This window comes from Lepidochelys olivacea (assembly GCF_965140295.1).
Source record: "Lepidochelys olivacea isolate rLepOli2 genome assembly, chromosome: 1".
In the NCBI taxonomy this organism is placed as follows: Eukaryota; Metazoa; Chordata; order Testudines; family Cheloniidae; genus Lepidochelys; species Lepidochelys olivacea.
The window spans coordinates 88,116,767-88,260,945 of NC_140411.1; the positions used below are offsets into that span (position 1 = coordinate 88,116,767).

At 40.7% G+C, this 144,179-nt stretch overlaps 2 protein-coding genes across 2 annotated transcripts; both read right to left on the reverse strand.

Moving 5' to 3' along the window:
- Window positions 1-13,112: 13,112 nt before the first annotated feature.
- LOC311517438 (uncharacterized protein) lies at window positions 13,113-67,610 on the reverse strand (the record flags this gene model as incomplete). The annotated part of the gene is made up of 3 exons (XM_084622291.1): window positions 13,113-13,684; window positions 65,358-65,718; window positions 67,566-67,610. The coding sequence occupies 3 exons, from the start codon at window positions 67,608-67,610 to the stop codon at window positions 13,353-13,355; spliced, it is 738 nt and encodes a 245-aa protein (XP_084478417.1). The 3' UTR covers window positions 13,113-13,352.
- SLITRK1 (SLIT and NTRK like family member 1) lies at window positions 61,619-65,364 on the reverse strand. The gene has a single exon (XM_084629618.1). It carries the CDS (start codon window positions 64,852-64,854, stop codon window positions 62,776-62,778), a length of 2,079 nt encoding a protein of 692 aa, XP_084485744.1. The 5' UTR covers window positions 64,855-65,364; the 3' UTR covers window positions 61,619-62,775.
- Window positions 67,611-144,179: the final 76,569 nt, after the last annotated feature.

The following is a 144,179-nucleotide window of genomic DNA, read 5'->3' on the forward strand; positions in this document are numbered from 1 at the left end:
AAATATAAGTGATACATCATCAATTTAATTTATTTCTCTTGCTTACATATACACTAATAACTTAGATCTTCAAAAATTCAGAACTTGTACACCCATGCTGGATGCCTGTAAAAAAAAAAAACTTTTTCTTCAAGATGTTCCTTCTCCAAGGAACCAGTTGTCCCCTCTGTGTCTGCATGTGAATGGAAGATAGACTAGGAGTTGGGTCATCATCCCTCTTTTTCCTCAGCACATTTCCCAAGATACCCTCAGCACACACCTAAAGGTATCATACACAGAAATGTTTGATTTTATATAATATATTACTACCAATTATTCTTTAAACTATTAATAAAACTCAAAGTTATTTTGTCTTCTTTGTTTTTGTTCTTGCTCAAACAATCTCATTCTTCATTTGACTTTCCTGTCTTTTCCTAAATTTTCTTTATGTCAGTTCCCTTTCACAAAGCTTTCAAAATCTACTCTTTCTCTCTCTCTCAACCTTTTTCTCATTGTCCTCTAGTCCTATCAATCCATTCTCAGCTTCCATTGTCCCAATAGGCCATCCAGAATATGCCTGACCTCCCAATTCCCTCAACCCAACTCTAAGTCTCCAAAATCAATAATTGGCCAACATTCCTTTCTCTTTACCCTGGCCTCCCACACAGAATCTCAGGTACTTGAATACATGTTCTACCTTCTCGGGTTTCTATTCATTTCCTCCCAGTCCCTCCTGAGCCCTCCTATTCAGCCCCCAGTGAAACTCCTCAGGCACTTGGTATACCCCAATCCTTCTTCTGGCCACCAATCAGCCTACCCTCCAGGCACTTCCTGCAGCAAATAATCTTTCCCTCTCCCATCTCCACCAAGAAAATCAATCTTTCAATAATGCCATAATTCTCAATATTACCTGTCTCTCTGTGTGTGGGGCACATGCTATGTCACATTGTTATTTAAAATGCAATTATTTTAATCACTAGAGCCAATTTGCTCATGAGTGTCAATCAGATTTAATTTATGCAGCTTATCTCACTTCCTGTGGTTAGAACCTAAAAGGTTAGACCACGGCATTAATCCTGAAGTCTGTAGAAGGTAATGGGAGGATTGTGTGCACACAGAATTCCTGGTCAGGACTATAGATTGTTCATAGGGCATAGTAGAATACTTATTCTCTGGTAGCCCAACTTTGCATTTACTTTTCTTTGGGAAATCAACATGTGTAAAAAAAGAGAATTTAGCACTAAAACCAGCAGTCTATATTTACTAATTTTATAAATCTGTCTTTTTTGTTTTCTGCATGGTTATGTCAACAATTAACCACACAGATACACACAAATGTCCTTGCCTTCTTGCAAGCCTCTCAAAGCTGTAAACAATATTTCCAAATTTACTGTCTCTAACAGCCTGAAGCTCTCTTGAAACATCCAGGAATTGCCTGAACTCCTTTTATTATCTGTAGCTTCACTCTAAAATGCCTTTGCTTTGTCAGCCAAAATATTTTTATCATTTTTCTTTGCCAACTCAATATTATCCCAAAACAATCTTGCCACTCCTTTTCCTGATGTGTTTTGCCTCTGTAAAAACTCCATCCTTTATTTTAAATCCCTAAGCATTTTCCTGATACATCCATATTTCTGCAATTCCAATAATATCAAACAGTGCTTATACAACAGCTGACCAGAATAAAATTTCGGTTCAGCAATCTTATTATAGAAACTATTCTATGAACATTGATACCAAATTTATTTAATTGTTTCCTGCTTCACTTTTTCTTCCTGTCATTTCCTACAATGGTAACCAGAAGATATGGTACATGATCTGGGATCTAGACAAAGAGAGAAAAAAGAGAAAATTGGTTCAATATTGCAATGGCAAGGTTGCACTGGTGGCTTTTGTGATGCAATGTAATGAAATCCTTGCTCAGAGAATATAGTATCAAACACTTTTATTGAAAGAGCAAGAAAAGACCACATTTGCTAGACTTCTTGTATGTTGCTATCTCTCTCTCTCTCTTTCTCTCTCTCTCACACACACACACACAAATTGGTTGAGAGCAAACAGAAATATATAAATCTGAATTTTGGGAATCATTGTGTAGCACCGACAGACCCCCATTACCGGCATCGAATCTGGGACCTCTAGAGCTTAGTGCATGAGCCTCTACTGCATGCGCTAAAAACCACGTGGCCCTTAGCGAAGGTTGTAGCAGACTCATTAATCTCTAAGTGGTCTTGGTGACACTGTAGGGGACAGAGCACCACACCCAGGAGGTGTGTAGTTTACAATTGCAGACTGTGATACAATACAGTGAGATTGCTGCCCAGAAAACAAAAGCAGTGTTAAGACAGGAGACCAGTTAAAACATGGGGAGGGATGCACAGAAAGGGAAGCTTATCATTATATATCCCAAGCAATGAAAATCTTGATAAACTTCTTTTTAGACATGTACAGAACACATGTGTGCATACATACAGACATAGGTTGTTCTTCAAATCAACATTTGATAACAGTTGCCATACTGTGAAATCTGAGAGATCAGTTTTCTTTTATAACAGTTGTAGGAAGTAACAGACTTATTTCAGATTCTACTGTATGTTAACTGTTGACTTTTTAATGGCTGCCAGTGTATTTTCTGAGAGAGAGAGAGAGAGAGAGAGAGAGAGAGAGAGAGAGTCAAAAGAAAACTTATCATTACATATCCTTAGAGAAAATCTCCATCCAAAGATTCCTCTATGCTGTTGTTATCCCTAGCTAGAGATTTCTGGTCAGTCTTCACTCCCATTGCATCACGCAAGCAGTACAAAGGGAGCAGAGCATCAGCCCCTGTATGTTCTAACAAGCCAAAATATTCAAAATGCGTGGTTTAGCGTTCGCAGTGACAGCTTGCATCAAGCAAAGTACTGTCCACTGACTGCAACTCTAGCAAATGAAGATCCCTATAATGGAATACTCTGCCCATACTCAATATTCTGAAAGGAACATATTAAGTCAGATTCTTTTTTTCCATCCACTTGCTAAACAACTTAACATTCTGAATAAGACATTCTTATTAAGGCCTTTCAACATGCTATTTCCCCTTTAGAACTGGAACGTTAGTACTTCTGCCATACCATAAAATTCTAGCACTAGATTGGAAAAAGATTATTTGACTGGCAAAAAAATTAAATGTATATTGATATTCCAAGATAATCAGTATTCTTTGGTGTTGCTATTGTTTTCATAAGAATACATTTTTGGACACTGTGTATTAATCTGCACCCTGAAGGCTTAAAAAAAGTAAATTAATCACCTTTCCCATGTATTTATGAAAGTAACATCAAGCAACACTGAATTCCAGGGCTCATTTTCAGATTAACTTTTCCATGAATATCACCCCCAACATGTTTCATTTCAGACTTGCTCAAATGAAATGAACAGATTTAAAGCTAAATTGAAGCATTCCCATAGGCCCTAAAGCATAAAATGCTGCTTCCTTATGCTTGCTTGCTTACTGCATTTATGAGGTACAAATTAAAAGTACTGACTGCCAAAGAATGCTCAGTACAGCATACCTTTGCATTTTTTGCATGCTGCCTCTTTGCATCAGATATTAAGAGTCAGACACAAAGTGCCTCTATTTTCTGAATTTAATTGCCTTGAAGTTTGTCCCTTCAGTATGCAGGACCTTTCTGGAATGATGGATCTTCTACAGGGTAGGCACTGTCAAATCTGTGGCCATGCCTGAATACACTTTGGTAATTTATTTCCTGCTTTCTTTGTGCTAATGTAATGAGCTACATCATAGCTGAGGTTCAGGAAGCTGTAGAAGCTGTCGTTTTTATCAGCACAGCATGTGCCAGTATTGAATGAGTAAACAATTTCTAAAGGTAAAAATTAAGAAAAAAAAATCAAAGCTGTAACCGTATTGTTTGTTATACTCTATAACATGCAAATGAATAGGAAATCAGAAATATGTATACCAAGACCAGTATCTCCACTATCTGTTTTACAGATGGTTTGCAATCTTTGTTGAATTTAATTAGTTAACAGAAACAAGGACTATAATAAAAAGTACATTTTATTAAAAAAACCTCTTAAAATAGGTTATGTTAGCCTTTTTCTTTTCTAGTTCATGGAGATAAACAGGTGTTGCTTTACTGACACATTCTATTCTGAAGCCTCATACTGTATAGTACCACATCAGATTTTAAATACAACATATAACTGATCCCAGGAGCATATCACTGAGTTATTATTACCAGTCTCTTTTTCTTCATCTTCTTTCCCAAAAATAAACTTAAATGAAATTCACACAATCCACTCATTAGTTTGAAACTCAAACATACTGTACACATATTTATGTTTAGTCTGATTAGTTTCTCCCCTTTAATTTTTTAAAAAATACTATTATTATCTGCAAGCATTAATAGCCTAAGTCTAGGGACTTATTTATCTCAAGTAAAACATGTGTTAGTTATTTAGAAAATAAGTACTTCTTGTAGGCAAGGCTTGTGTGCCAGGCAGGGGAGGCAGGAGTCTGCACAGAGGCATTTTTAAGAGCTCATTTCCAGAGAGTGGAGCGGAACAGGAGAGCGAACCACTTGGAGATTTTTAGTACCTCTGGCTCCCTTAGGTGATCAATTCTTCCAGGCAAATTAGGAAAATGAAGTTTTCTACCTGTCCAACAGGTTTTATCAGTTAATGTTCATACCCTGTTTTGGGACTACTCTTCCACCATCAGGAACTCCAGCAATGTTTCACAATTAAAAGAAGTTAGAACGAGTGGGATGGCTTACGCTGCAGTTTCAGAGTTTGTCAGCTGGCACCTGAATGTTCAGTTGTACATTTTTTTCTTCATGATGCTAGTTAATTATGGAATGGAAGGTAGGAAAATATGTGGGGAGGACATTATACACCTTAAATGCATTTTGTGACATTATTATGTTTATAATTTGCATGCAATACTGAGTCCTTGTGGTACTCAGAAACTCGGAAGGAAATCTGTGGCCAAGAGTGTAAACAGTGGGTGGCTGACGTTGGACTCCTAAGTCCTTATTTAGGCTTCAAAATATGTGCCCTGATTTTCAAAAGTATTCAGCCAACAAAAGTTCCCACAGAAGTCCCATTCTCCCACACCAGTCAAATTCTCGTTACCCATTTAAGGCAGGTTTAAGGTCAATATGTGCCACTCTGGCAATTCAAAGTGCCTTTGGCGGAGCTGAGGACTTAGCCCTGAATACTCACTGGATATATGATACCTAGAAACAATACATATATTTAAATTATTAATTAGCATGCAAAATTTTGGCAGTAGACATCGCGGAGGAGGAAGAAAGAATTAGCTTGCTCTTTACAAGGTGCAATATATTTTATTTCTTCACACAGTGGGTGTGGAGCTGAGGCACACAAGAGTTCCGGGATAGATAAACATGACTCAACTGATGGAATGGCAAACTATGGTTTGCATCAGACAGCTGATTTAAGATGGTTTCATTTTAAATTCTGTTCCAGGTTCACAGGGACTACACATGTATTTGTCATTGTGACAAAGCCCTTGTTGTGCAATGTGAATTTAAACTCTTCTGAGTGCACATAAAATCTTACTTTGAATTACCTCACTACAATCTGCTCAGGCTTATTATAACTTCCAGGAGTCAACAAATGTTTGTGTTCATATTCTCTGTGATTAGCACCATTATAAATTCCCAGGAGATACAGATCTTTTGCATAGTAGCATGTCACAATATGCAGAATTAACTCACCAGTCCCTCCGCAACACTGCCCCCCCGCCACAGAAAAACAACAACAACATTAAGAACTACTGTCAGAAAAATCAGTAAAGGTTACAAGTGTCTCTATAGCACTGTGGACTTACAACAGACTTCTTCAGAAAAGAACAGGAATATGGAACTGTACTGTGTTATGGCCCTGAGCTCCCTTAGCGATATAAAGGGGAACTCAAACATTAGAAGAGAGTTGGATTTTCTTTGGAAAGAAAATAGCTCTATTTATTGAACAGAGCAGAATCCTCGATTGTGAAAGCAAACCTGCTCATACCTAAAATACAGTGACATTTATGTGAAGGGGGGGGAGAGAGAGAGAGAGAGATATCTCCATTGAAATAAGTGAGATTGGTATAAGATACATGAGGATATGCTGAGTAATTTCTGTACTGAACATTAAAACTGCTTGAGAATCCCTGCTTAATTCTTCTAATATTTAACACAGAAATTAGTACAGAAGACATATTTTCTGAAAATTTCTCAAACTTCCCCTTGGATATGCATACCCACTCATTCTCAAACATACTAGGTTTAATAAAATAAGGATCAAATTGTGGGCCTACTAAACCATCCCTTGTTTTGGTCCTTAATAAATTTCAGATTCTTATTCGATTTGATTCTTCTCCCACTGAAGTAATTGAGAATGAATTTTTGCCATTAACTTTAATAAGAGTAGAATTAAGCTCCTAATATAATTTCAATAAGGAAGTTGTGTACAACCATATTTACTTTATTCATAGTATGGCAGAACCCTTTAAGATTGGGGGGGGGTTCCCACTGCCCCATGGAACAACTTCATTATGAACTAAGCCCTCATCCTATTGAACTCCTATCACCATCAATGGGGCTGGGATTTCAGTCACTTTGTAGCTGATGCTCCCGATGAAGCCATGGGGAATTTTGGATGGATATGAACAGAAATATCAGGCTCCAGAATGCTACATTAATAATAATGATCAATAATAATTAGGGCAGCTGCAAACTTTGCTCTAGAACATACTTCAAAATCTTGACATTAAAAAAAATAAAATATTTTTTCTAGAAGTTATAGCTGCTATAATAACTTTCCAAGTGTGAAGTGGGTGTAACCAGCACAGTTCAGACTTCTGCCTAAGTCTGAATTCAACCTGAAGCAGTTGTTAACTATGTCTTTATAAAATCTTCACAGCAGACTTTTGAAGAACGTAAGTAATTATTCTTTTTTTCTGCTTTACAGTTTGGAAAACTAAGGCCTAGAGAGGTTAAGTGAATTGTCCAAGACTGGAGAAAATGTCAGTGTCAGGGCCAAGGACAGAAATCAGAGGCAAGAACTACTTACTTCTGCTCTCAGGCCACTGGAACAACCTGTTTTTCATTTCTCTTTCAAAAGTATACAACAGTTTTGAATGTTGTCTTTTAGGCTCTATTTAGGAAAGATCACTTATATGGGGTCTGAAAAGGTGCAAGGTAAGAACCTATTCGTTAAAAAAACTGACCTCAGTGGGAATTTTGTAGAATAAGGAAGGAAAGATCAAGCCCAACCATTCTAACACATATGAAATGTCACGTAAATAGCTTAGCCTATATTGTATAGTACAATAAGAAAGGAATTGCAGCAGATAAGCACATTATCACAGGTATAATTTACAAGTTTCATGTTGACTGGCAAATGTATTTACAGTGAGATTTTCAAAGGCACAACATGCAGTTAGATAACCAATTCCCATTGAAAGTCAATCACAATGGGGAACCTAGCTCTCCTTTGTGACTGTTTCAGAGTAGCAGCCCTTTTGGTCTGTATTCACAAAAAGAACAGGAGTACTTGTGGCACCTTAGAGACTAACCAATTTATTTGAGCATAAGCTTTTGATGAAGTGAGCTGTAGCTCACGAAAGCTTATGCTCAAATAAATTGGTTAGTCTCTAAGGTGCCACAAGTACTCCTTTTCTTTTTGTGACTGTGAACATCTCCCCCTCACACAATTTATTACAGACTTTAAAAAAAAACACCACTATTTTAGCTGATCAAGTCTCAGTGACATCAGCTGAATGAATGAAAACCTCATGCATTAGTTTACAAAATGCACCTCTACAGTATATGTATTGAGCAGATTCAGAGAGTAAAAGTAATCTTTTTTAAAAAGATGAAATAATGTAGTTTACCATACTCTATCACAATAAAGGGGAGGCAAAATAATGTAAAATACAAATATAGGATTACATGATATAAGGAAGGAGCATTACATAGCAATAAGAACTAATAATCCATCAGTAGATCATGAGACTTTGTAAAGCGTGTCATCAGCAGCTTCCCCTTCGCATCAGGTGGTGCTGCACATAGAGTGAGTCTTTCCTGCAGCACCTAAGGATTCTGTGTAGCAAGATGTGGTGATGGGTGAAAGGGAAGCCAAATCGGGGGGGGGGGGGGAGGAGGGAATAGGCAGCTCTTTGGGTTTAAGTGATGAAATTTTCCAGCTATTGCTATTCTACATAAGAATGGCCATAGACTCAATGTACAGGGGCAAAGAGAGGAAAAACTATGGAGACAGAAGAGAGTAAAGAAGCTCTAACCCTTTTCTCAGCTATCTACCATTCCTCATTTTACTCATCAAAGAATGGGAGAAGATTATTCAGTAGCAGAGAGAGACTCCCCTATCTGCACCCCTGGAATGAGTTGGGGAAGGGTACCAAGACTGGAGTGGTGGAGAATGTTAGATTGGGGTTAACCAAACCAAACATAATTACAAATAACTTAGCTCTACCTTTGGGAAAAAAATACCCAGAAAGTTACCATTTGGATGAAAAAAATGAGAACGTGCCTTTTTGTTCACCATAGTTAGAGACAAGTATGCACATCTCCTATGCCACACCAATGTCACCAAATGCACAACCCCTGTCCCCTGAAACGTGAGAAGGAATCTCCTAAAAATAACAATCTTCAGATGTTTCCATGGCATGCATCTGATGAAGTGAGCTGTAGCTCACGAAAGCTCATGCTCAAATAAATTGGTTAGTCTCTAAGGTGCCACAAGTACTCCTTTTCTTTTTGCGAATACAGACTAACACGGCTGTTACTCTGAAACCAGATGAATAATATACATTTTCTTTGATAACTGAGTAAATCATATTTATACAATTAAAAAGTACACCAATGAAACATCTTTTCAGGTTGTGAATGTGCTTGCATGACAAAGGAAGACTTTTGTGAACAGTGTGATTGTGAAAGAAGAAGTTATGGAAGCAACTCATTGAAAAAGTTCCAAAAGAAATTATGTGTCGAACTTATATCATGCAACTGATGAAAACATGATGTGTAGAGGAGTAAAAACACTGTCAGAAGATATTTGTTCACAGTTTTAAAAGAATTGAATCAGCATGAATTTTTGACAGATCAATGTCACTGACATGGCTCAAATGGTGATATTTGTGAATCTGGTATTTGAAATCAGCATTGAAAATGAAGACATTTTGATAACACTATCGTTAAAGAAGGAAACAAGAGGAAGATAATTAAGTATGTTATTAAACGGAAAGTAACGATGGCAAAACTGGTTTCTATAACAACAGATGGAGCACCAGCTATGTTTGGATCCAAGGCTTCATTGCTCATCATCAATAAGCACTCAGAACAAAAGTGACAGACTTGACAAATGTTAAGGGATTAGCAGTAAAAAATGTTAACTCCACTCAAGTCAGAGGCCTTCTGCATCAAAATACATTTGATGAACTTGAGGCAGCCTGTGAAGATGTGATTCTGCACAATGAGATGAGGTAGCTGAGCTACAGTAGAGTTTCGAAAAGATGTTTTGATCTTTTATCACAGATCAGAATATTCTTGGGGTCAAGAAATGAAAAATATGATGAGCTTTCTAACAGGCGTGGTTGCTTGACTTTGCATTCCGATCAACCTTACTGAAAAAAAGATGAATGAAGTGAGTCAAGAATTGAAGGGGAAAGAAAAGGATATTACACACATGGTAAGTGTGATGAATCATTGAAAGTGAAGTTGGGTTTGTGGATAACGCAGATGAAAAAGAAAATATCACAGTATCTCAGCTCTTGGGCAGTACAGTACTTTACAGCGTGAAAACAACACAGAGAAGTACAAAAAAAAAATAAAAATAAACTGACAAATATACAGAAGTGCTCCATGCAGATGTATACTCTGATCACTTCAAAAAAAAAAAATGAAAGACTTAGAGAAGTTGAGCCGCAGTGAAGTTTGTTTCACCCCTTGCAGGACAATTAGCATCAAGAGCTGGCTGTCAAGGTGAATGAACTGTTATATTTGAATAGTGATGCATTAGAAAGGGAAATTGTGCAAACTGATGTCATCTTGAAAGCCGGAAGCTGGAAGGTTGAATTGTGGATATTAGTGGACAAAAAGTCTCTAGCATTGATACCCTGGAAGGGAAACCCTATACTGACCTGGTCAGAGGGCTTAGTTATGAAGGAGCACCCCGACTCTCAGAGACAGAGAGAGACCCCAGGCAGAAGAATCAAGAGAAGGGGGCATTGGACCTGTGAAGAGCTAATCCCTAAGCAACCAGAAGGAGGTGCCTTAGTGGTAGGTGGGACCTGTGACAATATGACTGATTAAGAGCTGAAGAAATGCATTAGGGTGGATGTTTCTGATTACACATTAAATGTTGAGAAACTGTCAAAACACCTACAGTGTCAAATATCACATTATATGGTTAGTAGCCAATGTAACACATAATTACTTACACCTAAGGGTTAAAATCCATAAAGGGGACTTAGGTTCAATGTTGCAATGGCAAACTGCCACCCACTGGAATCCAGAGCCCTGAGTTAGGCACTTGGGCTCCCTGTTCAATGCAAGGGAACAGTTAGACATGTATGTATGGGACTGAAAGAAGCCAACAAGTTAATGAGGGAGCCATCTAAGCTAACTAGTAGGAAATGCTGAGGAGAAGGGCTGGGTTTAGGCCCACCCCACAAAGGGATTTAGGTGTGTAACTTCAGACTGGAGGGAGGTGCCTATTTCTGCTTGGGATTCATAGCTGTTATCCCTCTCCCGGACTTAGCTAGCAAGCCAAGTCAGCACTTTCTCTCTCTCTCTCTAAAATAAAAAAAAATAAAAAAATAAGGAGGTGGCAGAGACCTTAAACCCAATAACCCATTGTTTAGAACACTTAGCTGGGTTGTGAAAGACCCAGGTTCAAACCCACACTTAAATATTAATTGGAGAAGGGACATGAACCTTTCTCAGGGCTTTCTCAGAAGTCTGTGTTAACCAGTGGGCTATAGAGTCATTCTAATTTACTTTTGGGCCCATTATTTTTTATATAGCTTATGCAAAATAGAACAGCTTCAACTTGAGAGAGACCCCATCTCATAATACCCTATAGCTCAGTGGTTAGGGCAAACAGCCCCTCTCCAGGTAGGTGGGATACTTATGTTCTAGTTAAAATCAGGTTTGCTGGGTATTTTACACTGTATCTCCCACATTGCCCTGAGTGCTTTAACCACTCAGGCTATTTTGTATACAGGGGGACACCGCTACCACCTCCTTGGCCGTATTTTGTTTTGATTAAGTATGCTCTGAGAATACATACTAGATTGGGCCCTGCAGAGGAACACAGAGTCTGATGAGGGTATGTCTACACTATGAAATTACTCTGATTTTACAGAAGTGGATTTTTGGGAACAGATTGTATAAAGTCTAGTGCATGTGTCCACACTAAGCATATTAATTCGGCGGTGTGCGTTTACAGTACTGTGGCAAGCGTTGAAATTGCGAGCGGTGGATAGCTATCCCACAGTTCCCGCAGTCCTCGCTGCCCATCAGAATTCTGGGATGAGCTCCCAATGCCTGAGGGGGCCGAATATTTGTCACGGGTGGTTATGGGTAAATGTTGTCAGTCAACCCTCCCTCCATGAAAGCAACGGCAGACTATCATTTCACACCCTTTTCCCGGGTTGCCTGAGCAGATGCCATAGCATGGCAAGCATGGAGCCCATTCAGCTCACCGCAGCATTTATGACCATTGTAAAAACCTCGCACATTATGGTACAGTTTATGCAGAACCAGAACCTGAAAAATCAGGCGACGAGGTGATGGCAGCGCGGTGATGAGAGCGATGAGGACATGGACACAGATTTCTCTAAAACCGCAGTCCCTGGCAATTTGGAGATCATGGTGTTAATGGGGCAGGTTCACGCCAAGGAATGCTGATTCTGGGCCTGGGAAACAAGCACAGACTGGTGGAACCGCATAGTGTTGCAGGTTTGCGATGATTCCCAGTGGCTCCAAAACTTTTGCGTGCGTAAGGGCACTTTCATGGAACTTTGTGACTTGCTTTCCCCTGTCCTGAAGTGCAAGAATACCAAGATGAAAGCAGCCCTCACAGTTCACAAGCGAGTGGCAATAGCTCTGCAATGACAGACAGCTACCAGTCAGTCGGGAATCAATTTGGAGTGGGCAAATCTACTGTGGGGGTTGCTGTGATGCAAGTAGCCAACACAATCATTGAGCTGCTGCTATCAAAGGTAGTAACTCTGGGAAATGTGCAGGTCATAGTAGCTGGCTTTGCTGCAATGGCATTCCCTAACTGTGGGGGGGGCTATAGACGGGATTCATATCTCTATCTTGGGACCGGACCACCAGGGCAGTCAGTATATAAACTGCAAGGGGTACTTTGCAATGGTGCTGCAAGCACTGGTGGATCACAAGGGACGTTTCACCAACATCAATGTGGGACGGCCGTGAAAGGTTCATGACGCTCGCGTCTTCAGGAACTCTGGTCTGTTTAAATGGCTGCAGGAAGGGATTTACTTCCCAGACCAGAAAATAACTGTTGGGGATGTTGAAATGCCTATAGTTATCCTTGGGGACCCAGCCTACCCCTTAATTCCATGGCTCATGAAGCTGTACATAGGCACCCTGGACATTAGTAAGAAGCTGTTCAACTATAGGCTGAGCAAGTGAAGAATGGTGGTAGTGTGTGCATTTGGACGTTTAAAGGGTTGCTGGTGCAGTTTACTGACTCTCTCAGACCTCAGCGAAACCAATATTCCCATTGTTATTGCTGCTTGCTGTGCGCTCCACAATCTCTGTGAGAGTAAGGGGGAGATGTTTATGGTGGAATGGGAGGTTGAGGCAAATCACCTGGCAGCTGAATATGCGCAGCCAGACACCAGGGCGATTAGAAGAGCACAGCAGGAAGTGCTGCGCATCAGAGAAGCTTTGAAAACCAGTTTCATGACTGGCCAGGGTACCGTGTGACACTTCTGTTGTTTCTCCTTGATGAAAACCCGTCCCCTTGGTTGACTCTAATTCCCTGTAAGCCACCTGCCCTTCCCCCTTCAATTACAGCTTGCTTGCAAAGGAAATAATGTCACTATTGTTTAAAAACCATGTATTTTTTATTAATTGATTATAAAAATAGGGAGATAACTCACAAGGTAGCCCAGCTGGGGTGTGGGAGGAGAGTAGGAGGGAAGGAAAAAGCCACTTCAAAAGTTGTTGAATGACAGCCTTCTGTTGCTTGGGCTGTCCACTGGGGTGGAGTGATTGGGTGCCCGGAGCATCCCCCAGCGTCCGCGTTCTTGGGCATCTGGGTAAGGAGGCTACGGAACTTGGGGAGGAGGGAGGGCAGTTAAACAGGGGCTACAGCAGCAGTCTGTGATCCTGCTGTCGTTCCTGAACCTCCACCAGATGCCAGAGCATGTCTGTTTGATCCCGCAGTAGCCCCAGTGTTGCATCCTGCCTTCTCTGATCTCCCTGCCACCACCTCTCATCTCGATCGTCCCTCCTGTTCTCATGTTCATTGGATGCTTTCCTGTACTGTGCTACTGTGTCTCTCCACATATTCTGCTGAGCTCTGTCAGTGCCGGACGACTGCATGAGCTCAGAGAACATTTCATCGTGTGTGCGTTTTTTCCGCCGCCTTATATGAGATAGCCTTTGGGATGGAGGAAGGAGGCTTGAAACATTTGCAGCTGTGGGAGGAAAAAAAGGGAGTGAAGTATTTAAAATGATGCATTTTACAGAACAATGGATATACTCTTTCACAGTGAACAACACTATTCACATTACATAGCACATGTGATTTTGGTACAAGGTTGCATTTTGCATCTTATATTGAGTGCCTGCGGCTTTGGTGTTAGAGATCACACAGGCAGTACCAGGCAACAGAATTCGGCTTGCAGGCGACCATGGTTAGCCATAGTCTTTCAGCTTCTGCAACCTTCATAACAGCAGCGCCTTCCTTTCCCATACCAAGCAAAACCCGTTGAGTTGGCCATTTAGTGCTGCCGTTTTCGTGTTAACATGCAGCAGCAGAAACCAAACTAACCTCCTCCACCTTCTCTGGGGTGATCACTTTACTCCTCCCCACACTGCGTGGCTGGTATCAGGGAAGATCTCTGCTAGCCAATGTGAACAGTTCAGCGCCAATGCCCCCCCCCCCCCATGTGGCTAACTGCAGGGAGGATTTCTTTCCAGCCACAGGCAAACATCCCAGTAGGAACGGGCACCTCTGAATGTCCCCTTAATTAAATTCCTGTATTTCAACCAGGTTACCATGAATGATATCACTCTCCTGAGGATAAAACAGAGAGATAAAGAACGGATGTTGCTTGAATGCCAGGAAACACCGGGACCATACACTGCCAGGCTTTGTCATGCAATGATACCAGATTACTTGCTATAGCATGGCATGGTCAAGTGTCCTATAATGGAGGACAGAATAAGACTGCTATCCCCAGAAACCTTCTGCAAAGGCTTTTAGAGTACCTCCAGGAGAACATCATGGAGATGTCCCTGGAGGATTTCTGCTCCATCCCCGGACACGTTAGCAGACTTTTCCAGTAGCTGTACTGGCCACGAATGCATCCCAAGTCCTCAAGGAAAATTAATCATGAAAAATGCTTGCTTTTAAAACATGTATTATATTTTAAAAGGTACACTGACCAGAGGTTCCTTCTCCAGCTTGGTTGGGTTGGGAGGGTATTTCAGTCAGGGTGATAAAAAGATCCTGGCTGTCGGGGAGAACAGTGTGCTGTGTGCTCTCCTCAAGCTTGTCCTCCTCCTCCTCCTCTTCCCCGTCTGCAAAATCCTCAGGCATGGCAGAGAGTACCCCATCATCGGAGTCCATGGACAGGGGTGGGGTAGTGGTGGCGGCCCCCCCTAGAATTGCATGCAGCTCCGGGTAGAAGCAGCATGTCTGGGGCTCTGTCCCAGAGTGTTCGTTTGATTCTTTGGTTTTCTGGTACGCTTGTCTGAGCTCCTTAAGTTTCACGCGGTACTGTGTTGTGTCCCTGATGTCGCCTCTGTCCCTCATGGCCTCGGAGATTTTTTGAAATGTGGCATTTCATTTTTTGGAACGTAGTTCTGATAGCACAGATTCGTCTCCCCATACAGCGATCGGTCTATGCTGGAGCTCTTTTTCGATTCTGGGACTGCATGGTCACCTGTGCTGATGAGCTCGCCTGGCCAAACAGGAAATGAGATTCAAAAGTTCCTGGGGGCTTTTCATGTACACCTGGCTAGTGCATCCGAGTTCAGAGTGCTGTCCAGAGTGGTCCCAATGGTGCACTGTGGGATAGCTCCCGGAGGCCAATACCGCTGAATTGCATCTACACTAACCCTAATTCGAAATGGTGATGTCGATTTCAGCGCTAATCCCCTCGTCGGGAAGTACAGAAATCGGTATTAAGGGCCCTTTATGTTGAAAAAAATGGCTTCGTTGTGTGGACGGGTGCAGGGTTAATTCAATTTAACGCTGCTAAATTCGACATGAACTCGTAGTGTAGACCAGGCCTGAGAATCCCCCCAGGGCTTAGCTACCGAGCAGCTCAACAGCAACAGGACTTAGGTGGCTTTGTGCATGCCCACCAGCAGAAATAAAAGGGCCTAGGGGACTTTAGATGCTTACAAGGTTAAGTGGCAGGGGTTTTGTGGAGCTACATTTCAGACTTAAAGTGGTAGTTAGCTTCTTAAACCACTTTGTGGCTCTAACCCAAAGCCCTCATCCAACTTATTATGTTGCATAGTAGTATTTATCCTTTATGGTGGGTCAAAGTCAGTGAAATTCTAGTGGCTAAAGCAGAGAACTGGGAGTCAAAACAGCTTCTTTTATTCCCAGCTCTGTAGCTCTTTTTATGATCTTGGGCGAATTATTTAGGCCATTTTTATAAATCTGGATGCCTAAAATTTGACACCCAACTCCATATTTAAAGACCTAAACGTAGGGGTCCGAATTTTCAGAAATACTGAATATTGGAGTCAATGGAATTTGTGGTTGCTCCCCTATGTAAATCAGGCTCTAATTTATATGTCAATCTTTAAGCATCTAAGATTTAAAGTGTTTTGTCTATATAGAATCTTATCCTTCTTTTCTTATGCATCCAACATTTCCCATGAATTCAGTGGGAATTTTGATTGCACAAAGAATGCAGGATGAGTCCCATACATTTTATTAAACAGAAATTTTAAAAAAAAACACACCTTAAAATTAGGTCAGAGCTCACTTGTAAATATTTATTTAAACTAAATCCCCATTCCTCCCACTTTTCTTGCTGCTCTCAGAGGTTGCTTTAGTGTCATTCACCAATATTAAATCTAACTACAAGCTGCACAAAAATAGTGCTAAAATGCCCTGAAACTCGGTATTTATGCCAAAACTTCTATATCTGCATGAATAGTAAAAAAAAAAAAAAGATTCATAATTAGTGAGTCATGTTATCACACTACACTGAAGACGAAGGAAAGTAATGACTATTTACCATTTATTATAATTATCATTATTATTTATATAGCATCATCAATGAGTTCTATGTGGAACAAGTAAAGATACTCCAAAGAGCTTAAAATCTGATTGAGATGAGAACAACCAGAGGGAGACAAGAATTCATGGAGGGGCAAAAAGGAAGAGGACAGGAGAAGTGCCACTAGGGCACTCTCTGTGAGGCTCCTTTGTAAGTTTCTCTGGAGCAAAGTTGATTCAAAGAAGCCCCAAAGTGTTGACTTTCCTAGCATACTGCATCTAAGCCTTAGATGATCTATTAGCTAGGGCTATGAGTACAGCTGTGATGATGGGACAGTCTATATGTTGCTGCTTTAAATTATAGGCATTAGGCTTATGTACATTAGGCTCATTTACTTTACAGTGTTAGTGTTGTTGTACTGCTGTGTGGCTATTCCTCACAAACTGAATTGAGGATGAGATTTTTCAAAGGTGCCTATGGGAGTTAGGTTCCCAGCTCCCACAAAAATTCAATAGGCAACCTGTTCTCCAAGAGGCCTTGAAAACCACATACCCTTAGCTGTGAGGAAGAGGCAGGTGGTAGACTGGCAGATTTTTGCATTTAAATCTAAATGAATGAATAACTATTATGGTTGTCAATTAATCAGAGTTAACTGAAGTGATTAATGCAAAATAAATTTCCTAGATTAACTTTTGCACCTACAAATTGTTACTATACCAAAGGATTTCTGTATGATTTTTAATTTTATATAGTTTAAAGGTCCCAAAGTAATGTTAATTAGAAGGCCAAACTGCTCAGCACATTCTGGGACAGAGTCTGTTCTCAGAAGAGATAAGATTTTGCAAAAACAACTGTTCCTCGGAACAGCACACAGAGACTCCCACCCTTCTCGAGTTCTTTATCTTGCTAGTTATGTATGTTCCGTGGTAAGGGGGTTAAGCAGTTTCGTTACACCATAAGAGTTGTTGAAGTCAGAAGAGATATATGTTGAAATAAAGGTTGAGAATGCATGTGAATGGATGGTGTGTGTAAATAGAAGATGAATGGCTAGGAGTGCCAGCCTAAGAGTTACCACTTCAGTATTGATTGGCCGAAGAATGCACTAAGTGGAGATAACTGGATGACCCCCGGAGGGCAGACTGGAATCCACCCAACAGCCTCAAGGATGGGAGAACTGAAGAACAAGATAACATCTGGCAGCAGGAAGCCGTCAGGGATGTGCCATCTGCTGATTGATTCAGCAACAGCATGATAAAGTCACCTCCATAGACTGGCATAGGAATAAAACTCCTATAAAAAACAGACCCAAAGACTAAGAATTTTGAGTCTGGTTCTGCGACCACCCTCCAGGAGCATCGGATGCGCATCTGACAAAGACTCAGCTCCACCCTCATGCCCAGGTTACCTGGCCAGTAACTTGGCATGAGCAACCTCTAGGTTCATAACTATAACAACTTTGCAGAACTTGTATGTGTATATGTATGTGTGTGGGAATGAATGGGAGGTAGTAAATATGACTGTTTACTTGCTTTGCCTCTTTTGGTATTTTGTGTGAGTGCATGGGATAGAATGTTTATGATTACTTGTTTACTGTGTCTCTTTTGTATTCACAATAAATGCGGCATTTTGTCTTATCCCCCTTTAAAAGATCCTGTTGGGTTTTATTTTATTGGTATAACAAAATCCACTCAGTCCTACTTCTTGCGTAGCCAATCACTAAGGTAAACAACCTTCTTTACAATTAAGGGAGATAATGCTGCCTGCCTTTCATTTACAATGTCACCTGAAAACAAGAACAGGCATTCACATAGCAGTGTTGTAGCCGAGGTTGCAAGATATTCTTATGCAAGATATGCTTACCATTCATATGCCCCGTCATGGTATGACTTGCAGGCATTAAAATTTTGCATTATTTTGTTTTTGAGTGCAGTTATGTAAAAAATAGTAATTCTACATTTGTAAATTGCACTTTCACGATAAAGAGATTGCACTACAGTACTTGTATGACAGGAATTGAAAAATACTATTTATCTTTTTTACAGTGCAAATATTTGTAATCAAAAATAAAAATATAACATGAGCACTGCACACTTTGTATTCTGTGTTATAATTAAAATCAATATATTTGAAAATGTAGAAAAACATCTAAAATATTTATAATAAATTTAAATTGGTATTCTATTATTTTCTAGCAGGGTGATTAAAACTGTGATTAATATTTTTTAAAATCTTGTGATTAATTGCAATTATTTTTAATCATTTGACAACCCGAATCAATATAATAATAATGATGTTCATGTGGCCACTTGAGTATTACTACAGTGATGCCTAGATCACATTCCCCTTTGCCCTAGGCTCTTTGAAAACATGCGAAGAGACAATCTATACCCTCCCCACTAAATCTAACAGAATTATCCCCAAAACACAGATATCCAGTGACCAGCCTGAGGTCACAGGAAGCTGGGCAAAATAAGGTACATATACAGCATACATTATATCTTAACCACAAAACCAGCCTTCCTGCTTTGGAAGTTAATAAGCATGCTAAGGATAACAAATGAGCTTACAAATAGTAATAAAGCATCTCCAGCGTATTGGAACCAGTTATATATTTGTAACATAAATGGTGGTTTATGTAGAGAGAAAGCCAAGCTTAATTAACCTGTGTTTGCAAACATCTCATTAATTTATTGTTAAGTTTCCTCCCATTCACATACTTACTCTTATTTTTAATAACTAATTTCATGCATTCTGACAGAGTAGCTGCTTTTAACATGTTTTCAAAATGACTTTCAGTAACAGCTCAAAACACTCCGCTATTGATTATTGTGCTAGTTCAAAGAAGGGATAAACACACACACACACACAGAATCCAAACTTCAAATTAAGAAAACAACAACACACATTTAAAATCCAGTCAGAGTTTTGGGATATGCCCAAAATTTGACAAGTATTGACCTGAAAATGAATGTTTCATGGGATTCTATCTTTTTGTTCCATGTATAAGTCTTCCAAATTAGTTGTGTGCAGGAAACCTTGCACTGAAAGATTTGCTAATTTAAAAATCAGGAGGGTCAGAATGCACTTCATTATTAACACTTTTTTTAAAAAAATTGAAAATTCCCTCCCCCCTTTTTTTTGTAAAGCCAAATCAGTGTTACTAATATTTTTAAAAAAACCTTTTTTCTTTTTCACACTTATTTTTTTCCTCTAGAGTTCTAGTACATAACATTCATTGCAAGGCTGCTGATGGAGACCCACTATTCCCCCCAAACACATATAATAATGCAGCAGTTTGGGGACATATCCCACAGAAGCCAAATTTGTCCCTTGTACAGCGTTCCAAGAGCACAACTCCAGCCAGCAAAGCCACTCCTGTGAAATCTTGGCAGGATAGAAGCTGTTTGCCTTCTCTAGAGTTCCAGTTCTGTTACCCACACTCACAATGATCCACACTTCCCCACACGAGTAGTCTCATTGATTTCAATAGAGTAAAAAGCACATAGTGTGAATAAGAGGTACAAAAACGGATGCCTAAAGATTAGAGGCACTGGAGTGGAAATTGCCAAAATGACTGAGACAGAAAAGAATATAATGCACCACTTTCAGAATCCCTAATCTTTTTTTCAGTTTTTGCTTTAAAATGTAAACATTTAAAATCCAGGATGGATTTAAATATATATATTTTATAATCAGGTCTATGGTAGCAACTGGCTTCCTATTGTCTGAACCAGACGTTTTTTCCTACAAAGATGTCAATACTTTATTGCATGTTTGATTTAAGCAAAACAAAGTCCAGCTGAAGTTCAAATGTTCTGTGATCTCTCTTAAAAACAAACAAAAAAACTACCTGAGGGCCAAATCCTCCCCACTCTCTGCAACAAGTATCTGAATTTGAGACAAGGGGGTTCTGCAGGAACAATTGAGAATGGGGAAGAAAGGAATCCCTGCACACATGCCCACGCTTCAGGGTGGAGACTGGGCAGCTGCCACTACAAGCCTGAGGCTGTCAAAGCAGCCCCTCTTCCTGCTACAACTGCTCCCCATGGGCCAATGACCAGTGGATCAGTTTAGTAGGAGATCCCTTAGTTTCATCCCTGCTTCTCTCACAACTCATCCCTCCTTGGCTCCAAAACCCCTGCCCAAACCCACCCTGAGGTGAAACTGTAGCAACCAGTACGGTTTTATGCAGGGCTTTACTGGCAACCATGACTAGCAAAGCCATTTGATCCAATGGGATTACCTTTCATGCCTTTAACAGGGGAGGTATATACCATGTGAGAATGTTTTTTGTATTTCTTTGCATTATATATTATAATATCTGTTATTAAATGGGGTCCAAAACACAGTAAGCTAATTTCATCCTGGTATAAATCAGCTGAGTTCAGTGCCTTTACACTGGTGCTGAATGTATAAATTGCAGTTGTCTGGTGATTAAATCCAAAAGCAGACTATATGTCTGAAAATACAGCACATCTTACAAATATAAAAACAGATTCCTTTAAAAAAATCAGCATAACAAAAGATTGAAGCCATAACATAGTGATAGTGATAGTTGATCCTGTGCTCTACATAAAAATATTGTATATCACATGCTTTTAGCCCACACAGAACCAAACTCTTCCTCGTTCATCATTTTGATATCTTCAAAGGCTGCCTGAAGGATGTGTTGATAAGCCTTATTGATAATTGGTAAGGGTCACTCCTTGTCCATAAAGTTTTCTCTATAAAGGTGACATTGGGAGGATCCACCCTGGCAGCAGGGAATGTCACAGTCTGCAGCCCTGATGACAACTACAACCAGGAGCTTAGCAACTCTTCAGAAGTGAAGACTCTATAATTCAGCAGGGAGAGTAACAATAAGTGAATGTCATAATGACAGGTTTCAGAGTAGCAACCGTATTAGTCTGTATCTGCAAAAAGAAAAGGAGTATTTGTGGCACCTTAGAGACTAGCAAATGTATTTGAGCATAAGTTTTTTCATCTGATGAAGTGAACTGTAGCTCATGAAAGCTTATGCTCAAATAAATTTGTTAGTCTCTAAGGTGCCACAAGTACTCCTGTTCTTTTTAATAAGTGAATGGGTAGCAGCACCAGCAGGGAGCAGCTGCGGTCAGCCAAGTCCCCAGTGGATCCAAAAGACCTCATCCAAGAACATTGGATTTTAGTGGGTACCACCCACAACTTCCCCTAATCCGCACACAATCTGGCAGCACAGACCTTTGGAGGTAGAGCAGTGGGGTCAGCACTCCTTCAGATCTTTTGGATGTTTTTTTTCTTCAGGTCTATAGTGCCCTCAAACTTTTGCTGTACTCGGATGATCCCAGTTTGTTTCTCAACAACCTTTAGACCTGATTTACAATGTTGATACTATACCAAGGTCACTGTGATTAGGATCATTTATTGTCTAGCTTGTGTGATTTTGATTTTCCATGATAGCAACACTGTTTTCTTTCTATAATCAAAATAAATATGACCTATCTAGCTATTGATGTCTACTATATTAAATACTGTAGCAATACTGTAACTATCTAAAACATCCATTTAAGTTTCAGAATGATAATGAAAGTAGACAGCTGCTTCTATAATCACTGAGATTTAAAAGAAAAAGTCCTTCATAGGCTGCCTGAAGGATGTGTTGATAAGCTCATCTCCTGAGCGTTCAGGCCACATCCCCTCCTGGACCAGCTTCATTTTTTTTTCTGTTGTATGCTATTTAGGTTCCCAGATCATGCACATCACCAAGGAATCTGACTAACTCGTGGAGATGAAAATAAGCACAGGCTGCTCTGACTGGCTTCAGGACCCCTGATGATAAAGAATTGTGGACAACTTACCTCACCTCAGCCCTTCTTGGTGGACTCTATCTGTGTGCTCTATCCATGCTGTTGGTGCCATGGTGTGCAGCAAAGTGACAACTGGAGTGTCTTAAGGGGTTCCAGTTCTGTCCAGATCATGACAGCCATTTTTTTTAGAATTGAGGAGCAATTGTGTGCACAAAACCATGCCTATTTCTATGCAGTTATTGTAACTGTGCATGCAAATTGGCTATTTACAAACACACTTGACCATTTCTATTCTAAGTTTCTCACACAAGACTTATGTTTTCCTATATGATTGTACAGTACTTAGCACAATTTATCAATATATAATATTAATTCTACTGTACATACCTAAGTGGCCATTTCCACTTGCAAATATCTAATCTGAGAGTGCTGGTTCAGCAAATACATGTGTAAACACAAGCATGGCATGGAATTATGCCTTCATATATGCATTTTCAAGCAGAGGTGTTTGTGGTTTTTAGTTTTGTTTTGTTTTTTAAGTGCCTCTGCATGTTTTATTTTTAGAAAAGGATGTTTATGTATGATCTTACTACCTGACCATCAAGAAATGTTTGCCCCTTATCTAGCAAAGAATCAAATTTCTTCTTTGGAGAAAGTCAGTGTTAAAAGTTCATATCACGTAAAATAAATGGTGTCATGTAATGAAGTTGATGCCCTTTGAATAACCTTATTTTTATTGATGTAGAGATTCCGATTTAATTTGTGAGGTTTTATTTTGAACAACTTTTGTGAACCTGATAAAAGGGGTAAAAAAGATAAGCAGATAGTGTTTAGTAACTGGAGCCTTATCTCCAGATTGCAAATTTAATCTCAGCATTATAAAGTGAAATTTCTCTTCTTTACTTTTTATAGATGGTGAAACACATCTACATGACTGATTCATTTGACTATGAACAAGAGATGCACCGTTCTGTCTATGCTTCCCTTTTTCTAATCCTTAATTAGAGGTAAGATCTTTCTTTTTTGCTGTGAGGAGGCGAGGAAGGAGAGGAAAAGAGATCTTGTTTCCATTGTCAACTAGATCTTTCATTTTTATGAGAACTGATATCAGGCTTCCCACGCTTATGTTTCACCTACCTAGGATTTTGTTTATTTCTAACTGGGACCTAGTATGAACATGCCATGGATACTGAATCCTCCCTGCTGTTTATTTCAGAAACCCTCCACAATGACAAGTGCTTCAATTGACCATCCTCTGCTGCAGCAACTGCATGAATAGGTTTTTTTTTTCTTCCCAAAAACCTTGCAGCAGAAAGTAAAAACAAAACAAAAAATTAAATTTGAAGGAGCCAAATATATGGCTGACAGGGATGAATACTTTAAATCCTCTGCTGAGATCATGGTCATGCTCGTTTTGTGTAAAGCATTTGGGGAGGAAAGGAATCTTGCTGCTGTTTTTGATTTATTTCCTAGGCTCTCACATTTACGGTTGTGCATGGCACCTCTGAATCTTCTGTGCCATCATCATAAGGAATAAAGCAAATAAAAAAAATAATTAAAAATGTAAATCTATGGTGCTGCTGAAAGAGGCATCTTTCTCTTTCCACATGCAATTGTCTCTCCCAAGATGGTAGTTTTTTATATTGTTATCTATCACATGCAGATCCTTTTATGAACATATTTACATACACTGTTTACTTTCTGGTTATGTTACTCCTGAATGGATACTGTTCTAATAAACTATAGATGAGGTGACTATGTCACCATTTCAGGCCATTCTGAAGAAGTCCCTGCGCCCACCTTCTTTCTGGAAACATCATGGATCTGGAGTGGAGCGGCAAACAGACCAATCTTACACTACACTGATACCTCCTTGAGGCACAAACGCCCTGAACTCAAACGGAGCAGATCCATGCTACCCCCTTATTCAGGCCAGTAGCTGAATGCCACATTTGATCCTAAGGTCTGGGATTCCGCTGGTTGGGGAATGTGGAGAGGCCGCTCAGGAGGGAATCTTCTCTCGTTGCATGCACAAAGCATTGGTGCATGCTTGCCCTCACTTTGCTACCACCCATGGTGAATTTAGGGACAAGAGAGGGCTGAAGATTGACCAGCGGATCTGCAATAAGCACATTTACTGGTCCCAAGCCACTGTGACACAGATACATTACAGCTCCAGTGTAGCTTTGCTAGTACTTGATGAAGTAAGAAGGATTCTGGCCCTTCCCTGTCCCAGCAGGAAATCTTTGCAACAATTCAATTTATGAAAGCTTTGCATAAAGGGGAGGAGGGAGTATTTAGCCCTTAATGAATATCCCTTCCCCCCCTCTACAGAAAATATGATATCTTCAGACAACATCACCTGCTAGAGGCAGCTGTGCAATCCTGAGTATCGTTCAGAAATGCAATTTCACAGACTAGCAATTTGAATATTTGCATATGCCAGGCTTGTAAATGCTCTTAATTTAAAATGGTATCTGATGCCTCATATACCACCTACCCAGTGCAGACTGGCCAGACAACTCTTTCTGGTTCTTTGTCAAGGGACTAACATATCGATAGTCTCTCCCCACTTAATACTACTTCAGTTGTGATGAGCAGAAGCACTCAAGCTGGAACTCCATTGACTTAAAGGCTTTAGGAGGGCATTTGCTGGTAGGACCCTCCACTTTAAAACTTGCTCCCATTCTGGGTCAGAAATAGACCCAGTCTGTTGACCTTCAGGGCTTGCTGCAACACGGATTAGTTGGCTTGAGTTTCAGGGGAAAAGACAGATAGATAGGAGTGTTATTTTTGGAAGACTAATCTTTTGGTTGATTAATAAGGCTGTGCAAAGTCATTCAGTGAGCTCTGCTTTGAAGGATTTGTCAAAAGCGGCTAGAAAATCTGATTGCTGATTTTTTTTTCTTTGTCTTTCTCTATATAACTTGAAATAAATAAGTTATACTGAATGGCTACTGGAACTGAAGAAAGCAGATCAGGTTCCAGGAGGGACATGTATTGTGTGAGACTTGTAGCTCTTAGTGCCAGCTTAGCCTTATTTTACTTATCAGTAACGCAAGGAATCTACAGGCCTGCATCCTGTAGTACATTGGCTTAAGTTAGTTGGCATAAGTGAGATAGGCCTATGACCTTTAGCATAGATAAAGTAACCCAACTAGATTTTGGGGAACTGGGAATAGCTTGCTTAAGAGAAAAGTTGGCATAAAATCAGACTAGGCAACCACAAGAATACTGAACTGATACTAAACTTGGATATTTTAGGATGGGATCATTGGCACATGTCTAACCACAAACTGGCTTCAGCAGTATGGTAATAAGTAAATAGGCTAGCCTATCAGGTAAAGGCACCCCGATATTATGAGGGTGAGGAAGTTGGATATAGACAAAGGAGGCTAGGTGTTTGAATATATATGGTGATTCCCAGGCTTTATATAAGCAGGAACCCACATGAAGAAGCTAGCTAGCCCTCCACCCTTCAATATTTTAGTGATATAATTAATCATCTATCTTCAGGTACTGGGGATCTGGACCATCAGACCCATTTGGCATGCCAGAGACGGGGCTGGTCCTTTGTCTTTTTACCAGATTTCTAATAAAGGGGTGTGAATATAAGTCTATGAGCATATGCTATATAATTTTAAGATTTCTCTAATACTTTATTATTGATATTTGCTTATGTGGTTTGGAGCTTTCTTGTCTCTGTTAATTATATTAATAAAAGTAGTTGAGGTTGTAGTTTGCACTCCGTGTGAGTGCTCTTGCTATACACCCCAAGGTTCCGTACAAGATATTGAATTTGTCATTTTTGACTCTGTTGTGTCTGATTCTGGGGCAAGAACCTTAATACACTCCTCTAATTAGTTGAATGCCATTTAGCATTCATTATAGGATCAGGCCACAGAATAGAGGTTAAGGAATCATAGAATTATCGGACTGGAAGGGTCCTCGAGAGGGCTTCTACTCCAGTTCCCTATAATCAAGGCAGGACTAAGTATTATCTAAACCATCCCTCACAGGTGTTTGTCTAACCAGCTCTTAAAAATCTCCCATGACAGAGATTCCACAACCTCCCTAAGAAATTTATTCCATTGCTTAACCACCCTGACAATTAAGAAGTTTAATCCTAATCACCCTTGCAGCAATTTAAGCACATTGTGTCTTGTCCTATTCTCAGAGGTTAAAGAGAACAATTTTTGTCCTCTTCCTTCTAACAACCGTTAGGTACTTGAAAACAGATATCATGCTCCCTCCCCACCCAGTCTTCTATTCTCCAGACTAAACAAATCCAATTTTTTCAATCTTCCCTCTGTTTTCTAGACCTTTAATCATTTTTGATGCTCTCCTCTGGACTCTCTTCAATTCCTCCACATAGTGAAATCCGCCAGAAAATGAGGGATCCACAGAGATAAGGATAGAGCTTTGTCACAATACGTACAGACATGAGTCAGTCTTGAGATTCAGATTCATAGCAGAGATGGTGAGCTTTGTAGATGCAAAGAGTTTTTTCAGAAATAGTTCATACGTTATACTCCAATGTTTATAATCAGTGTGGTCCAGTCAGAACTGGGATCTCAGTCCTTATGGCTTAGGCTTCCCCTGCATAAAACCTCAAGCAGATCTGAGATGACAAGATCAGGGCCCAAGGGTCTTTTATACAGTTTTCTAGCAGCCACTTGACCATACAGTCCTGGGTAAACAATAGGCTTTTGATGTAACCTTCTATGATCTATGATCTTTCCTGAAATGTGGCACCCAGAACTGGATGCAATATTCCTAATCAGTGCAGAGTAGAGTGGAAGGATTACTTCTCATGTCTTGCTTACAACACTCCTACTAATACATCCCAGAATGATGTTTGCTTTTTTTGCAACAGTGTTACACTGTTGATTCATATTTAGCTTGTGATTCACCATGACCCCAAGATCCTTTTCTGCTATACTCCTTCGCAGTCATCTCTCACTTTGCACAGGTGCAACTGATTGTTCCTTCCTAAATGGAGTACTTTGCATTTCTCTTCATTGAATTTCATTCTGTTTACTTCAGACCATTTCTCTGGTTTGTCCACATCATTTTGAATTTTCATCTTATCCTCCAAAGCTCTTGCAAGCCCTCCCAGTGGTTATATAACAGTGGTTCTCAACCAGGGGTCTGAGGCCCTTGGGGGCCACCAGCAGATTTCAGGGGGGCCACCAAACAGGGCCAGCATTAGAAACTCTGGGGCCAAGGGCACAAAGTCGAAGCCCTGCTGCATGGGTTTGAAGCCTGGACCCAGAACTGAAGCCAAAGCCTGAGCAATGTAGCTTTGTGGGGAGACCCTGAGGTATGAGGCCCCAGGCAATTGCACAACTTGCAATCCCCTAATGCTGACCCTGGCTTTTACATGCTGAAAACCAGTTATTGTGGCACAGCTGGGCCATGAAGTTTTTATAGCATACTGGGGTGGCCTCCGAAAGAAAAAGTTTGAGAACCCCTGTTATATGACACGGATCAAATTCTTATTTGGATGGAAATCGCAGGGAAAAAGGAAATCTATAGGAGATGCCATGAATAACAAGTTAACATTAGTAGGCTTTCAGTTAACAAACTTCCTGCCAGAGGGGGATAGCTCCTAGATGGTATTTTGACCCCGATCCTGCTACAGCCACTCACTGTCTACATGAAGCCACATCCATTTCTATGCTACAATGCCATTCTGATTTGTACTTACTGAGCACCTTTTAAAGGTAAGGGCAAGTTTTTCAAACGTCTTTCTCTGAAGTTAGGTACCTAAGAAAACAGTGGCCTGAGTTCCTGAGCACCTGCAGCTCCCATTTAAGTTTCTGGGCACTGTGGACACTCATCACCTCTGCAAATTTCAGGCCACTTTTATGTCTGTGTCTGACTATAAATTTAGGGGGGAAATCAAGGGACTTTAGACTCCTAGATCATCTAGGTACTTTTGAAAATTTTATCCCTTTAAGTATCCAGGTTTGACATTTTTAGTACAAGTGACTGGAACACTCAGTCAATGACAGAGCTGAGAATAGAGCCCGGGAATCCTGATTTCCAGTCCCAGGATCTAGTTTCCAGAAAGCACAGCATCCCCAATACTGAAGACATAAATTTCAGGTGTTACGATGCTGTTCCAGAAGACACTTCTGGTGGCACTTAAAGGAACTGTTTTTTTTACTATTGAACCCCTTTGAGTGCATGAATATTATGGAGCAGAAACAGTCTAGACATGACTAAATGGATTAGTAATCCTAAAGACAATGATCAGTAGATGCTTTTTTCTATCACTAAACAACATAAAGTGGTGCAAGTAGCAACTTTAATAAGCCTAAATATTTAAGAGGAGAGATAATCTTCCAAAGATTTTAAACCAAAAGGGATTAAAATGATGCTAACTGTGTTGGCACAAGTTACTTTCTTCTTAAGTCTGTTTTATTTGTTAATGGAATTGTATTACAGTGAACTAATCAATCTAAATTTCTACTTTCTATAGATGGTCTCATAGCAGTGCTAGTTGCTTGAACGCTAATTGTGTGCAAGGGCTGAACCAGTGCCAGTTCGGGTCGCAGTCTCATTAGCATATTAATAAGTCACAGCCTCGTGCAGGTGCCAGAATGCTGCAAAATATTTTGTGACTGTTCGTTGCAGCAACAGAGGAAAAGACTCACTGACTCTAGGGGAAAAAAGAAGAAGCTAGTCTATGCTATAAAACAAACTACTTGATGCTATAAAATAGATTCAAAGGCTTTTGGACAATTATTTCACAAAGAAGTGATTCACTATTTTTCTCTCTGGAGTGTGGATACTGAAAATTCATATCAGGCCAGAATTAAATGGAATATTTTTTGCATCAGACAGAAAATCTCATTAGAAAACAGACTCTAGTTTTGGTAACCGAGACCAAGCAAAATTGTCTGATTACCAGATTAGACAAATACAGACCATGCTCCATGAAGGATATAGCAAATGAATACGAATAGCATTAAGCTTCTCCTAACTGAGTCTGAACAAGCCAGACCCTTACTAACTCAAATAAACAAAAAAATTAAAAGCACAGTCCAGGTATTCTGCTGCCCATACTAGTGGTGACACAATGAAGGGACTGTCTGGATCAATGTCTTCTTTACTGTACATCAGCTTTGGCCTTTTCACCAGCAAAATTTCATCTTATTGTAATGCAAAGACAATTGATTCCATTCAAATTATATTTTCAAAACTGTGCTAAAGTAAAATATGTTAAAAGGCTCTCCTGGACTGTCACATTTATATATTCACAGCCCAGCTAATGGCGAAAGCAGCTGGGTTTTTGCAAATAAAATATCATTGATAAGAATAAGGAATTTTTAATTTAGTTAATTTAATAATTTCAGAAGTGACCTCAGAGTGACTCATTTCATGCTATGTTACATATTAGATCAGACTGCATATTTTATTCCATCTTAATAGGTCTTGTTAAATCATCCATCCACCAGTGATAAATTAGTAGGCCCAAAGTGACACACAGATTTCAAACTAAGTGGCTGATCCACAATCAAAGCATCCACTTCCCACTTTATTGAGGTGAAGGAGCTATTCTAATTAAGCTGCTGCTTTGTAGAATCTATGCCATCAGGATTTTTGAATGTGCACGAATTATTTTTTTCTGTGATAGAGTGACAGTTTCAACACCGGAAAGTGGAATGAGGAGCCCGTCTTTTATTACAGTACACTACACATCTTCAAACAGAAGTACATTTCAAGTTTTAATGAAATGACTGTTCTCCTAATGCTGTGCTTAATTTGTAATGAAAGAGGTGTCGGGGCTCAAGCAATTTTTTTTTACTTTCATAACTGATGTGGCAAGCCCAGACATGCTGGGGCTATGAACTGCCGAGCCTTCAGGTGCTGAGGCTCAGCCCTAGCAAGCCCTGACACAAACTAAGCACTGTCTTCTGGGGAAATCCTACTCCCTGCAAAAAACACTGAGGAAATGACATTTTGCATGGGGAAACCATGTGAAGGTTGGGAGTAGGGGAGCCATGTGGCAGATTAACCCACCAAATGGTGGTATATGAAACCAGCTTCTTGGGTGGCTTCAGTTCCTCTCAGCATAGCCAAATGATGACAAATTAAGGATTGCATTGTATAGAGAGCCATGCTTGCCAAGGAGAGCTCCTCCTGAAGCCGTGATGCCTCCTGGTTATACTGGGGAGCACAGCCACTGTGTTCATAGAATCATAGAATCATAGAATATCAGGGTTGGAAGGGACCCCAGAAGGTCATCTAGTCCAACCCCCTGCTCAAAGCAGGACCAATTCCCAGTTAAATCATCCCAGCCAGGGCTTTGTCAAGCCTGACCTTAAAAACCTCTAAGGAAGGAGATTCTACCACCTCCCTAGGTAACGCATTCCAGTGTTTCACCACCCTCTTAGTGAAAAAGTTTTTCCTAATATCCAATCTAAACCTCCCCCACTGCAACTTGAGACCATTACTCCTCGTTCTGTCATCTGCTACCATTGAGAACAGTCTAGAGCCATCCTCTTTGGAACCCCCTTTCAGGTAGTTGAAAGCAGCTATCAAATCCCCCCTCATTCTTCTCTTCTGCAGGCTAAACAATCCCAGCTCCCTCAGCCTCTCCTCATAACTCATGTGTTCCAGTCCCCTAATCATTTTTGTTGCCCTTCGCTGGACTCTCTCCAATTTATCCACATCCTTCTTGAAGTGTGGGGCCCAAAACTGGACACAGTACTCCAGATGAGGCCTCACCAATGTCGAATAGAGGGGAACGATCATGTCCCTCGATCTGCTCGCTATGCCCCTACTTATACATCCCAAAATGCCATTGGCCTTCTTGGCAACAAGGGCACACTGCTGACTCATATCCAGCTTCTCGTCCACTGTCACCCCTAGGTCCTTTTCCGCAGAACTGCTGCCTAGCCATTCGGTCCCTAGTCTGTAGCGGTGCATTGGATTCTTCCATCCTAAGTGCAGGACCCTGCACTTATCCTTATTGAACCTCATCAGATTTCTTTTGGCCCAATCCTCCAATTTGTCTAGGTCTTTCTGTATCCTATCCCTCCCCTCCAGCGTATCTACCACTCCTCCCAGTTTAGTATCATCCGCAAATTTGCTGAGAGTTGAATCCACACCATCCTCCAGATCATTTATGAAGATATTGAACAAAACCGGCCCCAGGACCGACCCTTGGGGTACTCCACTTGATACCGGCTGCCAACTAGATATGGAGCCATTGATCACTACCCGTTGAGCCCGACAATCTAGCCAGCTTTCTACCCACCTTGTAGTGCATTCATCCAGCCCATACTTCCTTAACTTGCTGACAAGAATACTGTGGGAGACCGTGTCAAAAGCTTTGCTAAAGTCAAGAAACAATACATCCACTGCTTTCCCTTCATCCACAGAACCAGTAATCTCATCATAAAAGGCGATGTTGTCCCTTAGCAAGCTATATTATTCCTTTCTAGAGCTAACCAGCTCAAGCGGTTTCTGCAGACGATGAAGGGAAGGGGGAAAAGCATTGTTCTTCCCCTTTCCTACATATCCCTACCCCATTTGGAGTCCCTTGTGTGCTGGGGGTACTGGTAGTAATCTCTGTGTTCAGGGAATATCGAGACTGTAGTTGTGGTATTTGGACAGTGTTAGAAAGGAGGAAAATCAAATCACACCTTCTTTCCCTTTGCACATCAATGAAAAGGCCAGCTACAGCTTGCTGCTATATGTCAGTATCAAAGTAATGGCTCATTAATGTGCCCCCGACCTTCATGATAAGGTGATAAGCTGTTTGAACTGAGGTGCTATCCATCTTCCATCTGATGGATCCAGCAAGGCTGCTAGTGTGGCACTAGAAGCTACTCTTCCCTGGATGCCTCATTTTCAGTGTGATAGCATGCTAATTGACTGAGCAATGTTAATTGGTTTTCTAGAATTTCATCAGGATAAATCTGAGACTGTTTTCTTTTCACAACATCAAGGTACTCATCAGAAAAAAAGTTTCAAGCAAAGGAACCAGATTTGTTCTTGTAAATCTCATACATGCATCAAGCTGCTCATAGGTTTTGTAACATACAATTAAAGGGGTTCTTGTATTGTTCTCACCATAATAATGTAAGATTTTCAGCTATTCTCTCTGTCACGGGGCAAGGACATCCCGTCACCCTGCGGGGGTGGGTCAAGGGCATGGTAGCCCCGTGGTTAAATCAATATGGCTGCGCTCAGCCTGAGGGCTGTGTGGCCCAATGACCAGCACTGATAGGGCTCCCCTCGTTTGCAAGGAAGTGCTGCCTAATGGCCAAAGTCAGCGGGACTCCCCTTGGTGGCAGGGAAGTGTGGCCTAATGGCCAAAGTCAGCAGGACTCCCCTTGGTGGACGGGAAGTGTGGCCTAATGGCCAGAGTCAATGGAGGGGGTTTGGTGGGCTGCCACCCAAAGCGGGAGAGCAGCTGGACAGAGGGATATGGGCCCCCTCTGCTCCACCACGTCCCAGCCCAGGGCTCTGGTAGTGGCAAAGGGGTTTGCCACGAAGTCGGCGGGGAATCCGCCCACAACACACCAACTGCAGCAAGGACACTGGCTAGTCCCTCCCTGGGCTACTTCATACCTTGATTCCTGCAGTTGAAGTCAGGGTTTCCTCAGAGCCTCCAGGCCCCTTCAGTGCGTTCAATCTCCCTGGGGTGTCTGCAGGTACCTGGTGCCTGTCTGGGTCTCAGCATCCCTCGCTCTCGCAGAGCTAGGCTGCTGGCTGTTCCGCAGCTAGAACCTGAGAGGTGTGTCCTTCCTCCTCATCAGTCAGCCTAGACTGAGCTGAGGTGCTCCCTTTTGTGTTGCAGAAGTTGGAGTATGCCCAATAGGGGTGTGTGGGGGGTGGTGCTTCTGCTGCCAAGAGTACTGGTTTAACCCCTTCATCTCTTGTGTGGGTCAAGTACACCCCGTCACAGTCTCATGTTGACATCTCAAAGATGAAGAAGGTCTAGATAAAACACATTTTAGAGAGCATGTTTTTCACCCTTTGGGATATAGAAGATTCAGAGAGGCCTTCCAGCATCCCGTTCCCTAAATTCACCCTGATATATAGTATGATATTTGATCTAGTGGTGAGATGTGTATGTCTTAGAGGAGAAGTTAAGGGTGTCTACTGTACAATAGGTTGCCCTTTCATTTCTTTGCTTTGAAAGTTTTGCATTGGGTTTTTGTGTGAGGCAACCTTAAATGATACACAGAAACATTATGTAGGGTAGTTAGAAAGACAGAGCACTGAAAGCACCCAGTGAGCTCAGGATGTCATATAGATGCTTAAGCTTTTGATGTCATATAGATGTTCTAGCTTTTCAGGTTTCATGTAAAACAAAATTATGTTTTACACTTCACTGTTGCAAAGAAAATCTTTAAAATTTGAAGTGTTTTTTTTTATTATTATACACTGACACTGGATCCAATGTCCACACCTCTTCCATTTTCCTTTAGCTAATTGGTGACTTTCATGAAGATCCTGGTCTCCATGAAAGTAGTCATTTGCTTTCTCAAAAATGCTCTTCTTCAGGGGTTCTCAACCAGCAGTATGTGTACCCCCGGGGGTATACAGAGGTCTCCAGCTCATCTAAATACTTGCCTAGTTTTACAGCACGCTACATAAAAAGCACTAGCAAAGTTAGTATAAATTAGAATTTCATACCATGAGTTGTTTATACTGCTCTATATACTATACACTGAAATATAAGTACAATATTTATATTCCAATTGATTTATTTTATAATTATATGGGGAAAATGAGAAAGTAAGCCATTTTTCAGTAATAGTGGGCTGTGACACTTTTGTATTTTTATGTCTGATTTTGTAAGCAAATAGTCTTTAAGTGAGGTGAAACTTGGGAGTACGCAAGACAAATCAGACTCCTGAAAGGGGTACAGTAGTTTGGAAAGGTTGAGAGCCACTGTCCAACATCAACATGTCAGCAGTGACTTCTCCAACGGAGAAATGAATGTGGTGGAGGGTGGAGGGGGTGAGGGGAAAAGCAGGGTATTAATGAAAAACAGACTGAGCATTGCCAAAACAAACAGTGGCTCCCCCAGCCACACTTCCGTATGTCAAAGTAGATGTTTCTTTGTCAAAGATCATCTGGACATAAAACATGTGCATTGGCTACCCAATATGCGAAAGTTTTCAAACCACTTCACCAATCAATAGTCTCCAACCCTAATCTCTCCCTCCTGTCCAGACCCCTCATCAGAAGAACCCTTCCATCACCGTGAGCTATTTGTAGAATCCCATGAATACAAACAACCAGCACACTACAACAGAGACATTTTTATCTGCTAGCCTGTCCTGATGGGCACATTTTCGGGTATGACAACAGCAAAAATTGCCTTTACTTCTAAATATATATTTTTTAAAACTACCTATAATGTCAGTGTCAAGGTTCCTTCTCCACTCTGAACGCTAGGGTACAGATGTGGGGACCTGCATGAAAAACCTCCTAAGCTTCTCTTTACCAGCTTAGGTCAAAACTTCCCCAAGGTACAAAATATTCCACCCTTTGTCCTTGGATTGGCCGCTACCACCACCAAACAAATACTGGTTACTGGGGAAGAGCTGTTTGGACACGTCTTTCCCCCCAAAATACTTCCCAAAACCTTGCACCCCACTTTCTGGACAAGGTTTGGTAAAAAGCCTCACCAATTTGCCTAGGTGACTACAGACCCAGACCCTTGGATCTTAAGAACAATGAACAATCTTCCCAACACTTGCACCCCCCACCCCCTTTCCTGGGAAATGTTGGATAAAAAGCCTCAACAATTTGCATAGGTGACCACAGACCCAAACCCTTGGATCTGAGAACAATGAAAAAGCATTCAGTTTTCTTACAAGAAGACTTTTAATAGAGATAGAAGTAAATAGAAATAAAGAAATCCCCCCTGTAAAATCAGGATGGTAGATACCTTACAGGGTACTTAGATTCAAAACATAGAGAATCCCTCTAGGCAAAACCTTAAGTTACAAAAAGGATACACAGACAGAAATAGTTATTCTATTCAGCACAATTCTTTTCTCAGCCATTTAAAGAAATCATAATCTAACGCATACCTAGCTAGATTACTTACTAAAAGTTCTAAGACTCCATTCCTGGTCTATCCCCAGCAAAGCAGCATATAGACAGACTGAGACCCTTTCTTTCTCTCCCTCCTCCCAGCTTTTGAAAGTATCTTGTCTCCTCATTGGTCATTTTGGTCAGGTGCCAGCGAGGTTACCTTTAGCTTCTTAACCCTTTACAGGTGAGAGGATTTTTTTCTCTGGCCAGGAGGGGATTTTAAAGGGGTTTACCCTTTCCTTTATATTTATGACAGTCAGATCTACTCAAGAGTCGTCTTTCCGCCAGTGTATATGTAGATACACAATACTGTAAAAATTGTGAGTTTGACACAGAAAAAAATGTAAGCAAGAGACCAGTCTCAAATAATTCCTTTTAAAAATTGTGAAAACAAAGATTACACAGAAAATTCAAAAGGCATACAGACAAACTTGATGTGAAATTTAGTACAAAAACACCACTTCCACATAAAGGATACCAGAAATTGTTGCCCTGTTTAAAGCACATTTTGAAATGCAAATTGAATTATGGAATACTGACCAATGCTCCATAATATACTAATAATTATGTCCAATAAATGACATTTTATCTATTCTACTCATATAAGGCTATGTTATTGTTGGCTCTGCATGGGTGCCTTTCACTCCTTCCTTGTGCTGCTGTGAAGGGGCCAACCATCCATACAGTATGGTCCTGCTTTGAGCAGGGGGTTGGACTAGATGACCTCCTGAGGTCCCTTCCAACCCTGATATTCTATGATTCTATGAGTTCTATGACTCCACAGGGCAAGGACTACAGCCCACAACACTAGTGGCCAAAAAGAAGGTAGGAAGAAACTGGGCGAGAGCAAAGCTATGGCCCCAGCTCTCTTCATTAGCTAGATAGATATTACTAGTGCTATATTCAAAAGCCTTGATTTTAGTGCAGCTATTACAATTTACACTAGCTGAATGTCTGCCCTTCCGTGTTGGACTAATTTCACCTCATTAAGGTTCAATGATAAACTTTCACTGACTTCAATGGGAGCAGGGCTAGGCCGATGCTAAGTGCTTCTGAAAATGCCACCCTACACTGAGAAGTATTAAACATCTTTTTTTTAGCTGTTTACTTCCTAAAGTGCATTTGCATATTAATTAAATCCAAAAATAAAAGAGTGCAACTCTCTCCTCCTTTTACCCACCTCAACTTCTCCTCATACAAAGGTATATTTGATCACAGCAAGTTCACAGTATGCTAGTGAAAGAGGGAAAGACCCAAACAAGCACATTACAGCAACTCATGCAAATTATGAAAAATGCAGAATATTGCAGAACTTGGCTACATAAGGTAAAACTCGGAAATGCTTGCTAAATGTGACTGGAACACAGGCAACAAGGTACAAGGTCTCGTTGACCTTAGCAGCACTACAGAAGTAACAGGATGAACATCTTTTTGAAAAATGTCATCAATGCATTATGTATAAAACAGATATGTATTCCACTTCAATGGCAGTCATGCGTATCTTTCTGTTCCTCTGCTGTTTTTCTCAACAAAGGCAGGGAAAGTCAGTATCCATTTATTCTTGAGTTTTTCTATACAGCAATATATTTTACACAATATCCCATTGTAATTTTGATGAAGTACAGAATTGTGTCACATTGTTTTGAAGGGTCTTATTAGAGATGTCCTCAAACAAAAAATACTTGTACTAATTAATGTGTCCCTCTTTGTTAAATAAAAATTCTTTAGCTACATTGCAGAACTGCATGATTCAAGGGATTCACAAAGGGATACATTATGACTCCGTTCATAATTATATCATTGTAGATTTAAATAATAATGTGGGACTAGAAGAAGGTTATGATACTTCCCTCTCTGGAATAGTTTGTTGTTTTAACTCTGACATATCCTGTAGAGGTTCTAGCTTTGTTATTGAATGATATGTAATTCTCTTTCTCATTCTCTCTCTATATATGCATACTTTAAAAAACCCTACTTAAAGCTTTTATTGTTGCTGCTGTTATGCCAAATGAAGGGGGAAATAGCTCTATGGAAAAAAAATAGACAATCTGTGGGAAAGCACACACAATGAAACATTCAGTCCTTACCCTCAGAAGGGGTAGCTGGCCACACCTAAGCATAAATTGGATTAATATCCCTTTAACACTGAAGATGCAATAGAATCATCTAATTTCTTTCTACATATACTAAAATTATTTGACTTTGCCACCACAGTTGGACGTTCATTTTCTTATTCATCCTTATGTAAAATAAATTCTCATTATTTTAACATATGTTCCCTCCACTTAAAACCCTAGTTCTGGTCTGTCCAACTATCTTAAGCTTAATTTGGTTATAACCATAGCTAGTTTAAATATTTCAATTATGTCATCTCTTACTTCTTCTCTCAAGACTAAATAATCCTAATTTAGTCTATTTTCCTCACATTATAAACTTCTTTAGTCAATGTATTTACATAGATACCCTTTGCTGTACTCTCTTCAACTCAGCAATATATTTCTGCAAATAAGGTGACTAAACACTACTCTAAATGTGGCTTAACCAGTGGTTTATAGAATGACAGCACAATGTCTTTGAATTAATAGAATAAAATTATCTTGATAAAAGGTGACACTGATGCCCTACAGTGGACATAGAATATAAATATTGGCTTTCTCAATACACACAGATAATGTTTCTTTTCTCCACTGGTTTTAAACTACCCAAGGTTGGCAGCTACCAAACGGTACTAATTGATGTTTTTTGTGATATGAATTCATAGTCTCAGTCCAGAACTTAGTGAACCTATATTCAAGATGTGAAAGCTACTATCATAACTGGCATAAATTTGTTACTGTAGTAAGGGAGCCATAAAGAGAATGGACATAGAGCATGAACTACCCCTTTACTCCTGATAGGTGGTTTCTTTATGTTAGGGTTGAAGAATGGTGCTGGTATATTGTGGGGGAAACTGCATGTTTTGGAGGGTTCAGGCTTTTTTTGTTCTAGCACATTTTATGAGCTCCAACTGGCAAATAAAAAAATGATTAAAAAAAACAAATATTGAACTGTCTTGGTGATCTTGTGAGATTATACTGTGTTCTCCGTACATGGTTAATATTGGTGGGAAAGGGAGTACTTCTAATAATCTGTAGCAACCCTCTCTGTCTCATGCTCACAATAACTTTCATGGATTCCCTAGGGGAGCCATATCCAGCTTTCCTTTACAATAGGATGTCACTACAACAGGCCCTTAAAAGTAATGGGGACAAGAAAGAAAGAAAGAAATGAACACATTCAGAAGGGTCTCCAACATTTTGTCCACTTGTAGTGTTTTGGAAGACTTTATGACGCTAGCACCGGTCAAATTTTTTCACATTTCACAAGAATGATGAAATTTCAAATTTCACATTTTGAAAAGCATGGAGAAAAACTGAAAAACAAATTACTCCCATTTTTCCTTTTTTCAATTAGCTTTACAGACTATATTGTATGTTCATAACAAGAGAAAACATAACATAGCTGATAGTATACCATGCTATAAAGTTCTTACATGCCATGAATGCCTGATGCCCAGTTAGCATTTATCTGGGAAGATTAATGTGACATAACTTAATGGTACTCTACTCTATTAGGAGCACAGTGTATAAATTAATGTATGAAAATCTATGTCTATACGCAGGAGATCATTAGCTGTTCACAATGGTCCCTTCTAGCCTTAAAAACTATGAATTATGCCTACCCTGGTCATACGGTAAATAGATAAGATGGCTAAGAGATCTTTAGATTATGGCACATTTGTCTTTGTTGTTGTTATTATTATTATCTAGTCAATCTAATAATTATGGAATAGTTTGAATTACCACTACAGAAGATGTGCCTGTTCTGTAGATATGCCGAGAGTTTCGAGCAGTCCATCTGTCACATTTGATGAGCACAAAGTTCACTTTAAAAAAAACCTCTTTGAAACGTGGTCTTGGTTGCAGAACAATCTCTGTTTGCTGTGAGTGATCTTCATATCTCCAGGCAGAGATGATTATGAAATAAAACCAAGGCATATAGATTTCCTTTTTGTGTATTTTTGGATTGTTCAGCAAATCACTTTAAAAGAAAAAGCACAGGTTTTTTTTCTGTACCACGTTGCATTAAACCAGTGAGCTATGTGAGTGTTAACTGTCATAGACCAAGGTGTTTATAAAATGTTTGTTTTAGTTCACTCTAGGTAGACAAAATTCCACACAGTTTGTGTCAATCACATTTTTACTTCATTGATAATTTTAATGTTATTGGCAACCATTGTCCCCAAATAAGGAGACAACAGCATCCTGTTAAATCACCTATTCATTCCTCCAGATGAGGTACAGTTTCAATTCAGGGGCTGTTTAATATCCACAGTCTTCTGGATTTTAAGCACATTCAGTCCACTGCAGTGCTGAATTAGTATGTCTTCAAGCAGCACATTTGTGATTAGCTGGCACTGCTTTTGGCATTGCTGATCTGGCACTGCAGAAGACAAGTGACTGAATGGAGGTTGTAGAAGAGGCCCGAATAAGAACTTGTGAAAACTAACATAGTGAAAGGATGGAAGGAATGTATAGGATATGAGAAGAAATTAAGGAAGAAGACCTACCTGCACCTTTTAACAAACATATTCCCGTTCCAACATTTCCTCTTCTACCTCCAGACCTAATGGTATAAAAATCCTGGGTTGATTATGCCTACATTACGAGCGCTGCAACAGCATAGCCACAGAGCTTAAGCTATGCTGCTGTACCTCTGTGGTGTAAATGCTTCCTACATCAACGGAAGAGTTTTTTCAGTCACTGCTGGGAATCCACCTCTCTAAGTAGCGGTAAATAGGTCAATGGAAGAATTCTCCCATTGACCTAGATGTGTCTACACTTGGGGTTAGATTAGTTCAACTATAGCGCACAGGGGAGTGAATTTTTCACACCCGTGATCAACGTATGTAGGTCAATTTAAATTTTAAGCATAGATCAGACCTTATAAGACCCATGAAAAGAAATGTATAGCAGAAATAAACATGCACCATAGAGATAAACACGAGGCCGAATTGTTTCATACTTGGTTGTCCAAAGTTAGGCACCTAAATAAGTAGTCTGATTTTCAGAGGTAGTAATGTCAATGTAAACTGTAGCTGCTCAGCACCTCTGATAATCTGGTCATTTATTTAGGTGCCTAACTTTGGACAACCAAGTATGAAACAATCCAAAATATGGATTCATTCTGCCCAATTTTAGGCAGCTAAATTTGAAAAATGTGGACTATATAGAGATTAAGCCATGGATTAATACAATATAGGTTTCCTTGGGATCGGGGTGATTCATTTACAAAATGTAAATTGGACCTGCCTGTTCTATCTTTTATGAATATCACAATCCATACTAAATTAATCCAAAAAGATAGGTACCAAGATACTGTATGTTAATATACATACAGTAAAACACAACAGAAAACTCAAATGTGCATAAACTGACTATCCCCAATATAAATCCTATCTGGAAATCATTCGCTATTAAGTTCAGTTCACACAAATATTGCTAATTTGTCAGATCTTGCCAAGAATGTCAGCAATCGAGTTTGGGGTTATGATGATGATAATGATGATGATGAATTAATTATTATTAGTAATAGTAGTAGCAGCAGTAATAGTATATCTATAGATACAAATCAGAAGTAAGGAATCCCTATATAAAGAAAATGGACTGTAAAATACATCAAGAATACAAAAAAAGAATGTCTCCTTGCAAAATATCAGAATATAAGGAGGAAGAAGATAATAAAGAAATAAAAAAGGAGATGAAATTGAGAAATGGGAAAAAAGATGAATGAATAACTAGGAAGGTATGAGATACTGCTGTTGCAATATCAACAAAACTAAAAAAATCAGTTATGGTAATGAGGGTTACAATTAATTTCCAACCCCAACCACCAGGCATAGGAGGTGAATGTACTTCACATTAGGAATCAGCTTCTAAAGAAAATAATACTATACTTCAAATGTGAAAACAAACACACACACACACACACAAAACAACAAGAGGAAATATAGTACATGGTCTGAATTCTGCAACACCGTAAAGAAACAAGTGAAAGACATGGTAGCTACTTGGGGAACTTTCTCCTTTTGCTGTGTATGTAGAACTCCAACTAACACCAATGGGAAAAGAGGTTTGGACATCAATGGGGATTCCATGTGTGAATCAAGGGAAGGCTATGCCCTTTAAGAAATTGAGCTGCAAAAACAGCAATAATCAAATCAACATGGACTAATAGCTGAAAGCCCTTTAGTCCAGAATGGAACGTCCATCACAATGAAATGAGCTGAGAATAAATAGGAAAGTCCTACAAATAGAGGGAAAAAATCCCCATACACCTAAAAACCAACCTGCACAGCACTCTGTTTTCAGACTTTGTCAAATGATTTGGTAAATATGTAAAGGATGCTGCTTATTGAATGTTCTTGAACAATCTTATTGACAATATGACAAAGAAACCAAAACAGATATAGCATGATATTTTTAAAGCCAAATTATTCCCGCCCCCCACGCTCCCATATCTTTTTCCCCCATCTAACATAGAATACATTTGAATGGAGGATACTTATATACCATAATTTACTGGAAAAATAGTTCTTTCTTCTAGATGTGACCCCAGATGTGCCAGAGTATTGCACTTAAGAATTAAACTGATGGAAAAATTATCTGAAGCAAGAGTAAATCCACATAAGTGAATTCATTTAATTTTTACAGAATATAGAATAATCTTTTCTCATATCACACATATTATCATGTTATGTCACATGGGAGAACACAACCACAGATACAAAGTCTGAGAGTTTCAAAGCTGCCTAAAGCAGCCCAAATTCTCAAATAAATGGGTGAAATCCTGGCCCCATTGAAATCTATGTGATCCATTTCTGTTCATGTCCAGTATGCATCGAGAGGGAAATACTACCCAGGTAAAGTATGCCTGAGTGTCACATATGTTCAGAGAGTCTGATAATATGATAGTAAACGTGATAGGCAAGATTGTTTGGAATACATGGATAGCCTTTGAACAACTGCCCTGTGTCTTGTATTTTGAAGATATTACCAAATTTTAAGAAAAAAAGGTCTTTCTATTCATCTCGTTTTAAACTTTTTTTTTTTTAGAGAGAAATGCAGGAAAATAGGATGAATACTTGTTTGTTTTTTTAAACATAATTTGGTCTCAAGACAGCTAATATTTGAGTGGAACTGTGATGTCAGATATACCTCAGCCAATCATCACAGAACTGATTCACGGATACACAGCATGTATTATTACTGCATTGTTGTCATATTATATGCCTTATGGACAGCAATTGCTTTACACATCTTTTGTTTTCTATCCATTTGTAGACTTTGGTGTATTACAATATTTTTGTTCCCTTCACTTTTTCTTTCATTTGAAGAATGATATGTGGCTTGCAATTATCTAAGGTAAACTGAGTTTGTTGGTTCCTCAGACAATACAAAAAAAGTTTATTATAATGTGTCTCTCTCTATATATGCTTACAATATGGAAGTGGATATTATAGTACAAAATTAATAGACTACGATTATGAAACAGTCTAATTTATTTTTCTTGTTTAAAATTCAATAATAGCTTTAAAAGTCTGTATCTAGTCATTTTATGCAAATATTTCTTCCCAGTAAATATCACTAAAATATTTATTTGTACTTTGCCTTATTCACATTTGTTTTGGGGTTGTTTTTTTTATAAAGATCATGTTCCAAAAACTGCGCTGATTTACAGCAATAACTTTTGCTTTCTAGAGCGTATTTTGCTGGCTATTCAAATGACTAAAAAGTGTACCTGTTTAAAACTGTCACAATAAAAAAAATAAACAGTCAACAAAATGATGCAGGAGTTAGTATAGATTATACAAGTAAATTTCTATGCTATTTCTAACTATGTGTAAATATAAAAATATCTTTAAAATTCACAGACCTGTGGAAGACAATATGCATGCATTTAACATCATTTTGATGAGACTGGGATAAATTTTAGATAAAACATACTGAAAATAATAAGATAAAAGATCACACTATGTATTATCTGAGTGATTCAAAATATAATTTATTAACCAACAGTATTAATTAGGATAAATATATTCTTCTGTAGTACACATTATCCCTAACACGTATAAATTGCTTTTATATAATCTCATTATTCACTGTTTTTTCACTCAGCTTCAGGCTAAACTGAACTCTCTCTGATGCAAGGGCCTGATCCCTTGCTTACGGAACTCAGTGGGAGACTTTGCAATGATTTCAAAACACATTGTATAATACTATAAATGAATAAACTGATTTGATTATAGAGTCAATTAAATATGGTACATAATTTACTGTACATATGTATAAAAGTCCTGATCTAATGATCTAATTAATTAAAAGACTCCCATTAACCAATATACTGTGGATCAAGTCCCATCATAACCATGTTACATCAGAAAGCTATCTAAAGTAAAATGCTCCTAATCTCAGGCTCCACATAACAGAAAAATCCATCCAGAGTGACGCTTTCACAATAAACTACTATTCATGAATTTTATTCAGAGCAGGTTGTCAGTGAATCTTGATGTTTGCTGCGTTGAAAAGAGATACTCTCTTCATTGTTAGAAAAAGCCTGGTCTCCTCACAACATGGCATGTCTCATCACACAAGGATGAGATGCAAATATAACATGGTATTGAACATGAAAAGACATACATTCATAAAATCATGACAATTTGTTTTGTTTTACCTTGTGGTATTATTTTTCAAAAGCATGAGAAGGATGAGCGGGCCAAGTGGGGAGAAAAGACACAGCATATCACACAAGGAGAGAAAATATAAGCCCATATTTCATCCACAATTCTTGCTATCCTTCCATTTGGGAATTCAAGGCAGAATTTTTAACCCTAATATTTTCAAAGTAGTGCACCAATTTTTAGTTTCTTGACATTAAAGGCAATTAGTTAGCCAACACTCCATACATTTCTTTGAAAACATAACTGTTAATTATACTGAAATATGACGTGGATTTTTAATGAAATTTCCTTTATGCTTCACAGTGAAGATTGAAAAAAACTGTTAAGAGACATAAAAAGGAACTGTCTTTGAAGTCTCCAATATCCCATTTTCATAGAAATTAGACATAGGGGAGTGTATTTAAACATATACCCTCCACTCATGCCAATACAAGATATCAGATAATACCTTACACATGAGTCAATCACGAGATTTTATCTGCAGCATTTGAGCCTTATAAAGATGCTCTGGAGACCTGGCTCTGCAGCAGTCTGACAAATTTGCAGAGAAGCCAGTTTGCTATGGAAGCATGTTAAAAACAAAATATTTATGCAATGGTAAGCTGCAGTGAGATGGCTTACACGTGGGCTCCCCTTCTCCCACGGACTACAAAGCCAAATTCCTTTGGGAAACTTTTTTTCTATTCTCCCATTCATGGTCATTTTAAATACTCCAGTTATGATTTGGCAAGGGTACAGACAGGCAGATGTGCTCAATTGACTGTTTTTTTGTCCTCATTGGGCTTCCTAATGTGAGAGCTTCAGTCCTTGAGAGTCACTCTCTCCTTTATGCTGTCATTTTCACTAGATAAATAAGTAGATACAGGTACTTACCATATATGTGGTGGTGGCATCCATGCAATACATTTAATTTATCATATACCTGCAATATCACTTAACTCAGCCTACTAATCCATTAGCATAAGCAGCTTCAAACTGCACACACTTTTTTTGTGGCATGCCAATATATATTTGTGTGCAGTCTTGTTGTAGCCTTTTTTAGTCCCAGAATATTAGAGACACAAGGTGTGTGCGGTAATAACTTTTATTGGACCAACTTCCCTCTCTCCAACAAAAATTGGTTTAATAAAACATATTATATCACCCATCTTGTCTCATTGATATATATATATGTAGCATGCCTCAAAAAATATGTCTTTCTTTCCACCCCAAATATGGAATTTTCCCATATAGCACTGAAATTTTCACTTGTCTGAGCCCTAGCATTGATATTTACCTCCTGTGAGTAATGCAGTCATCCCAAATTCAGTACTTTCCAGTGCCTTCAAATCACAGCACCCTATTCTCTATTCCTGCCCATTCCCCACCCTCACCCCCACAATGACACAGAATTGCATACAACTAGAGCTTGTCAGGGAATACACAAAGATTCCGCTGTGAACAAAATAGGTGAATCACATTCTCAAGTAATACGGTAAGCAGAAGAAAAACTGATTATATGTCCAGAGCTTTCAAGCTTCAACAGATACATTTACTATAAGAGTATCAGCTTTGCAAGGCAATTGGTTGAGTGAAGTTATACATCCGTTCATGCTAATGTATTGGCAAATTAAATATATATTGGTAAACTATTTGAAAGAACTTCCAAGTCAAACCACTGCAGGAAAAAAAACAAACCTGTAAATCACTCGATAACTTTATAAATTGTAACAAATTATCATGGCATAACTGCAAGTAATGCAATTATTGGAGCAATGGCAATGACAGGCAAGTACATCCAGGTAATTTGCAGAGTACAAACTGTACAATTAATTGCCATATGGACTGCTCTTTTTTCTGTAAGGAAGCAGTAGGTGCTATGTATATGTGAGCCAAAAGGCTTGGTATCCTGAATACAGAAGATAAAGTTATAATTTTTGTAACACTCACTGCTAGATAGTTTGAAGTCCTGTGCACAGCAATGGGAACAAAGCATATTACACTTAAGCTACACACACACAATAACTGTAGTTATCAGTGGCAAGAGAGTTGCAAAGACTGTGTTTCTGCTACATGAAAAATCAAAAATCTTTTTCACAAGAGTCTTGCAGTTTATCGTATTATCTGAAGGCAAGATGCACTTGTAAGTCTATCTGGGACATTTTCTCTTGTGTTTGAACAGGAAAAGAAACAGTATGATCCTTTAATAAAATAAAATAAAATAATATTAATAATAAATAATAATAATAATAATAATAAAAGCTTGTCTTCCAGAAAAATGGGATCAGAATGATAACCTGAGCGTTCTCCTCCCTGACAAGTTTTCCAAACAAAATGAAGATATGTACTCATCATCAACTAAAGAAGTCATATTTGAATATTTAACGCAAACATTTAAATTTTACAGAGTGTGTTACAAATTACAGGAAAGACTTATTTGATTGGTCTGATACAGCCTGTGCATATGTTGATCTTCCCACAGAGCTCAGAGTCAATTGAATTAATTTGATGACAGCCTCAAAAACCAGGCTAACACACATATTTGGCATGAGAAGCTATCTCTAGCTAATAAAATCATGATCCATTTACAACCACATATCTTGGTCAACTGGGCGAGGTTTTTTTTGTTTGTTTGTTTGTTTTTGGTTTGTTTTTTGGTTTGTTTGGGTTTTTTTTGGCAATAACAACCATTAAACCAAAGACTTGAATCGGTATGCTGGGGTGGCCAAACTGGCTTGTGAGCCACATCTGGCTCTTTTACCATTAAAGTGTGGCTTGCAGAGCCTCCTACGCCCCACCCCATTCATTCTCCACCTTCCAGACTGGGGGGGAGAGAGCTTGTGACCTCTGACCTGCTGCGGGGTGGTGGTCTTGGGGCTTCTGCCCAGCAGAAAGAGGAGCCTCCAGGCTTCAGCCCTGTGGGACAGAACTTCTGGGACTCAGGACTTCAGCAGGAGCAGGGCTGAAACCCCAAGCCTGGGCAGGCGCCTCCTGCAGGACTGAAGCCCGAGCTCTCAAACTTCTGAAGATTGTCCTATGCAGCTTGGAGGGTCAGTAAGATTGGCCACCCCTGGGCTATGACCCAGAAAAAGCTCACATGTGACCTCCAGTTCAGTTACCCCTGCTGGGATATGATCTTCAACATAAACAAGCACAGATTACTTATAAATCCAAGAACAACCTATGTTAGGCTTTTAAATAGGTATTTTAAATGTTTAAGGGCCAGACTGTGCCACAAATGACCATCTCTGGGTAGGGCACAGTACAGAGTTACCCTACCAGAAGGGAGAACAAAGTGACCAGGAGCTACTGCAGAGTTATGTACCTTGAGCTGCAGCATGTGCTCTCATCCATACTCATCTAACTCCACAGTGATTGCTCTGTGTAAGCAGGGGAGTAGTCCAGCTCTTGTGGGAAACTTTCCTGGCTTCTGCACTACCCCGGTGAAGTGGGCTAGAGAAAGGATCTGAGTCCTTGCTCCCACTTCCTTTACCCAGTGGCCTCCCTGCCCTGGAGGACTCCCCTTCCACTCTCCTGTCTGGCAGAGTCCTCATAACCCCAACAATGCTGGGCCCAGGATTCCTGGGGGGCTCGACCCCCAACCCTGCTGTAGTCACCTAGCACAGGGGCTAGGGTGTCCCCACTCCGGGGTACTCTCTCTCACTGGGCACTTCTCTGACCCACTGACCATTACATACAAGTTAAAGCAAATGCAAGTTATTTAATCAACAATTAATTGTAAAAAGAATAAGGGAAAATGGGAAAGGTTAAAGGAAACACATCAACCCGCTCTGTGGCAGGGAACATCACAAGCAGTGTCTCTGGAACGTCCGGGCAGTTCACCGTCTGTTCCTTTTAAGTCCCAGGCCTTCTTCTCAGGCCCTGGCTGGGCTGCAGGGATGCTGTGGGTTGGACACTTGCTCTGGTGGTGGCCACACGCTCTCAGGCTCTGAGTGGTAGGACCCTTCTTCCCAGTGTCGCCCCCGCCCTGTCAGGGTTACGATCCAAGACTGGCCTGTAGAGCCTCTTGGCTAAGGCGTCTCCCTGTGCTGGGCCCACTGCCCAGGGTCCCCCTTGGTTTCCCCAGCTGCTCACCGCACCCAGCTCCGGACTGCTCCAGCCCCAGCTCCACCACTCTGTCGCTGCTGCTCTGCCTCCAGCTCCCTGGGCTGCTTCTTTGGCCTCTCTGCCTCTGGTTGCTACAGCTCTGCTCCCAGGACAGGTCTGCTCTGCAGGCTGCTTCTGTGACTCTGCTCCCAGCACTGACCTGCTTCCTGGGCTGCTTTTCTGGCCCCTCTGGCTCTGGTTGCTGCAGCTCTGCTCCCAGGGCAAGTCTGCTCTCTCTGGGCTGCTCCTCTGGCTTTGGGGCTGCAGCTCTGCTCCCAGGACAGGGTTTGCTCTCTCTGGGCTCTGACACGGCACAGCTCAGCTTGGGCCCCAGCTTTCTCCTTAGCTCAGCCCCACTCTGTCTGTCTGACCCAGGCAAATCCAGCTCACACGGAGGACGGGACCTCCCTGGCCTCCTGACTCCCTGATTAGCCTGCTCGCCCTATCATTCAGGCTGACCTGGAGCATTGGCCTCTCCTCATTTTTCCTGGGGACTGTCAGTCTCAGGGTCCTGATTCCCCATAGACCCTTCCCCTTTTAGTACTGGGAGCTAGCCAACCAAAACACCCCACTGAATGTTAGTAACGGGGCAACAGTCCCCTTACATCTGGACAAGCACTCTGGGCTGCTGCAACTGTGGCTGGCCACTATGTGGGAAGTGCACAATTGAGAAATGTCCCTGGTGCTCTCCCACTTCCTGTGCACGATCCCACAGGTATGATTTGTCTTATTAATAGGTCACTGCACTATAAAGGTTGAAACATTGGGAGCCACTATCTCTGGGATCTCCTAATCGCTGGGACATCCTGATTTTGTTTGATCAATATCTGATTACAGGGTTGGGACAGGTCAGTGTCAGTAAATGTCAATTTCAAAGTACATACACAAACCAAAAAAAACCCAAAAACCCAAAATGTATTTTCAATGATAATAATCAACATTTGCAGATAGACAAAGTAAGAAAAATGCCACTTACAAACTTATTGGAGTCAAAATCCATTGATTTTGACTTTTGAATTAGCGAATGGGCTAGCAAATAAATAATAAAAATAGGTATCATGTATCTATATAAGGATCCTTACTTCATACATTTTGACTGTGTTCTAACATTTTACAAAGATTTAATTTTGAATCTCCATGTCTACTGTCAGTAAGTAATTATATGATCCCTCCCCAATTACACTGAACACTTAAATTGATAAAAATAAAAATTTTAAAAATGCCTAAAACTCAAAACTTCATACATCTGTGAAAATTTAAAATCAATAAAAAATCTAAAAAAAAATCCCCCACTTAAAAAGTCCCATAATATTATCTGTTGAAATTATAAAAAAATAATAAAAAAATAGGGTTCCGACAAGCCTATATATGTAATATATAATAGTCCCTGACCTTGCAATGAGTTCCTGGGGGCCAGACTGTACATAAGTAGTGAAAAATGATTTTATCTGACTGTTCAGGTGTGGCCTCAATGTACAGTGGGTCCCTGTGCTGAACATCCTTAAAGCACTTTTTAATCAATGAAGTTAAACATATGTTAAAATTCAATAACATCCACTATGTTCATTTTTTATTAATATAATAAAAAGGACTAGGTCACATTACAGTTTAATTGACAGCACAATTTATAATTTATGTTATAAAATGAAGCTATTTAATTAGCTGAATGCAGAAATCCAACTGAAAATATAATTTCCACTTTTGTTTAAACATCTGTAAATCAAAAGTAGACTTTTAAAAGTTGTTAAAAATTGTGCATTTGAGTTAATCAACTAAAAATAGTGTGGACGATGCACCTAGTTCTGGAGCTGTCTTTCAAGCCTAAGAGATTGGGGGGCTGAAAGCCCAAGCTCCAGCCTGAGCCGCAACATCCACACTGCTGTTTTAAGCTTGCTAGCTTAAGCCCCATGTGCATGATCTTCAACCCATTAGCACAAGCCTGTCTACCCAGGCCTGGGGGCTCAATCCCAGCTGCAATGCAGACATACCCATGACATAATAGGTCTGCCCGGGTGGGAGGGTGTATGTGTGGATCACAACACATTCTAGTAATTCTGGGCTGATGGAACAACCCCTAGAAGGCTGTTTCAGAATTTGGCCCTAAAAGTTCAAGCATGCTTTGGCTCAGAGTTGGAACTGAGAAGCAGGCCGACTCTTACTCTGACTGAACTAGTTTTTCCATTTCCTGAGAGAAGGATTTACTATTCTGGTGTAAACCAGTTTTCCCATTTCCCAGTAGTGTCTATCTCATATATGTGCCTGTTTAACCCCAACAAACACACGTAGTTAAACTGGGCAGTGAAGGTGTTAAGATCTACCACACAGATAGACAATACACATGCAAACACACAAAACAATCATAAAATGTATTCAACTGAAATGCAGCAAACTCAGCTAATGAGTTAATAACGTCTGGAAGTGAAAGCTACAAAAGTACTTTGATTGACCAGACCAAAACAATAGCACATATTTTTTTTGTACAGAATTAACCTTTTGTTAAGATAGACCTCAATTCTTCCAATAAAATATTATAACTTGAGAAACTAATAATTTAACTAATGATCCACTGTGGATATTAGAAAGCAGGTGATCAAAGTGGAAATTTATTCCTGCCTTCTGGGAAAAATATATCCTACTGCACATCTCATTCATGCAACACTGAAAGCTATAGGCCAAAATTTCCACATGTGTGTGCTTAAAGTTAAGCTCCTAAATTCAGGGTTTAGGCATCTATATAAATGGCCTGATTTTCAGGAGCATTAGGCACTTACAAATCAAGTCCCCTTGAATTCAATGGAAGTTGCAGGTGATAAGCACCTTTGAAAAAGTAGCTCACGAAAGCTCATGCTCAAATAAATTGGTTAGTCTCTAAGGTGCCACGAGTACTCCTTTTCTTTTTAGGATATTTATAAGTATTACCTATATCTCATATGCATGTATATGTATTACCAGATTTTTGAGCCTAACTTTAGTCATCTAGAATCTGAAAATGTTGGCTATAGTGTACAATGTGTATGTTTCTCAATTATTCCAGTCCTGTTGCACTGAACACTTTGAGAATCAAATTAATCCTGTATATACCAGAACCTCTGTTTATTTATACTCCAATTTCTGTTCCAACATGTCAATTTCACTGTTTGTTCTGAATATGTTAGTATCATGATAAAATTTCTAAACAGTTGAGCTCTAACCACCTTATCCTTGGTGTAGACCCCCAAACATTTAGTTTTCATTAATATAGTATTTCCATATTTGCAAAAATATATGCTTTGGTGGATTAACAAAGATTGACAGTGACAGAGAAGCATAATTGAAAGAAGATCCTTAAAACTGGTTCATAATTGAAATTACATTATTTTGAGATTTTCCAGCAGGATAGTTTCCATGAATGGTTTACCTGCAAAGAAGAGTGTAATTCATGGGGAAAGAAATGTAAGAATAGAAGCACTGGAATCTTCCCAAGGGACAAGATCCAATCTAGGGTGAAATCCTGGCCCCAGCAGAGTAAATGGCGAAACTACTACTGACTTCATCAGGGCCAGAATTAGACCCCTGCTCTCTCCAGTGATTTGTCCATATTAGAAGGAACTGACCTTGGATTTCTGATTCACATAGCCATTCTGTCAGCTCACTGACCAATAGCATATTCAACCTAAACTCAAAACAAATGTGCTAAATACTTAAAATATTTTAGAATAGAATCTACAAAAGTGACCTCTGCAATCATAGGAAAACGAAGATTAAAACTTTAAAAATTATATATGTATACTGCAAATTATTCCATCATGATGGGTAATTATTATTTTTGTTATTATGTGTCAATAAACAAATTCACAAGTTGTGGGGTGGTAAACAAAATGAATTAAATTAAGTTACACCAGTGTAATTCCAAAATGGAAGTGCAACTGAGAGCAGAATATTGAGAACCCGATCCTGCATTCCTTGCATATCTAAAAGTCCCATTGAAAATAGTGGACGTTTTGAATATGAAAAGAATGCAGGATCTGGCTCTAAGTTTATAGCATGGCATGTGACAGATGAAGCAAACAGCATATGAGTCCTGACTCTGGTTTCACAAAGGTTTTACATTGGTATAACTTAGTAATTGTTGTGCCAGATCCTCAGATGATGACGCCAATTTACACCATCTGAAAATCTCACCCAAATTGATTTTAACAGAGTCACTGCTGATTGACATAATTGTAAATGAAAGCAGAATTGGGCTAAGATTTTTTTGGTGAGCATAGTCATAAGTACTGCCACCCTTTTGCAAACACTGAGGTAGGTGGGTGCAAAACTAGAAACCTCATAATAAGACTCAAGTTAAAGTGTGGCTTGGCTGCTCATATGCAAACAGGATTTAGAAGGGATAGTTTAATCCATACTTTAAGCAATTTACTAGGAATTAGATTTTTTTTCTTAGAAATAAAGTTATTTACAATACCATTGCTTCACCTTTTCTCTGTGTCTCTGTTCTCTTGGTAGCATTCTGAAAAGCAATCTGAAAGTCTATATGTATTTACTGTTCATTTGTGGTTCTTTATCAGAAAGAATTAAAATAGTGAGATAGAGAATTGAGACTGCTTTTACTTTTGGTTTGGACTGTGTATTTTCCCTTAAAGTTCAGACTTAAAGTGCAAATCAAAAATTCCCATTTTGCAAGTCATCGGTGAGGTTTTATATTACAACTAATGTTCATTTTCATAATTTCTACAGCAGTGGCATGACAAAAAATCTTCCTTCACATTTCATGAAGGCTTATAGACATATTACAATTGATTTTCCATGTATCTATTTCACAGTAGTGGGAAATTGCTAAAAATATACCACTGCAGTTTAGAAAGTTCTACCAGGATCTATGCAATCATTTACAAATGGCTTGTTACACAAATTATATGATACAATTCAAGCTTGCAACTTCACTTTGATAGATGGAGAAGTCAGAGAAAAGTTAATGAATTGAAACTATTTTACCATTTTGTAGTGCAGTGCAATAAGAATTTTAATAAATCTACTGATTCTATGAAGCAAGATATTGCAATAATGAAAATAATATCCAGGAACAGTATTTGGTTTAAAGTATTATATTAACATGAAAAATAATTAAAATTTACTTACAGAATTAACTTAATATGTTTAACTTGTAAAGAATAAAATTCTATTAGTGATGAAATCTCCAGTTGTTTTTTGTTTGTTACACACAGACTGCCTAATGTACTGAAAAATCCAGTATGCAATTCCGTATTGTGCTTCATCAGTCTTAGACTTCAAAAATAAATAAATAAATATTCGGCTCTATATTCCATAGCAGTTTAATGTAGCGTTTTTACAACTGATGGGTGGTACAGACTGATGTTCAAGAGAGACAAAAGCCAGACCACCACATTTATTTTATTTAAAACCACACTTGATGTTTCTGAAATTAAACAACATGAGCCAAATTCATCAATGGTAGAATTCTAATAGGCCAAATGTATTAGCCCATGCTAAAGATAAAAGACCAGATCCTCCGCTGGTGTAAATCAGCACAACTACTGATTTACTCCAGCAGATTTACTCCAGCAAAAGGTCTGACTGATACAGTACAACTTTATAATGAGTTTTGACTCCTGTTTAACAATTCATGATTTAGTCAGTCAAGGGTTCCACTACCTCTTTTCACAACTTCAAAAGTATGTTCAAGAGAAAAGTGTAGGCATCTCATTTTCTTATGACTAGATTTTGTGTAATAGGAGTTTTCTGCAGTAATATTGGGAAGCATAATACTTTCATTATCAGCCATCATCACAATTTTCTTGGAGTTGACAACATTTCTGTGAATCTGAACTCTTATTGAACCCAGTGAAATTATTTTGATATTTTTCACATTTTTATGTGAATTATTAGTGACCCTAAAAGGTTAAAGTCCAGAATTAAAAGTTCTGAATACTGACATCTGTTCTTGGTCAACAGAACAGGTACAGCACTGATTGCAAAACTCCCTCACAGTAAACCTCAACCCTAATCTGGGGCCCAGTACAATTCTTCTTGGGCTAGATCCTCAGCTGGTGTTCAGCAGTGTAAATTAACAGAGCTATACCAGTGAAAATATTCCAAGTGCCAGATTTTCAGAAAGCTCATCATCAACGTCTGCCACTGTTATATATATATATGATTCAGTACAAAGCACTTTTGATAATTTGGCCATTAATGGCTTGAAGGAGAATTGGATCAAGCCCTTGTAAAGGACCAGGTCACTCAAGAGTGAAAACATGATTCATTCTCCAAATCCCTCACCTTTCTGTGGGTAATGCCAGTAGGTTTGCTGATTCACTTCAATTGTAGTGATATTAATTAGTGTGTGCTACAGAGACTTTCGTTGACTAGGGATGGGACTCAGACCATCAACTCATTTCACAAACAGTCATCAGATAGTAACATCTTCCAACTATCTCTGATATGAGATGGATTTGACGTAATGTTCTAGAGATGAGACACTTTGGGCCAAGTCCTGTTTATCTTGCTCAGGTCGTCCCATTTATTTTGATGGGACTCGTGTGAGAAAGGTGGGTAGGATTTGACCCTATGCATTGATATTTATATTGATCCATCGATAGATAGATATGTATAAATTATTATCCATACCTAATATAAATAATCATGTGAGGCTACATTTATTAATGGTTATACAGTGCTTTGCATTTTTTTCGATGGAAGGCACTATATATTGAAGCCTTAATCTGATCTCATTTACACTGGTCTAAATCAAAGACAACTCCCCTGGTGCCAACGGAGGTACATCTCTGAAATACCAGTGTAAGTAATAAGAGAAGAAGGCTCTATTTGGAATGCAAAGTATTATTATTATTTTATTTGAATATTAGCCTATTACCAATCTCATGAAACAACAAAATGTTAAGTTCCAAAATAATAGGCCTAGTAAAAAAGTGCTTTCTTTCCACACTAAGTACTTGCCCCTTCCCCCACAAAAAAAGAACAAAACAAAACAACTTAATAGACATCATCAAATTAGAACAAATATTACCATTGTGCATCTATTAAATATAGTCGACTGAAATCAGGTAGGACTTTTTATTATCTATGGCTTGGCAGAAATAGCACAAAAATCTCACTTTGGCTGCCATCTAAAAATTTTCCTTTTCTTTTTATCAAATGTTGCATCTTGAGGATACAGTGTATTGTGTTTGACCTGGGATTTCTGTCATTGACTTCAGAGGGAGCTGGACTGGACTGTAAAATTGCTAAGACAATACACGGTCAGTCAGATTATACCTATTAGCCAATACTGGCAGTAATATAATCAATTAAAACATACAACATTCCATTTGTATTTTAACTAAAGATGAATTAAACCAAAATACTGGATCAAAAACAAGCCTGCTCCTTGGAGAAGTTCAGATCCAGAGCTGAACTTTATAGCTTGTTCCCCTACCTATAAAGAGACAAACTAAAATCTTGGATCCAACCAATCCCAAAATATGTGCAAATTGATTATAGATATGAACTTTGTGATTCAAGTCCATCTCTACATCAAACATCTCCTTTGTGCCAATACCATAAAATTACTATTGTAAGTACAAAATTGAAGTTGAAAGTAATGGGACTTGCTCCCCTAAAACCATTACACTTTCAGGCCAAGATTCTGCCCACAGCTACATAGGCACAATTCCCACTGAAGCTAAAATATTAAATTCAGTTATAATTTAAGAAGTAATAAATTCTACTTAGGTTAAAGCTGTCTTTGGTCCAACAGGTGTTGTCAGCATTTACCTTTAATGTATCAGATAAGTGGAAGTTTCTGATTGGCCTACAGTGCTGTTATAACATTTCAATAATGCCCCCAAAATGCACAGTTCTGAGAGATTTCTTTCTTTTGATTTGTAAAATTATTTTGTACAGCTATGAGGTCCATTAATACATTTCTTATGAATTATTGCACTTTTCCACTCTTGCAGCCACTTGCTTTTCAACATTATTTACTAAAGCTCATCATTAATTTCTCAAACACCAGAAATGCATTCCTTGTTTTTCTGAAGTGCCAGTTATATGAGAAAAAATCCGTGCCAGTGAGTCTCATTATTGCTCAGATGACCATTATTCAGATAATAATGTAAAATTGTCAGAAACCAGACAAGTCATAAATGTACAGTGCAGTTTTAAAACTGTACTTCCTGGATGATGTACCCTCTAATAAGCTAATTTCTTCCCTCAGTTACATCCATGGAGTGGCACAAGGAAGAATTTTGGTCAATGTCATGATACTATAGAATATGCAGCATGAAGCAGGTTAATATTAGTAATGTTAAAAATGCTTAATTCTGATCTCACTTGCATTGGTTTAAGAAGAATAAAACTCAGCTGACATCTTTGGAGATACTCCTGATTTACACCACTGTATGTAACATCAGCATCAGTCACAAAGTCAAAGGAAATAAAGCCATTGCAAATTTACATTGTCACAGGAGCAGTGTGACCCAATAAGGATCCCAGCGTTGCCTTAGTTTTTATGTAGAGACAGCAGACTGTTTTCTTGTGTTCTGTTCCATTGAAGTTATCTCTTACTAATACTAGTATTCAATTACTGTCTAAACCAAAAACCCAATCAGTTGTCGGCTACCGCTGGGTCATGTCATATGACTCCTGTCTCAAAGAACCTGTCATCATCCACCTCATCACCTTATTGCATAAGAGGTGAGACTTCATCTAAATAAACATAGATTGAAAAAGGCAAATGACACAGAAAAAGGCAAATGCAATAGAAAAAAAAAATGTGGTAAATATATGTTTTCTACAGGACCTGTGTATTTGACCAGGCTGATAAACTATAGAAATTGGAAAAACACTGGAGCCTTAAACCTAAAGTAGCTTTATTTTATTGTACTTTATATTTTTTCCTTCCTGGGCCTCCCTCCCCCATTTCTAGTATTGTTATTTATTACTTATATTACAGTAATACTCAGAGGCCCCAGATCAGAGATCAGAGCCCCACTGTGTCAAGCACTGTACATATACCTATACAGTTCCTCCCCCAAGAGCTAACTATCTAAGAAGACAAGTTGGGAGGGGAAATAGAGAAATTAAGTGACTTTTACCAGTTCACCGCACAGGTCAGAAGCGGAGCAAGGACTAAAACTCAGAACTCCTGTATCCTACTCTACGGCCCTACACATTGGACAATTACTTTCGGTATTACTTCAATAGTTCCTCTACCTTAAATTGCCAGCTGTTTCCCACAATGCTACCCATGGCTGCACTGTTCAACTGTGACTGACCATCTTCACGATCTAAATCTGTATTGAAATAAATAAAGAGTATTAACCCCCTCATTATTTGTTTTTTTTAAAAGTCAGAGTTTAAGAGCTGTCATGTTCTAGTGTGCACTCTATACCTGTGAGGGCTTTGCATGGAGGTAGACATTTATTAAAAATCAAAGGTCCCACCACTGCATACGAACTGATTCAAGAAGAGTGAATCAACAGTGAGCCAAATACTACAATCCTTATCCAGGCACAGCTCCCACTAGGCCAAAGCCTGCGAGGTGCTGCTGAACAAAAGTAACCTCAATGGAAATCAATTTGAGTTGCAAGTGCTCAATAACAACTCACAGGATTTGTTCTCTGACTTTAATGGGACTGAGAAAGAATTGCACAATCAGGCCCATTAACAATTTATAAGGGGGGGTGGGGTGGGGAAATGGAGCCTAGTGCTCAAGTTATAGGCCAAAGACTGGAAGGTGCTGAGATCTATCAGTCCCACTGAATCCAATGGGAGTTGGCTGCACTCTGCCCCTTTCAAGAGGCTCAGCATATCATAGAATTGTGCTGTATATTTCTGCTCTTTTCTCCACCAGCAATTACCAATTTGATCCAGCAAGTGCTCCATACATGGAACTCCCATTTGCTCTTCTGGGAATTCTGCACTGTGAACACTTGAAGGACCAGCTCCTATATTTTATATCAGAAGAATATATTCAAATCAATATGTGCAAACTTTCAATATCTTTGTCAGGTAGTTGAAGCCACTCAGTCCTATGCAATGTCTTTAATGCAATGGCAAGGTAATTAACCACAGAACAGCAATGCCAATGTATCCTACTCATAGTGGTGCTACTGAACTCACCACACAATTTTTCCCTGCAATAATGAAGTAATGTGATGGCAGTTCCTCAAGCTGTTGAACAATTCAGCTAAATACTAGCTTCTATTTTGAGTTAACAGTAAATTACCAATGAAAGCACTGTATCACTAGCTGAATGATCAGATAATGATCCTAATTTGCTAGACTTAGTCATTTAAAGATTGTATTATATTATGTGTATTATATTACAACACCTCCACATTGGCTCACATTCTCTATTGGGTCAAGATCAACTTGGTACAGGAAAAAGTGGGGCTCATCAGAGAGGTGGCTTTGGACTGCACTGGCCCTGGAGCTAGCCCCAGCCCAGTTGAGAGTAGTTTAAAAGGATTATAGTGATGTTCAAGGGACCATATGCCAACTGGAGATTGCTGGAGTGTGACACACCCCTAAAATGAGAGCTGCAGGGAAGCTGGTATAGGAGCCAGTGAGCCATTGCTACATCCCCTGGAGGCTTCCTTACACCAGGAGAATCAACAGCTGTGGAGATACTGGTGGCTTTCCACACCAATTGTGCAGCAGGAATGATGCAAAGGGAATGGAGCTGGCGCAGAAAGTCTGGTCCATTATATTTACACAACTCTGTTTCAGCATGAATACAAGCAGTCTGCTGATCTCAATAATTTAAAACTATAGGGATGTGGATCATACTCGAATAAAAACAGACCCCAAACGAACGAAATACTAACTGAGGTAAATATTATAATTAAACCTCTACACCTTGCATTGTCATGGACCAAACCATAAAGAGATGTCTGCTTATCTAAGAGCTTTCAGAAGACATGATACAGAAAAAACTGTTGTACATATGAAGTCTATCAAATCTTCTCTAGATACCTGGAATCTCACTAGACACTTGGAGTGGGGTTTTCAAAAGCACTCAACACTGGACTAACTTTGCTCCCATTGTAGATAATGAATGTTTTATCATTTACTTCAGTGGGGGCACAATTAGTCCTATGTTAAGCACTTTTAAAAATCCCACACTTTAAGGTCAGTGGGAGTTTTACCCTACTATGGACTAGCAGCCTAGGCCTTTTCTCCTTTCTCACATAGGATCTGATTCAGCTCCTACGGAAGTTGAGCCGCTATTCCCCAAGCTTACAAGCTGCATATGAAACATTCCATTATCAAATTAATGGAACTAATGTGACAAAATACCTTGTCACTACAGGTAAAAATTAACAAAGGAATATAAATACACGCATCTGTGAAGGGAAGTTCCAATAGCACAGACATACTAAAAAAATACATACCATCCATTCACTACATTACCATCTTGCTACTAGATAACTTCATTCATCTTTCTGCTAAATAAGCAAGAAAAAGTTTACCATATATACAAATACACATTTCTATGGCAACAGATTAAGTTCTAGACTATTCTTAGCTTCATAGTAGACAGAAAATACTCTGTTTTAAGCTACAGGACTAAACACGAGATCTACGTCTTTCCTCTTTTTCCATCTGGTCCTGCTGAAATCTCTTTTCTTTTGATGAACTGAAGAGTGATTCAACTGGAAGCAACATACATCACATACCACATATGACTTCTAGAGTTATACACTCTTCTAAAAGTTAGAAAGCAAGAGTCTATGAAATAAATATAAACTAATAACATTGTGGTTCCATTTGTATTATGTATGTGTCTTATATAATAACTATTATCAAGGAAGTTATACTTTATAAAAATGAATAAACATTTGATGATTTTAATCATATATGTGAGCTATGTATAGTCATTTAATATACCTGTGTATCAGTTATTTTATATTATTATTTCTGTACATTTATACTTTTTTAAAAAGCACCCTGGAGGTCTTCATTATATGTTGGTTAATAGCTAGTTCATTAAAAAATTCTACAATTCTTAAATTAGCACCAATACCTTAATCTCAGGTTGGGGTTAAAAATGCATTACCCTTTCAAAATGTAAGGGCTTGAATGTCAATTGAACAATTTCTTTGCCTTTTAGATTTTCTGACTGAATCTCAAGTGAAATTATTTGGAAGGTAACAAGATACCACTGATTCTAGGGCAACCCCACATTATACAGAAAGGCCTGCTGTATCTTCTGTTAACTGAAGCTGATGGTGTTCTAAGGAGGCCTTACGAACTCACATTTAAACACCTTTTAACCTTTTTTTTAATCATCCAAATGACTCTAGTGACTTTACTGCATCATTTTGTCTAACACCGCATGTTCTGGCAGAAGAATCACTATAGCAAAGGAGAAGTGATCAGAAATAGTGAAGGTCCCTGAAGTAATGGTTTGTATTAAGAAAAAAAAAATATTACCAAAACTTTTTACAAACCAACTTCAATGAAACATCCCGACATTTTGTAGGAGGCTACTCATCTTTGCATAACCAGGATCCTGGGTCAAGAAGAACACTCTACCACTCTTTAGAGGTGCGAGAACAGCGGTTAGCCTTCTACCTCGTTGTAAAATGGGTATCAGGCTATCCATTGCACTGTGTGTGGATGTATACGTGTGTCTGTTTTCCCACCGCATATCCCAAAGATGGACATTTTCTATAAAGCATACCGAATCGGTATTTGAAGTTTAGCTAGTACCTTATGGTGTTTTACTCTTTAAAAGGATTCTCTGCCTGGAGAAAGCCAGAAGCAACGTGACTGATTTATTTCATATCTCCATTGGGACTCCAGCTTTGAGATGCAATTGGTTTGCCGCGGCTTTCTACCTTTCCTTGTGTCATCTAGTTAAGGGGCCCTGCCTGATATGAGGCCGGAATCAAAGGAGATCGGTTTGAAGTTGGACAGCATCACCTACATGTATTTAGTTCAAGTATTAATATATTAAAGGGTGCAGCCACTGGGGCTAAGGATGGGAAATTCCCTTCGCTAATTAGTTTCCCCCTTCCCGGCAGATATTCCAGCCAAACCGCCAGCAGCAGACACGACTGCCAGTCATTGGGGCTGAGTATGGGTTTGAAATGCTGACCAGTGAAATCTGGACTTGGCTGAATGAAATCGATGTAGGGAGAGTCAATTAAATTTAATTTCCACTAACACTCCTAATATGTCTGCAGTGTGTGCAGCAGCAGCGAGCGATGCTCGGTACTAGTAATAAAGGAATTCACTGACGCATTACAAAACAAAACAGAAAAGAAGTGCTGCGTGATCTTTTTATATCGAGGATAGTGAGGTAATGGGAAGAGAGAAAGCGAGGGCGAGCGAGAGATACTCAGCAGAATATTCCCCCCCTAAACCAAATAACCCACTTGCAAAAACTGGTGCTGGAAAAATGGTAAGGACCCGGAGTTGAAAACATTTTCACTTTAATACTGAAAAAATATGCCATTATAAAATCCTCGAATAGAATTAGTAAGTTTCACTTGCTTCCTCAGTTCTGATTTCCTCAAGGTATAGTAAGATTTACAACAGCACAGAATTGTCTACCATTAAACTCTGCAGCCTGAGCACTAGAGTGACATTAATTGGTCATGCTTAACTGCCTCGGATTTTGTTTTGTTTTTGTTTGAATGTTTACACGGTTACCATAATAGAAACCAAGGGTACTAACTTTTACATTCAGATGGAAAGGCATTGTTCGATATGTAGATTTAGAAAGAAAAAGCGGTAACCGAACCAAAGAAAACTTCACCCAGCAAAGTAAATCCCCTCCCCCAACTCAGAAAATGAACCAATGAGCATATCCATGCAAATATGTCTTAAATAAAATCTTTACATTTGTTTGTTTCCACAGTAAAAGTACGATCTCTATCTACTGCCTATCGATCACACAAAATATGGCGAAATGGCACTTTTTTATTATTATACTGTATTTTGTATATAGAAAGTTTGATACGATGGGACTTATCAGGTAAGAGGGATGGTGGTGTGAACTAGACGCTGTTTCCAGTTGTGTGCTGGAGGAGCGTCCTTGGGGTGCGTTGTATCCATGCGAGCCATGCAGCACTTTTTGTTTGTTTGTTTTAATCAGTCGTTTATTTACAAATACATTCATGCCTTCGTGCAACGTTTCACTCCTGCTTCGTTATCAAGGGGAGGAGGCCACCGACCAAATCCCTCCCGTCCCCCCCGCCCCCCATCCACACGGGGCTAATCCACAAAACAATGGTACCCCTGCAAGACTTTAACCAAGTTGATCCTTGCTTTCCATTGCAAACTAAGGCAATGCACAGTCAGATGCACGAAGCACCGCCTCAGTGTGGCTACCCTTAAAGCGTGCGTTGAAAAAAAAAAAACCGGCCTTCGCTCACTGAAATACGCCACAGTTTTTGCTTTGTGTGTGTGTGTGTGTTATTTTCACAGAAGGTAGTTTAGGTTAAGAACCGTCCCTTATCGTTATTTAGCAGTGACGTTAGCAGACGAGAAGCAATGCTCAAATCAGGGATTCTTTAACCACTGGGTTGCTCGCTGCGAAATTGAATTGGCTTCCTACTTTTTTTTTTCCCCCTGTCCGACCCCAGCTCTTAGTCTGATAGAGAATGAGAGCCACAGTCATAAACTCTATGGGCTCCATCTGCATTGTAGGGTCCGTTGTGCCAGTAAGAAGAATCGCAGACTGTCTGTAAGGAATTGATTTCAGATGCAGATGAGTTGGCGTCCCTCCGCTTGGAGCGCTTTCTGTTCCTCAGGATGAACACGAGCATGCCAACTACTGTGAAGGCGGAGGTGACAAACACCAGCAGGAGTCCTGGGACCAGCACCGAAATGGAGACCCGGCTGGTCTCTAGGTAGGAGTTGGCGTGAGTCCCTGTCTCTGCCAACCCGGTGCTGTTTTTGTGACTGGAAGTGAAGGTGGGCGAGATTTTGAGCTGCGGGCAAATCGCGTCGTTGGAGAGGGACTCGAAATCCTCCTTAAAGAAATCCTCTGGGGATTCACACCTCAGATCGCTCATGACCACCTTGGGGCGCAGCATCTCTGCCCATTGTTTGAAAGGCACAATCGGGCACGAACAGTCCCACGGGTTGCCATGCAGATCTATCTGGGTGATAGACGTGAGCTGGTCCAATACTCCCGCCACCGGGAGGTACATGAAATAGTTATTGTGTATACTCAGCTTGGAAAGCGAGACCCCAGCGAACACATCGACAGGGAGGGACCTCAGCAGGTTATTGTTGAGGATTAGGACTCGGAGCTTGGGCATTGCATTGAAGGTGCCGGGCTGAATCAACTGGATCTCATTAAACTCCACATTCAGATACTCTAGGTTTTGCAGCCCGCTGAATTTCTCGCGGGACAGGGTGTCCAAGTAGTTGCTATCCATGTAGAGCCACCTGAGCTCGAAGAGATTCTTGAAGGTGTTGTTCTCCACAGTAGCGATGTTGTTGTTCCCCAGATCCAATAGGTTAAGTTTCCGGTAATCCAGAAAGTGGGATTTCCTGATTGTATGTATTTTGTTGTCTCTCAGAAACAGCTCCTGCACATTGGACAGCTTGGGTTTCAAAGCTACCAAACTGCTCACATTTCTTTCGTTGCAATTAACCTTTAAACCCGAGCCAGGGATCTGATCGCAGCTACAAATCTCCGGACAGGGCATGCTAGTCGGTAGCTTGTTTTTCACGCTAATTGTCGAGCTTGCAGCAGTGGGTCGGGTCTTGATTTGCCAGTTTACTGGGATCTTTGTACCTCCGTTTGGAACAGACCCGGGAGTGGCAGGATCTTCTTTGCCATGTATTTTAAAGGGGGTTGGAATGGGACCAGGATCACAGGTTTCCTCTTCGGCAGGGGGAGCAGCTAGACTAGAATCCACTCTGTTTTTCCTGCACAGCTCTTGCTCTGTGGTCTCATTCAAATCTTTGCCCTGCAACCTAGTAGGAGCTTCACAAATGACTCTGCCGATCAAAGCGTTTTTGGGTATGTTTTCCAGCCACTCCTTCAGGGATAGCAGATCACAAGTGCAGTCCCAGGGGTTATCTTCCAGCAGAATTTCAGCAATGCCTGGGATCTGCTCCAGGACCTCCTCATAAGGCAAGGTTTTAAGTCGGTTTCCCCGAAGGTCGAGGTGGGTGATCGGCACATACTGAAACACGTTGGCAGGTAAGGTGCTGATGAGGTTGTCATTTAAAATCAGCACCTCCAGCTTGTTTAAATCCCTAAATGCTCCCGGGTCAATATCCCTTAATAAATTAAAATCTGCCTGGAGATATTCCAGATCGTCCAGCCCCAGGAAAGTCTGCTTCCTGAACGATTTTATCTTATTGTTGTTTATATGCAAACGTTTTACCAGCTGCAGCCCAAGAAAAGCCCCAGGAACAATTTCATGCAAACCGTTGTTTTCCATGTGCAAACTGACTGCATTGTAAAAGTTAGCAAACTCATTAGGGAAAAGTCGAGTCAGGGAATTTCCATGCAGGAATAAATGGTAAAACTGGGACGTTGGGGCGCTGAAATGCTGCAGGCTGGTAAACCCCTTTTTCTCACAGTCTACGTGCAAATCCCCTTCTATCTCGTTGCAGGAACAGATCTTCTCTTTGCAAACGTCCCCTGTAACGTTTCCAGCAGCAAAACAAAGAGACGTCTCCAGCAACAGAATCCAAAGCAGCATTTTTAAACCGAACAATTCATCCCCGATCTCATCACAAAGTAACGGCAACCATCATCCTCACACCGAAACCAATTCCAGTTCATTCAAGAGAGGAGATGTCCGAACCACCACCAAAGGGAAAAAAACGTGGGGGGTAGGTAGACTGGGGTGGGGGACGATTTCTTTTCTTCTGTATCCCTTTCTCTTCCCCCCACATACACTGCAACAGCCCAGTCACCAGTCAATAATTATATCCAGAAACTATCCAGGCACGTACTGCAAGGCACGCCACACACACACACACACACACACACACAAAAAAAAGTAGAAAAAATCCCCGTCCTCAACCCCTCCTGAAACCTCCCGAAAAAGCTAAGTAGATCTCTGTTGGCCGGCTTCGCTAATTAGAACAGGAATAATGCAAGTAATTATAAGCAGCCACTGCATGTTAGAGAGAAGCAGGCAGGGAGTGCAGCGGTGGTAGAGAAGAGCTGCCTGTGTGCATGGCTTTGCTTCGGACTGACCTTGCTTTTCTGTTGCAAAGCCGGGCTCCTTGCTGCTGCTGCTGCTGTCGTCGCCGCTGCTCGGTGCCCAGGAGTCCCCTTCTGGGTGCTGTCCAGTCCCCCTTGGTGCTGAAATCACGCCCCAGCCTAAGGACCGGATGCCGAACCAATGGCGCTGCAAAAATTCTGCAATCGCTGCGTTTTTTGGCTGTCCATTTCTCCTCTCCTCCGATCCCTTCTTCTTGTCCTCGCCTCTCTCTCTCTCTGTCAGTCTCTCTCTCTCCCTCCTCTCTTTTCCCTCCTCGGTCTCTCTTCTTTCCTTTTTCTTCTTCTTCTGTTTCTGAGTTACACACACACACACACACACACGGAGGGAGAGTTGCTAAGAGGCTCTGCTCGTTCCAACCTGGTGCACTCTCAAAGATCTGACACCCTCTGCTGAGCTGCAGTGGCAAAAATCCATCTGCTGAGGGAATGCTGGAGAGAAAAAAAAAATCAATCCACGTACAGGGCAAGCCTTAAAGATGTTGGCATTAAAGCTGTCGATCTATTTAGACACTTTCCTCTAAACTGATTATTTAATTTCTTTCTTTCTTCCTCCTGAGATGGAAAGTTTAACACCCCCCTTAGCCTCCCGATACACACACACACACACCCCCCTGCTCTAGCAACCGGGAAGAGCGCTTTCGTCCTATTTTGTGTCCCAATGGCTTGAATAAAATTAGTGTCAGGGTGTCAAGCGAATAGCAATTTGAGGTAATTATACTCCACGCCATTTTTAACCTTGATTTTAAATGCATCTCTTCCTCCCCTGCAGTCTATAGCGTTTCATGCTGGATTTGATGGTTTTATGGAGTTCCCTTTGGAATGTTGAACCCTGGATGATGGTGTTATATATTTGGTATTATTTAGATGTTCACAGAGAAGGGGCTGAGGGTGGGAGGGGGGAGTGATTTGCCGCACAGTAGATAATTCATCTACCTGTTTCTGGAGGGTATAGAATTTCCTTTAAGAAGGGGTTTGAAATCGACAGCACTGGATCTTATTTTTCTTCTTCCACGTCTTTTCGGGTTGCTATTTAAGTTCTCTGTGCAAATGTGATGCCTGCTTACCTTTTTGATTTCTGACAAAATAGATTACACAGCGGAAAATTTGTTCTCTGGCGACAAAAAAAAAAAAAAAAGTTTCAGCATCATTTGGACGGGGTTCAGATGCCTACAAGCAAATAACCAGTTGCATCTCGGATGGTGCAAACATAAACCCTTGTTCCCAAACGCCTCGCAACAGCGTGCGGAGGAGGTTGTATGGGAGTACTACAGAGCCTGATTCGCTGGGTCCCTTCTGCGTCTGCAGGCAGTCCTGAGCTTGCACCTCTTCAGTCGGACAGATGCGCTGGCTCCATTCGTGAACTTTGCAATGTACTGGTAGGACACAGAATGTAACATCTACTGAGGGTGGAAGGGGGGTTGGTGGGTTTAAGGTCTATTTATAGGAAAAGTCAGGAAGCCATCTGCACCCAGTCATCCTTACTGCATGCTAATTTGGTCCCAGGGTTTCCAGGTCTGCAATTTCCGACTAAATTAGACAACCTACCACCGATGATCTTATCCAACTAAATTAATTAGATAATAAACAAGTTGCAACAACTGCTGTGGCCATTTCGGATATATATATATATATATATATATATATATATATAATATATATATATATATATATATATATATATATATGAAAGCCTAAATATCCATATATATGGGTGGTTGAGCTAGAAGGGGAGGGAAGAAGGGAGAGAGGAAGGAAAAGAAACTGACCAAAAATGAAGCCTGAACAATAAATAGCAAGCGGAGCGGGGGGAATAAAATGCTACTGAGACAACAAGCGTCAGAAGCAATATATTAGTAGCTTCATGGGGGGGGGGGGGAGGGGGGAGAGAGGGAAAGGAGACTTGGCGCCACATTAAGGCTCATTAATTCATTTCTCATGGCAGTTGCTCTGACTTTGTCTCTCTGTGCATGTCAAGGGGAGGGGGGTAGTCAGATTGGAACTGGAACCCTTCTCCTGAGGAAAAAAAAAAAACCCTGCAGCTTTGGAGAGGTGCAGAATGAGAGGGAGGGAGGAGGGAGGAAAGCCTGTAGCAAACCCCTGGAACAGAGCAGAGAGAAAGGAGGTTTGGGGAGGGAAGCAGGGAAGGCTCCCAGTGTCATACCAGAAGGGCGACCCCATTACCATGAGTAATGACATGGGCAAGGGGTCGCTGACATTGAGGCGCATGGTGAATTCAGACTGGGACGTGGGCCAGGAGACTAAAGAGCATCTTCTTCACTTCTTTAAAAAAAAAGCCTCTTTTGCAACTTCTCATTGGTGTTGTTAAAATTGCTCAGGCACCGAAGAAACGCTCAAAATGCAACTAGAGGAGCTGAACATTAATAAGATAGTAAATAAATAAATATGGATCAAATGGGAAGGAGGTGATAATGACCTGCTCTCAAGGCACGAAGGACAAAGTGCCAGTCTCTTCTCCCGGAGCTGCTCAGAAGTCAGCGTTAATGGCAGCTGTCAGGATCCTGTAACTGAAGGCGGAGGGCATTTGTGAACAGATATAAGATTATGGCAGCACTGAGACAGAGGTTCCATTGTGTTGCGAGCAGTATACACACACACTAACCCTGGGCCTTGCCACCTGAAGAGGCAAGACAGACAAAAGGTGGGACAAAGCAAACAGACGTCTCCATTTTACAGATGGCACAGACAATGTGATTTGCCAGTTGTCACACAGGAAGTTGGTGGCAGAGGCAGGAAATGAAGCCATATTTCTTGAGTGCCTTAAGGCCAAAGCTGTCCTTCTTCTCCCATATCTATTTTATTATTATTACAATTCTGCATTTACATATCTGGGCTGTTGTGTCATCATCTTTAATTATGTTAATTTAGCCTCAGTGGAAACATGCATACTGTAAAGAGGGCACAGCCCTATGTAAATTCCCACCAAAAGCTAGAATATTCTTGGATACACCTGGTGCTGTGAGTGTGCAGCATGTGCTTACATTTTTATTCAAATTATTTTAATATATTAACATTTTAATAAGCAATGGACTTACAGTAAAGATGGATTTTCAAAATCTTCAATCCTAGGTAACTGTGGCCCATTTCTGCATGTCATACTCACATTAAGTAACACTGGTTTATACACATAGTAATAGGGCTATGCAGTATGACAAAAGTGCAGAATCATGGCTTCAGTTTTAAATCAGCCCTACTCAGGTGTTGTATACACCAGGGTCGTAGTGGTAGGAGGAGTGGGTGGCATTGCCGTAGCTACACACACATAGGTGTGCCAGTGCAACCTCCTAGTGTAGATGTACTTCACTTGTGTATAGAATGCACTGTACACTTTTTACACCAATAGTGTGGTTTTACTCTGAAGCAGCTATGTTGGTGTAGCTACAAGGCTGTCAAATAAAACCTTACAGCTTGTAGTGTGATAATATACCACAAAGGGGATACAGGAGGCAAAGCCATGGCCCCGATGTCTATGTAGTAGCCATCATATCCGACCTGAGGGCTTCTCCTGTCGACATACCTACTGCCTCTCAGGGAATTGGATTTCCTAGGCTGATGAGAGAAACTCTCCTATTGGCATAAGTATAGAATCATAAAATCGTAGAACATTAGGGTTGGAAGAGACCAACCCTCTGCCCAAATCAGGACCAATCCCAACTAAATCAACCCAGCCAGGGCTTTGTCAAGCTGGACTTTAAAAAACACCTAAGTATGGAGATTCCACCACCTCACTAGGTAACCCATTCCAGTGGTTCACCACCCTCCTAGTGAAATAGTGTTTCCTAATATCCAGCCAAGACCTCACTGCAACTTGAAACCGTTTCTCCTTGTTCTGTCATCTGCCACCACTGAGAACAGCCTAGGTTCATCCTCTTTGGAAATCCCCTTCAGGTAGTTGAAGGCTGCTGTCAAATCCCCCCTCACTCCTCTCTTCTGCAGACTAAATCAACCCAGTTCCCTCAGCCTCTCCTCATAAGTCATGTGCCCCAGTCCCCTAATCATTTTTGTTGTCCTCTGCTGGAGTCTCTCCAATTTGTCCACATCCTTTCTGTAGAGGAGGACACGAAATTGGACACACTACTCCAGATGTGGCCTCTGAGTGTCAATAGAGGGGAATAATCACTTCCCTCAATCTGCTGGCAATGCTCCTGTTAATGCAGCCCAGTATGCCATTAGCCTTCTTGACAACAAGGGCACTCATATCCGGATTCTCATCTACTGTAATCTCCAAATCCTTTTCTGTAGAACTGCTGCTTCGCCACTCGGTCCCCAGCCTGTAGCAGTGCATGAGATTATGCCATCCTAAGAACAGGACTTTGCACTTTTCCTTGTTGAACCTCATCAGATTTCTTTTAGCTCAATCCTCCAACTTGTCTAGGTCACTCTGGACCCTATCCCTACCCTCCAGCATATCTACCTCTCCCTCAGCTTAGTGTCATCTGCACACTTGCTGAGGGTGCAATCCATCCCAACATCCAGATCATTAATGAAGATGTAGATCAAAACCAGCCCCAGGACAGACCCCTGGGGCACACCAGCTGCCCTCTAGACACTGAGCTGTTAATCACTATCCATTGAGCCCTACAATCTAGCCAGCTTTCTACCCACCTTATAGGTCATTCATCTAATCCATACTTTTTAAACTTCCTGGCAAGAATATTGTGGGAGACAGTATCAAAATCTTTGCTAAAGTCAAGATATATCATGTCTACTGCTTTCCCCATATCCACAGAGCCAGTTATCTCATCATAGAAGGCAATCAGGCTGCTCAGGCATGACTTGCCCTTGGTGAATCCATGTTGACTTTCCTGATCACCTTCCTCTCCTCCAAGTGCTTCAAAATGGATTCCTTGAGGACCTGCTCCATGATTTTTCAAGGGATTGAGGTGAGGCTGACTGGTTTGTAATTTTCTGGATTCTCTTTCTTTCCTTTTTTAAAGATGGGCACTATATTTGCCTTTTCCCAATCATTCAGAAACTCTCTCGATCGGCCATGACTTTTCAAAGATAATAGCCAATGGCTCTGCAATCACACCAGCCAACTCCCTCAGTACCTTCGGATGCATTTGATCTGGCCCAATGGACTTGTGCATGTCCAGCTTTTCTAAATAGTCCTTAACCTGATCTTTCACCACTCTGGGCTGCTCACCTCCACCCCATACTGTGTTGCCCAGTGCAGCAATCTGGGAGCTGACCTTGTCTGTGAAGACCACATTCTCTTTTTCCACATTCTCTGTCACTGTGTTGCCTCCCCCATTCAGTAAGGGTCCCACACTTTCCCTGACCTTCTTCTTGTTGCTAACATACCTGTAGAAACCCTTCTTGTTACCCTTCACATCCCTAGCTAGCCACCCTTGCTAGCTGCAACTCCAGTTGTGCTTTGGCCTTCCTAATGACACCCCTGCGTGCTCAAGCAATATTTTTATACTCCTCCCTAGTCATCTGTCCAAGTTTCCACTTTTTGTAAGCTTCTTTTTTGTGTTTAAGCTCACCAAAGATTTCTCTGTTAAGCCAAGCTGGTCACCTGCCATGTTTGCTATTCTTTCTGCACATCAGGACAGTTTGTTCCTGCGCCCTCAATAAGGCTTCTTTAAAATACAGCCTGCTCTCCAGGACTCCTTCCCCATCGTATTAGCCTCCCAGGGGATCCTGCCCATCAGTTCCCTAAGGGAGTCAAAGTCTGCTTTTCTGAACTCCCAGGAAGCATTTTCACTGAACTTTCACTGTAGCCTTTTAAGTGGAGACAGATCCTGAGGTGCATAACTCCAGGAGAAACAACGAGGAGTACTTTTGGCACCTTAGAGACTAACAAAGGTGCCACAAGTACTACTCATTGTTTTTGCTGATAAAGACTAACACGACTACCACTCTGAAACTCCAGGAGAATGAATTCTGAGCAAAGGGAGGTGTCTTTCTCCCAGGGAAGTGGAGGGTCAAAGCCAAACTCTTCTCCTTGGGATTTCTTAGGCTAATTTAGGAGGTTCTCACTTAGCTTGCTGACTTCTGAGGATCTCTTTTTCATATGTCTGATTCGCTCCCTGAATTGTGTAGAGCAGTGGTTCCCAAACTTGTTCTGTCACTTGTGCAGGGAAAGCCCCTGGTGGGCCGGACCAGTTTGTTTACCTGCCGCATCCGCAGGTTTAGCCAATTGCGGCTCCCAGTGGCTGCGGTTCACTGCTCCAGGCCAATAGGAGCTGCTGGAAGTGGCGGCCAGTACGTCCCTCGGCCTGCGCCACTTCAAACAACTCCCATTGGCATGGAGCAGCGAACCGCAGCCACTGGGAGCTGTGATCGGCCGAACCTGTGGATGCGGCAGGTAAACAAACCGGCCCGGCCCACCAGGGGCTTTCCCTGAACAAGTGGCGGAACAAGTTTGGTAACCACTGTTGTAGAGACTGGGTTCTGACACCTATATCAGGGCTGTGAATTCCACTGGACAGGAGGGTGCTGAAGAGACAGGCATTGCAATGCCTACATCCCTTTGTGGATCTAGTCTCTGCTGCTTTGTGAATGCAAATATTTTTAACATGAGAAAACGTTTGACATATTTTAGTCAAACAAAATTGTGAGTATTATTTGTTTTGCTAGCATCTCTTAGTCAGGTATCACAGGAGGAAGCTCTAGGTAACATTACCAAGTTTATAAGAAGTGGTAACATTTGCACTGTGTTTCAACCTCCACACAATATGTTGCCAGAATAAATTCTAATTGCATCATTTTTTGTCCTTGTGATGACAATGTTCACTATCCCGCAAGGCTCAAAACCTGTGCAGCATGATCAATATACAACACAGAAATGCACTGCTACTAATCTGACTTCTTCATAGTTTGATTGCCTTAACTATTCCACTCTTCCCTGACACATCTGAGGCTGCAGACAAAAAAAGTGGTGAAGCAGCCAGCAGGTCATAGCACAGAATACTTAGCTGGCCAAAGTAGTTCAGCAAAATACATTCACAGAACAGTTAGAATTCTGTTGCCATCTTCTTGTGATAAATCACATAATAATGAAAGAAAGAGACCGGGATTAAGTTTACATGACAAAAACTAGTAGGAACTCGAGAGATAATAAATATCCAATAGAATCTTAATAAAGAAGCTAGGGCCAAGTTGTCAATACCTTTCTTACTCAGAATGATGAGCAGCTACTCACATAAGGAGTCCCACTGATTCTCATCCGTCAAAGTAAGGGGTCCAAAATGTGGTCTTTAATCATTAATTATTTTGTTGTCCTCTTTGAATCGTAAAGATTTGGTGTTTCAAACCATTGTATAGGCAATCTCTAAAAGACAAAAGCATGGGGAAGTTTGTGCTTTCATCCTGTTTAAGTCATTGCATTTCAGTTGTATCAGAGCTGGCTTTTTATTTCCCATAGGATAAAGAGAAAATCCAACCGGTGCCCTCCCAGAAATTGTAGGAGGGTGGTTGTTTGCTTATTATCAGAGGGAGGAAGGCCCTGTACTAACACTGTTCATATTTCCATGCTAATGGAATCATTATTTTGGAGATGCAAAACTACAGAGTTATAAGAGAAATATATCTGCTCTGAGAGGAAAGCTCAAGACCTTGCACCACTCTTCCTCCTGAGACATGGTATTTAGTAATCAAGGATTCAATATGTGGTGTGACATTAATGAATAGACTTGATTTCTCATTAATTCACATATTAATTCACTATAATTTAATTATTTTAACTGGGTTAAAATATATATTCTCTTTTCCCATGACTCACCTTCCAGACTTGAAAAAGCATACTGATTTCAGAGCCAGAGTATAAATCATTTGAAACACAACAGTATCTTTCACTTGTAAAACCTTTCAAAATACAATTCATCTGAGAAACTTCTATATAATAAGTCAAGCTGGGTGCAAATGGATTGTCAGTTTTGCATGAAATTCCACCATTTTGAATTATTTTCTGTTCTAAAACAGAAAGAAAAAACATGAACAAAAACCAACAACATTTTGCACAAAACAAAATCTTATTTTTTGTTTTGTTCTGAAGTCAACCTTCTTACATTGTTCCATTCCATTGTTTTAAAATGAAATTTAGTGAAAAATCAACATGCTTTCACGAGATATCCTGCTTTTGCCAAATTGGCATTTTTTCCAATCCCCCAGCCCCCAACAAAAAAAGCTCCATTGGAAAATGTTCAACTATCTCTAATAAACACCACTTCTCTTTACATCTGAAACATAGTAGTGTTTGTGTTACTGGCCAGAGGAATGGACAGATGAGAAGATAGGATGTTGATCCAATCTCTCAGTTCACCATCTTATACTTCATGGAAATAAAAGATAAAGAGCCACTTGCCATGAATAACCCTCGTGCTACTCCAGCTCTACACATTGATTTCATATGAGTTATTTTTTGTGTAAAATTGGATGAATTTCGTGTTGACTCAGGTCTTTGTTCTCCAAAGATTCCAGAATAATATAGCCAATACAGAAAATATAGTTTATTAACTAACAGGAGCTATAGAGTGAGCCCGATTCAAATATCAGTTACAATTAGGGCTGTCGATTAATCACAGTTAACTCACACGATTAACTCAAAAAATTAATTGTGATTAATCACAGTTTTAATCACACTGTTAAACAATAGAATCCAAATTGATATTTATTAAATATTTTTGGATGTTTTTCTACATTTTCAAATATATTTACTTCAATTACAACACATAATACAATGTGTACAGTGCTCACTTTATATTGTTTTTGATAACAAATATTTGCACTGTAAAAATGATAAACAAAAGAAATAGTGTTTTTCAATTCACATCATACAAGTACTGTAGTGCAATCTCTTTACCGTGAAAGTGAAACTTACAAATGTAGATTTTTTGTTACATAGCTGCACTCAAAAAACAAAACAGTATAAAACTTTAGAGCCTACAAGTACACTCAGTCCTACTTCTTATTCAGCCAACTGCTCAGTCAAACAAGTTTGTTTACATTTACGGAAGATAATGCTGCCCGCTTCTTATTTACAATGTCACCTGAAAGTGAGAACAGGTTTTCGTATGGTACTTTTGTAGTTGGCATTGCAAGCTATTTACATGCCAGATATGCTAAATATTTGGATGCCCCTTCATGCTTCAGACACCATTCCAGAGGACATGTTTCCATGCTGATAACGCTTGTTAAAAAAATAATGTGTTAATTAAATTTGTGACTGAACTCCTTGGGTGGAGAATTGTATGCTTCCTGCTATGTTTTGCCCACATTCAGCCATATATTTCATGTTATAGCAGTCTCAGATGATGACCTAGCACATGTTCATTTTAAGAACACTTTCACTGAAGATTTGATAAAATGCAAAGAAGGTACCAATGTAAGATTTCGAAGGATAGATAGAGCACTCAAACCAAGGTTTAAGAATCTGAAGTACTTTCCAAAATCTGAGGGATGAGGTGTGGAGCATGCTTTCAGATGTTTTAAAAGAGGTGTGCTCTGATGCAGAAACTACAGAACCACCAAAAAAGAAAACCAGTCTTCTGCTGGTAACAGCTGACTCAGATGATGAAAATGAACATGCATTGGTCCTTACTGTTTTGAATATTATCGAGCAGAACCCATCATCAATATGGATGCATGTTCTCTGGAATGGTGGTCGAATCATGAAGTGACATATGAATCTTTAGCACATCTGTCACGTAAATATCTTGTGACACTAGCTACGACAGTGCCATGTGAACTACTGTTCTCACTTTCAGGTGACATTGTAAACAAGAAGCGGGCAGCATTATCTTCTGCAGATGTGAACAAACTTGTTTGTCTAAGCAATTGGCTGAATAAGAAGTAGGACTGAACGGACTTATAGGCTCTAAAGTTTTACATTGTTTTATTTTTGAATGCAAGTTTTTTGTATATAATTCTACATTTGTACGTTCAACTTTCATGATAAAGAGATTGCACTGCAGTACTTGTAATGGAGGAATTGACAAATACTATTTTTTTTGTTTTTTTACAGTGCAAATATTTCTAATAAAAATAAAATATAAAGTGAGCACTGTATATTTTGTATTCAATATTGTAATTGAAATCAATATATTTGAAAATGTAGAAAACATCCAAAAATATTTAAATAAATGGTATTCTGTTATTGTTTAACAGCACAATTAATCACACAATTAATCATGATTATTTTTTTTTAATTTCACAATTAATCACAATTAATTATTTTACTCTCTTGACAGCCCGAGTTACAATAATGTAAATCTTGAGTAACTCCAGAGTAATTCTTTTGAAGCCAATTGAGTTACTCCAGATGTCCATTGAGTAAACTGAGCTCGGGAGCTGTCCCAATGGCTATGATGCCGGCATATGCTGTTCCCCTCCCCTCCATAGGCTGCAAGTAGCTTAATTAGCTATTCCCACAAAACTCTTCTTCAGGTCTGGCCTGGTGTTCGATATGGTATTTGTGGAGGATCAAAATAGTACGGTTTCAAGTTCATTAAAGGACTGGAAACTAGTCCATTCACACTATTCCTCCTTTTTACAGTCTTAGCCATTGATATGTATTCATAGTATGTAATTTCAATATCTGACATAGGAAAGGTTTTCTTTATATAGTTTTGTGATAGGGTCTTCCACGGCCAGGCAGCCTAGTGCATCTGCAAGGCCAGAGGGAATGGCAGGCAGATCTTGGCCCTCCCTCTTCCACAGGGTCCCAGCTCAGACCCTGTGAAGTTTAGCCCCTAAACAGGAGAAATGGGTCTCTGACCCGATGGAGGGTCAAGACTGGGTTCCCTGGGCTACTTCCTACAAGTCTTTTTAGTTTGGCATGTGGCCCTAGGCCAGTAGCCCCACAGGTGGGGCTTATTTGCAGGCTTCCCTTGGCAGGGGAAGCCTTACTTGCCTCAAGTGGCTATTCTGCCTGGCAAGTCACTGATCTGTCCCTTCGGGCTGGCAGACAGAGAGTTCCTACCTCCTGGCCAGTCAGCCCCCAACTGAGCCAGATTACCTTCTTTTCTCCCCTTCTCCAGACCTGGCATTGGCTGCAGGCATATCAGGGCAGGGTTAGCTGAACCCAAAGGTTTTATTTAACCCTGCTGTGCTAGATGGCAGTTTTTCTGCTCCCTCACAAGCCTATAGGTCAAATGCTTCCTTCCAAAGGCATTGGGGAACATGTGTTCATGGATTCTAAATGGGATGCTCATAAGGGTAGACTCCCTGAGCTCTGTGTTCACCACAATGCAAAGGGTTCCAGCTCTATAGGTTGGGAGAGGGTGTGGCATGGATACCTGATCCAGCACTGCAGAACTAGCTTGTTTTTACCAGTTTTCTTAATTTTCCTCCCATAAAACCTGGGGTACAAAGCCTCACATGTTACTGAAGGCAAAGTCAGAAACTTGTGCAGGTTCCAGGGAATGCCTAGCAATATGGCTTCTAGAGGAGTAATGCTGTCCAGGAAGCTAAGGAAGACTGGGCTCCAGGCAGCATTTTCGGAACAGAAATCCCTTGCTTCCAGTGGATTTCCCAAGATACCAAGGGATTCGGAGTCAGAATTTCAGGTCTTTTCTATGAGGGAGAAAATCTTTTACCACACTGAATAACAAGGAAAGTCAGCAAACTGAAACTTATTCTGTCTCCTGTGCAGGAACAACCAAGTAAGAGGGAACAGGCCTACATGAAATATATAAGTATGCTGTATTACTATCTCTTATTTTTCAGTATTGCAGATGGTTTTCACTTATATTCTATTTTAGATCCTCAGCAGTATATCAGAAAGTGGGGCTGAAGAACACAGCGTACTGTGATGACAACACTCACAGAATGGTTTTTATTAATGATTAATATGTATATTAATCATTTATAGTCTGAACCTCTGATACAGGAAGCATACACTGTTCCCTGTGCTTCAAAGAGCATTAGTTTTCCATGCTTGAGAAACAATTTGCCTACTAACCACAAATGCTGGTTCAAATTGTGATGGAGGAATGTCCCTTTATCTTTTTTTGTGAATGGCTTACTCTAAAATGCGGAATGATGGTTTATGGTTATAATTTACCATTACCCTATTGAAGTTATAGAAATTAACGTCTTTTGCAAGAAATCAAGCTTCTGTAAAGGATTAAAATGAGAAACTCTATCAAGAATGAATGCTACTTAAATTACCATACATAGAAAAGACTTGAATGACAAAAGTTATCTTCAGAAGAGGTTCTGTTTGCTGGGAGACTGCAACCACTAAATTTCAGGATAATAGTTTTTAGTATTAATTTATTAACATATTTAATAAATAATTAACAAAGGCATCTAAGTTAAATTAAAGACTGGATGAAACAATGGCTATGTTGGGAAGTCAGTATGAAGTAAAGTTCAAGGTCAACCCAAGCAAAGAACTTAATGATCAATCTGTTAACTGCTTGCTTAGAAATACATGGACACAAAGAAAAAGTACACAAAAGTGATTCCAGTCTCAAATGAATGATTATCCAGTCACTAAAGGGTGGCAAGGTTCTTGTGGGAAAAATAATATGTAATTATAGACTGTATCATAATGGGTACCAAGGGGCGGGGGGCAAATCAAGTTTGCACAGGCAACCTTAATGCTGGCTTTTTCCAACTTGCAACTGGTAGGAGCAAATGCATCTTAAAGCTGCTAAACTCTAACCGGTCTGAGCACGTGTAAACTTGTATTCTCTGGAGACTCATAACTTGGTATCATTTTCATGAGGCTGCTTAACGGCACAGCCTTGACACCAGGGAAATGCCCCTGCAAAATTTCAAGCCTTTGCTCTAAAGCATGGAGGTGCGAGAGGTTTTCAACAAAAGTGTTGTTAAGACTTCTTTAATGCGTACACCACACATATTATTCCTTAATCTTATTCTGATAAACGGCTGAATCGTTTTCAGTGAAACTTCCTCCAAAAAAAAAAATTTTCAGCCTCAGGCAGACACGTGACATAGAAAAATTCTACCTGGACAGTTTATGTTTGTCTAAGTTGTAAGCAACCAAAAACAGAGTATTATAATCAAGAGTGTTGGACGGTCTTAATTACAGAGCTGCTATCCCCACCTGTATATATATATGTCAAAGAATGTGTAAAGTCTTCACATATAGACCAGTAAACTTCAAAATGGACTTTTCTGCAAAGAAATCTAGTTGCTGACTGACACTTCAACAGTCAAAGGAGCACAGAGCTCTGCCAAGTCATCCAGAGGGGTTATATCACCCCAGAACAGGCTGCTGCAAACATGCATATGTTGTTTGCTTAAACTGTTGACATTCAAAAGTAGAAATGAGTAATACAGAATATATTGTAATGCTGATAGTGTTCCTGCACTGGGGAAGTACTAACCACCACCTTAAAATACATACCTCTCTATAAGAAGAGAAATAGATCATTTCCCATTGTATATTCCATCCACTTCCTTTTACTAAAATGGATATTTTGAGGTACAGGTTTTCTCCAATTGACATGGAGCCTTGTTTAGGACATGATGAAGAAAAAAATTACTAGCATCACTGAACTTGCTGTGGCACTGATTCACCAGATGATCTGACCCTGTAAGTGTTGGACACCCTTAGCTCCTAGGGGAGTCAATGAGAGTTGAGAAAAGTTAAAATGTCAGAGAAGCTGTTCCTGAAAATCTTGAAGTCTCAGTTTCCTCATTCATACAATGTAGAGAATACATCATAAGAGTGACATGAAGCTCAATTTATTGGTGTTTGTAAAGTGCTTTGAGATCTTCAGATGAATGGTACACATTGTTAAATTATTATTAGATATGTAAGAAAAAGAAGGTAATACACATTACTCTTTATATATTGTTTTCCGACAGGATAAAACAAAAAACATGCCCGACCATCCATTTTGGGGCAATATTCCCTTTGACAAATGAGAGTACTACAAATGGACCAAAGGCAGGTTTGCCTCAAAATGTTTATAGGTGCCTTTTCTACTTTCTGCTTATGACGGGATGTGCATACCCCACACTGGAAAAGAAGGGATTAACCCCACACTATGGGTGGAGGAAGTCCCACCCCTCTGGCCTTGCTAGGCATGCTCCAACTGTTGCTTCAGTATAAAAGGGAGCTGTCCTGCTCAGTCTACTTGCCTATGGCTGTCTGACTGAAGAGTCCCAGGAAGCTACCTGTACCGAGGAGCCCAGAGACTCCTACGAGATATGGACTGAGGTTTCAGGAGACTAGGCAGGAAGTGGCCCAGGGAAGGGGCTAGCCATAACCCCCCAGGAAAGGTCAGCACTTTGCGACAGGATCCCCGCTGACTCGGTGGCAAACACACTCACCACTGTCAGGGCCCTGGGCTGAGACCCGGTGGAGTAGGGAGGGCCTGGGTCCCCCTTCCCCAGCTGCCACACCCCCGAGTGGCATCTTCTGATGCTGGCCATTAGGTGGTACAGCCTTGTATGCAAGGGCAACCATATTGACTCTGACCATTAGGCCGCATAGTCCTGAACCCAAGGGTAGCCATATTAACTCTGGCCATTAGGTTACACCACCCGGAAACCAAGGGCAGTCATATTGACCCTGGCCATTAGGCAATACTGTACTGTCTTAAGTCCAAGGACAATCTGGTGGACTTTAACTGCAGGGCTGTCACACCCTTGATCCTTTCCATAGGGGGACAGGGTGGGCATACCCTGTGACACTGCTTTACAGTATTTATTGATCTGGGGTTGGATCCCAGGGGGCTGTGAGTTTCTACCCCTCCCACTGAATCTAGTAGAAGTTGTGGATTCAGCACTTTGCAGCATAAGTCCATAAAGAGCAACTTGTCTCTTTCTAAGGTGAGGAAACTGTCTATATAAATGTTTTGAATACAGAATTCCATTAGTTTGACAATGTCAGATTTAGTTTAAAAATTAAATTTGAAAATAAAAGCCTGTGTGATTGTTAAAACAGTAGATTTCCATCTAAAATGCATTATAGATATTGGCCTTTATGAGTTTGTTTCATAAACTGTCAATTTGATATTTCTTTTTGAGTAGCCGGTCCTATATTTGAAGGGTTGCTATTGGCCTGGACTCCATTTTCCTTCCAGATGTCAGATGTAAAGATAATACATTCCAGCATTGCTTAGACATCCTGCCTACTCCTTTAATCTGAGGATAAACAAATTGAATCAAAGATGCAAAATATTCTAGCATAGCTCCTTGTTCTCTTCCAGCTTATGCCTTTAACATAATTGTATGCTAAAACAGCATTAATCTTTTTTTGTTTTTCTTTTTTCTTCTCCCTGTTAGATTATTGAGTCTAAATAATCATCGCTTCCACTCTGAAATTTGCTGCAAAACGTTGCTGCATTGTTCCATCACATTACCTAGTAGATACTTCATTGTACTGGAGCATAACCAATGTAATCTCTTTCTCTGACTCCTTTTTTTGCCTGTTATATATGAGATTTTAAAAAAATCTTAAAGAACATATGGATTATTTGAGAAAAATATTGATTTCACCATTTAGAGAGACAGTCATGCTTGCATACCAGTCCTGCTATGTCATACTGTATTACTGGTCTATAAACGTGCTAATCAATGGCAAGGACAATATCTGAGTTACTAATCTTTTCTAAATTGCAAGATCAAGGATCTCTGTTTTGTATCTTTCAATAGCACATGCCATTTCTGACAAGTGGATCACTACACTGCTCATTAACTTCTGAGGAATGAGATTCACATAGAGCTGGGCAGTTGTATCTTTAGGTCAGGAATTATGCTTATTTGTTGAACAGAAGGGGAAGGTTGTATATCTCCAGTCCATACTAACTCTAACCTTCACACAGCTAGAAGTCAACTGCCTTCAGTGCCTGGGATAAATTAATCATATTTTTTAAAACACTAAAGCTTGTGCAGAAGAAAGGTATTTTCAGCTGGTTCCTGAATACTTATGAACAGAGTGTTCTGTTGATTCATTTTGCAAACAATCATAAGAATATAATACACAATTTTCCAAGTGCATTGTGCTTTCTCTCCAAGTAAAAGATTTATGAAAAATGTGAATTTCTAATGACTATAATGAAAGCTATTTTTATGAAGCATCTGAGGTAAAATCTGTGGGAAATGGCAGTATAAAATGCTTAGCTGTTAAAGCAGAGGAAGACTTTATATATATATATATGAGGCCATATTCTAGCTTGCACAGAGCTTGCCGGGAGGAAAGCACTTCTCCCCTTATACAGTTGTGCCATAGGATGCGAGAATGGGCTTGCCTGTGCTACCTCAATACAATGTGCTGTAGAATAGTAAACCACCCCAAAAGGGGCATGGCCATGTTACCGTATCTGCCCCCCATCTCCTTGAAGACTGAGTCTGGAGTTGGTGGGACTCTGTTCCCCATTCTACAGTGGCATACACTTCCCCAGCACTGCAAGAAGCCATCTGCCAGCCTGCCTCCCTTCGGGAACTGCTAATGATGTAGAATAACTTAGATTGCTGTGGCTTTAAAAGCCATAATCTTTCGCATTGTCTCTAGTCAATTCTAATCAAAACATATAGTTATGAATCAGTAAACAAATGTCACAAAGGTTTATATAACACAAGAAATATACCAAATACTGTTATCCCCAAATCTATTTTTTTTAAATGAAGTTTAAAATTACATCTCAAATACAAAGTGTGCAGACTAGATAATGTTCTGCAGTGCGGTGGAGTCATTGTAATTCTGGAGCTTACATGGTAGACAGCCACAGGACAGGAGAATTCCAAACCCACTGCATACAGTGAAGCTCACTTCTCAGTACGTCTCAGCACAAGGGGTTGCTTTCCTAGTGACTCCCAACATTTCTGTCAAAGTCAAAATTTTCAGAAGTGTCCACTAATTTTGATGCCTCCGTTTTTGGGTGCCTTACTGGAGACACTCAAGAGGCATCTGAAGTTGGATACCTAAGAGCTGAGACAGGGAACAAAAAGAAATAAAAAAAATAGAGGACAATCTAATCTAATGTTAGTCCTTATCATTGCAGGGATAGCATGGTGAACATGCTGTTGTGCTGAGTCTGCAGGCAGAGAGAGTGAAACAAGAGAGTCTAGGATCAATGATAAGATCAGACCATAATAAAGCAACTACAGTTTTGCCACCCAGGGAGGCAGGACTGCGGATGAAGTCATTTGGTGACAGGACAGTGGGAATGCAACAGGGTAGATCCTCTCTAATTTATGGATCTACACACCTTAGATACCAACATATTAAGTATTGTACAAATAAAAATAGGCAACTAGATACACAAATGAATAATTTGTATCAACTGGAGCTAAGTCTTCATTGCCAATGAGGAACAAGGAAAGAAGAGGTGGGACTCCTACGCACTGAGGATGGGGTGGAGATTAAAGATAATCTAGACATGGCCCAGTGCCGAAACAAATACTTTTCCTCAGTTTTTAATTAAGCTAATGAAGGGCTTAGGAGTAGTAGTAGGGTGGGTAATAGGAACAAGGATATGGAAATAGAAATTCCCACATCTGAAGTGAAAGTCAAACTCAAACACCTTAATGGGAAAAAATTGGGAGGCCCGGATAATCTCCAGCTACGAACATTAAAGGAACTGGCACATAAAATTGCAAGTCCAATAGCAAGCATTTTTAATCAACCTGTAAACTCGGGGGTCATACCTATGGCTGGAGAATTGCTAATTTAGTTATATTTTTAAGAAACGGGGTGGGGAGGGAGTGATCTGGGAGCTACAGGCCTGTTAGTTTGACCTCAATTATATGCAAGGTCTTGGAACAAATTTTGAAAGAGAAAGTAGTTAAGGACATAGAGGTAAATGGTAATTGGGATAAAATACTACATGTTTTTACAATAGATAGATCATGCCAGACTGATCTCCTTCTTTGAGAAGATTTTTTTTAGACAAAGGAAATGCAGTAGATCTTTTTCACCTGGATTTCAGTAAGGAATATTATACATTTCCACATGGGAAATTATTAGGAGAAAATGGGGACTAGTATGAGAATTGAAAGGTGAATAAGGAACTGGTTAAAGGAGCGACTACAGAGGGTCATACTGAAACGTGAACTGTCAGGTTGGAGGGAGGTTACTAGTGAAATGCCTCCGGTAGGGTCTTGGGACTAATCTTATTTAACATTTTTATTAATGACCTTGGCACAAAAAATGGGAGGGTAAGTAAGAAGCAGGACTGAAGAAAAAATGGAAGGGTTTCCAGGGCTTTTATATTCTCTGCCAGGTGGAAGGACCCCTTTGTTCTTATTGTGGAAAACCACAGTGGCAAGATGGAGTCTGGAGTCACATGGGCAAGTCACATGTCCATGCATGACTCAGTTCTTTTACAGGCCGATGCCATTGTTTACATGTTAGTTTGAATGGTCCCAGGAAAGCTCAGAATTGGATTGGCGCCTCCCAAAATCCATTGTCAGTTAAGTGTTTCTTGATTGGGCACTTAATGTGCAAATTCCTTTCTCAAGAACCTGATCAAATGCTTCACTAATGCAATTTAGAATTAAACACATTGAGATACAAGTACATAGCCAATATTCATAACTTCACCTACAAAAATGATACTCACAGATAACATAATCATACCCATCAAATCATAACCTTTTTATAGACACTTCACATGACAACCTTTGTACAATATTTGCTGCAAATATATAACAGTGGTTGCAACAATGATCTATGTGGTCACAGTTCATGTCAATAACATCACAACCATTAAACAAGGGACTGTTGAGACCTCGTCTGGAATACTGTGTGCAATTCTGGTCTCCCATGTTTAAGAAAGACAAATTCAAACTGGAATAGGTGCAGAGAAGGGAAACTAGGATAATCTGAGAAATGGAAACCCTACTTTATGAGCAGAGACTCAAAGAGCTTGGCTTGTTTAGCCTAAGTAAACAAAGGCTGATGGAATATCTGATTACTATCTATAAATACATGAGAGGGATAAATACCAGGGAGAGAGAGGAGTTATTTAAGTTAAGCACCAATGTGGACACAAGAATAAATGGCTATAAACTGGCCATCAACAAGGTTAGGCTTGAAATTAGATGAAGGTTTCTAACCATCAGGGGAGTGAAATTGAGGTACAGCCTTCTAAGAAGCAGTGGGGGCAAAAAACCGTAAATGGCTTAAAGACTGAGCTTGATAAGTTTATGGAGGGTATGGTATGATGAGACTGCCTTTAATGGCATGTAGCTGGCCTGTGACTACTAATATTAAATATCTCTAATAGCCAGTGATGGGGCACTAGATAGGGAGGGCTCTGAGAGAAATTTGTATCTGGGTGGTTGGGGGAAGGAAGAAGAGAAATGAAAATAACCTTAAGAAAACTGAAACCAGTGAGGAGTCCTTGTGGCAACTTAGAGACTAACAAATTTATTTGGGCATAAGCTTTTGTGGGCTAAAACCCACTTTGTCAGATGCATGGAGTGGAAAATATAGAGGCAGGTATAAATACACAGCACATGAAAAGTTGGGAGTTGCCTTACTAAGTGGGGGGGGGTCAGTGCTAATGAGCCAATTCAATTAAGGTAGAAGTGGGCTATTCTCAATAATTGACAAGAAAGGGTGAATACCAAGGGAGGAAAAATCACTTTTATAGTGCTAATGAGGCCAATGTAATCAAGCTGGCTCATTTCAAACCGTTGACAAGAAGGTGTGAGTATCAGCAGAGGAAAATTACTTTCTGTAGTGACCCATCCACTCCCAGTCTATATTCAGGCCTAATTTGATGGTGTCCAGTTTACATATTAATTCCAGTTCTGGAGTTTCTCTTTGGAGTTTGCTTTTGTTTATTTGTTAAAGAATTGCCACTTTTAAGTCTGTTATTGAGTGTTCAGGGAGATTGAAGTGTTCTCCTACTGGTTTTTGAATGTTATAATTCTTGATGTCTGATTTGTGTCCATTTATTCTTTTGCATAAAGACTGTCCCGTTTGGCCAATGTACATGGCAGAGGAGCACTGCTGGCACATGATGGCATATATCACATTGGTAGATGTGCAGGTGAATGAGCCTCTGATGGTGTGGCTGATGTGGTTAGGTCCTATGATGCTGTCCCTTGAATAGATGTGCAGACAGACTTGGTGACGGGGTCTGTTGCAGGGATTGTTTCCTGGGTTAGTGTTAAGAAAACTAGTAATTAATAAATTAACAGATTCATTAGATTATTCTAATTTCCAGGTTGTTTTAGCAATAGTTCCAATCGCAGTCATCCTCTGCAAGTTGTGACTAACATTCTAGCCACTTACCTCCTCCCCAGCTCCTCAGTTCCTCACTCACAGTTTGATAACTAGGGTTGATGGAGCTGAAGAATTCTGGCACATGACTATTCAGCCCCTATGTGAAGAGCTATGTGCACTGCTTTGAGTGCTCTAACACTTAACCCAACTTTAATGATTTCAGCATCGATTGTTGGACAAGAGGGCCCCCATTGGAGTCTCTCACATAGGCTGTGACTCTTTGCAATTTCAACCCTAGCCACCTCAGCACTCCCTTGAAACTACCTTCAGATTAGCACTGTCAGTTACCTCAAAACTATATGCTGTCTAAAAGCTGCTTCTACACTGAGTTTTCTGAGAAGAATCAGTGGTATACAGAACCCTCTGTCCTTGCCATCAGAGAAACAATCATGACAGAAACCTCAACTCCCCTTTAACACTGTGCAAGCTGCCATACCCTACTATGACTGAACATGGTGTTCATTAGCGTGACCCCTGGCCCCAACCATTTTTGCTGCAATTATCTTGCTCTTTCATTTCCGAACAGGGACAGTAATATTTTATTACCCTCACATTCAAACTGTAACTGTATTTTAACCAAAATGCCCCAAATTGTCACTTAATTGAAAATGTAAATGGCCTGTAATTGTAAATTGTAAAATTTCCCATTGTTCACCAACAGATGCCAGCAGAGAGCTCCCTCTCCTATGGAACTCTTGTCTATCCATATCTCTCAAGCAGCTCTTCTCCCTGTTGAGCAGTAGATGTCAATAGTGAGCTTCCTTCTTTCTAGGGCTTCAGGCCACAGGGCATCCACCAAAAAGAGGTGAGTTTCTTATTTCATTGTAAAACCCTAGTGGAGTAAAGGCTCTGTAGTTCTTAACATGATGCAGCTAGGTGAGTTCAACCCCTTGGGACAGGGGAGGGATGATCTTGCCAAGTTAGGTCACAGTTACTGTCACTTCATCTCCACTAGGAATTTACAGCAAGAAAGGTTTCAGAGTAACAGCCGTGTTAGTCTGTATTCGCAAGAAGAAAAGGAGCACTTGTGGCACCTTAGAGACTAACCAATTTATTTGCTTTCGTGAGCTACAGCTCACTTCATCGGATGCATACTGTGGAAAATGCTCATTTCATCGGATGCGTACTGTGGAAAATACAGAAGTATTTTGTATCTAAGGTGTCTAAGGTGCCACAAGTACAACAAGAAAGCTAATTCACCTAGAAATATCTAACGCCTTTTCTGGCAGTGAAGACATAACCTTAGATTCAAAGGTTCCTTTCATGATTGCCATCCTCAGGGCAAGTAAAGAAAATTAATTAATTGATTCCCACTAATAATCAAATGGGCAGGACATATAACTAAGGAGCTATACTGTGATTTTCATTTAAACAAGAGCACATAATTGATTTAAACCAATGGTGGGCAACCTGCAGCCCGCGGGCTGCACGCAGCTTGTCAGGATAATCTGCTGGCAGGCTGTGAGACAGTGTTTACATTGATTGTCCGCAGGCATGGCCACTTGCAGCTCCCAGTGGCTGTGGTTTGCCATTCCCGGCCAATGGGAGTTCCGGGAATCGGCAGCAAGTAAGTCCCTGTGGCCTGCACCGCTTTCCCGCAGCTCCCACTGGCTGGGAACGGCGAACTGCAGACACTGGAAGCTGCAGGTGGTCACGCCTGAGGATGGTCAATGTAAACAGTGTTTGCTGGCCTGCCCAGCGGATTACCCTGATGAGCTGTGTGCGGCCCATGGGCCGCAGGTTGCCTATTACTGATATGAACCCTAGCATACAAAATTCACCCCTTTGCATGAGTTCTTTTGTTTTGGTCTACAGCACACATGCTCTGTGTGGGAAAGATCCATATTAAAAAGATCATAGAATATCAGGGTTGGAAGGGACCTCAGGAGGTCATGTAGTCCAGCCCCCTGCTCAAATCAGGACCAATCCCCAACTAAATCATCCCAGCCAGGGCTTTGTCAAGCCTGACCTTAAAATCCTCTAAGCAAGGAGATTCCACCACCTCCCTAGGTAACCCACTCCAGTGCTTCACCACTCTCCTAGTGATTTTTTTTTCCTAATATCCAACCTAAACTTCCCCCACTGCAACTTGAGACCATTACTCCTTGTTCTGTCATCTGCTACCACTGAGAACAGTCTAGATCCAGCCTCTATGTGAACCAAGCAGTAACATAAACACAAATGGACTCTAGGCATGGTGACTTTCAGTGTTGCAACACCTAACAATGGGATCCACAAAGCCTGAGACTGGCACCTAGGATCCCTGCATAATGCATGAGAATGTGATCCACAAAAGTCAGCATACAGTGTAGAGAGCCACTTGGGCTAGCCTATGGGAGATGTTGTTGAGTGGGGAATTCCTCTCCTGGAGTTCAGCACCCAAGTCCATGCTGCAGAGAGGTGGCTATCTCTGCTTGCAATCCACAAGTGGGAACCTGTTTCCTGGAGTCAAGTGGTTTAGCTGCATAAAGTGCTGTTTGCATGATAGATTGAAGTGCCCACCTAACAGCACAAAACAGCCAGGGCTGGGGGGCAGAGGAAAAGGAGGCTCTCTCTTACAAGCCTTGGCCTACTGGTTAAGGTACTCAGAAAGGATATTAGAGAGCTGCAGTTCAACTCCCCTATTCAAATCCCTTCCCTTCAGGCAGAGAGGGGACTTAAACCAGGGATCTCTCACATTCTAGGTGAATTCCTTAACCATTGGGCTAAAGGTTATAAGGAAGGGCCACCTCCTCCCTCCCACCCAGAAATTTATTTGGAGTTAGGTGTCTCTGAGCATATCCCCAGAGGCAAAATAGATAGTGAACACCCATCTTCTCCCAATTTGTGGATTTAAGTGGAGCTTAGGTGGGAGACAGGCACCTGGCTGCATAGAGTGAGGCAGCAGTGTGCATGTCCAGAACCAGAAACTTGCCTAGGCAAAAAAATTACAAGCTGGGTGAATTTAAGTGCCTACAAGGTTAGTCTGCAGAGGATCAAGGTTTTGTGTATTACAGTGGGATGCCTAAAAATAGAATTAGATGCGTAAATAACTTTGTGGATCCAGGACAGAGAGTCAGATTAGAGTAGGGTATTGCCTACTAGTTTTCTCTGTGGTTAAATCAGTTTGTCTATGCACTGCTCCTCTCCCCGTAAACCTGTGAGGACTGAGACTGAGTGAAACCTGATGAGCTGGAGGGAAGGATTCCTTTTTCTCCAATCCCCATTTTATCCTGAGTGCAAAACCCATTATTATGGGCTTTGTGCAGGTCTTTAGTCAAAAGAGAGGGGTGAACTGCTCCATTCATCTCAATGGGTTATTAATTTTGAAGCAAAATTATGACAATTTAAACCCAATGGACTGATTCATCAATACTCCAGCTTCGTGTTGATGTAACTCTACTGAAATCAATGTAGATGGAGTAATGCAGTGGTAAATCAGGATTAAAATTGTTAGCAGTGGTTGAAGGGATAGAATAACAGATACAAAAGGGGATTCTCGTGCCATGGCCAGTTGTTGGGGGTTGGATTTCTCCACTCCCAAGCCCCCTATAGTTCCCTGTGTAAACCCTATATATTAATTTTGTGCAGAGGGTGGCAAAGTTTTCTCTGTTGGTATGACCAGATTTAAAATGTAAATTTAATTTGCCAGTTTATCTTATTTGAAATCTATCAGATCTATCATTTAATTGAAGAAACCTTGTAAAGGAGAGTTTATTTAGTATCTGGAGGAGGCTATACTACATCATGTTCATCTGGATTAGGTAAGAAGAATGACAAAAAGACAAACTAACTACTCTCAAATGTCACAATAATCACAAATGGAGAAAACTGTACTATATAATTCCATTGATTTCAGTGAGGGTGCAACAAGTGTATTTGAGGGCAGAATTTGGTTCTGAAAGCCATACGAAGAAACCCCATGTTTTATACTGTAGATTTGTGAATCCTGAAATTTATCCTCCATGTTAAATAAAAATTAAACTTGTATTTAATTAAAATAAAAAAGATTACAATTATGTGGTCTCTTTGCAAAATGAAAAATTACCTCAATAAGTGTCCACAGTTTTCTTTCTTAAAGAGCTGAGTATTTAGAAAAGAGATTTTCTGGAAAAGTTGGAAAATAGCATAAAAATTATGAATTTAGGCTCATTACATTGCTTCCGATAATTGTCACTGTTTCCTTTTATTGCTGCCTTCTCTAATTAAGTCTGTGGATTCTGAGGCGAATTTATGTTTTTCCCTTTATTGCCTGGATTACAGGGATTTTGACTGCGTTGGCTGAACTGCTCCTTTTAGTTCATGTGGGTTACTCATTAGTGGCTTTTCACAGAAGACATTTTTGCAGTTGTAATCTAGAATACTTGAAAAGGAGGAAAACAAATTCATGAAAATGCTGTGTTATCAATTAAAAAGTGGTTGAAGTAGCTGAGGTAAGATGGAAAAATGTGTAATACTAGAAAATAATTCACCATTATATTTTACATATGGTATTGTTTCTTTTTTAATTAATACAAAGAAACACAAGGGGACTTTATCCTGCAGGCTGCTGAACACTATTAGTACTTGGGTTCTTTTTTTCAGCACTCGGGTTTTCTTTACACTGACAATTGGTGCAGATTACTGTTATTGGTACAACTGCACCAGTGTAGACAGACAAAAGTCCTATTTGCACTGGCGGAGCTCACCTTATTCCCAAGCATGGTCAAACTGAAACGAATTGTGGCTTTTGCACTAGAGCAGATACCCTAATGCCTGTACCCAGGGTAAAGCCCCAGTGTGGACAAGGCTTCTGTGTTCAGTTAGCACCAGTTCAGAGTGGCTTGATCACAGAAGGTACTAAGCGCTCACAAGTCCCATTGATTTCAATACAGATTGAAGGTGCTCAGTACCTTGAAGTACCTCAGGCCCCTCATGTGCAGTGCTCAGTAATGTGAGATACTTGTTTTGGCTGCCTTGACATGATAACTGGTTGAGGAGCAGGTAAAGAGTTTATAGCAGGGGCTGAGAAAAGGAGTGGATAAGGCATAGATACCTAAAGGGAATGCAGTGAATGTAAGTGCTGTGTGCATGGACCATTTGCAGTATTTTCAGTCACTCTTCCTGCCATCCAAGAGTAACAGCTTACCCCGGTGTGTTTAAGATTTTCACTCAGAAGAATGTAGGCATGGGGGCAGCCACTGGCAGAAATGTTTCTAAATGTCACACTATGTCACAGCCAGATGCTCAGGGCCCCATGATGTGTTGGTGCAGTGCTGTTGCTGGCCCACAAGCACATAGTACCCATTTTCCTTGCCTTCTGCACCTTACTGGATTTTAGGTAACAACACACCAGGCTCAGTAGCACTGCTAATGTCTAAGTGGTGTTCTCCCACAGCCCCCGTTCATGTTCTCGGAAGATCCAACCCTAACAGCTGGATTCTGCCATCCTTACTCATGTTTCAGTAGGGATTTACTTCACTTGATCTGACCCCTATTTTTTATTAATTGGATCTTGACCTAAGATATGGAAGGCTACTTTTCTATCTCCAGGAGAAGGACAATTGTGTAGCACTTCTGGTGAGCAAGTGGGAGCAGACTACTGCTAAATCCTGCACTGATGAACTTGGGGTTTGTCTGGAGCTAAGTGAGACCACCAATTCAGCATATGATACAACACAGTGCCTGAGTAGCAGCGACCTTGGGCCAGTGGATTACTCTGCTTAACAGCAGGAGTAAGGTCCTAATCCAACATCCACTGATGGAACGACTCCAGTGGGTGCTGGATCAGGGCCTATAAATACTTTCTCAGTAACTGGAACTGCTAGTTTCCACCAAAGTCTAAAGTTAAAACCAGGAGTCTAACTAGTTTGTAAAGCAAAAGGGAGTTCTCAGGGTCAATGTCAGCCATCTCTGGGACGCCTGCAAAGCCATCATCAGTATCTTGACCCCTCACTCCCTTTCATCTTTAAAAACAAACTCACCCAGAGTTCCACTCATCCTGATGTGGAACTCTACACATCAGATTGGGAATTTTCTGCAGCTGCATGCTTGGCAACCTAATCCAATTCAACCCAGCGGAAGAGGCTTATTTGAAAGGGTTTAGGATTGTAGTTGTTGTGCAGTGTCCCTGCTTATCATTTGGTGACCTCTTTCCAGATGTAATAACTATAGGCAAAGACTAATATCTTCAAGAAGGCAAACACATCTGTATGTGTGCCATCCTGTCACTGCCACCCAGGGGTGCTGGAGCAATTTTTATAGTGGGGGTGCTGAAAGCCATTGAATCAAACTGTAAACCCGGTAGATAATGGAAACCAGTTCAAGCCTAGGGGTGCAGGAGTACACACAACCCCCCACCACACCCCTATTTCCAGCACCTCTGTTGCCGCCAGCTGCAGGTCTGGATATGCACATAGCAAGAGTAAATATCTTAATGGTTATAATTCTTGTCTCACTGTAGGTTAATCTTTGTTTAATACTTTCAACATACCGAATCATGTCTAAATTTAGCCTTTAATTCTGCAAATATTTGCACATGAGTAACTTTACTGATGAGAGTACTCAGATGTGCTTAAACTAGACACATGCCTAATTTTTGTAGGATAGGGGCCTTAGGTTATAAATTCCTCAGGGCTCAGATCTGGCTCTTTTTATTCTGTAAAATACCTACCATATTGTGAGTACTATAAAATAATAATTATAAATAATGACTGGTGCAAGTTTATAAATAATGACTGGTGCAAGTTGTCAGAGTCCAGGTCAACCTGTATTTCTCCAGAGTAATCCAGTAAGAGTATCCACTCTCAAGCACCCAGCTATTGCCTTTCTTGTGTAGAGACCTGTCTCACTTGCTTCTGACCAGGATATTTCCAGGCTGAATAGTTCCTTGACTTCACTGTGTTAATTCCAACAAAAGACAGGTTGTCTTAGAAGGCTTCTCTTGCCTTCTCTTCAGAGACCAGCAGAGTAATTGCTAACAGTTGTAAGGTCCCACACAGCATTTCCTATGCAAGTCTATTTTATTCTTAAAATAACAGCAGTTTAGAGAAAACATTAAAACAATAAAAAAACCTACCTGCATTCTAATAAAGCTTACCAGAGATCACCCCAACCTTAACACAGTCTCTGTCAGGAGCAGTCCTTCAAAACCCCACCCAAAGGGATTTCCTTATAGTTTCAAGTTCATCAGATCTTCAGCTTGGAAAAAGCATGCAGTCTTAGGCGGCATCAGTAGGCCCAGTCCTTCTAACCCTTCCTAAGGATTGTGGCTTTTTTTCGGACCGGGAGTCCTGCCCATTTGCTGGGTCAGAAAGAAGGCCCTGAGCCAGTTTAAAACCAAGCTATTTATCCCAAAATCCTTTCTTTGGCTGTTGATTCCTGGAGAATCCAGTTTGAACTAGTATATAACAACCTTTCCAGGAGGTGTCTTCAAAGGGCTTAATTCAATTAATATACTCCCTTACTAGAGGAAGTACATTGAATGCCACAATAACACATACACACAATTGCATTAGTAATACAATGGACCCCACAAGTATTAATCCTAATTCAGTAAAATTTGTCTTAATTCCATCAATCTCATCCAGAATATTGCAGGATATTGTGAGTTTGTCACACAAACCACGTACAGGAAAATTAGCTGAGAAGCCTTTCCACAGCCTTCCAAATCCCTCCCAGAACTGAATTTACAAATGTACATTTGTCTTTTGTTTTAGGACCTGCTGTAGCATAGGTTAAGGATTTACAACATACAGCATTTTTCCTGTGCATTATAGTAAGCCTTGAGAAATTTGAGAAGTACAGACTGGGCCCTGTGTTGCTAGGAAACATAAGAGCATACATGCTTATATCTATTTCTTGTGGATGGAAACCTAGTCCTATTCTCTTTTGATTTTGTAAAAATCAAAATGTCAGTTTACCACATTGGGGAAGATTTATGCATGATCCAGAACCAGAGTTTTCAAATTATTTAGTCTAAACATATTCTTTGCTGAAATTAGTAATTAACTATCTATCCTTCCATGTATATTGTACTTTTTTTCATATGAGCACCTTCTATCTCACATGTACAAATACTCCTAAGTGTACACTAATGTAAATAGAAAAATGTTAAGGAAACAGTACATGTTTAAGTAGAAGTAATGTAAACCCATAGAATTCAGATTTAAGAATGAAAGTATCTTTCAGCACAGTCGTGTAATATTTGCAGGTAATGTTATAATACATGCATTCATTTGCTGAAACAAAGGGGAAGGGCAGAGAGAGAAAGAGACTTTCCTTATTATTAGCTAGGTACTGAAGTGTAAACTATGCAGTCCCATCAAAATTAAGCTGGGGATTTTTGATTAAAAAATAATTAGAAAGAGTGTAGGTAGAAAACAAGCAGAGCTTAATCAAACGAGGCAGAGAAGTGTTCAAATTACAGCAGATACTAATGAGCACCTAAATATAGATACCTTACAACCTGATGAAGCTGGAAAAAAGATGTGGAATTTATTTTAATAATAGTTCTCATCTACTTAGTCCATAACTGTGTTGTCATTTTCTTATGGTGACATAGAGTTTCATAGCTTTTAAGGCCAGAAGGGACAATTGTGGTCACCTTGTCTGTACAATACAGGCCGCATAACCTCACCCATTCATTTCTGCAACGAGCCCAAAGTTCTCCTGGAACTAGCTTAGTTTATTTAGGAGTTCACTTGTGGAAAAATTTGAAATGGGAAACCACTATTCTTCCTCATGTTCAGTGTTATGGTTTGTGAATATTATCATTTCACATAGCGGTCACAAATCCCAGAACCAAGAAGAGAGAACAATTGAAGTGCTCCAGTCCAAACTTTTCTGCAAGGAAATTCTCGCACAGTGCAGACAAGAAAATAAATATCAACACACATGATTCTTAGGATACTAAGAAAGTCACTTTCTTCTGTGTATCATTATCTTTTGTATCTTATTTCGTACCATTCCTTACTAGAGCCCCAGTGGGTCATATCCAGTATTGACATATCAGTGCAGCACTAAGGATGTGGCACATAAAAGTTCCAGCTTTCATATAAGAGCAAGCCAAGCAAGCTTGTGTGAGCTATCCCTGAACATTTAGTGTGTTGCATTTTCCCACAAATTCACCATACCCATATTATCTAACAAAAAGGAAGAAATAGGCTATGAGAAACCTTTTACCTGTTCTATCCTATTATACTCTGTCAGGGGGAGGGAGGAGGAATCTAAGGTAATCCAACACTAAGGTTGCAAGTTAAAAATCATAAAAGGTCAGAAAAAGTGAGACTTAAAATCCCAACAGCAAGGTTAATTCCAGATGTTTATTCAATACATGGTATGATTCAGGAGGCAATATTTTTTCCTTGAAGCAAAATGACAAAATTTCATAAAGCCACATTATATTTTATGAATAAATTTAATGGTTGCCTTTACCCAATCAATGTTTTACAAAGGTCTAGTAACATTTCAGTGGCTGCCTGAATGATTTAGGCTGCTGTAGTCTTATTTTAACAATACTTCCCTGCCGCCATCCCCCATGGGGTTGGATGAAAAAAATTAATACTATTTCTTCTAAGTACCTGGGTATTTTTTATTTTTCTCCCACATTTATTAATGGTTTAATCCCCCTCAGAGAGCAGAAAAAAGAAGTCTGTTTTGCAGACTTGCCCACTGACATCAACAGGGGGAGAAAAGAAAACAGGATCAAAGTTAAATGGCCAACAGCTCTTCTCACAAGAAAGCAGCACTGTTTTCATTGGAAGAAATTGGTTGCCCATTCTTCTCAGTGCCTGTGTTTCATTCCTCCTTCCCACCATTGCTCTCCCTGGCCTGTAGGCTATGCCCATAAGGCACTAAAGAGCAGATCCCTTTCTGCCTCCTTGTACTCTCATTCCTATGGGCTGCACTGAACCATAATGTTACATCCAAGTAAGGGGCAGCACATGACTGGACTTCCCCAGGAATATAGTTGTGGACACAGATTACTTCCCCCTTCTGCAGTGGCTCTGGCACACCAACCTATTCCCTCCCCGTTTGCAGGTGACAGAAAGTAGCAGCCCAAAGGGGACCTCTCTTTCTCCAGCATAGGAAGGCAGAAGGGGACTGAGTCCTTACAACTCATGAGGGAGGGAAAGATCTATCATTTACTGTATTCTTCTCAAGTCTTTTTCTGCTCATTGCTATAATCAATTAACTGGTAGAATGTATAAATTTCATGATTTTCACTGGGATTTATGGTTTTTGTGGCAAACATTCATTTTCTAGGTTTCAGAGTAACAGCCATGTTAGTCTGTCTTTGCAAAAAGAAAAGGAGTACTTGTAGCACCTTAGAGACTAACCAATTTATTTGAGCATGAGCTTTCGTGAGCTACAGCTCACTTCATGGGATGCATCCGATGAAGTGAGCTGTAGCTCACGAAAGCTCATGCTCAAATAAATTGGTTAGTCTCTAAGGTGCCACAAGTACTCCTTTTCTTTATTCATTTTCTAGTTTCCCTGAAATCTGTAATGCCCATAAAAATTATACCCTTCAATATGATGGGCTTCTTGAATCAGCTAATCTACAGTGTTTTAGCAGATCAATAGATAGTTCAATACTTGATATTAAGAAATCTTGTTTGTAAAATTATTATGCAAGTCTATCAAACTAGATCAGTGTCATATTTTACAAAGCACACAATAGTAATTCTACAAATCCAAAGTATTATTAATATTTATATTTTAATATCTTTTATAGCATCAGTTCTTTTTGGGATGGGGCCAGTCCATTACTATAAATCTATGTAACATGTTTTATAATGGGGCTTGATCAGCCCCATTATATTGACCTCATCAAGGCTTCTAGGCACTACTGTCACAATATAATCAAACAACAATAGTAGATTTGGAAATCAAGTTGCCAACATTGATCTCTTTTCTAATCCTGTTACTATTGAGGTCATTTATAGTTTTTCCATTGACTTTAATAGGAACAAGACAGAGCACTTATGGATTGATCTTGGAAGTTTCTGAATGCCTTATACCCACTCTGAGTTCAATTGGAGTTGAAGGCACCCAGGACATTTCAAGAGGCATTCAGCACCTGCAGATCTGCACCCACAGTTTGTACAGAGTTCTCATATGTTTAACTTTTCCTCCCAGTACCTACAAAATAGCAATGCAGTGCAAGTAATAACAATTAGGGATTGTCTATACTGCCCTGCAGTTTGGACTACTGTGGTGTGAATAGCAATATGCGCTAAAGTGCTGTGCTCTAGCTCCCCCAGGTGAACACTGTGGATGCAAACTAAAAGGCTCCTAATTCACCTTAACATAGTTCTCTTCAGACAGGATTACATTAATGGAAACTAAGAACCTTTTAGTTAGCACCCTCAGCGTCCACACGGGAAGTTGCTTTGTCGCACTTGGGTGCACACTGCAATTCATACCCCCATTGTCCGAATTGAGGAGCAGTGTAGACAAGCCTGTAAGCTCTGAAGCAGTTTCAAACATAAAACTAACAAATGTATATAACAATAATTACAGCTTGGATTTCCTTTACAAAACCCAAATATCATTTCTGTTCATAGCTCAGCATGAAACATAACATTATTTTAATATTTTTTTTGTGAAGTGTCAAAATAAACACTTTTCCCCTCAAGTGCATTTCGGAGTCTGGTATCACAGGGTAAGTGAGATGAACAACAAACAAATATCAGTCACACAAACAAAAATTAAAGGCTGTTTACCGTGGCTGGGCACAAATTCAAAATATATCCTTCATATCAAGGGACATCAATCATTTTACTCCCACAGTAACTTACATCCTATGCAAATTTGGTGTCCCCTCTTATGATGTGGAAAATGGTCCACATGAGAAATAAAGATTCATGAAACTGAGGTTGTTGAAAAACTTATTTACACTAAAGGAAACAATCTTGCAGCATTTTAAGTTTTCTGCATGACAAATATTTTGTGTCTCCCTCATTTTGGGTCTTGTGACAGTTCGAGAGTTATGGTTAGGATCACCAAATCATGTCCCTGTCAGAACCAATTATATTCTAGTCTGCTCAACAGAATTCACAGAATAGGTGTGAGTTAGGGTAAGATGGTAAGGGGAAGTCAGTTCAGCAAACAAAAATTTAATATTTTAGATTTTGCATTTCAGTGTTATCCAGAGATCATGTCGTATGGGATGAAGTGGCAAGCCTCGTTGCTCCAGGACACTTTGTTCCCAGAGTATTGGATGGAGCGGAACCAGTAGATTGGGAAGGAGAAGTCTCCAAAGATTGGTATGCTTCAAGATCCTATCTCCAGCTCAGAGTAAGACACAGTCAATTGAAGGGGGAGAGGGGAAAAAAACAACACACCCACAGTGAGAGCCAAGAGCTTGTGGAAAAGTCATCCAGCTGCATAGGACAGGAACTGACCATTAGGAACTCTTTGATTTAGAAGGTCAACACAAGCATGCAAGCAGAAGGAGTGGTTCAGGACTGAGTTTGCTGAAGTTTGTGGTCAACAATAAATCCCAAACTTCTTCAGTTTCATCAGTCCCCATTAATGACACCCCTTTAGTTGTTTTAAATTATTCAGATTTATCATTTACAGTCTTTCTACCGTTTGCCCTTTGAAGTTTTTTCCAAGAGTGCCAGCCAACCAGAACTATTTTTCAAAAACTTGACTTAATATTAGGCTTAGATTGCCAAAATCTCATTTAAAGAACTTTTGTGGGAGGCAGCAGAGCCTAATGAAATTGTTTTATTTCTTAGCTGCAAATCACATTGTATATAATATTTCCTGGTTGCTTCCCTCCCCTCCTCTTCTTTTGAGATTAGTAAAGTAGATGACCTCCAATTTGAACACCTATTTTTATCTGAATGTTTAAGGTTGAATCTCCTGCATTTTGACAATGAATATGAGCCCAGTTCTAATTTAGGACACAAGGATGAACGAAGAGTTTCAGAGAACACAGACATCTCTTTATATTAGAAAAATCTATCAGTGATTGATAAAATAGAGAAAATGCAGTTTATTCACATCTTTTCCAAGACCAAGAAAGTATATTTTCTGGTTATTTGAAATTTAATATACAAGTTTGCATAGAACTGCATCTTTCATATTAAAAGGATGTATGTTGAATGTTTTGCTGCCCTCAGCAGGACACCACAGTGTATATAATTTTATATTTCATTTGGAAAAATCCTAGTTAAGTAGACTGAAAGAGGTCATACACCATGAAATAATATCAGCTATGCTAAACAATGCAGTGATGAATGTGTCAAGGCATAAATATGATTGCTATTTGTACACACTATTTTAACAAACAATAAAGGTAGAGGGCCAGTTAATTAGCAACCTATCATATGTAAAGAATAAAATGCTGCCTGGAAACTTCATAAACAGAATGCTTTAAAATTTACTATTAACCTATTCATAATGCAAAACTAACTGTACTACCCGACAAAATGATCTATCATTTGTCGTCTGGTTAAGTCAATACATATAGTAGCAGACTTGATTCATGCATATATTTCTCTCTGCAGTAAAGCTACACTGCAAGGCTCAGTGGTTTATATCCAATGAATAAGCCTCTGAACATTCTTTAAATACAGAGCGGCACCAACTTGTTAGCAAAAAAACAAAAAACAAAAAAAAAAAACAACAGTTGGTGGCAGAAGCATATTTCTAATCAAAGCTGAGGAAAAAGTTCATAGGCAGTAACACACAATTCTCCAGAGAAGATAATTTCCTGCTAAAGTGCTGCAGCACTCCACTTCCCTTTAGCAACAAATTATATTCGACTTAGTCCTTCCAAATATTATTTGTAGCTCATTGTTAACCATGGACTTCTCTTCAAGCTCACATTCTTTATTGTCTCCAACAATTGCATGATCACTGATGGCTGTTTATATATTTATGGTGTGCGTGTGTGTTTGTATTTATGGTAGGCACTTATTAGTTATTGTTCTACCTACTATTTAGGGGTATGCCGTTTTTTATCAAAAAGACAACTACTGCTGCAAATTGTCATTAGATGTAGATTTGTTTAAGAGACATGCTTTTACTGAGATCATCATTCAGATTCTCTTTGTAATGAAAGAATATAGATCTGTCTAACATTTTCTTTTGTCTAAGCAATTGCTCGTATTGTTTATCCAGACTAGGGATAAAATCTTGGTAAAGACACTCTGTATCTGATCCAAACCTGAAGTAGTCTCTAGCTTTTTTTCTAGACAGATATATCAATCATTGGGCAACAGGAAACTCAACCAGGGAGAATATATAGGGAGGGGCAGAGTTATAAGGAGTTTGAAGGTTGTAACCAGTAGTTTCAGGTTGATCCATTAATGGAGGAGGTACCAGTAGAAGAATTCATATAGGAGAGTGACATGATCATATTAATGGGAAAATCAGATGACTTTAACTGATGTATGGATTGGTAGGGGTCAATGTGTGTTTGGGATGTCACAGAGATGAGGATGTGGTAGTATTTGAGACAAGAACAAGAGATTTGTCTGTGCAGAGATACATACATAAATGGAGAGTGGTCTGAAATTAGTTACACAACAATTGCTGAGAGACTGGACAAATTAAAAACAAACAAACCCTGCCTGTAAAAAGAACAGAAGTTTAAACAAAACTAGACAGTGGAAGATGTCAAAATAACTAATGAAAGAGAGTAGGTAAAGGAATACATGGATAAATTAAACATACCTATAATTGAGTATAGATTATGTGTACCTTAGCATTTTATGGGAATCAGCTAATGAGTGTACTGTGCCATTAGCAATTATTTTTGAAAATATAGCACTGATTTTCAAAACAAGACAGAAGAGTTTCAATTGTCACTCTCCCATAACTAACATTTTGAGGGCAGGAGAGGTGGGGAGGAGGGATAGGGTGGGGAAAGAACTCCCTTATGAAGAGGGAAGCACACCCTTGTCTTAGGCAGTCAAGCACCTAAGCTGCACTTCCTGGCAACATGGTAGAAGAGCAAACAAGAGAACAGCAGAGCTATTCTCTTTCATGTCCTCTGCAATGCAGCAGGAGGTGAGCAGTGGAACTGCTGAGTAGCTTCAACTCTCATCTCACATCATTTTTTGGAGCTCCTGGGGAGGTGGTGGGAGGCAATTGGAGATGAAGCTCCCTACTGGCTCTCTTAGCAATGGGACTGATTCAAATACTTCTGTTTAAAAAAAAGCAGGATGCAGCTCAAGGAATACATTTTCAAATTACAGTCAAATACATATATTCTTTTTAACACGGTCACCTTCCAGGGCCACAAATGGTATCTAGGACCCAGGGTGGACTTCACTGCAGTAATCTGTTTAGAAATAAACACAAGAGCATTCTTACCTTTCTTTTCTTCACCTTCTCTACTTCTTTTCAGCGAGCCATCATAGGATTTGCATGTCTGCCTCTGGAGGATATTCTTCTAGTAATAGCATCTGGCTTTACGGTGAGCTCCTCAGGTGTCTGTACAGGTTTTCTTCAGTTGCCTCTGGCTCTCATGCCCACTGTCTAAGCTGCTTTGTATTGCTCGTCCCCAGTTCCCTGTTCCTTATTCTGAGTTCAATAAGTTGGAAATCACATCAACCACATAAATCCCTATGGTGTCTGTTCAAATCCATCATACAACTTAGACTCTTGAAAAAAGTGAGGGTTTAACCAATTTTTATTGTAACTTTTAAAATTAAAATCACATGAATTCAACATTTCTTAAAGATGTTGGTGTATGAATACTAGGTCCTCTATCTACTTAGCTGGGTCAGCATGCTGTTAACAACACAGGCTTCCCAAAACTACCCATCACTATGGATCAGTCTTAGCCTGGAGGAACAACTTCTAGAAGTGGGTTCATACTCTAACGGTAATACTAGATCATTCTAGTAATGATTAGGGGACTGGAACACATGACTTACGAGGAGAGGCTGAGGGAACTGGGGATGTTTAGTCTTCAGAAGAGAAGAATGAGGGGGGATTTGATAGCTGCTTTCAACTACCTGAAAGGGGGTTCCAAAGAGGATGGCTCTAGACTGTTCTCAGTGGTAGCAGATGACAGAACAAGGAGTAATGGTCTCAAGTTGCAGTGGGGGAGATTTAGGTTGGATATTAGGAAAAACTTTTTCACTAGGAGGGTGGTGAAACACTGGAATGCGTTACCTAGGGAGGTGGTGGAATCTCCTTCCCTAGAAGTTTTTAAGGTCAGGCTCGACAAAGCCCTGGCTGGGATGATTTAGTTGGGGATTGGTCCTGCTTTGAGCAGGGGGTTGGTCTAGATGACCTCCTGAGGTCCCTTCCAACCCTGATATTCTATGATTCTACGATTCTCCACACCCACACAATCTGTGGCCTCTTTTATGAAACTGCAACAAGGGTGACAATTGGCTACAATGGTTTTGTAACATTTGCAGCTGTCTACTAGGAACTGAACTACTAACATTTCAGATTGGCTACTAACCCATCAGATGACCCAATAGTCATCAGAATGAAACAATGTCTAGTTGCTACTGAACTGGTCCCTCTTCTAGCCAGAAATCTAGAAATGAAAGAAAAAATATTTCCCCCGGTTATCTTTTCTATAATAAACATCCCTGAAGAAAGGACTTATAATGCTCCATGTTGTTCATGATTAAACTATTGAGCTTGTAAGTTCCTGTTATGTAATAAAATGAACGCATTTTCGAGCACACTACAAAAATTGTGTTTGAGTATAATGTTCTGAAAGATAAATGCACATGCAGGCACAATTTCCCCCCATTATATTATTATAACATTTGGTAGTAGTAGCAATTCAATACTTCTCGCATGATACGTTTGTGGGGATTATTTTTGTTTTGTTTTAAATTATATGAGTGTGTCTTAAGAGACTCGCCTGAGTATACGCACAGGTAATATTTTTCACAGCATGCTTGAATGTTCAGTAAGTAATTTCCCAAGATTATCTGAATATCTATAGGTAATCAGGTATGCTAATATTATGTTTGTGAATAAATTATGCTAATGTTGTTATAGTTAATAAGATTATGCTAATACAGTTGTGTGTGTGTGTGTGTGTACACACATACCTATATATTAGCATGCTAATAACGGGTAAGACATATCCTTATGAATGGGTTTTGACAGCCATCTATCATCTGGTAGATACTAAATTAATTATAAATGAAACAGTTGCTCTCAGAATACACCTAGTCAGACAATGCACTGTTACTGGTTCCACAGGAAGCAGCTTTCTTGTAGTCCTTCCAGAAGTAAAGTGAACAAGTATATGTAAAAGCCTAGGACAAAGAAGAACAAAGGGAGAAAAGCAGAGAATAAAATGTACTTATTTAGATTGTGCCTGGCTCCATATAGATGTACAAAAGGCACTTTGAACCTCTCCTTCATCTTGTGCTCATTTACCAGGGACCAGGCATCAATACAGTCCTTATTCTCACTCAGCTGAAGGACCTGGGGTCTCCAGTCCTGCTGGCACAGCTTGTGGCCTCCAAAGCTGTGGAAGAGGAGGCAGGAGCAGTGGGCAGACAGAGGTGTGCAGAATTGACAGAGCATGAGAGGAGAACTTGCTGCACTCTTTCAAAGGTGCAGAGCAGCAGACACACTCTCTGAAGGATTTTGCTTCTCTCCTACTACAGGTTGAGACATGAAGCCATACATAGGTTTTGTTTTTCATATGAAGGCCATCTGAGAAAAATTCTGTTAATTTGAACTATTTTGAAAGTTTTCCATTTTTAAGACTGTTGAATGTGGATATTGTAGTATGGCATAAATATTTTGTCTCGTAATTCCTGGCAAAGGATGAGAACCTAGTCATCTCAGACACATGGTGGACTGTCATTAATCCAATCAGTACTGTAATCTGTGGGTGTAAACTATACAGGAAGGACAGATAAGGTGATATCTAGATGTTGCAAAGTAGTAACTTAGACTGTAATGAGATACAATATCTGTGTAGAACCAGGGAATAAAATCCTAAAAGTTTGGAATAGTCAACAGCGGCACTATACTTCAGGACAGTGATACTGAGTGTTCCACATTGAGAAATATTAAAGAGACCAAGAAACCTATTAAAACAGCAATAATGGGTGCAAACTAGTAAATGGATGAATATCACATTATGACAAAATGTGGAGAAGCTGTGGTGAAAGTGTGGGATATGTCTGTATCAAATTATGAATTCCGTCTTGCATTATGTGTTGAGTATGTCTAAATTTGCCCAAGGCAAGGATATTGAATTGCATTCCAGATGGCGGCCATGATCAGGAATGGTGCTTCATAGCTCACTGAAGGCCTGTCAGTGAGAAGCCATCAACATGGCAATCTGAAGCCTCAGCTTAAGTTGTCTTTCAACTGCTTGCCTTCCCCCATGGAACACTGTTTTTTCTATGCAGGACCCTGTGCATGACTGGTGCAAAGGATTGGAAGATTGCAGGGGAGCAAAGAGAGAGAGACACTACTTAAGTCCAGAGTGTGGCTCTGTGCAGAGGGGATGACCATAGCCATGTGTAAGCAGGACATGCGGGGGCGCGGGGGCTGATATGTTGACAAACTTCAGACTCACACAAGAGGTGAGATCAGACAGAAGAGGAGGAACATCTCAGCACTTGTTATTGTCAAAGATCTGCAAATCACAAGTGCTTTAAGAAGTAAAATCTTGGTGATTAAGAAATCCCTTTTGTCAGCCTGTGTTCCTGGCTTTCCTGCCCCATTCTCTCAGAAGGGATTAAATCCCAGAGTATCCATTGTATTGGCAGAGCTCTGGGTGGGAAGGGGTGTATAAAAAAACTGACCCAGGAGTCTCAGATGCTGATCAGAGGGTAAAGGGAAGTGGGATGAATGTGTTACACACCCCAAGAAGGGTTATAGACAAGAAATCTGAGTCTTGGAGTGTGCCCTAAGAACCCAGAGCTAGAAACAGTGACTAGAGTCTACCCAGACACAGCTGGCCGGAAGCACACGTCCATTTGCAATAAGGCTAGTATTAGTAGAGAGGGGTACTAGATTAAGATATAACAGCTACCATAACAAGAAAGGACCTAAAAGCAAATATTAAAAGATTAAAATATTTTAATCAACATGGAGATCATTTAAGCATATCATATGAGAGTCCAACTCATTTCCCATATGGTATATAGTCATCAGAGCTAACCTACACCAGAGGTAAAAGGGACCATATCCCATTACTAGTCTCTGCTCTCTAGATCCTTGTGGAGCTGATGTTGAAAAGTGCTTGTCTGTTAGGAATGGCCAGCTCTTATTAATAACTTCTTTACCAAAAAAAAAAAAATCACTGTAGTCTAAGACTTTCAGATCTTAACATTTTACTGTCTACGTACCTCTCTAAAACCTCTTTTAAAAATCACTTTCTGTTTACTAATATTAAAACTCCCTTTCCTATATCTAAGGACTTCCATTACATTAAAAATGTAATCATTTGTACTTGGAATATTACAATTATCCAAAGGACACTGATACTTATTTTTCCCTTCTCACAAAATGTGACCCAATACTGCCAGGTGCTGAGTGCTTACAACTCTCAGTGCCTGATTGGGAGACCTGGGTGCTCAGTGCCACAAAGATGTAGGCCCTGAAGTTCCACCATGATACCTTTTTTGTATGATGTAAATGGTCAAATCAACAACTTTTTAAAGTTAAACCCCAAAAAGAAATTGAATATTTTGTGTGGGCCCTGAAAGGACATTATCTACTGCCTAGTTTTTTTTATGTTGTCTGTAAATTATTTTGTCAGTTGCTAAAGTCAAGAGTCCAGTTTTTAGTATCAGCTTTTATCATTCCTTCCAGGAGTGCATTAAATGTGTTGTATTGTCAAAAGAACATTTTATCTGCATAAGGAACATAGTTGAAAAGTGGCCTTTGCTCTCACGGGTAAAGGTGTGGATCCCTCCTCTGACCACTATACATCACTCTACCCACTCTAGTGGGGCTCAGATGTCACTCATTGTGCAGCAGTGGATACTACCATTATCTCTTCTTTCATCTAAGCTCTGATCAACTGTGAAATAGTTAACAATGCCAAACTTTATACTATTGTAATTATGTTTCGTTTTTGTCACCCTACTGAGATCCAGAGGGGCAGCTCACACCTCTCAAGTTACTCTTTTTGAGTTATCTGCAGATTCAGGCAGAAATCACTGCATTGGTTTAGATCCACACATTTTATTTTTGTGTTTAGGTTTATATAAAAATAAAATATGGCACTTCTATCTAAAAGCAGTAATAAAATGGAACTGCCAACAGAACACACAGCTCCCCTCCCAGATCAGCCCCTATCAAAGCCTCCGCAAACAAATGCTCTTTGCAGCATGACTTAAAGATCAACAGAGCTGGGCTCTCCCTTACTGGGGCAAAGTCTTTTCCAGAGTCGAGAGCCCTCCCACACAGTATGCTTTAGAGCCAGCCCCCTCTCTTAAATCTAGAGGGATCCAGAGCAGCTCTGCCATCCCAACGGTGACAGTACATTATTACTTTCTTGTGCATCCATTCGAGTAGTACATCTTCTGAAGGCCAAATTAGGCTCTTTACCTGTACCACCACAATGCCTTCCAATTCTGCCTTCAATGGCACAGGGGAAAGGCATAAATTGAAAGTCCAACAGCTGTTTAGGGTTTATAGATCAAAAAACCCTCACATTCAATTCAGCAACCAACAGGAAGCCTGTGCAGATCATGGAGCATTAGTGATATGTGCTGCCACTGAGAAGCACCAGATAATAAACAGGTTTATGTATTTTGCACCAGTTGAACTAACTGGATTGATTTAACATGTAACTCCACTGAGTTATACTTGTCTTGAGGTGACAAAGGCATGTCTCATGGTAGCAAAGGCCAGATCCAAAAGAAAGTTACAATCTTCTAACCAGGCACAGTTGGTAAAAAATGTTCCTGGACGTGGCAGCAATATGATCATCCAATAGCCACTGGGGATTAAACATAGCCCCACGTTTTGAACATGAGTAACAAATTCCAGGTATACATCCTTAATTAAGGATGGAGAAATTATCCTTACCATCTCTTGCATTTTTCCCTTTCAACCTACGAACATCACCTGTCTCATATAGGCTGAGCTTCAGCTAGCTAGTTCTAACCCATGTCCCACGCGTCCCATTTTGATAGACTGATTTTTTAAAAATATAGGGTTTTTTGGAAGAAGGAAAAAAAACCAGAAGACAAGGACAAGAAAAAGTATTGGCTCTAGTGCTCTGTCTCTGTCATTTTGCAGCTGTTTCTCAGTCATTTTGGGCACTAGTTCAATATAGTTTGTTTAATGCAGTCCGTGCTGTGTGAAAGAATGCAATCATCTATCAAAAATATAACAAAGTTATTTAAAAGTCCCACTTATACATATCTGTTTTGTCACAGAAGAAAGGAGAACGGGATAGAGAGAGGGGGAAAAGTAACTTTGTAACTGAATGGAGAGACTATCACGGTTAAGTTTGGTGCATGAGCTAGAAAAAGGATTCCAGAATTTTAGAAATAAACATCAAAGGAAAGCTCCATCAGATATTGTGTCCTACGCTTTAGTATTTCTACTGCCCCAGAGTATTCCATGGGAAGCTAGCAGAGATGTTAGAACCTGCTATTCCTTCTGTCACTGTTATTGATGAATTACTATGCTGTACTAAAACTTGAGAGAACCATATTAGACCATGAAAGTATATAATTGAGGTAGAGAGAGAGGGGTTGACATTGAATTAAGGGTAAATCCCTTGTAGCAACATCAGAACTATTTGATAAATACCTCAACCAAAGAGAGATCTCCAGCCAGATATCATTAAAGCAGATGCAATCATGAATAAATGAAAATGTCTACATTAGGTATATTCTAGGAATAACTCTGTTCTACAAGTTTCAGAAGGGTAGCCGTGTTAGTCTGTATCAGCAAAATCAATGAGGAGTCCTTGTGGCACCTTAGAGACTAACAGATTTATTTGGGCATGAGCTTTCATGGGCTAAAACACACTTCATCAGATGCACGGAGTGAAAAAAAAACAGTAAGCAGAATATATATTATAGCACATGAAAAGATAGGAGGTCAGTGGGGGGTCAGTGCTAATGAGCCAATTCAGTTAAGGTGGAAGTGGCCTATTCTCAATAGCTGAAAAGAAGGGGTGAATACCAAGGGAGGGAAAATTACTTTTGTAGTTCTAACGAGGCCAATGCAATCAAGGTGGCCCATTTGCAATGGTTGACAAGAAAGTGTGAGTATCAGCAGAAGGAAAATTACTTTTTGCAATGACCCATCCACTCCCAGTATATATTCAGGCCTAATTTGATGGTGTCCAGTTTGCAAATTAATTCCAATTTTGCAAACTGGACACCATCAAATTAGGCCTGAATAAAGACTCCTTGTTGTTTCTGTTCTACAAGTTCTTGTTACAAACGTTGTTACAATAACTATTTTGTTTTCAGTATGACTGCAAGAAGACTGTGAAAGATATGGGAGATGAGACGTATAAAGACAGCAGAGAAGGTTTGAACCTCACCCCATAAGAAAACCTCATTTTAATTAAAACAAGCTGGTTTAACTGACAATTGATGCTTCACAAATTGAACTGGGTGCTGCTATATTTACAAGATGGTGCTCTCCAGAACAATGACTCAAACTTGGGGGAGGGGGTTTAGGAAGGGGGAGCTTAAATACAAAGGTACTATGGAACATTAGTGTGAAAACTTTCACTCGTGTGTCTAAAATAAAAACTCACACTTAAAAGTAATCTGTATTTTATTCAAAGGTTTATGCTATTGCATTTTGAGATTATAAAAGGTACCAACTAAATACAGTATAAGCCATTTCTTAGTTATGGCAGATGCACCATCTAGGTCATTTGCTGGACCTGAGAATAGGATGGACTGTGACTTAGGAGCACAAATGAATATGATTCTGCATTGCTAAGATTGTTAATATAAGAATCTTGTGAAAGTCCAGAACTATAATTCCACCAAAGGATATACTGCACAGATTGCTAGAGGCAAAAACATGGGTTTCCTTCCTACTTTATCATCACTGGTCTGTCCATGATGAGTTAATGATTGTTGATCTAAGTTTCAAAAGAAAAATAAATAGTGAGCCTATGCAGCATGAGGAATCATCTGTGCTTTCAAAGTGAAAGAGGTCAGTCAATACATTTTGCCATGGTCTTTGTGTTGCTTGCAAAGGATACAATGGTTGCTTAGGCTGCTTTGATCAACACATTTCACATAGTGAACATTTCAACATCATATCTGCAACCTAAGAGGCTCCTAAAGGATTTCTCTGACTCTCCTTTTACATGATTCTATAATCTGATGTCCTTCTTGAACTCAGTAGAGTATTTCAAGAGAGAGTCTGAGTATTTCTAACCAAAGACATGAATCATTCCCATTGAAGTCTATGGGAGTTTCATTTATGATTAGTTTTATAGCAACCAAAGGTGTGTTTAGTGTTTTACGGGAACATATAAAGAACATGGAAGCTATCCCCAAAAGCTTACATTTTAAATATCAAGTGATAGCGATAAAGAAAGGGGGAAATAAAAACAACAGGAGAATGAGGTTACAATAATAAGGTTACATGAATAGTTAGGCTTATTAAACGATCTTTTCCCCTCTCCCCTCACTACATTTCATAATATATTGCATGTACACTGTCAAGGTTCCTTCCCCACTCTGAACTATAGGGTACACATGTGGGGACCTGCATGAAAGACCCCCCTAAACTTATTCTTACCAGCTTAGGTTAAAAACTTCCCCAAGGTAGAAACTTTGCCTTGTCTTTGAATAGTATGTGGCCACCACCAAGCATTTTAAACAAAGAATAGGGAAAGAGCCCACTTGGAGAAATTGTTCCCCAAAATATCCCCCCAAACCCTACATCCTCTTTCCTGAGGAAGGCTTGATAATAATATCCTCACCAACTGGTACAGGTGAACACAGACTCAAACCCTTGGATCTTACGAACAATGAAAAATCAATCAGGTTCTTAAAAGAAAAAAAATTATTTGAAGGAAAGGTAAAAGAATCACCTCTAAAATCAGGATGGTAAATACCTTACAGGGTAATCAGATTCAAAACATAGAGAATCCCTCTAGGCAAAACCTTAAGTTACAAAAAGACACAAAAACAGGAATACACATTCCCTCCAGCACAGTTTATTTTACAAGCCATTAAACAAAAGAAAATATAACTAATTTTCTAGCTAGATTACTTACTAACTTTACAGGAGTTGGAAGGCTTGCATTCCTGATCTGTTCCTGGCAAAAGCATCGCACAGACAGCCCAAACCCTTTCTACCCTGCTCTCCAGATTTGAAAGAATCTTGTCCCCTCATTGGCCATTTTGGGTCAGGTGTCAGCAGGGTTACCTTAGCTTCTTAACCCTTTACAGGTGAAAGGATTTTGCCTCTGGCCAGGAGGGATTTTATAGCACTGTATACAGAAAGGTGGTTACCTTTCCTTTATATTTATGACATACACAAAATCACTCTGTCTTCATTCCAGGCTGACCCAGCACACCTCCTTTGCAGGGAAAGTGCTGTTGCAGGTGAACCCTTATTTGACTTTTCCCTGTCCCAGGGTATCAAGAAGACTAGTCAGATTATTAGATACTAAAGATCCCCCCTTTTGAAGGAGTTCATTTATTTACAGAAAAGCCAGCACAGAACATAAATCTTTCACACCCATATCATAGAATCATAGAATCATAGAATATCAGGGTTGGAAGGGACCCCAGAAGGTCATCTAGTCCAACCCCCTGCTCAAAGCAGGACCAATTCCAAGTTAAATCATCCCAGCCAGGGCTTTGTCAAGCCTGACCTTAAAAACCTCTAAGGAAGGAGATTCTACCACCTCCCTAGGTAACGCATTCCAGTGTTTCACCACCCTCTTAGTGAAAAAGTTTTTCCTAATATCCAATCTAAACCTCCCCCACTGCAACTTGAGACCATTACTCCTCGTTCTGTCATCTGCTACCATTGAGAACAGTCTAGAGCCATCCTCTTTGGAACCCCCTTTCAGGTAGTTGAAAGCAGCTATCAAATCCCCCCTCATTCTTCTCTTCTGCAGGCTAAACAATCCCAGCTCCCTCAGCCTCTCCTCATAAGTCATGTGTTCCAGTCCCCTAATAATTTTTGTTGCCCTTCGCTGGACTCTCTCCAATTTATCCACATCCTTCTTGAAGTGTGGGGCCCAAAACTGGACACAGCACTCCAGATGAGGCCTCACCAATGTCGAATAGAGGGGAACGATCACGTCCCTCGATCTGCTCGCTATGCCCCTACTTATACATCCCAAAATGCCATTGGCCTTCTTGGCAACAAGGGCACACTGCTGACTCATATCCAGCTTCTCGTCCACTGTCACCCCTAGGTCCTTTTCCGCAGAACTGCTGCCTAGCCATTCGGTCCCTAGTCTGTAGCTGTGCATTGGGTTCTTCCGTCCTAAGTGCAGGACGCTGCACTTATCCTTATTGAACCTCATCAGATTCCTTTTGGCCCAATCTTCCAATTGGTCTAGGTCCTTCTGTATCCTATCCCTCCCCTCCAGCGTATCTACCACTCCTCCCAGTTTAGTATCATCTGCAAATTTGCTGAGAGTGCAATCCACACCATCCTCCAGATCATTTATGAAGATATTGAATATCTTAGCTTTGGGTTATCCAGTCCATTTGTCCCCCATCTGAATCCAGTTTTCATTATTATCCAGGCTGTTCCTCAGCATTTTCTTGGTTCTGATATCAGTCCCTGGTATTAACCCTCTTGCTTCTACCAAAGTAAGATCCTTCTCTGGAGTCAGGGATCCGGGGATCACTGTGACTCTCCCAGGGACAGCAGGCCTTGCCAGGCCAGGCTTCCAGCCCATATCTTAGAGAGCCCCCTGGCTGAGACTAGGCCCTCTTGGATGCCTGTTGACTGCAGCCCTCCAATTTTATGGGGGTCTCCAAAGAACTCACCCTTTACTCTTTCTGCTCAACCCTTTGACTCAAGCCTCTCCAAAGTGCACTTCTTCACAGGAGCTTCCTGTCTCCCTTGGGAATTCCCCCCAAACTGAGCTTGGGTAATCTTTATTAGGTCCAGGTGGCTAATCAGCCACATGGGGCAGTCAATTACTTCCAGGCTGGGGGACTCCATAAGTCAGTCATGGGCAGACTGGGCCCCAACTGCCCTTAAAGGGCAATTGACTCTGACACACTCCATTTTAAATATCTAATTTCTTGCCATTTTCATCAAAAAATGTTCCCATCCATCCACTGGGCATTGTCCAAACTTCCTTATGAGAATTTGCCCTTTGCTTTAATTACTTTTCATTTGATCTTTAAATACATTATTAGTTTACTCACTTGTTGTATTGAATCTGTCTTTGTAAGTCATTACATTCTGATCAAGGAATCAGATCCAGAGCCTATTGAAGGATCAGGAAGTCTTTCCATGGGCTTTAGATCAAGACTCAAGGGTTTTTTGCATAATTATTTGTAACAGACTGGTAAAAATACAAAACTTTTTGCAAAGCAATGAGGGCAGTGAGCATGTTACTTCAAATCCAAATTACCCAAGATCAATGATGTCACATTCAGGATGTGGAAAATATACTCAAGAAAACAAATAAGAATAAACCGATCCTTATTTAGCTTTTTGTCTATAGACATACACTAACAATAAACTAATCTGGAACACCCAACCATTTACTAGTCAGTAATCATCGAAAAGCATGATTGACAATTGCCACTAGATTTTAATTAAAGCGTGGTTCCATTCTCTATTGAAACTATATGAATCCCATGGCTTCCTGGGCAGTAGAACAAGAATTGTGTTTTTTTGTTCTTTTTTAACATTTGGAGGTAAAGAGGGGCAGATAAAATGTTATTCGTATGTTGTTGTTTTTGGGTTGGTTTTTAATCTTTTCCCTCTCTATTTACCTTGGATCCTGTTTGACAGGAAGTAGGAACTAGTATTTTTATATATGTTTTAGGTCTTCCAGAACTGGCAAAATTGCTCTCTCATCTAGTTGCAGAGGAGAGTTCAAGCTGAAAGAAAATTTATAAAAATGACAGTGCAATTTTAAATAAATATACCAAGATAGGATTACCTTCCAATTGCATCTTCCATCATGCACACGCTTTTGTAATACCGAAACACTAGAATAACTTGTGAAACCATGTCACAGAATTTTCCATTTACCTCCTGTTTCACCTTCAGCCCTATGCTATTTATTTTTAATAAAGCAGACAGCACAAATTCTATTGTACCTAGAAATTAGTCATAATGCAAACTTTATAAAAAACAATGATAATATTGTTTTTCTTTACAAATGTACTACACTGTGGTCTGTGTCTAGCCTGATGTGCCTGGGATTTTGTTGCAGTAATAAAAAAAAAAACAAAAAAAAAAACAACCAAACAAACAAACAAAAACCTTGAATCTTTGACTGCTGTGGGATAGTAAGAACACAATGCCATTATCTTCTGGCATCTCCCTAGAAAAGTGTGTCTTTGCTGAATATATTCACCTTAATGCTGAATATAGAAACTAAAAATAATTTGAATATAAAACCTCCTAATTTCAAACAATTCAGCACTTTACATTAAGTAATATTTTACAGATACAGAGCATTATCCAATGCCCACTAAAGACAATGGATATACTTGAACTGACTGCTTTATACTTTGGATTAGACACACAATATTGAAAGTCTAAATTCAATATAAGGCATAGTTGTGTTTATAAATATTTCTTTCAAGCAAAGCATCATGTGATAGCTTTGCATTAGAATTTTTTTAATTAAAAATATTCTTCAGGAAGTTCACCTAGAGAATATTTTGCCTTTTAAAAGTTATGCACTTAATCAAAACCCAAACTGCAGATATCTATGAAATAACATGAAGGTTAGAATAATGAATGAACTTTCATACTGGACCATTCAAAATACATATCTGATGATGCCTGTTAGCCCAGCTGCCTTAAACTATTGTGAAGTCATAGCCTTTGTTGTATATTCGTATAAACAGAACAGAATCCAGATTTCTCATATGAATACTTCTGATGGGTATTGCCATAGAGAAGAAAAAAATTAAAGAATATTCACATGTTTGCGCTTACCATTGTCACAATATAATCATTAAACTATTGTGATGACTAGAGTTCTGGAGGGAAGACTATACAGTTATTTCAACAGCTAATTGGTAACGTTCTTTTATATCAGGGAGTTTTTCAGAAAGAAATGTTCTTCTGAATGGTTTGGGAACTATATTGACTAATGCTTCAATAACAGTGCCACACAAGTTTTGGTTAATGTGATAGAAACACTACGATTAACACTATACAATGTATTTAATTATGAATAAACCTGTCACACAACAGCAGGCAATTAGGTCTCCCTCAGACACCGGAATGTTTTATGTGTAGAAGAGCTCATCTAGGGATTGAAGTGGAAGAAAACAGAAATGGTACTTGCCAATGAAAAATAACTAGGTAGGTCCACATATTCATAGGCTGTTTCATGTGGCCTTTTTGCAGTAGTTAAGGGAGTCATCTGCTTTCATAATTACAATAGTAGAAGCTTCATAGGCTTCTTTTAGAATAGAAGGCCTACTCCCCATCCTTGCAGCCTCAGAGGTAGGAGCTTTGTTTGGCCCAGCAAGGAAAATACAACCCTTGACCCCTTTAAGGCTTTCACCCTCCTTTTTGCCATTCAGCCTCCTCATGAGTTTGTGAAGGAGCGGAGGGGATGGATTCTGTTGCTGATTGGCTGGACAGAAAGGTAAAGCATAATCCTGTTGGTGACCATAAACACAAGGGAAGACCCCCCCACCGCTTTCCTTTGCTCAGGGGCCCCATTTTGCACTGGGGAGAAAAGCCCCCCCCCTTTTCGCTCCCTTGGGATTAGAGTAGAGCTGAGTTTGGGAGCATTTTAGTCACCTTTTTGAGGCAGGAAGGAATTTTCCCCCTACCACCATATTGGCCTGGGCCAAGTTTGTGTGTGTGTGTGTGTGTGTGTGTGTGTGTGGCTGGGGAGTGGTGGTCACCTTTCTCTAAGCAACCCTGGGACCTGGTAGATAAATTAGGCTGTAAAATTCATTTTGTCATAACTTGGCAGGTGCCCAGGTTAGAGGTGGAGTGGGATAGAATGGGGTGGGGAAGGTACTTTTTTCTGATTTTTTTGTCAATATTTGATATTTCACCTAAATTTTTCATCAGCATCTTGAATTTGAAAACTTTTAATCTGTGGTCTATAAAATGTCTGCAGAGAATCTAAATTTAGGTGCCCAGTCATTAATTCTTCCAGGTTCTTCCTTCCTGTAGCAAGTAGGGCTATCCCAGATATTTTGTTTTCTCTAACAGGGCGTTTTAGAAATACCACAGGAATGGTCAGTACTCACAGGCCATTCCTTGCCTAGGTTCCCGCTCTCAAAGCAAGAGATTCCTTCTCTCATTCCATTTACTGACCTCTCTGGGACCAGCCTTCCCCTCTCCTCTGCTCTTTCTGCATGACTCCCATGGAAGTTGTATTGTCATTGGCTATCCCCTCTATCCCCTCTAGGGAATAAGTCCCTAACTGAGAGATACAGAAATAGAAAGGAAGTTAATGCTATCTTCCTTGTAAACATCCACTTGATGTCTGGTGTGAGAGGGGAGTTTCCTGGCATGACCTTCTCCCACATCCTGAAAGCATTTAGAGTTTCTACAGTGGGAAGGAATTATGAGTACTCCAGGAAGATAATCACCTGTCTGCCTCATTTTACTTTTAGTTGTTCCCTTCCATGTGTCAGAGCAGGGATCATAGCTTGTAAAATTCTTTGGCATGGAGTTTTTGGGATGAAAGGAGCTATACAAAAATAAGTCATTTGCAATGCAACAGTGTACAAAGAGAAAACATTGTTGCTGATAGTAAGCATAATGCACCATTCCCATGAGCTCTAGGAAGTTATGTTCACATCTTGTTAGTGTTCAATGAAAGGAAGAAAACTTATTTCATTTTCCTCCTCCTACAAGTTGGGAGTAATTTGGAATGCATTGCAGGTCACTGTATTTTATTCCTATCGCTGCTTTATGTGTTTTTTTTCCTACCTTGCTAACTGTGGATACTCCTCATATTCTAGACACAGATTTCACTAGCTTGTCCCCTTCTGACCCTGATTAGCATCTCAATTTTGTGTTTTTTAATCTTTAATCAAGAAATCACAAATGGGAGCTATTTAATGCTCAGAATTTATTTTAAATCTTGCTCCTTTTACTGTCTATTTGGCTTATTTGTTTCTCTTTGTATTAAATAAATAAATAATAGTAATTTGAAACATTAAATGAGTTTCCTTCATATCACATATTTTTACTGAATGGTTAATTAGGCCATGGTGAAATCCTATACCATGGACCCAATCCTATTCCCTCTGACTTCAGTAGGAACAGAATTAAGTCTCCTTTCTAGAGGGGAAAGGAGGAGTTCCAAGTACAGCTGGATAGGAAATGATTTTCCAGTCCCACAAATATTTTAGAGGGTTCAGAGTGTTTTCATGTCTCAAATCAGGTCAAAAAGACTAAATTTCAAATACACCTGTGGACCTAAAACAAAACTTTTTTTTCATTTAAGATAAATCAAAAAGTTCCATTTTTATTCTGGCCTTTCTCTTTTTTAACCTACTTTCAGTATAATTAGCCTACATTTTAAAATGAAAAGTCATTTTGAACTGCAAAGCCAGAACTTTTCATTTCAATAATGGCAAAATGAAACACTGACAACTTTGGAAAAAAATCTGTACTTTTTTCAAGTTTGGAAATTTGTTGAAACCAAAAATGTTTTACAAATTTTTGTTTTTTTCACAAATCACATTTTTCAATGAAAAAATGATTTGTTGAAAAATTTCTGACCAGATCTAGTTTTGAGCAATAACAACGGCAGCAATAAAATTGTCTTATTTGCAAAATACTAGGATTTATTGTACATGATTTGGCTCTAGATCCATCAATTCTGAACCCTGACATCCAAGAGCAGTCAATAACTGACACTTCAGGAGACCGTAAACCCTCCAACAAAAATCCCAGAAAAATACAAACAAGAAGCTATTTTATATGATTACTTTAAACCTAAAGGACCAGATTCATAGATGACAAAACCAGAAGGGACCATTGTAGTAATGTAGTCTGACCTCCTGTATAACACAGGTCACAGAACTTCTCTTAAAATGAGCATATATTATTAGAAAAAATATCCAGCCTTGATTTTAAAAAATGCCAGTGATGAAAAATCCACCATGACCCTGCGTAAATTGTTCCAATGGTTAATTAATCTCACTGTTAAGAAGTTATGTTTCATTTCCAGTCTGAATCTGTTTAGCTTCAGCTTCCAGCCATTGGACTGTGTCACACCTTTTGATCATGGATGGCCCTCATGCAGCCAAGCAGGAACATAAGGAGATGAAATAATTTTAGGAGAAAGAGTATGTGAAACTATACTAGGACAGCACTCCAGTACCATCTATTTTCGCTAGACAGGGTTAAACTTCAGTGGGAAGTGTCAAGTTATCACACATCCTGCTGGACACTACATGGTATAATCCTTACTATTGAGAGGACCAGGTTTCAATGATTGAGCCAGGGAATATAGCCAACTAGATCCTAGCAGTATCTATACAGTGTTTATAAGCTTTTGTTTGTTTGTTTTGTTATTGTTATTAAAAACCAGGTTCTAGCACTCATGCTCATGTTGAATAGCAAGGTCTACTTGTCCCACTGAAATAATGAGATTACTCAAAGAGGCAGTGTGATGCATAGGGCCCTACCAAATTCACAGTCCATTTTGGTCAATTTCATGGTCATTGGATTTAAATCTTAAATTTCATGGTGTTGTAATTGTAGGGGTCCTGACCCACAAAGGAATTGTGTGGGGGATGGGTGGGGCGGGTGGGTTGCAAGTTTACTGTAGGGAGGTTGCAGTACAGGGCAGCAGGTTTAAAACAAATAAGGTTATTGTAAGGAGGTTAATAAAATAAAGTAAAATAAAATAAAATAAAGTAAAATAAAATAAAATAATGTTATTGTAGGGAGGTTGCGGTACAGGACAGCAGGTTTAAAACAAATAAAAGGAAGTTCTTCTTCACAGAGCACACAGTCAACCTGTGGAACTCCTTGCCTGAGGAGGTTGTGAAGGCTAGGACTATAACAGGGTTTAAAAGAGAACTGTATAAATTCATGGAGGCTAAGTCCATTAATGGCTATTAGCCAGGATGGGTAAGGAATGGTGTCCCTAGTCTCTGTTTGTCAGAGAGTGGAGATGGATGGCAGGAGAGAGATCACTTGATCATTACCTGTTAGGTTCACTCCCTCTGGGGCACCTGGCATTGGCCACTGTCAGTAGACAGGACACTGGGCTGGATGGATCTTCGGTCTGACCCAGTATGGTCATTCTTATGTTCTTAGGTACTGCTATCCTTACTTCTGTGCTCTGGTGGTAGCAGTGCTGCTTTTAGAGCTGGGCAGCTGGAGAGGGGCGGCTGCTGGCGGGGAGCCCAGCTCTGAAGGAAGATCTGCTGCTAGCAGCAGCACAGAAGTCAGGGTGGCAACACCATATCATGCCACCCTTACTTCTGCAGTGCTGCCTGAAGAGCAGGATCCTCAGTCAGCAGCCACCACTCTCTGGCTGCCCAGCTCTGCAGGCAGCAGCATAGAAGTAAGGGTGGCATGATATGGTATTGCCACCCTGACTTCTGTGCTGCTGCTGCTTGGGAGCTGCCTTCAGAGCTGGGCGCCCAGCCAACAGTAGGCGCTCTGCAGCCGCTCAGTTCTGAAGGCAGTGCAGAAGTAAGGGTGGCAATACCACAACCCCCCTAAAATAACCTTGTGACCCTCCTGCAACTCTCTTTTGGGTCAGGACCCCCAGTTTGAGAAATGCTGGTTTCCTCTGTGAAATCTGTAGAGTATAGGGTAAAAGCACACAAAAGACCAGACTTCACGAGAGGAGACCAGATTTCATGGTCCGTGATGCTTTTTTCATGGCCATGAATATGGTAGGGCCCGAATAATTAATGCCATTCGACATGGATTTATGGAAAATAGATCTGGTCAAACTAACCTGATATCTTTTTTTGATGAGATTACAAATTTTGTTGATAAAAATAATAGTGTTGACATGATAGAAGTCTGAAAGGCATTTGACTTCGTACCGCATGACATTTTGATTAAAAACCTAGAACAGTATAAAATTAGCATGGCACATGTTAAATGGATGAAAAGCTGGCTAACTGATAGGTCTCAACATTTAATTGTGAACAGAGAATCATTGCCATACATGTGTGTTTCTAGGAGGGTGCCACAGGAATCGGATCTTGGCCTTATGCTATGACAATTTATTTCTGACCTGGAAAAAAGCATAAAATTGTCACTGATAAATTCTGCAGAGGACAAAAATTGGGGGAGTGGTAGATAGTGAAGTGTCATTGATACAGGGAAATCTGGATAGCTTTGTAAGCTGGGCACAAGCAAACAATGGGCAGTTGAATGTGGCTAAATGTAAATGTATACATCTAGGAACAAAGAATGGAGGCCACATTTAGAGGATGGGGGAGTCTATCCTGTGAAGCAGTGACTCCAGAAAGGATGTGGGAGTCATGGTGCATAAGGTACTAATGCGGAGAGTGGACCAGATGATACATCTGAGGGAAGGGAGCAGAAGGAGACTCCGCTGATTGGAAGGCATGACATGCACTGTTCTAGGGTTGGGGGTTCTACGACCACCGCTCCCAAGAGAAGGAGGCCGGTGGTGGTGGTCGGGGACTCTCTCCTCAGGAGGACTGAGTCATCTACCTGCTGCCCCGACCAGGAAAACCGAGAAGTTTGCTGCTTGCCAGGAGCTAAGATTCGCGATGTGACAGAGAGACTGCCGAGACTTATCAAGCCCTCAGATCACTACCCCTTCCTGCTTCTCCATGTGGGCACCGATGATACTGCCAAGAATGATCTTGAGCAGATCAATGCAGACTACGTGGCTCTGGGAAGAAGGATAAAGGAGTTTGAGGTGCAAGTGGTGTTCTCGTCCATCCTCCCCGTGGAAGGAAAAGGCTTGGGTAGAGACCGTCGAATCATGGAAGTCAACGAATGGCTACGCAGGTGGTGTCAGAGAGAAGGCTTTGGATTCTTTCACCATGGGATGGTGTTCCAAGAAGGATGAGTGCTAGGCAGAGACGGGCTCCACCTAACGAAGAAAGGGAAGAGCATCTTCGCAAGCAGGCTGGCTAACCTAGTGAGGAGGGCTTTAAACTTAGGTTCACTGGGGGAAGGAGACCAAAGCCCTGAGGTAAGTGGGGAAGTGGGATACGGGGAGGAAGCACGAGCAGGAGCGCGTGAGAGGGGGGGGCTCCTGCCTCATACTGAGAAAGCGGGGCGATCAGCGGGTTATCTCAAGTGCCTATACAAAAATACACAAAGCCTGAGAAACAAGCAGGGAGAACTGGAAGTCCTGGCAAAGTCAAGGAATTATGATGTGATTGGAATAACAGAGACTTGGTGAGATAACTCACATGACTGGAGTACTGTCATGGATGGATATAAGCTGTTCAGGAAGGACGGGCAGGGCAGAAAAGGTGGGGGAGTTGCACTGTATGTAAGAGAGCAGTATGACTGCTCAGAGCTCAAGTATGAAACTGCAGAAAAACCTGAGAGTCTCTGGATTAAGTTTAGAAGTGTGAGCAACAAGGGTGATGTCATGGTGGGAATCTACTATAAACCACTGGACCAGGAGGATGAGGTGGACGAGGCTTTCTTCTGGCAACTCGCAGAAGTTACTAGATCGCACGCCCTGGTTCTCACTGGAGACTTCAATGACCCTGGTATCTGCTGGGAGAGCAATACAGCGGTGCACAGACAATCCAGGAAGTTTTTGGAAAATGTAGGGGACAATTTCCTGGTACATGTGCTGGAGGAACCAACTAGGGGCAGAGCTCTTCTTGACCTGCTGCTCACAAACTGGGAAGAATTAGTAGGGGAAGCAAAAGTGGATGGGAACCTGGGAGGCAGTGACCATGAGATGGTCAAGTTCAGGATCCTGACACAAGGAAGAAAGGAAAGCAGCAGAATACGGACCCTGGACTTCAGAAAAGCAGACTTTGACTCCCTCAGGGAACTGATGGGCAAGATCCCCTGGGAGAATAACATGAGGGGGAAAGGAGTCCAGGAGAGCTGGCTGTATTTTAAAGAATCCTTATTGAGGTTACAGGGACAAACCATCCCGATGTGTAGAAAGAATAGTAAATATGGCAGGCGACCAGCTTGGCTTAACAGTGAAATCCTTGCTGATCTTAAATACAAAAAAGAAGCTTAGAAGAAGTGGAAGATTGGACAAATGACCAGGCATGAGTATAAAAATATTGCTCAGGCATGCAGGGGTGAAATCAGGAAGGCCAAATCACACCTGGAGTTGCAGCTAGCAAAAGATGTTAAGAGTAACAAGAAGGGTTTCTTCAGGTATGTTAGCAACAAGAAGAAAGTCAAGGAAAGTGTGGGCCCCTTACTGAATGAGGGAGGCAACCTAGTGACAGAGGATGTGGAAAAACTTATGTACTCAATGCTTTTTTTGCCTCTGTCTTCACGAACAAGGTCAGCTCCCAGACTACTGCACTGGGGCAGCACAGCATGGGGAGGAGGTGACCAGCCCTCTGTGGAGAAAGAAGTGGTTTGGGACTATTTAGAAAAGCTGGACATGCACAAGTCCATGGGGCCGGATACATTGCATCCAAGAGTGCTAAAGGAGTTGGCGGATGTGATTGCAGAGCCATTGGCTATTATCTTTGAAAACTCATGGCAATCGGGGGGAGTCCCAGACGACTGGAAAAAAGCTAATGTAGTGCCCATCTTTAAAAAAGGGAAGAAGGAGGATCCAGGGAACTACAGGCCAGTCATCCTCACCTCAGTCCCTGGAAAAATCATGGAGCAGGTCCTCAAGGAATCAATTCTGAAGCACTTAGAGGAGAGGAAAATGATCAGGAACAGTCAGCATGGATTCACCAAGGGCAAATCATGCCTGACTAATCTAATTGCCTTCTATGACAAGATAACTGGCGGATGAAGGGAAAGCAGTGGACATGTTAGCAAAGCTTTTGACAATGTCTCCCACAGTATTCTTGCCAGCAAGTTACAGAAGTATGGGCTGGATGAATGGACTATAAGGTGGATAGAAAGCTGGCTAGATTGTCAGGCTCAACGTGTAATGATCAATGGCTCCATGTCTAGTTGGCAGCCGCTATCAAGTGGAGTGCCCCAAGGGTCGGTCCTGGGGCCAGTTTTGTTCAATATCTTCATAAATGATCTGGAGGATGGTGTGAATTGCACCCTCAGCAAGTTTGCCAAGTTTGCAGATGACACTAAACTGGGAGGAGAGGTAGATACGCTGGAGGGTAGGGATAGAATACAGAGGGCCCTAGACAAATTAGAGGATTGGGCCAAAAGAAATCTGATGATGTTCAACAAGGACAAGTGCAGAGTCCTGCACTTAGGACGGAAGAATCCCATGCACCGCTACAGACTAGGGACCGAATGGCTCGGCAGCAGTTCTGCAGAAAAAGACCTAGGGGTTACAGTAGACGAGAAGATGGATATGAGTCAACAGTGTGCCCTTGTTGCTAAGTAGGCCAATGGCATTTTGGGATGTATAAGTAGGGTCATTGCCAGCAGATTGAGGGACGTGATCGTTCCCCTCTATTTGACACTGGTGAGGCCTCATCTGGAGTACTGTGTCCAGTTTTGGTCCCCACACTACAAGAAGGATGTGGAAAAATTGGAAAGAGTCCAGCGGAGGGCAACAAAAATGATTAGGGGTCTGGAACGCATGACTTATGAGGAGAGGCTGAGGGAACTGGGGATGTTTAGTCTATGGAAGGGAAGAATGAGGGAGGATTTGATAGCTGCTTTCAACTACCTGAAAGGGGGTTCCAAAGAGGATGGCTCTAGATTGTTCTCAGTGGTAGAAGAGGACAGGACAAGGAGTAATGGTCTCAAGTTGCAGTGGGGGAGATTTAGGTTGGATATTTGGAAAAACTTTTTCACTAGGAGAGTGGTGAACCATTGGAATGCATTACCCAGGGAGGTGGTGGAATCTCCTTCCTTAGAAGTATTTAAGGTCAGGCTTGACAAAGCCCTGGCTGGAATGATTTAATTGGGAATCGTTCCTGCTTTGAGCTCCTGAGCTCCTGAGGTCCCTTCCAACCCTGATATTCTATGATTCTATGATTCTATGATTTCTCAGGTGTGATAAGGCCATTAAGCAATCCTTTGTATTGCAATGTTCCTTAATGGCCCATCTGATTTTGGTAGTTCTTCTAGATGGGGAGGAGGGATGATTCCCATGCCTGTGTTCATAAGTTCAGAACAAACATTTTCAGAGTGATAAAGGTACATATTTTCTTATAACATGGAAAACGGATGTGAGGTTGGTAGATCAGTTGCTAGCTCATGCCAGAGCCCAAGGGCAATTCACGTGTAGATTAGTATAGATCAAAGTGTTAAATGTATAAGAGTGTATGTGGTGTATAAACTTTATGAAAAGTAATGGGACATTATTTGCATTGTTTTCACTTTCTGGTATTCTGTTATAATGTAGTAGCAAAGATTACCTTGTATATTCCTCTGTAACTAAATAATCCATCATACAAGAAAGAAGCCTTGAGGAACGCAAATGAAGAACTGTAATAGAAAAAAGCTAATTTCAAAGCAAGTGGCTATTGTGTCTGATGGTCAAAGACTCAAAATGCATTCCTCATTGTGGGCAGTGACCCTGTCAGCTTGTGTCCTGTGGCAAAAAGCTGTAAGTATGGATTCAAGGAAATATCCTGTATCTTTGGACTGTTTGGATTCTTACAGATGCAATGCAGAGATTCCCCAGAGACAATCTAGGTATCCTGAAAATATTTTTGGAAAACTGGCAGTTTATTACATCACTGCCACCATTTGGAATTACAAACTCTAAGTCACCTGTGCATATATTTTACCTGCTTTAACCTCTCAGTAACTCTCATTTATTTTTCTTAGCTAATAAACATTTAATTAGCTTACTATAGAATTGGCTACCAGTGTTGTCTTTGGTGCAAGATCTAGAGTATCAGCTGATCTGGGGTTAGTGACTGGTCTCTTGGGACTGGAAGCAATTTAAATGTGATGTGATTTCTGGTGTAAATAACCATTTTCACAAAGTCCAGTTTGTCTGGATGGCCAGATAGCCTAGAGTGACCAAACGGACTGTCTGTGACTCCATGGTAGGACTGGCATAGTAATCCAGGAGTTCACATTTGTCACTGGCGTGGTACAATCTAATAATAGAACACACTGCCAGTTTGGGCTGTCTGCCCTATTTTCTGATAAGTCTGCTCTGAGGTAGGCACTCACAGTGGTGAGGCACTGCAGAAAGCATGACAGCAGACATTAGAAGAGAGATGAACGCATGCAGCAACATTCAAGAATCTCATAAGATCTAAACACTAACTACATTCTTATAAGATTAATACCTATTCTGAGCAAAATTAACATACGGGTGAACTGGTCTGAGGTATGAGGTTGTCAGTCTTTAGCTAATGCGTGCAGCCTGGGCAAGATCTGGCATGCCAGGGTCATGAATGTAGCATAAGTGTAAAACTTATTTTTATTTTGACCACTGCCCATCACTGTCTCAGCAGGAAGATGTTTGGTCAGACAAGAAGGGGGATAGCCAACTGCAGAGAGCAAGAAGGGAGACTGAAGAACTCATGTCCAGACATGCTGGAGCCTAACCCCTCCTTGTATCTCAAAGTGCATGTGGGAATGTGCCTGGGGGAGTGGCCAACATTGGCCAACCAATGGGGATTACGGGATCTGGTTGGCTCTCACAGCTCCCCTTCTACCAGTTTAAAGCCTTCCCTAGGGCCAGTGGAAATCTTGCTGCAGTCACTGCTCTGCCTTCCCTCCTTCCTTGTAGTTGAGGTTTATTAAGTTTTGATTCCTTGATGCATTGCTCGATTGTGTGTTTTGGGATCAGGAATGAATTTTTTCCTGTTGGACTAAATTGTCAGGAGTCCAGAGAGCTTTTTACCTTCCTTGCAGCTTTGTGCAGCCACACTTCAGTTTAAAAAGAAAAGGAGTACTTGTGGCACCTTAGAGACTAACCAATTTATTAGAGCTTAAGCTTTCGTGAGCTACAGCTCACTTCGGAGACCTGAATTCTTCACACACTGAGATCCCCCTGCATCCCTCTACCTCCTGCAGGGTGAGAGAATTCAGAAGTGAGCTGTGTTGTAGGTGTAGGCTGAAGAGGGTCTACCCTGAGTTATTGTTTATATGGTGGGAGCCCTGTAACCATGTGCTGGACCAATTAAATGTCTGGTCTATGCAGTGTGACAAATACTCTCTCCATTGTTAAGTTAATAAAGTTGTGGTCTGCTGTATAAATCCATCCCTGTGTCTCTGTCATTCATCTGCATGTACTGTGATGTACACTGTGTGGCATAAACAATGTCAGGAAGTGGCAAGGGAGGGTGAGGAAGAAATTGCAAACAAAACACAAGCTAGAAAAGATTTGACAAGAAGCACAACATTATTACCAAAGCAGCAACCTGTGCTGAATTCAGTTGCTTAACTTTAAATACAGCTTTATCATTTTATGGGAAGAGGGAGGTGCCAGTTTGCAGGGTCGTTGGTTCCCCCTTCTTCCCCCCCCCACCCAGTCTGAACCTAGAGCGTCCAGCAGTGAAGATATATTTTCTGCTATGTAATAGGTCCTACTGAAGGAATGTTAAATTGGTTCACTGCTTTATAATAAAACAGTGGAGTTAGGCATTGAAAATGTGTTATCTAATTGAGACCAACAATTTCTAAACAGAGTAAATGAATGCTTTAAAATAATAGTAAATAAAAGTAGTCAGCATGCCTAATATATGGAAAAATATAATTGCAGAAATTAGACTGATATTTCACATGAGGTAAAATAATGAATTCCCTGAACAAGCAATAAGAAAGAACTAGAACGGTAGTCTGAAGGGGAAAATGAACTCAGAATTATGCTAAAGTATGGGTCCAATCATCAGCTAAAGTAAATCAGCATAGCTCTACTGAAATGAATTGAGTTACACCAATTTACAGAAGCTGGACTATGTACCATAAGGACTGGCAAAATGGTGTAAAATACCCTTTTTGTAAATAAGAATTGTGGCTTTTCATTCTATAGTGAACAAGTAGTTTGTGTTTCTGGACTCCACCAGCTTACATTCTGCAGTAGTGGTGGGGATAGTTTCTCCTCCACTGATGTCTCTTTCTGCTGTGTATATATAAATGACCCCAGAGTATATGAACATCTCCTGCTTTTTTATGTTTTGATTCTCACAACACTCCTGAGAGGTAAACAAGTATTATTATTCCATTGTATAGTTGAAAAACTTGACCAACATCACACAGAAAGTCTCTGGTGTAACTGGAAAAGAAACCTAGGGCTTCAGAGTCCTGAGCCACTGCTCTGACCCCTGGAGCATGCTTCCTGTCTAGAAGACATGCTGAATGAGATCTGGAGAGCTTCTGTGAGGCAGCTATTTCATATGTAAATTGTGACTGGACTGGACTAAATTATAAAGGGTGGGAATACCACTAAAATTAAAATGTGATTCCACTCTGAAAAGTGGTTGGCTAAAAATGACATCATGGCTTCCATATTCCCTCTGTCTCACTAATTTCCACATAGATTGTTTTCTCAGACATCAAGTTAAAAAAAAAACTGGGTGAAATCTTGGCTGCATTGAAGTAAATGGCAAAACTCATATTGACTTCAGTGGGGCCAGCATTTCACCTATTCTTTCTAATGTCCAGCCCAGCAAATTCAACCTGGGTTCTAACAGTCAAGTAACAGAGTAGAAGCCGTGTTAGTCTGTATTCGCAAAAAGAAAAGGAGTAGTAGTGGCACCTTAGAGACTAACCAATTTATCTGATGAAGTGAGCTGTAGCTCACGAAAGCTTATGCTCAAATAAATTGGTTAGTCTCTAAGGTGCCACTAGTACTCCTTTCCTTTTAACAGTCAAGGTAGGTTCTTTTGATTTTGTGTATCATAACCAGTAACAGAAGCTTTGCAGGCCAAATTATTCTCTCGCATACTCATTTGCAACCCCATTACCTTCACTTATGCCCTCAATTACATCTTTGCAGTCCCAAACAGCTGTCACCACAAGAATATTCTGAAAACAATAGGATTGCATGCATGTAACTGAAGACATAATTTGGCTAAAGGAACCTCTGTTAGTGGTTATGATGCATGAGATGGAAAGAACCCACTTTGACTGTCAAAGCCCAGGGTGAGTTCACAGAATTGACAGTAAGAGAAAACAGCCCTTTCTAGCAAACAGCACAAACTATATGGAAATTATCGAGACATGAGGAATATGGAACTCCACCATGCCATTTTTAATACAATGATTTTTCAGGGTAGAATCACACTTTAAGCTTGCACTACCATTCTACTACCCATTTTTCACTTCCTTTGTAATTTTCTCAAACATTCTTCCTTCTAGAAGAAAGTTTCCATGCTTGGCCTCTGTCTGACGGTAATGTTATTGTTGTTTGTTGAAGTTTGCAGCAAAAATAGTTCATCTGTTTTAGAGTGCAAGGGGACCAGGAAAATAATCCATTTTCCTCATTATTTAAAAACAAACAAACAAAAACACAATTTGTGATCTTTCCTTGAACAGGTCCAAGCTCCAAATTGCTAAAAGAGGGTAGAAAGTTCAAGACCCTGGTCCTGCAACATGACCCACTAATGAAGACCCCTGGGTGAGGGCAAAATTCCATGCACTGCAACTTCATGGTCTAAATTTTATATTTTTGGATAAATAACTCATAAAATCAAAGTAATGTTTGCATATATTTTGTAGAAGTTAATACATTATAAATACATGCACATACACACAACCACACATACACACACACAGGTATAGGAACATAACACATGAAAATATTTCCCTGTATGGCAGAATTAAAAGAAAGCATTTTAAATAAGAGAGGTAACAGATTTTTCTATAAAAAGAAAAGGAGTACTTGTGGCACCTTAGGGACTAACCAATTTATTTGAGCATAAGCTTTCGTGAGCTATAGCTCACTTCATCGGATGCATACTGTGGAAACTGCAGAAGACATTATATACACAGAGACCATGAAACAATACCTCCTCCCACCCCACTCTCCTGCTGGTAATAGCTTATCTAAAGTGATCACTCGCCTTACAATGTGTATGATAATCAAGTTGGGCCATTTCCAGCACAAATCCAGGTTTTATCACCCTCCGCACCCCCTCCCCCCACACACACAGAAACTCACTCTCCTGCTGGTAATAGCCCATCCAAAGTGACCACTCTCTTTACAATGTGTATGATAATCAAGGTGGGCCATTTCCAGCACAAATCCAGGTTTTCTCACCCCCCACCCCCTTTTTTCCAAAAACCACACACACAAACTCACTCTCCTGCTGGTAATAGCTTATCCAAAGTGACCACTCTCCTTACAATTTGTAAGGAGAGTGGTCACTTTGGATAAGCTATTACCAGCAGGAGTGGTCACTTTGGATAAGCTATTACCAGCAGGAGAGTGAGTTTGTGTGTGTGGTTTTTGGAAAAAAGGGGGTGGGGGGTGAGAAAACCTGGATTTGTGCTGGAAATGGCCCACCTTGATTATCATACACATTGTAAAGAGAGTGGTCATGCCTGACTAATCTAATTGCCTTTTATGATGAGATTACTGGTTCTGTGGATGAAGGGAAAGCAGTGGATGTATTGTTTCTTGACTTTAGCAAAGCTTTTGACACGGTCTCCCACAGTATTCTTGTCAGCAAGTTAAGGAAGTATGGGCTGGATGGATGCACTATAAGGTGGGTGGAAAGCTGGCTAGATTGTCAGGCTCAACGGGTAGTGATTAATGGCTCCATGTCTAGTTGGCAGCCGGTATCAAGTGGAGTGCCCCAAGGGTCGGTCCTGGGGCCGGTTTTGTTCAATATCTTCATAAATGATCTGGAGGATGGTGTGGATTGCACTCTCAGCAAATTTGCGGATGATACTAAACTGGGAGGAGTGGTAGATACGCTGGAGGGGAGGGATAGGATACAGAAGGACCTAGACAAATTGGAGGATTGGGCCAAAAGGAATCTGATGAGGTTCAATAAGGATAAGTGCAGGGTCCTGCACTTAGGATGGAATAATCCAATGCACAACTACAGACTAGGGACCGAATGGCTAGGCAGCAGTTCTGCGGAAAAGGACCTAGCGGTGACAGTGGACGAGAAGCTGGATATGAGTCAGCAGTGTGCCCTTGTTGCCAAGAAGGCCAATGGCATTTTGGGATGTATAAGTAGGGGCATAGCGAGCAGATCGAGGGACGTGATCGTTCCCCTCTATTCGACATTGGTGAGGCCTCATCTGGAGTGCTGTGTCCAGTTTTGGGCCCCACACTACAAGAAGGATGTGGATAAATTGGAGAGAGTCCAGCGAAGGGCAACAAAAATGATTAGGGGTCTAGAACACATGACTTATGAGGAGAGGCTGAGGGAGCTGGGATTGTTTAGCCTGCAAAAGAGAAGAATGAGGGGGGATTTGATAGCTGCTTTCAACTACCTGAAAGGGGGTTCCAAAGAGGATGGATCTAGATTGTTCTCAATGGTAGCAGATGACAGAACGAGGAGTAATGGTCTCAAGTTGCAGTGGGGGAGGTTTAGATTGGATATTAGGAAAAACTTTTTTCACTAAGAGGGTGGTGAAACACTGGAATGCGTTACCTAGGGAGGTGGTAGAATCTCCTTCCTTAGAGGTTTTTAAGGTCAGGCTTGACAAAGCCCTGGCTGGGATGATTTAACTGGGAATTGGTCCTGCTTCGAGCAGGGGGTTGGACTAGATGACCTTCTGGGGTCCCTTCCAACCCTGATATTCTATGATTCAATGATTCTATGGTCACTTTGGATGGGCTATTACCAGCAGGAGAGTGAGTTTGTGTGGAGGGGGGCAGAGGGTGAGAAAACCTGGATTTGTGCTGGAAATGGCCCAACTTGTTTATCATACACATTGTAAGGCGAGTGATCACTTTAGATAAGCTATTACCAGCAGGAGAGTGGGGTGGGAGGAGGTATTGTTTCATGGTCTCTGTGTATATAATGTCTTCTGCAGTTTCCACAGTATGCATCCGATGAAGTAAGCTGTAGCTCACGAAAGCTTATGCTCAAATAAATTGGTTAGTCTCTGAGGTGCCACAAGTACTCCTTTTCTTTTTGAGAATACAGACTAACACGGCTGTTACTCTGAAACCAGATTTTTCTATAAGAGCATAGCTTGCAGCTTGTTGATTCAGCAGACCTCAATGTTATTCATAAAGAAAGACAACAGGTTCTGTTCAGTAGTGAAGACTCAGCCAGGTTTATTGTCAACAAAGCAAGGTGCTGGTGCCCTGTCTACCAAGCAAGAGGTTCATTAACGCATGTATGCCCATGACAGGATATCGGAACACTCATAATGTTGTCCCCTAGGCCAATACAAAGATACCCCTTCTGTGATTTCTCCTTTTATACATTGATACACAGAAGTTATGTATTACAGCCCAGAGGCCGTTAGTTACCATGTTTGGACCGTGTACCTGCTAATTCAGACAAAATAGCCGCGTCCATTATACTGTCATTCCCTCCTTATCTTTACAAGGGGTCTGTGTGTTCATGTACCATCCTATTAGGAATGTGCTTATATAGTTACTTGAGAAGTCTGTGTTTCGGTACTATCCCCTCAGGAATGTGTTTATTTGGTTAGTTGATACCTAGTGTTACTATTCTGACAAGGCATACTTTAGTTCTGTCATAAATATAAAGGGAAGGGTAAACCCCTTTAAAATCCCTCCTGGCCAGAGGAAAAATCCTCTCACCTGTAAAGGGTTAAGAAGCTAAAGGTAACCTCGCTGGCACCTGATCAAAATGACCAATGAGGAGACAAGATACTTTCAAAAGCTGGGAGGAGGGAGAGAAACAAAAGGGTCTGTGTCTGTTGGTATGCTGCTTTGCCAGGGATAGACCAGGAATAGAGTCTTAGAACTTTTAGTAAGTAATCTAGCTAGGTATGTGTTAGATTATGATTTCTTTAAATGGCTGAGAAAAGAATTGTGCTGAATAGAATGACTTTGTCTGTCTGTGTGTCTTTTTTGTAACTTAAGGTTTTGCCTAGAGGGATTCTCTGTCTTTTGAATCTAATTACCCTGTAAGGTACCTACCATCCTGATTTTACAGTGGTGATTCCTTTACTCCTATTTACTTCTATTTCTATTAAAAGTCTTCCTGTAAGAAAACTGAATGCTTTTTCATTGTTCTCAGATCCAAGGGTTTGGGTCTGTGGTCACCTATGCAAATTGGTGAGGATTTTTACCAAACCTTTCCCAGGAAGTGGGGTGCAAGGGTTGGGAGGATTTTGGGGGGAAAGATGTGTCCAAACTACATTTCCCAGTAAACCCAGTTAGAGTTTGTTGGTGGCAGTGGATATTCCAAGGACAAAAGATAAAATTAATTTGTACCTTGGGGCAGTTTTAACCTAAGCTGGTAAAAGTAAGCTTAGGAGGTTTTCATGCAGGTCCCCACATCTGTACCCTAGAGTTCAGAGTGGGGGAGGAACCTTGACAAGTTCACACCCTTACTTTGGTTCAAACTTTTAGCTATGCCTATGGCTCGAGCAAGGCCTACACTAGGGAACGTTATTGTGTGTCATCAGGGTGCACGTGAGCCAATTAATGCGTGACATGCAGAGACAGTTAGGAACTGACCAGGGAGCTGCAGTACAAAGTATGCACATATACAGTATGCACACTCGCTACCACTAGAAAATCTTAATTTTATTGTGAAGAATAAATTACAGCAGATTTAGCCAAACAATCACAGGTGAACTCATAATGAGAACTTAATAGGTTTGTCTTTATGAGTCTCCCCTCTTTTCTGAAGGCCCAGACAAAGAAACCACAGGTTTATAAATGGCCAACCAGGGAAATGATTATTTGAGTATTTAGAATAACACCTTGTCTATCCTCTGTAAAGTGCACCTTAAGGTGCTCTAAAGAAACCAGCAAGCAATTTTACATTATAATGTCTCCTATGTCACAATAGCAATAAGAAAAAAGAAAATTAGTCACATTAACTAATCCCTTTTAGTGCATTGAGCAAACCCAGTTCCCACCGACATTATCTAGCTATGCTGGAAAAGGTTTGCTGGTGTAAATACACTGGGAAACCTGCCTAGTATAGATATTATTTATATCAACAAAGGAGTGCATTTGCCACTATACTTTATACTAGTTGACAAAAAAAAAAAAGATTTACAGACAAAAGGATTTTTTTTTCTAATATAACTGTCTATGTGAGGGCTTTTGCTGTCATAGTAATTTCAGTTAGAAGTGTGGAAAAATAATCGCAGGCCATAGTGTTTGACCAGGCTTTAGTCTTTCTTCAGAGATGCTGCCCTGAACAGGTTCTTGCACAGACTTTTTTTCTTTGATGGAGACCTTTCTTAATAGTAGCTAGGCAAGAGATTCCTGGCAGATATTGACAGGAGGCTAAATATGAAGTTGCAGGGATTTCTTAGCGCATCTGTTTTTTATTCATTTTCTTTAAAGTTGAAATTCCATTAATGCTGTCTATGGTAACTAAGGGTTGCATGAATTCACTCATTCTTCATTTGCTTGGAACATTTGATATGCGAATGTTGGTTAGTAAAACTTTAAGATTGGATTTTGTCCAAGTTTACGATGTCTTTATTGACTTATTTACTATTGCAGTGTTCCATTTGATTGAGACAGATTTAAAATAAATTATTTATTTAGGGCCAGATTCTGCCACACTTTCTCACACTGACTAGTATCTGCCTTCTGGGGGACAGGAGAGAGTTGCATCCAAGTACTGCCTACTGGCAATACTCCAGACTCAACCAGTGGTGAGAGTCAGTGGCTGAACTCTCTAGCAGCTTGAATCTGATGTAATGTTGCCCAACAGCGAGAGTCAGCGGCCACCTTGTTTAGCGGCTAGAGTACGTGGCAACATTGCCCAATAGAGAAAGTGGTCACCTTGCCTAGAAGCTTGAGTCTATTGCAACTTTGCCCAAAGGTGAGAATCCCTGGCCACCTTGCCTGGGGACTAGAGTCAGTGGCAATGTTGCCTAATGTTGAGAATCTGTGGCTGCCTTGCATAGCGGCTAGAGTCAGTGGCAAAGTCACCTAACAGTGCGAGTCTGTGGCTGCCTTGTTGAGTGGCCAGAGTCTGCGGCAATGTCACCCAATGGTAACAGTCCATGGCCACTTTGTCTGGCAGCTAGAGCCAGTGGCAGTGTCATCCAAGAGCGAGAGTCAGTAGCTGGGTGTAGGGAATGGCAAACGTGGCCACTGGGAGTTGCCGTACCTGCGGACGCTCAGGTAAACAAAGAGTCTTGAGGCCCACCAGGTGCTTATCATGAACAAGCCACAAACCAAGTTTGGGAACCCCTGGTGTAGGGGAACCTGGGCCCATCCTGCTCCACCAGGTTCCAAAACAGGGCCCTTCTAAATAATGGTCCAGGAACGAACCTAGGGACGGGCACTCTTAGGTCTGTTCCCTGGGTCACTTCCTACCCCTGCTTCTGTTCCTCGGGTGTGTCTTGGCCACCTTCTTTCTCCCCACCTTCATTTATGCATTATGGTGCAGTGTTTCACTACATGATCACCTGCTATTTTTCCTGCAGGGCCACTGCTTCATTTAGTGCACCAAAAGAATGCACACAAAGACAGGATTAAGGTTGCATGGACAACCAAACAATTGTCATTTCCTAATTTTAAAGAGCTTGAGTACCCAAAAGAGGGGACAGTGGACAAGGCAGGAGCCTACAATGAGCCTACAAGGGACCATGGAGGGGGAACACAGGTGAATGTTGCCCTGAACTACTTATTATAGTTTGTAATCCATCTTTTGCCCTTGTGGGAAAATGTCAATATTATTTATGAAAGGATATAGGAATGGGTAGGGCAGAGACAATTATGACTACTGAATGTTTTTTCAGAAAAAAAATATAGATAGCTTTTTTACATTTCTAAGTTAAACCTGACAGAATCAAGACCAATGCTATGCATTGCTAGCTAAATTAGGAGGTACACAAAGGCTTTAAGTACCTTGACTAATAAATGATAAACCTGTGTGTGTCATAAATATAGGGAAGGGTAACCACCTTTCTGTATACAGTGCTATAAAATCCCTCCTGGCCAGAGGCAACATCCTGTTACCTGTAAAGGGTTAAGAAACTCAGCTAACGTGACTGGCACCTGACCCAAAGGGGGACCAATAAGGGGACAAGATACTTTCAAATCCTGTGGGGGGAAAGGCTTTTGTTTGTTCTCTTTGTTTACGTGGTTGTTCTCTCTTGGGACTGAGAGAGGCCAGACAGAAATCCATCTTCTCCAACCCATCCCAATCCAAGTCTCCAATATTGCAACCAGTATAGGTAAGCCAGGCAAGGCGGATTAGTTTATCTTTTGTTTTATGTGAATTTTCCCTATGTTAAGAGGGAGGTTTATTCCTGTTTTCTGTAACTTTAAGGTTTTGCCCAGAGGGGGATCCTCTGTGTTTTGAATCAGAATACCCTGTAAAGTGTTTTCCATCCTGATTTTACAGAGATGATTTTTACCTTTCTTTTTTTTTTTTTAATAAAATCCTTCTTTTAAGAACCTGACTGATTTTTCCATTGTTCCAAGATCCAGGATTTTGGGTCTTTGATGATTTTGGAACCAATTGGTTAGGATATTATTCTCAAGCGTCCCCAGGAAAGGGGGTGTTTAGGGCTTGGGGGGATATTTTGGGGGGAAGATGTCTCCAAGTGGTCTCTTTCCCTGTTCTTTGTTTAAAACGCTTGGTGGTGGCAGCATACTGTTCAAGGCCAAGGCAAAGTTTGTACCTTGTGGAAGTTTTTAACCTAAGCTGGTAAGAATAAGCTTAAGGGGTCTTTCATGCGGGTCTCCACATCTGTACCCAGAGTTCAGAGTAGGGAAGGAACCTTGACATGGTGGCAGAGTGGTGGGATCATTTTGAACCAAAAGACCTGAAGAGGTTTTTTTTTTTTTTTTTTAAGGTGAGAGCAGTTAGAGGGTTTTCTGTCCATTTGCCTGGAGACTAAGGTGTTAATTTTTTTACAAAGGGATTTTTCTTTTTTGAGCTGGAGTTTTCTCTACCTAAAGGCAGGGTAGTTAACCTCCTGCAGGGAAATTCACAAGTATTTTTTTTCCCCCCTAACTCTCGGGTATAGCTAGAGTTAAGCACAAGAAAACAGGAAAATGACTACAAGTGAAGCAGCTAATAAATTCGATCTGGCCAGATTCGAAACTGAAGAGAAACAAAAAGAGCATGACGGCCTTAAGGTGCTTGGAGATGGAGGCGGAAAAAGCCAGGGTGGAGGCAGAGGACACTGCCCACAAGAGAGCTGTGGAGGTTGAAAAAGCCAGGGTGGAGTCAGAAAAAGCAAGGGTGGAGGCAGAGGAAGCTCTCCACAAGAGAACAATGGAGGAGAAAGAAAAAGAGAGGAAGCATGCACTGGAGATGGAGAAGGCAAGGGCTCAGCAGAATATACCAACCAACCCTAGCAATCCTTCTCCAGGTACCGCTTCCCATCACAGAAAGTTCCGCAGCTACAAGGAAGGCGATGATACTGAGGCCTTCTTAGAAAACTTCAAAAGGGCCTGCCCCAAATCACAGATAGGGTGAAACACTGGCTGTGATTTCTTCCTGGAGCTCTAGGAGAAAACAGAGTTAATAAGACACATGCATCTCTAAATATACTACCAAGTGTATAAAGACTAACAATGTTTTCCACATCTTAAGTACAATTTGGACCAGTTGATTCTGGGAAACTTTTATGGGAGAGTGCATCAGCCACTTTGTTAGAAGCTCCTGAAATGTGTTATATGTCAAAATCAAAATCTGGGAGAGCTAAACTCCACCAAATAAGTTTTTTGTTATTTCCCTTGGTGGTATGAAGCCACTGTTGTGCAGCATGGTCGGTTTTCAGGTGGAAAATGTATGGACTGTTCCAGAGCATAGGCAATGGCGTAGCATTCCTTTTCACTGACTGACCAGTAGCTTTCCCTCTCAGACAGCTTCTTGCTGAGAAACACGACAGGATGGAACTCTTGATTTGGTCCTTCCTGCATTAAGACTGCTCCCACACCATGCTCGGACACATCTATTGTTACTTGGAACAGTTTATCAAAGTCTGGGGCCCTTAGCACAGGGTCAGACATGAGTGTCACTTTTAGTTGGTTGAAGGCCTTCTGACACTCTTCAGTCCACTGAGTGGCATTTGGCTGTTTCTTTTTGGTTAGGTCTCTCAGGGGGCAGCGATTTGGCTGTATTGTAGTACAAATCACCTGTAATATCCGGCCAAGCCTAAGAAGGATTGGACCTGTTTCTTTGACTTTGGGACAGGCCACTTTTGGATAGCATCCACTTTGGCCTGTAGTGGGTTGATAGTTCCTTGACCCAGATGGTGTCCAAGGTAAGTCACTCTGGTTAGGGCTATTTGACACTTCTTAGCCTTAACAGTTAGTCCTGACTCCCTTATGTGCTTGAAGACTTTTTGTAGATGTTCTAGGTGTTCTGCCCAGGAGTCCGAAAATATGGCCACATCGTCAAGGTAGGAGACTGCATATTCTCCCTATCCCTCTAGGAGACCATCTACAAGTCTTTGGAAGGTGGCGGGTGCATTCCACAGCCCGAAAGGGAGTACATTAAATTCATACAGCCCGACATGTGTGGTGAAGGCTGACCTTTCCTTGGAGGATTTATCTAGCGGTACCTGCCAGTACCCCTTGGTTAAGTCCAAGGTAGAGATGAACTGGGCCCATCCCAGTTTCTCTAATAGTTCATCTGTGCATGGCATTGGATAGTTGTCAGGGCGAGTTACAGCATTTAGCTTACGGTAGTCCATTCAGAAACGTATCTGCCCATCTGGTTTGGGAACTAGAACCACTGGAGATGCCCATGCACTTCCAGAGGGGCAGATTACCCCCATCTGTAGCATATCCTGGATCTCCCGTTCTATATCAGTTTTAGCTTAAGGAAACACCCGGTAAGGATGGGCTCTAATCAGGTGAGCATTACTTGTGTCAATTGTGTGGTATGCCCATTCAGTCAGTCCTGGGGTGGCTGAGAACATCGGCACATAGCTAGTGCACAGCTCCTTGATCTGCTGTCACTGCATACACCCAAGGGTCATGGAGAGGTTCACCTCTTCCATGCCACCATCACTTTTCCGTTCATAGTAAACACCTTCAGGCCACTCAGCATTATCTCCTCCCTGGGCTGTAAACTGACAAACCTTTAATTCTCTGAAATAAAAGGGCTTTAGAGAATTAATATGGTACACCATGTAAACAAAGAGCAGGAAGGAACCCTGACAGTGTGCAAAGGCAATCATCATGGTATTACTAAAAGGAATGTGGAGACTATTTTTTAAACGAAGAAGCAATTAAAAGAAAATCATTTATGTTTTTAATAAGATTGAGAAGCTTAGTTTGGAATTAGGGTTAGAATGTGTCAGCATTAGATTTCTGAGCACTTTCAGCAGAAAGTAGATAATACTGGTTTTTGGAGAGCATTACATGTAGTATTTTGTAATTCTACTTTAGACCTGCCAAAAGCTTGTCACTTTTTCCATTATTAATTTGCCAGTATAACATCAAATACATGTACACTGTCTGAAGTGAACTGAGGTTTATTACCATACTCAGTTGTGCTTCTTTTGGTAGTGTTTCAGAATTTTTTTTATAATCACCTTATTTTCAAGGGTGTATAATTCTGTTCAGATAGTAACAATACGTCTGCATTTATGAACCATTTTACTTCTACCAAATTTGAGAAAAAACATTTTTTTTTCATATTCAAATATTGGGTCATATCCTACAGAGAGTGACATTCTTGGCAGTGATAGGACTTCAAGATTTGGAAATTTAGAGGAAAAATATAGCATTTTTTTCCTGTTGTACTAAGGTTATTCAAAATCACCTCTGTTTATACATTGACAATACAATGCAATGACATTTTCACAAGTATGCATTTCCTTCATTGTATAGGTTTTTCTGATGGTATGTTTGTTTGACTATATTTTGTGTGAATGGAAAAGTACTTTAAAATGCTTTGATCTTATGCCAAAATTCTTAACAATTAATAGTATTTCTACATATTTTTGTTTATTGACTTGTGTTTATGGATGTTCTATCAAATTGAGTGACTAAAACAAGAGGTAGGCAAAATTTTTGAGCCAAAACATGTTTTTGTTTGTTCTCACTAAAAAAATAAATGCAGATTTGCAAATTCATGTCTGTTTTGGTGAATTGCTTTGTTCATTTTCTTAAAAAAAAATGTTTGGGCTAGATTCACAAAGCTAAGGAAGTTGTGGTGATGCTGCCCTTAAATCCACTAGCCAGGGCACTCACTTGGGAGGTGGCAGTTTCAGGTTGCAATATCCACTCTGGAATAGGGGCTTGAGCCCAGATCTCCCACATCCCAAATGAGTTTGCTGCTTGTGCTATAGAGCAGAGGTTCCCAAACTAGGGGCGCCGCTTGTTCAGGGAAAGTCCCTGGCGGGCTGGGCCGGTTTGTTTACCTTCCGCATCCACAGGTTTGGCTGATCACAGCTCCCACAGGCTGCGGTTCACTGTTCTCAGCCAATGGGAGCTGCAGGAAGCGTCGGAGGCGCAGGGATGTGCTGGCCGCCCTTTTCACAGACCCCATTGGCCTGGAGCTGCAAACCGTGGCCAGTGGGAACTGTGATCAGCCAAACCTGCGGATGCGGAAGGTAAACAAACCAGCCCAGCCCGCCAGGGGCTTTCCCTGAACAAGCGGCACCCCTAGTTTGGGAACCACTGCTATAGAGTAAGTTCTCCAGGAAGTGTAGACAAGCCACACTTCCTGTATGCTTTAGATGCAGTCTTTGGTTTCCTGGGACTTGGTGCTGGGACAAAAACAAAACAACAATAAAACAAAAACAAAAACAACAATAAAAGGGCATTTCTACACTGCACTTAAAAACCTGTGGCTGGTTTGAGCCAGCTGACTCACGCTCACAGAGCTCAGGCTAAGGGGCTTTTTCGTTGTAGTGTCGATGTTCGGGCTCAGCCTGAAGCCCAGGCTCGAGGACCCTGCAATGAGGGAGGGTCCCACAGCTCAGGCTTCATCCTAAGGCTGAATGTCTACAGCACAATTAAACAGCCCCTCAGCCTGAGCCCCACAAGTCTCACTCTGCTGGCCCGGGCCAGCTGTGGGAAGCCAATTGAAGTGGAGACATACCCAAAGACACCCAGGACAGGGCAGTTGCAGGCTACAACTACACAGAATCAAAGCTTTGTTACTTCATTTCTATATATAGTTCCTGTTTGAGTTTATCTGGAAATCAGTCTGCTCATCAGTAAGATGCTACCCTAATCACTATTCTATGGAGTATTCTGGGGTAGGTCTCTCTCAATCTCTCCTATTGAAGTTGTTCAATTTAATATAAACAAATATTCATTGGAACTGGAACCTGGACTGGACTCCCAGGTGAGTGCCTTGGCCACCAGACTGTGGATGCATTTTCTCTCTGGCCCAATATTTGTACAGTAGAAGGGAAGTACTGTAACACAGTGTTTCCATATAAACATTTTAATGACTCCTTAGATATTTCCATTTAGTTATGTAATTTTCAATTACCTTTCTCAAAAGGTATCTTGGTGAAATATATGTTGGTAAGGATTGCAGGTGAATCATAATATCAGTACATTTTTCAAACAGAAAGTTCATGCCTGGATGGGTATTTTGAAGTTATCAAGTTCAAGTACACAGAGAAAAAATATAAGATAGGCAATATGCTTTTAAAGAGACCTTTATTGTCCTTTCACATGAAAGAGATTTAGTGTTTGCTACTATTGACAACACCATACTTATGTCATGATGGTGTCATCCTAATGCATGAGCTACCACGAACCCTGCTGTTATGTTTGCCTCCTGTCTTTGGTTTGCTTACCTGGAGGCCTGAGTAAGGGTTAAATTACTCTTGGAGCGCCCTTTTCTTACATATGCACTTTAAGAATAATATCTCCTAGTGTTTGCTGCTTATCATAGCTTGCACAGTAGCCAGCAGCCAGACAGACCATGATGATCCCTTGGAGATGCGATGCATAAGCTGATGTGTTTAGCTGGCTGTTCCTTCTAGCACTTTAAGACCTATAGAGTCTTATGCCCTGCTGTTTGCATGGTGGGGAAGAAACTCTTATCACAGGAGGGAACAGGCTTTTTATATAATAGTTATAAAACTGATGGACTGATGGAGCACCCACCACTAGAGCAGCAACACAATTATATCCCAAATTAAAAAACATAAATTACACAGACTGGCCCCCCAAAGAGGGTAACATGGAAGCACCACTGTTGGTGCTTCAAAGAATGTTAACAACAGTATTGTGCTTGTGTCAGGAATAAAAACAAAACACAAACTAAAAAAAGACAACCCTCTCCACCAACAAACAAACTTTGAATCTAACTAATATGGCTACAGAAAATCCCTATGTACTGCAGAATGTACATATCCATAGCAGAAGTGAGAGGGGTCTCTTAGAATTTAAAACAAATAAAGCTCATTCAGATGAGTTATTAGGGCATTTTCATCTTTTAACAAATAATTCTAGTGATTTTTTTCTATATTCAGAGAGAAGCAATATTTAATAAGTAGTGAAATGTGATATTATCTAAATTAGTGCTGTATTTTATAACCATTCTAGAAAATTTGCCTCCAACTAACCAATACAAAGTAGTTAAAATCTAATTTAGTCATTATCATTAGAAGGTTTGGCTTGAAACTTGAAAATGGAAAAAAAAATAATGCAAATACCATTTATTCTGTAAAAGGAACTCAACTCTAGGGTTAAGTCTGACCTCACTTAGCCCTGGTCTACACTATGAGTTTAGGTCAAATTTAGCAGCATTAGATCGATTTAACCCTGCACCTATCCACACGACAAAGCCATTTACTTTGACTTAAAGGGCTCTTAAAATCTATTTCTGTACTCTTCCCCCAACGAGGGGATCAGTGCTGAAATCGACCTTGCTGGGTCAAATTTGGGGTAGTGTGGTCGCAATTCGATGGTATTAGCCTCTGGGAGCTATCCCAGAGAGCTCCACTGTGAACTCTCTGGACAGCGCTCTCAACTCAGATGCACTGGCCAGGTAGACAGGAAAAGGCCCCCAAACTTTTGAATCTCATTTCCTGTTTGGCCAGTGTGGCAAGCTGCAGGTGAGTGCAGATCTCATCAGCAGAAGTGACTGTAATGGAGTCTCAGAATTGCAAAAGAGCTCCAGCATGGGCCAAACGGGAGGTACGGGATCTGGTTACTGTATGGGGAAATGAATCCATGCTATCAGAACTCCTTTCAAAAAGACAAAATGCCCAAACGTTTGAAAAAATCTCAGAGACTATAACAGGGACCCGCAGCATGCTGTATGAAACTTAAGGAGCTCAGGCAAGCCTATCAAAAAACCACAGAGGCAAATGGCCGCTCGGGGTCAAAGCCCGAGACATGCTGTTTCTATGATGAGCTGCAAGCCATTCTAGGGGGTGCAGCCACCACTACCACAGCCCTGTGCTTTGACTCCATCGAGGATTATCATGAAACAGGGATGCACATTTTGGGGACGAGAAGATGAAGAGGAGGAGGAGGTTGAAGATAGTGCACAGCAAGCAAGCGGAGAAACCATTTTCCCCGACAGCCAGCAACTGTTTCTCACCCTGGAACTGGAGCCAGTACCCCATGAACCCACCCAAGGTGGGCTCCGAGACCCGCCAGGCTGAGAAGAGACCTCTGGTGAATGTACCCTTGTAAATATAATACATGGTTTAGAAGCAAGCACGTTTAATGATTAATTTGGGGCCAGTACAGTTACTGGAAAAGTCTGTTAACATGTCTGGGGGTGGAGTGGAAATCCTCCAGGTACATCTCCATAAAGCTCTCCTGGATGTACTCCCAAATCCTTTGCAAAAGGTTTCTGGGGAGGGCAGCCTTATTCCGTCCTCCATGGTAGGACACATTACCACGCCAGGCCAGTAGCACGTAGTTTGGAGTCATTGCAGAACAAAGCATTGCAGCGTATGGTCCCGGAGTGTGCTGGCATTCAAACAACATTCTTTATCTCTCTGCGTTACCTTCAGGAGAGTGATATCATTCATGGTCACCTGCTTGAAATAGGGTGGTTTTATTAAGGGGACATTCAGAGGTGGCCATTCCAACTGGGCTGTTTGCCTGTGGCTGAACAGAAATCTTCCCCACTGTTAGTCATACGGTGGGGGGAGGGGTGAAGCAATCATCCCGGAGAATTGTGTGTGTGTGTGTGTGGAGTGGGGGGTTAGTTGGGTTTGTGCTGTACTTTAACCTGAAAACCACGGCCCCTCCTTTTAAATTGCCAACCCATTTTAAAGGGCCAACCCAACGGGTGCTTGGTATGGGAAATGTGGATGCTGCTGTTTGAAACCATTCCCACATGTTAGGAAGGTTAAAGAAGCCAAAAGACTGTAGCCTACCATGTCTGCCTGCAAGCCGAATTCTGCGGCCCGGCCCTGCGTGAGAGATCTCTCACACCAAACCGGCAGACCCTCAATATAAGAGGCAAAATGTGGCATTGTGCCGAATGCACATGTGCTATGTAATGTTAACAGCAAGCTTCAGAGTAACAGCCGTGTTAGTCTGTATTCGCAAAAAGAAAAGGAGGACTTGTGGCACCTTAGAGACTAACCAATTTATTAGAGCATAAGCTTTCGTGAGCTACAGCTCACTTCCTCAGATGAAGTGAGCTGTAGCTCATGAAAGCTTATGCTCTAATAAATTGGTTAGTCTCTAAGGTGCCACAAGTCCTCCTTTTCTTTCTGTTAACAGCAAGGTTCACCCTGAAAGAATCTACCCTAAAATGTGTCTTTTTAACGACTACTCTCCCATTTTTTTTCCTCCCGCAGCTCCAAATGTTTCAACACTCACACTATTATCTCCTTCCCAGAGGCTACCAAAGATTAGAAGGTGAAAAAAACACATTTGCGATGAAATGTTCTCTGAGCTCATGCAGTCCTCCCACACTGAAAGAGAGCGCAGCAGAATGCATGGAGGCAGACAATGTTAGAGTCCAGGAAAGCACAATATGAATGCGAGGACACGTGGCAGGTTGAAGATAATAAATGGCGGGTTGAAGATGATACGTGGCGTCAGCTTGCTGACAGAAGGCAGGAGTCAGTGCTGAGGCTACTGGAGGATCAAACTGATATGCTCCGGCGTAAGGTTGAGGTGCAGGAAAGGAAGCATGAGCACAGACCACTACTACAGCCCCTGTGTAACTGCCCACCCTCCTCCCCAAGTTCCATAGCCTCCTCACCCAGACACCCGAGAATGTGGTGGAGGGGCCTCCGGGCACCCAACCACTCCACCCCAGAGGACTGCTCAACCAACAGAAAGCTGGCATTCAATAAGTTTTAAAGTGCAGTGTGGCCTTGTCCTTCCCTCTTCCCCCACCCGTCCTGGGCTACATTGGCATTTATCCCCCTATTTGTGTGATGAATTAATAAAGAATGCATTAATTTGAAGCAACAATTACTTTATTGCCTCTGCAAGTGGTGATTGAAGTGGGGAGGGGAGGGTGCTTAGTTTACAGGGAAATAGAGTGAACCAAGGGGCGGGGGTTTTCATCAAGGAGAAGCAGACAGAACTTTCACACTGTAGCCTGGTCAGTCATGAAATTGGTTTTCAAAGCTTCTCTGATGTGCACCCCACCCTCCTGTACTCCTCTAACCACCCTGGTGTCTGCCTGCACGTAATTAGTGGCCAGGTGATTTGTCTCAACCTCCCACCACACCATAAAGGTCTCCCCCTTACTTTCACAGATATTGTGGAGCGCACAGCAAGCAGTAATAACAATGGGAATATTGGTTTTGCTGAGGTCTAACCAAGTCACTAAACTGTGCCAGCATGCTTTTAAACGTCCAAATGCACATTCTACCACCATTCTGCACTTGCTCATCCTGTAGTTGAACAGCTTCTGATTACTGTCCAGGCTGCCTGTGTACGGCTTCATGAGCCATGGCATTAAGGGGTAGGCTGGGTCCCCAAGGATAACTATAGGCATTTCAAATCCCCAATGGTTATTTTCTGGTCTGGGAAGAAAGTCCCTTGCTGCAGCTGTTGAAACAGACCAGAGTTCCTGTAGATGCGAGCGTCATGTACCTTTCCCGGCCATCCCACGTTGATGTTGGTGAAATGTCCCTTGTGATACACCAGTGCTTGCAGCACCATTGAAAAGTACCCCTTGCGGTTTATGTACTGGCTGCTTTGGTGCTCCGGTGCCAAGATAGGGATATGGGTTCCGTCTATTGTCCCCCCCACAGTTAGGGAAACCCATTGCAGCAAAGCCATTCACTATGACCTGCACATTTCCCAGAGTCACTAAGTTTGGTAGCAGCAGCTCAGTGATTGCGTTGGCTACTTGGATCACAGCAGCTCCCACAGTAGATTTGCCCACTCCAAATTAATTCCCGACTGACCAGTAGCTGCCTGGCATTGCAAGCTTCCACAAGGGTATTGCCGCTCGCTTGTGAACTGTGAGGGCTGCTCTCATCTTGGTATTCTGGCACTTCAGGGCAGGGGAAAGCAAGTCACAAAGTTCCATGAAAGTGCC

Bases quoted from the DNA above. Each gene is read 5' to 3' on its own strand.
- SLITRK1 (XM_084629618.1), bottom strand. From the start codon at position 64,854: ATGCTGCTTTGGATTCTGTTGCTGGAGACGTCTCTTTGTTTTGCTGCT.